This window comes from Diospyros lotus, chromosome 4 (assembly GCF_014633365.1).
Source record: "Diospyros lotus cultivar Yz01 chromosome 4, ASM1463336v1, whole genome shotgun sequence".
In the NCBI taxonomy this organism is placed as follows: domain Eukaryota; kingdom Viridiplantae; phylum Streptophyta; class Magnoliopsida; order Ericales; family Ebenaceae; genus Diospyros; species Diospyros lotus.
Window position 1 is genome coordinate 8,667,519 of NC_068341.1, and position 110,096 is coordinate 8,777,614.

At 35.7% G+C, this 110,096-nt stretch overlaps 11 protein-coding genes across 16 annotated transcripts; 3 read left to right on the plus strand and 8 right to left on the minus strand.

Annotated features, from left to right (window-relative positions):
* Positions 1–4,291: 4,291 nt before the first annotated feature.
* On the minus strand, positions 4,292–6,810 carry LOC127800154 (NAC domain-containing protein 30-like). Of its 2 annotated transcripts, none has more exons than XM_052334609.1 (4): positions 6,575–6,810; positions 5,895–6,084; positions 5,530–5,808; positions 4,292–5,083 (listed from the first exon to the last, which is right to left on the minus strand). In XM_052334609.1, exons 2-4 carry the CDS (start codon positions 6,058–6,060, stop codon positions 4,656–4,658), a joined length of 873 nt encoding a protein of 290 aa, XP_052190569.1. In that variant the 5' UTR covers positions 6,061–6,084; positions 6,575–6,810; the 3' UTR covers positions 4,292–4,655. The 2 variants fall into 2 exon arrangements, with proteins under 2 accessions (XP_052190569.1, XP_052190568.1); XM_052334608.1 differs by having other exon boundaries at positions 4,292–5,087; positions 5,534–5,808; positions 6,575–6,803.
* A 1,551-nt stretch (positions 6,811–8,361) lies between these two features.
* Positions 8,362–10,577, minus strand: LOC127798913 (uncharacterized). Of its 2 annotated transcripts, none has more exons than XM_052332557.1 (3): positions 10,445–10,577; positions 9,625–9,695; positions 8,362–9,010 (listed from the first exon to the last, which is right to left on the minus strand). In XM_052332557.1, the coding sequence occupies exons 1-3, from the start codon at positions 10,560–10,562 to the stop codon at positions 8,462–8,464; spliced, it is 738 nt and encodes a 245-aa protein (XP_052188517.1). In that variant the 5' UTR covers positions 10,563–10,577; the 3' UTR covers positions 8,362–8,461. The 2 variants fall into 2 exon arrangements, with proteins under 2 accessions (XP_052188517.1, XP_052188518.1); XM_052332558.1 differs by having other exon boundaries at positions 9,625–9,700; positions 10,445–10,568.
* A 1,867-nt stretch (positions 10,578–12,444) lies between these two features.
* LOC127799063 (dirigent protein 25) lies at positions 12,445–13,284 on the plus strand. Its single transcript, XM_052332774.1, has one exon. The coding sequence runs from the start codon at positions 12,489–12,491 to the stop codon at positions 13,038–13,040; it is 552 nt and encodes a 183-aa protein (XP_052188734.1). The 5' UTR covers positions 12,445–12,488; the 3' UTR covers positions 13,041–13,284.
* A 6-nt stretch (positions 13,285–13,290) lies between these two features.
* LOC127799062 (dihydrolipoyllysine-residue acetyltransferase component 5 of pyruvate dehydrogenase complex, chloroplastic) lies at positions 13,291–24,557 on the minus strand. The gene is made up of 6 exons (XM_052332773.1): positions 23,556–24,557; positions 23,067–23,258; positions 22,885–22,972; positions 14,078–14,148; positions 13,867–13,950; positions 13,291–13,740 (listed from the first exon to the last, which is right to left on the minus strand). The coding sequence occupies exons 1-6, from the start codon at positions 24,420–24,422 to the stop codon at positions 13,636–13,638; spliced, it is 1,407 nt and encodes a 468-aa protein (XP_052188733.1). The 5' UTR covers positions 24,423–24,557; the 3' UTR covers positions 13,291–13,635.
* Positions 24,558–35,952: 11,395 nt separating this feature from the next.
* Positions 35,953–38,466, plus strand: LOC127799061 (protein SENSITIVE TO PROTON RHIZOTOXICITY 1-like). Its single transcript, XM_052332772.1, is given in 4 exon segments — positions 35,953–36,107; positions 36,466–36,532; positions 36,728–38,306; positions 38,308–38,466. Coding segments are annotated over 2 exon segments (1,584 nt in total). The 5' UTR covers positions 35,953–36,107; positions 36,466–36,532; positions 36,728–36,767; the 3' UTR covers positions 38,353–38,466.
* Positions 38,467–49,170: 10,704 nt separating this feature from the next.
* Positions 49,171–53,341, minus strand: LOC127799064 (uncharacterized). Its single transcript, XM_052332775.1, has 4 exons — positions 53,122–53,341; positions 50,838–50,943; positions 49,603–49,751; positions 49,171–49,517 (listed from the first exon to the last, which is right to left on the minus strand). The coding sequence occupies exons 1-4, from the start codon at positions 53,260–53,262 to the stop codon at positions 49,422–49,424; spliced, it is 492 nt and encodes a 163-aa protein (XP_052188735.1). The 5' UTR covers positions 53,263–53,341; the 3' UTR covers positions 49,171–49,421.
* Positions 53,342–54,476: 1,135 nt separating this feature from the next.
* LOC127799060 (embryogenesis-associated protein EMB8-like) lies at positions 54,477–73,341 on the minus strand. Of its 2 annotated transcripts, none has more exons than XM_052332770.1 (14): positions 73,011–73,340; positions 72,769–72,858; positions 71,212–71,273; positions 70,404–70,504; positions 66,420–66,509; positions 65,277–65,399; positions 63,960–64,037; positions 61,009–61,094; positions 60,814–60,862; positions 56,423–56,479; positions 56,203–56,333; positions 56,020–56,103; positions 55,423–55,492; positions 54,477–55,144 (listed from the first exon to the last, which is right to left on the minus strand). In XM_052332770.1, exons 1-14 carry the CDS (start codon positions 73,265–73,267, stop codon positions 54,695–54,697), a joined length of 1,728 nt encoding a protein of 575 aa, XP_052188730.1. In that variant the 5' UTR covers positions 73,268–73,340; the 3' UTR covers positions 54,477–54,694. The 2 variants fall into 2 exon arrangements, 1 of the variants encoding a protein (XP_052188730.1); XR_008022529.1 differs by having other exon boundaries at positions 55,091–55,144; positions 56,027–56,103; positions 73,011–73,341.
* A 2,935-nt stretch (positions 73,342–76,276) lies between these two features.
* LOC127798966 (sucrose transport protein SUC8-like) lies at positions 76,277–78,800 on the minus strand. Its single transcript, XM_052332625.1, has 3 exons — positions 77,045–78,800; positions 76,801–76,908; positions 76,277–76,672 (listed from the first exon to the last, which is right to left on the minus strand). The coding sequence occupies exons 1-3, from the start codon at positions 78,257–78,259 to the stop codon at positions 76,523–76,525; spliced, it is 1,473 nt and encodes a 490-aa protein (XP_052188585.1). The 5' UTR covers positions 78,260–78,800; the 3' UTR covers positions 76,277–76,522.
* Positions 78,801–79,315: 515 nt separating this feature from the next.
* On the minus strand, positions 79,316–81,479 carry LOC127798717 (sucrose transport protein-like). Its single transcript, XM_052332271.1, has 4 exons — positions 80,076–81,479; positions 79,917–79,980; positions 79,798–79,841; positions 79,316–79,675 (listed from the first exon to the last, which is right to left on the minus strand). The coding sequence occupies exons 1-4, from the start codon at positions 81,291–81,293 to the stop codon at positions 79,514–79,516; spliced, it is 1,488 nt and encodes a 495-aa protein (XP_052188231.1). The 5' UTR covers positions 81,294–81,479; the 3' UTR covers positions 79,316–79,513.
* A 2,817-nt stretch (positions 81,480–84,296) lies between these two features.
* Positions 84,297–88,895, plus strand: LOC127798709 (AP-1 complex subunit sigma-2). Its single transcript, XM_052332261.1, has 7 exons — positions 84,297–84,464; positions 85,949–86,035; positions 87,116–87,207; positions 87,373–87,481; positions 87,583–87,618; positions 88,440–88,526; positions 88,626–88,895. The coding sequence occupies exons 1-7, from the start codon at positions 84,462–84,464 to the stop codon at positions 88,695–88,697; spliced, it is 486 nt and encodes a 161-aa protein (XP_052188221.1). The 5' UTR covers positions 84,297–84,461; the 3' UTR covers positions 88,698–88,895.
* Positions 88,896–91,511: 2,616 nt separating this feature from the next.
* On the minus strand, positions 91,512–103,950 carry LOC127800134 (protein-tyrosine-phosphatase PTP1). Of its 3 annotated transcripts, none has more exons than XM_052334577.1 (9): positions 103,604–103,950; positions 101,407–101,503; positions 101,226–101,308; positions 100,968–101,108; positions 98,225–98,359; positions 95,949–96,097; positions 95,721–95,862; positions 92,001–92,106; positions 91,512–91,906 (listed from the first exon to the last, which is right to left on the minus strand). In XM_052334577.1, the coding sequence occupies exons 1-8, from the start codon at positions 103,919–103,921 to the stop codon at positions 92,023–92,025; spliced, it is 1,149 nt and encodes a 382-aa protein (XP_052190537.1). In that variant the 5' UTR covers positions 103,922–103,950; the 3' UTR covers positions 91,512–91,906; positions 92,001–92,022. The 3 variants fall into 3 exon arrangements, with proteins under 3 accessions (XP_052190537.1, XP_052190538.1, XP_052190536.1); XM_052334578.1 differs by having other exon boundaries at positions 91,998–92,106; XM_052334576.1 differs by having other exon boundaries at positions 91,989–92,106; positions 103,604–103,949.
* Between the last annotated feature and the right edge of the window lie 6,146 nt (positions 103,951–110,096).

The window sequence follows — 110,096 nt, forward strand, 5'->3', positions numbered from 1 at the left end:
AGAAATTTAAAAGCATAAACTAACCGGCCATTTAGGCGGTGAATAATAAAGTAACCATAAATGACATAAGAATTTAAAAGAAGAAAGAAAGAAGTAAGATCACAAGAGAAAACAATAGAGGAAAGAAGTAAGAACAAAAGCAATTCTCAAAGAGAGAATTCTAAGGAAATAACTAAATTTTGATTCAAGAATAATAATCACACTTACAAATGCAATCAAGTGAGCTATTTATAGGCCAAAAGATGCAATACAAACCACACAATTTCAATTATTCAATTAAACATAATTATATCTAATGGGCACTCACACACTTAAAGTTAAATGGATTTTAGCTATAATACACACCTAATATTAAATGGACTTTAGCTAAAATACATACCTAATAAAGCACTCATAAAGTTAAATGGATTTTAGCTATAATACCCACTTAATAGTTAAATGGATTTTAGCTAAAAAACACACCTAATAAAGCTCTCACATAAAAAAATAAAAATAGATTTCTATAAATTGGTTTTTTAATCTTCATTAGGATTAAAAATAATCCTTGGGCCTTCTCCAAATAATATCTTCCATGGGTTGCTCAAATTGGGCCTTAATTCTTCATGGGCTTGAATTCTTCATGGACTTTAATTTTTCATGGGCTTGAATTCTTCATGGATTTGATTTCTTCATGAACTTGAATTATTCATGGGCTTGAATTCTTCATGGGTTTGATTTCTTCATGGACTTTAATTTTTCATAGGCTTGAATTCTTCGTGAGTTTGATTTCTTCATGGACTTGAATTCTTCATGCCTAAAAAAATAATTTAATGTTATTAATAAATTATATATTATATATGTATTACACATGGCACATATATATTAGATTATATTATATATATATTACATGCATGCATATAATGATGTATATGTATTATAAATAATTTTATATATTATTATTATTTACTTTAGAACTTCATTTCATTCATCTTTCAATTTAAACTTGCATATAACCATAAAATATATATTAATATCTAATTTAAGTAATTTTTAAGATCAAAAGAAATGTGTAATTATAACATAATTTTTACAAAATTAACCACTAATCATTGAGCACGCGATGGCCAGATCTAGAGGTAGCGACGATGGAGGCGCGGCTGGATCTGCGGGTAGCAGCGACCTCGGGTGGAGCACGCGACGGCCAGTGGCTGGTGAAAGTGGTAGCGATGGCAGTGAAAGCTGCGGGCAACGGCGACTGCAGGACTTCAGACCTAGAAGAGGTGCGGCTGGATCTGAGGTCGCGACACTTTATGAATGAGGCTGATGAGATGGTCGACGGCGAAGACACGACAGTCAGTGATGGCAGTGACGGTAGCGCCTGGATTTGGGTGAACGAGATGGTTGGGCACATCAATGGTTGTCGGTGCGGTTGAGTGTGGCGACGGGTAGTGTAGTGGATCTGATAGCTATTGAGTCAAATTGCTCCAATCAACCTATTATGTATTTTGATGTTTAACAAAACATAATTTTAATAAAACTATTTTTGATATATTTAAATCCCCTAATGGAATTTTGATATGTCTTATGTTGAAAAATATATTTTAAATATTATAGTATTTTGTGTATCAAAATGAACTAAGAAATGTTATTTGTTCTAAATAGAAGATTAGTGCAATATAAGAGAACATATAAGAAAATATTTTCTTTTTGGAAAACTAACTCTTGTTATTTCAATAGCTAATATTTATTATTGTTAAAATGATTTTTAATGAATTTTTCAAGAAATAGAAAATATGTATTTTGGAAGTGGTAAAATGTCAAATCTTGAATTTGTTTTAAAACAAAAAATCTACTTTTTTATCTATTTAGATTTTGATTTTTTAGATATTTTTATTGAATCCACATGGGAATACTTTCTTATTTACATTTATGTATTAAAGTAAATGTTAAACTAAAGAAATATAAATATCTTGTAATGAATTCATGCTATGTATTGTATTATTAAAGCAAATCTTTATTTTTCTGAAATCTAAACTGAGAATCGACTCTCAGTGAGGGACAGTCGACTGTAAGTCAAAATGGTAGTCGACTGTGGATGTGCATAAGTCGACATAGCCGAGTATTATTTATACAGAGTCGAGGTAGCCGAGAGTGGGTTTTGGTCAGTCGACTGTAGGCTAATGAGAGTCGACTGTCTGTGAGAAGTCTACTGTGGGTTGAGCGAGAGTCGACTGTCGACAATAAGAGTCAACTATGGGTGTCGCGGAGTCGACTGTCGGTTAGAACAGTTGACTGCCAGACTCCAATGATCGAATTTTTGGAGCCGTTGCAAATCGTATGGGAGCTCCACTATATATATCTTGAAGAGATTTTTGGAGAAGACTCATGCTCTACCATTTCCTATCTTTCCAAAGCACACTCAATCTCTCAAACACTCAATCAAAGCAATCCAATGTCCAAGGAGTTTCAAAGATCTATCCATCGGAGCCTCAAGGCAAAGAAGAAGTTTTCTTCTTATTGGTAACTTTTATTATTTTATTTACCTTGTATATTGTTCTTGTATTGATATCCATTTTAGTCCAAGTGTGTTGGATATATGATTGATTTATTTGTATTGAATTGTGGTGTGACATCTTAAAGCCTATTGTAATCTAGATATTGTTGTATGGTTGTATTAATTTTCGGGGTGAGCTAAGGAAAAAATCTCGGGGTGTACAAGTTTGTTAGATGTTCTTGTGTGAAAATCTAGTGGTGATTTTAATGGAATCTTAAGTGTTGATTTGACTTTGAAAGAGTGGAGTAGGTATTAGAGATACCGAACCACTATATATCTTGTGTTTATATATATTGTGGTTGTTTGTGTATTTATATTACTATTATTTTCAAACAATATATATATTTATAATAAATGTATTTTGTGTATAAGAAAATCTCAAAAGTTTTAAAAAGAAAGAATCGGTTCAATAAATTTTTAATCACTCAATTTACTCTCTTCTTGAGTGATCATTGTGTGTGTCAAGGGACCAACAATAACTACGTTGCAATTGGTTGTGTATGCAACTAGAGAAATATGGACACCCTAGGATATCTGATACCATGAAAGAATTTTTGAAAGTATATATTTTTTTGTATATATTTTTTAAACAAGATAATAGCTATATATATATATATATACATAAAAGAGATAAAGCAAACAAAACACAATCACAAAAGCTAAAACACATTTTCTAAAAAACATCCTGCTTTTGGGGATGTTGGTTCTTAACACCTTTCCTATATTTATGCATCTTGGTTCTAAACAATCTTCTTCGACTGTGCTGAAACCTTGTGGTGGATGGCGGTCGGAACTCTTGGTCGACTGTTAGAACTCGTGGCCGGCAACGTCGGGAGAGAGGAGTGAGAAAGGGGCGAATGGAGAGGAAGGAAAGTTTTGGAGAGAGACACAGAATCTGGGCAGCAAAGCCGGCGTTGAAAACTCTATCTATTCGCTATCTTCTTCACCGACGCTAAAAGCTCGTGGCGAGTGGCAGTCGAAACTCATGGCCGGCAACGTCGGGAGATAGCGGCTCACAACGTTTAGCGAGGCGGAGAGATTTTCAAGAGGGGAGATAGGGAGAGGGGCGTGGTCGGCAACATTTTCGAGAGAGACGAGACGTTTACGAGAGGGATTAGTGGTGGGTTCTCACTACGGGGTCCACTGATGGCGCCATGGACCAAGAGATGTCAAATACACTGTGTTATCTTATCACAATGTTGGTTGAAGGGCTAGGCTTGGTTGGAGGGCTAGGCTTGTCACGATGTTATCTTGTCACTAGGCTTTTTTAAAAATAAAAAAAAAATCTCTTTTTAATATATCATTGCACATACAACAAATTCTTGTTTATTGAGCCATAGTTCTCAATCTAGCTCTAACCATAAATTTCTTTTTAAGTGATGAAAAGCTTTTTATATAGTTATATCTTTTTATTCTATATCTATATAAAATTAACATTTTACACTCAATGGAAAATAAAAATATTTAAATTTTGAATATCCAATACAATTTAACATGACTCTAAAATCTCAACGATAATGCTGTTTCTTTTTTTTTGTTTTCTTTTCAAGTGATTCGTGGGGGGTGAAATCATCTCCCTCTTACCTTTCTTTACTTTTTAATTGTTAAAAAGCAAAAGAGGGTAAAAGGAAAATTTATTGCCTCTGACCACCTCTTGAGGACAAAATAACATTGTCCAGTTCCTAATATTAGTTGGTACAACAGATACAAATCAATATAAACTGATATATGTAGAAAAACAAGTTGGTATGTCCGAAATATTCTTGATTTTTATAGTACAATTGCAATAAATTTACCTCTAAATAACAAATACTTTAAATTTCTACAAAAATTAATGAAATCGACGTGAGTAGCTACAGTTGGTTGGTCCAGTAATGCACAACTTAAAATTTCAGAATAAAGAACTAAAGGAAAAAAATATGTATATATCTGAATGATGGTGTAGCTCCTCTGCAAGCCATCTTCATCTTTGCCCTTTCTCCTCTTCTGCTCTTTAATTTTCTTTCACCATCAAAATTCTTTGAGAACTAATTACCAAGAGAAGTAAAATCAACTGCATTATATATAGCTGCGCCATTACAGTAAATGTATTATCTCCATACGTACATATATATATGGATTGCTACAAATCAGGAAAGCTGAACAGATGGCTAGCGTGGTTCTGATCATACAGCTCGTGTTCTTGAGACAACATTAATGGAGATTCAGCCTCCAGAAGCGATGCATTGATCAAATCCTCCAAAAAATATTTCAAGTCAGAGTCTTTCTTGACTATGCTGTTGTGTTCCGCCGCCGGATCGGTGCCGCCGCCGGGAGCCGGACTGGTTGAGAGGGTGGCGCTTTCCTGCGGCGGCGAAAGTGGGAGAAGTAGTTGATTTTGATGAAGATGGTGGATGTGGTTGAAGACATGCTCTTGTTCGGCTGGTTGATGAGGAGGAGGAGGAAATGTAATGGTTTGATCATTCAGCTGATTGTAAAATGCATTGTTACTGTAACAAGGCATGTGACTGGGGCTCGATTTCTTGAATGCCCGGCACACAACCCATCCTTCTTCCTGCATTATGCATACATGTATATATTTACCTCAAATTGAGCATCAGCTCATTCATATAAATATATATATATATATAAACTCTCAAAATATCACCTTCGCAAGATCCCCATGTTCTTGCTGTCAACTTTGCGTACCATCAGTGCTAACTAATTAAAGGTAAATATATTAAGTTGATAAGCTGAGGCATTGAAATTTTTTAATAAATTGTTGATATGAGATTCTGTCATGACAAACTCTTTTTCTAATTTTTGCTGTCTTAGCCAAGTTTTCCAAACTCACACTAACCTAGCAATGGTTTTAGATTAACTCTAACAATACTAGTAGTAATACCACGAGTTTTCACTAAAAAATACTAACTGGTTGAGAATACCAAATAATATACTCAAAACTAGCCGTTTAGAGTAGGATTTCTGTTGCAAATATGTTTTATATTGATGAGAACTTGCCTGAGGGGGAGCGTGTTGAGCTGTTTGGAGACGATATTCATGGATGATCCACTGGGTTTTCCTTCCATTTGGAGCTCGTCCCCTGTAGAACACTAGGGTTTTCCTCATTCCTATTATCCTTCTGTTCCCTGAAACCACGGCCTTGTCCCTCCCCGTCGCCTTCCAGAACCCGGCCGCCGTCGCTCTGTTAGTGCGAGATCCAGTCGGGTACTTCCTGTCCTTGTGGCTGAAGAAATACCATTCATTCTGCTCCTCGTACCATAATCTGCACCTATCTGTAGAATCTTATCATCGTTAAAAAGAATTTTTGTACGTTTAATAAATTACCTAGTACATAGTACTCGTAAGATCATTTTCGCACCTTGGATGTCCCAGGGTTCCATTCTATACAGATCCAAGTCGATAATGACATCCAAGTCGATGTTCAGCGAGTTAACCTTTCTCTCGAGGTAGTAACCCACCAGCTCCTCCTCTGTGGGGTGAAATCTGAAGCCTGGAGGAAAACTCGGCTCCATGGTTATCTCCATATTGAAGAACCTTCTATTAGCAGTCTGCGATGTAAAGGCAGATGTTATACTGATCTCCATGAATGTATTTAAACAACTGATCATATAATTAATTGAATAACGTTTGTTTAGTACGATCATCATTCATATATCTTGAAAACATCCGACCGGCCAGCTGGGATCCGGCCGGCGCCGGAAAGATTGACTTTCCATGGCCACAAGCATTAATAATATTTTATGCATGTTGCTTTGAGTGCAGTCCACTCTTAACAATATGCACCAACCATACAGAAAGTGCCCTCTATCTTCATGAATAATAATGATCACAAGATTATTACTAATTCCAAGAAAACTAGCTACTTGCTGCTACTGATTATGATCGAAGGATTATTAAGGGTAGTATTAATTGATGCAACTAGAAAAGAAATAACTCATCAAAGTTGCTTGTGATGATTACATATATCTTCTGACCCCCTCGTCTAAGATACGGATGACATTTCCAAAAAGTTAAGATCGACCAAAACTGGATACTAACCGGAAATGGCCCCAGAAGTTGCTGACCGGCTAGAAAATTGAAACTTGCCTTGATCTTAAAGCTGAGAGAGAGAGAGAGAGATTTTAAATTATTTGGTGTTAGAGCTGAATATACTAGACAGATGATTTACTTGTCTCCAAATATATTTATGTGTGTATATATAGAGAGAGGAAGCAGCACAGGACGAAATATGGGTAGAAAGGGGGATTGATTGCGCGTGGGGGGTTGAAGATGAAAGGCTTATTTGGACGGCGGCGCACCACAGTTTTACGCCACCTCCCTCCACCGCTATATTGCGTTTGAAGACTTTGCAAGCTTAAATTTACAATAAGATCATGAACTTGAAATAACCCATTCTTGAGACCCATTAACCAAATGCACTAATTATTTCCTTCCTCTCGCCCTCCCACAATCCATCTCCTCTAGTCTATTTGATGCGCCGCCCTTTGCCACGTGTTGCGCTGGCAGGCTGCCACTTGGATGCCAGGTAAGACTCTCGACCTGTCTGCATCAGAAAGCCAATTATTTGTGGGCTAGATCAATTCCTCGTCCGATGAGTCTCCCAAAAGGCATCACTCTTTTCACCTGGTCTGTGGCTTGGCTTGGATTAATTTGTCTCTTTTGAAGTTTCATGACAAACTCCGCACGTCGATTTTATCTATTGTTAGTTAAATTTAGATAAAAAGAAGGGTTATGTTAGGTAGGTTGTTGACAGTTAATATAAAAATTATTTTATCAAATACAATAAATACAAATTTTTAAATTTATACGATTCATAGCTATATATGTGATAAAAAGTTATTATGTCATTATCGTTATTTAAAATTTCAAGACAAGACACCATCAACAGGAAGCATAAGCAATATGTCTTAGGATGTGGGGGTTGCGGTGCGGGTGGCTTTGGCAAACAGGGGGAGTGCTGATTAAGCAAGTGGCCTGGGTGCTTAATTTTGGGGCGGTTTGGTGGGGGCTGGCTGCAGAGGTTGTGATGCTTTTATCACACATACAGTGCACTGGAGAGAAATTTCAACCCTCCTCATCATACCCATATCGCTGGATATCTAGATCTAGTCGACTTCAAATGATAACCAAATTTAGTTATAATAATGGTTTCTTGTCACAGGGTCGGTCACATTTAGGTTCATGACGACGTAGTGAGTTATTTGGGTTGTCTGTACATAAATAATTAATGTGTCCTTTTAAGTATGAATGACTAAGTCATTTGGAGTTGATAAAGGTTATGAGAATTTTTACTTTTGTTAGTGTAAAAATTATGTCTTGAGATGGTGTGATTTTTTCATTCAAAAACTAGATTTTAATAGATTTGTCTCATTATTGTAGAATAAAGTGGCAGAAATCCGCTAAATTTATATATATTTTTTTGATCAATTTTTTATATAATATGCATGCATGATCACATCCTAATATATATATATCCGCCTAATCTATCAGGTTCACTCAAATTTATCCAATGCTTTTGGGGCTATGTTTTCAATCCATAATTGCTTCCCCAGCAGCTGCTTCCACTTTCATTCGTTCATAACGATATGAGAGTGGACGTTTCTGTCACCACCTCGTTTTCTTTTTTGACAAATCCTAGCCTGATACAGACAAAATGAAATAATTGTACACACAAATTGCCCAACATTCAGCTGACCACATTTGGCCTGCACTCAATTCAAATTATAACCCCAAAAAAATCATTAACTTGCAATTCTCCCTTCACGTTTGGAAGCAAAATCACCGTGATTTTTCTGCAAAATAATTTATGAGAATTTACAACAACATATCAAATTTTTATCTCATCTCATGATATCGTCGGCTACATATCATTTTTATTTGTGATCTTATCTTCCGAAGACCCTTATACAAAGAGAATTTATGCAGCTAAAATCGAGCCCAACAACGAGTACATTGAGCCATACAATCTCCCTTGCAATCAACATTGTAGCCCAGTGGTTTTGGATTACGAAGGAGGAGGTTTCGAAGGGGTTTCCCTTCTATTCCCCACTTCTCCACCAAAATCTGCACATTGGTCCTCAACTCGTCTTCAAGACTGCAACCCAGAACTTCAGGGAACTTCTTGAGCAGCTTCGAAATGTCATCATCCGACAGGGTTAGGCTCCTCAGATAGTCCAATGTTTCATTGACAAGTTCAAGAGTTGGCACTTCCTTTTTCCTTTCTTCGCCCCAGTAAGGCGAGTGAACATGGCCGAATGCTTTGCCAAGTATTTTGTCTTCCTCGTCTGCGCTGAATTTAAACACAGAAAGAGCTTGTTTACATGCTTCCCAAGTCGGCCTTTCTTCATTGCTTAAGACTAAGTTATTGGTTTGGGCCGTGGAATGCAACTCCCATGTCCTACATGACAAAGGAAGGGGCCAAGCTCCCCTTACTAAGTGAAAATTCACAACCGATGCAGCTGTTGCAAGATCAGGCTGCAACAAGGTATGGTAAATAGTGAGATGGGATGTGGAAGACTCCTTTTGTTCCAACTAATGAATTCAAGCATAACAAGGAAGCACTCTCCGTGGCCAATGTGTATTCTTAAAGCACATTAAAATGATCAATACCCGGGAAGAAAACTACACAAATAAATTCAAAATCTACATCTATCGATATGCACCAGTAATTTGAATGACAAAAAATGGGCTATTTGCAACAATTATTTCCCACTACACTTCCCTAACTTGATGTCATTTATTTTTGCAGCACCAACTTCTTGCTTGTTCTCCAAATGTTTCAGACAAAATCAACACTGCTAATATAAAAACCCGGCCAACAATTTTCTCAAGAATAATGGCCCTTTTCCAAGGGGTTTCCTCCTTTGAAGTTTCAACCCCTTCCTCCACAGACAAAGTTCAAACTGAACATTGAAGTTGATTGCCAGAGCTTACAGATTTTCTACCATTTGACCCTGATTCTACTCTTTAACTCAAGATTATTGTTCTTAGGGTCCATTCAAAAGTATGTACGCGTGTGTGTGTGTGTGTGTTGCCATTGAACCAGAATGGAGAAATTTTAATGTACATTTAGGTAAAACAACACTTACAGAAGAAAAGGAGAAGCATATCCCAGAGTTAAATGTCAAGAGAGGGGAAGATAATGAATTTCCAGGCATCCCTGTACTGTTTTCAAACAAAGCAAAAGAACGGTGAAAAAGGAACTCAACATCTCACAAGCAGCTAAGTAACACTGGAAATAGAACTGGGATTTTGCCCAAATTATATCAACCATCCAGTTATTGCTCATATGACCCATATCTATGGAAAACCAGAACTTGACTCTACAAATTCATGGAAGTTGTTGCTCAGCCTGAGATGAGTTATGAGAACTATGACCCAATAGCTTGTAATTTCACAATATTACACACAAGATTGTTGTCCAGACCCATATAAACAGAGCAATTAACATATAAAGGCTCAATTACCACCTTCTCCTTGAATATTTACAAAGCCAGAAATCAAAAGGGAGCACCAAATCATCATTAATGGCAAACTTTGTCCAAAACGTAGAATTCTAAACCATATATTTCTTACAGGTTAGCCAAAACATTGTTGAATATTTCACAACCCACTGTGGAAACAAGTCCTATAAGAACTCCTCAGTAGCTAACACAGCAAACCACAATCATCACGTTGTCCTTCAACATTCCCAAAATCAAGAAATCACAGTGAAGCAACAAATCAACCTCTTTGCTAATTTCGATCAAGACCCAGAATTACCATCCTCTCAAAATGCAGAAAAACAACAGCGGCAAGGGAAACAAAGATGCTTCAACGGCAGGATGAAGCAGAAAATCTAAGAAAAAGTTCAGATAACAGTTACGAATATAAATATTGATCAGAACCCAGATCGATATGGAGACAAACCTGGGATAGTAACTAGGAAGCGGATGCTACCAGCAGTTTCCGGTCGGTCAGAGCCTCTCTGACTTGCCAAATCAGAAACGTCTGGACGGTATTTCTGTTCCGGGAAACAACATTTCATTCCCCGGAAAGGCCAACACGCACAGCTAATGGTAAATGGGCCGGACGTAGCTTACTGGGCCGGGGCAGCCGCTGTTGGGTCAGGTTCCTGCTAACTCTAAAGTGCGTTTGATTGTAAGGGTGAAATTTGAATGAAAAAAAAAAGAATTTCAGAGAATTGAATTCTAGAAAAAATAAATTTATAGAAATTAAAAATTTAAGCTGTTTGATTGGTATAATTTTTTATCTAGAAAATGATGTTATTTTCCATTTTTTGGTGTTTGATTGGTAATATTTTTCATAGAATTAAATAATTTTTCTGACATTTTGTGTTTGATAGACATTATTTTTCATAAAAAATGACACATTTTTCATAGAATTCAATGGTGAAAATGTATTAAAAAATATTAAATCTTGTATAGAAAAATTAAAATAATAACATATTTTAAATTAATTAAATTATTTTCTCAAAAAATGAAACTACAAAATTAATTTTTTTTATTTTCTAAAGAAATAATTTATATATAATTTTTGACATATTCACTTTTTATATATATATTTATATATTTATAATATTTATATATTTATATTTATTAAATAACCATCCTAAATTTAACATATTCACTTTTTATACATATATTTATATATTTATAATATTTATATATTTATTTATTAAATAACCATCTTAAATTTAACTTATTTACTTTTTATATATATATTTATATATTTATTACATTACCACAAAACTCCTCAGCCTGCCAGCCGCCCAACTCCATTTTTCAATTTTCTGGAAAATTCCATCTCCTCCACCCAAAGAATTTGAATTCCTTAATTTGGAGAAAAATGGCATCACGTGAATAAAAGTTGGAAAATGAATTCTCTGGAAAAAAATGCTATCAAACAATGCAAAAGTTAGAAAATGAGTGAAAAAATTACATTTTTCTTGAAAAATTTAGGCTATCAAACGGGCCTAAGGGATTGTTTCATAGAACATGAATTTATGGTTATTTGTGCCTTTTCTTTTTTAATTAAACATAACAAGATTAACAATACAAAGAAGAACACATGAACCCAACACTAGAAGATCTTTGTAGCTAATCATGTATAGAGAAAAGAACACATGAATCCAACACTCATGGATTATGAGTTAAATTCTCGTCGTGTGTAAGGGTCAAATATCAAATTTATAATTTACCTCTCTTAACATAATCGAGAGCATAAATATTAGAGTCCACATAAAAATGATTATTTTAAAATTAAAATATGCTTTATATATATATATAACAATATAATAATGATACCCTATACCTCCGCAAGAACAAAATTATAAATCTTATATCCACCCTTAATGGAGGTCAAACATGCATCCTAACTCTTATCTTTAAATTTAATAACTTTAACCATTGTAATAATATACGTACATCTATTTGGTCATTTCAAGTAAGCAACAGCCCCATGGCAATTATAAACCCAACCATCAAAGATGAGAACCTGCAACTGCAGATCAATCGAGTTGCGCCAATCAATACGAAAATCAGATCAAGATAACTCTATAGAGCTGCTCAAAGAGAGTTGACGGCTGTAAAAGCTTTTGGGATCTGTTCCGTTCCTTTGTACATTACTGGAATCCCATCTAAGTTTCAAGCAACTCATTAAATAAGACACATGGGTTTTAATTTTTTTTAAAATAAAATTAATAAATAGATATCAGATTGCAGTATAAAACAGGATGCAAATTTAAGTCGGGCATAGGGAAAGATTTCCTATTCATATGTAGAGTCTAGATAAGATTAGCTTGAGGATTAGGTCCAGGATCCAGATGTGGGTATGGTGAACCAAACCACATTGAAAGAAATGTATAAGAGGAACTCATCTCCCTAGAATTAAGCACGCCCACACCCAATGTCCCAAATAATTTCAAGGCAGATATCATCAGAAGGCACTTACTATGCTGGCCAGAATCATATTCTTTACTTCAATCTTTGTAGCCATACTCACTGTTGTTCTCTTGGCTCTCTTCTCACCTGTAAACCACAATAGGAAGCCTGGAAAAAGCCCCAACAGGCCTTGGCTTGCTCTCTCCCTTTACATCCAGCAGCCACAACTAGCCACGACCACCGCCAGTGGACCACTTCCGGTGGCCAGGTCGGGAGATGGGGCACTGGTCTTCCACCGGAAACTGACAGAGGGGCCGGAGAGCACTTCCTGGGTTGTTGGGAAGGCTCAAGGGTTCATAATCCCTGTCGAACATTTTGCACACTCTGCCTTCAATCTGATTTACCTCACATTCGATACACACAAGTACACGGGTAGTCTGAGTGTCGAAGCCAAGCATTTTGCTCGCGAGGATGGAGGCAAACTAGCTGTGGTTGGCGGAACAGGGTCCTTTGCATTTGCTCGAGGCCTTGCTGTTTTGTCTCAGACAAGCCGGGAGTATGGGACTTATCGCATAGAGCTACACCTCAAGTTCCCTAACCGGTCCCAGACAATACCGGGTTGAGCTGCAAGTGGTCAACAAATCTTCCTCTCCTTTCTCCAAATCAATATAACTCAAATTGCGAATGACCAACCTTCCACTGTCATTTGAGAGAGGTTAAATCCTATATAGATAAACAACTCATCAACCAACCATACAGTTCAGAAGTAATGGTTGATGATACCCATAATGGGTCCTAAACAATTCGTGTCTATTTTGTTGTCATTGATGATACTAAAACAAAATCACACGGTAATCAAATTTGAGGAGTAAATTTCTATTTGAAAGAAGTTTATAGCATGAAATTTCCTCAACAAACTATGGTGACAATAGTTATCCTCAGACAAGTTTAACTGTAATGAATCTGGGTTTATGAGAATAGTTTTAAGTACATACTCTATTGAACTCCAACAAATGTTTATGAAACGAGAAACATGAAAATACAACTGCCTTTCAAAATTCTGCTCCTGCTCTTTCTTGGAACCTTGATTGAGCAGAAGGCGATTCGATCCTAGGTTTTTCCATAAGCATGCTCCGCTAATATTGAGGATGATAATCGAAGATATTAGGAAACAGAGGAACACACTACAAAGATGTAATCACAGACCAGAGAAGTGAACTATAGGGTAAGATCTTTAGGATCCTCAATTATCATAGCTAGGGTTTGCAAGAATGAAGCTAGATCAGCACCATATATGACACGATGATCTGCTGTAACATTCACCTGTGAAAATCACACATTCCAGTGTAAGAATAATTCATACGTAATTCTTCCAGCCAAAGGAGAAACAACACGGGAAGAAACATTTAGCAACCAAGAAGAAAGGAAGTACATAAACAAATATAGTACCTGCATCTGGTTTTTCAAGCCAATCCGACCATCCTTGGTACCAACTACGGTGGGCTGAGATGCTCCAACAGCCATGATTGCACCCTACAATGGAATACACAATATATTGGTTAGATTCTAGACAGATGCAAGTCAATTGAAATATAATCCACGACTTCAAAAGGCAATACAGCAGGGACAATCTTGTCCAAATTTTAGTTATGTTACTCACAGTTCCAGGTGGCAAGATAGCATCAAACCGGTCCACACCGAACATTCCAAGGTTAGAGAGAGTAAAAGTACCTGCAATACCAAAATAACCAGCTTCATACTGAGATGACATTTAGGTAAAGGTGACTAAGCAGTTAGATTTTTGATATATGAAGTGTGCTTTGAGGTCGTGCTGGGACTTCACAATAACTTGGGAATGCGAGAACTTATAAAATATAGTTCAAAGACGTAGTGGTGAATTTGGGACATGATGATGTCACTATGCTCTCCAACTTAGGTCTTCCCCCAAGGTAAGGTAATTTAAGGATGTTGTTGGCAGATTTCAGAAGAGGTCGGCTTCTTGGAAATAGTAGTCACTCTCTCAAGGAGCATATTAAACTAGCATAAGTGCAATTCAGTTCAATAATTCTGATTTATCATCACAAGTACTAATATGTTAATTACAATATTTGTATTTACTTGTAAAATTTAATATCAAATCTGCCATGTGTCTTTGCCCCGCTATATAGTGTCTATACTTGATGCTCTTGTGTTGAGCTTGCCCTCTATATAGTGTCTATACTCCAACAGCCTCCTGAGCTGTACCGTGCCCTCCCATAAAGCTCCCCACCAAGTGCACCATCTCAACTCATCGCCACAGATACATATTCTCCCTTAGTTTGGCTATTTGATATCCCCTTATTTCTAAGACTGTGTCATGAACCTAGGGTTTAGCCTAGGGTTGGATTGGGAATTGGAAGGATCCAATAGAAGTAAGACCAAGAACAGAATGATTGGAGAGGGAAATTGGACAAAAATGGGGGGGGGGGGGGGGGAGGAATTAGAGAGAAATGAGGGAGAGTTGCAGAGGGAAATGAGAAGGAGAATGGGAGAGAATTCTAGAGAGAAATCAAATCTTTGTTTATCAATTCAAAACATAATTTCCCATCCTCAGTTATGGTTTATATATAGCCTAACAGCCTCCCACATGCACCCATGTACAATACAACAAATAACCTAACTGCCCATAGCTAAGGACAAGGCCCTATAACAAAAAATACTAAAGGAAATTACAATTATTGTATGATGCATAAAAACTCCTATTATATTTACTAATCTATCATTAAGAATCCTTGGGGTCATGACAATTTCCCCCTCCTTCAGAGAGTTCTTGTCGCTAAGAACCTGTAGCAATTGGGTCACTGCTCTTATCCAATACCAACTTTCTCTGTCTATTTTATTCTTCTTTCTTTCTTTCTCCTTCTAGGCCTCTTCTTCTTCGTTCTTAGGTTTCCAAGATCAATTCCAAACATAATTTGGCCCAAAACTTCAATAGAAGCAACCTGATCGAGTTCAAGCCCACTACAACTGCCTCCTACAATAGCTGTCCAATCAAGATTGATCTCCACTTTAAGAACATAATCAGCCATTGGTTCATCCCTCAATGCAGTAGACAACAACTTGGATTTTCCAGTGGGAGTAAAAACTAGCACAACAATGGAAGTTTTATTCCCTTCGGCAAAAACTTTGGATTCTTCCGCTATATCCCTTAGCCTTCCTCCAGTTAGTGTTGTCTTCACCTTCTTGTTGCCTATTTTAACCCAAGTCAAGGACGGCTCAACCTGCTTCGGAACCAAAATCCCATCGAAAGAATGTCTTTTCTCAACCTCCAGCTTCTTCCTTAATGCTGGTCCAAGTTCATCAGCCTTAGGATCAATTTTCGTAGAGCCAATATAAGATTGTTTAGGTCCTAATTGTTCAATCAGACCTTCTTAAACTGCATGTGGACCTTCACAATCTTGACCCTGCCTAGGATAGATGTTACAAGCATTGCCATTCTCAGCTCCAACCTGTTTTATAATTAGCTTATCTAATGGATCCATGTTTTGTTCCAAATCTGATTGTTCCTCAAATTTCAATAAGTCCAAAATCTAAGGAAATGCTCCAACACCATCATCCACACCGATGGATGGTCCTTCAGTCGGATTTGTTTGATCCTATGCTGTTCCATTAACATCTCTATCTCTCTGTTTCTTCTTCAGTGCTTCCAACATTAATTCATGGAGCCTGACACTATCAGTAGCATGCTTGATAGTCCTGGGCTAAAGCACTATCACCATTGGCCTCAACTCTTTGTTCAAGCCAATTATGAAGCTTGAAACGAAATAAGCCTCTATCAAATAGGGGTTATGATTGAGCATCAAGGCTATCAGCTCTTCAAACCTCGATACTCCATTACTGACCCTACCTACCTAATTTTATTGAACTATTCCACCGCATTAGACAAGCTCCGATCTCCAAACCTCTCCTTAGGCTACCCCATTTTAAGGGACTCCTTTTGGTTAAAACTTTCGCAATAATCATCTAAAAGATTTCTTCTCAGTTTATCAAAGAATTCAGCAGGAAAGCTAACGTTATATCTCTTAGTCAGCATCCTTGCAAGCTCCTGCAACTGCTCTCGTAGTACACAGCCCCATTCCACGCACGATTCGTGTATCACTTTTCTTGTTTCCTTGTCCAATTGATTGGACTCATTATCAAATTTATTTTCCCCTATCTTGTGATTTTGGCCAAAATCCTCATGATTTCTGCCTCCAATTGAAAATGTAGCCTTCTTCTGCTGCAATTGAGACCCCATTTGTTTCATGTGTGCACTGCTTTCTATGGCCTCACAAGCAAAATATCCTACTGAAATTGTAACATTCTCCTGCTGCAATTGAGACTCCAATGATCTCATGCATGCACTGCTCCCCATGGCTGATTTTTCACCAACAATACACTTCGAAGTCCAAAGTAGCAAGAGTTCTATGCATGATGAATCCACCCTTCCGTAAGCTAATCTGCTCAAAATTAGAATCACCTCAACACAATTCAATATTTGATAAGCAATTTTGCCAGATCTGTTGGATAAGTTGTTGTTTGAAATTTCTGACAAAACCAAAGGCAACTTTCGACCCGAGAGTTGCTTCTCCCTTTCGATTATGATCGGTCTCGATTTCAAAAACCAAGACCACCTGAACTCGTTGGAATGTTGTGCTTCAGCTTACTGACGCACAATGCCTAGCCTCGAAAAATAGCTGCGATCAACCTGCTCTTTCGCTTCACAATAGTCACCCAGGACAAGTGATCACCTCACCACAGTTAGTGATCTTCAATTCGCCAGCAAAATGAACCGCTAGGCATGGATCTAATTCCGCCTCCTGGCTCGCCTGTTGCAAAAGTCTCCTATACTCGCCTTGCCTTCTTAATCAACTACAACAACTTGGAAAGCAGCAACGAATCACCTTGCGGTTCCACCTTCAACAGTTGAACCTTCTGCCAAGTCGATTCCAAATTCACACCACCATGCCTCTAAAAATGATTCTAGACCTCGCCTTCGACAACCTAATATGTCCTCCGAGATTCACTTGTTTCGTTTCACCTTCAATTTCTAGCAAGAGGTGATCGGAGTTACTATATGGTCGAAGTCGTCTGGCTTGCTCACTTACAATTGTCGAACAAATTACTCGAGTCTTAGCCGAAAGCCATTCCTCCTACTTCTCCTTCAGATCTGAGTCGACACTCACCTCCTCGCGCATCGAACTTAATTCCAAGATTCAATGGACGTCCTCAAATCTCGGATAGGAGTGCCTCTGATCTGCAACTGAATTGTTGATCAGAACTGTCTGACGCAATGGATCACAACCTCCGGACCTTAGTTTTAATCACTAAAATTAATTTCAGTAGCCTTCTAATCAAATTGGAACCCAAGCCAGGGAACAACTATCGCCCAATCATCGTCCAATAGCTCTGGAACCATTGGAATTCACCGAACTCTGCTCGTTGAATATTAATAGGATTTGACGGAATCACAGCCAAGAATCGTTGGCTCTGATACCAATTTGTCATGAACCTAGGGTTTAGCCTAAGGTTGGATTGGGAATCGGAAGGATCCGATAGAAATAAGACCAAGAACAGAATGATTGGAGAGTGAAATTGGACAGAAATGGGAGAAGAAATTAGAGAGAAATGAGGGAGAGTTGCAGAGGGAAATGAGAGGGAGAATGGGAGAGAATTCTAGAGAGAAATCAGATCTTTGCTTATTAATTCAAAACATAATTTCTCATCCTTAGTTGTGGCTTATATATAGCCTAATAGCCAGTCACATGCACCCATGTGCAATACAACAAATAGCCTAACTGCCTATAGCTAAGAACAAAGCCCTATAACATAAAATACAAAAGGAAATTATAATTATTTTATGATGCATGAAACTATTATATTTAGATTCTCCTCCCAATCACACATCTATAGTTTATAATCTACAAAGAATCACCAAGGTCATGTACCTTTGTGACAAGATTAGTTCATTGAAGCATCTTGCCTCATTCTCCCTCGAGGGGCAAGCACCTCAACCAGTGTAAGAGTATCAAAAGAAATACTAAATGTCACATGGTCAATCCCGAATATCATGTAGCGGCCTGCTACATCTCTATGTTTCCCGCATTAATGACTTATAGACACTCTTTCGAAGAAGAGACAAAGATATTGAATATTTTATTCATGTGTTGGTATATATACAAATCTACTAGGTAAAACTTAGGAAAGCAGTATGTACAAGTCTAAGCATGCACACCGCTATAAAGCTAACACTCCCCCTCGAGTAGTTGCATATACATCATATTGTTCCTAGCTTGGTACAAATATAGTCAAGCTGTAGACTCCGTAATGTCTTTATAAAAAGATCAACTAGCTAGTTATTAGAGCCAACAAATAAGGTATTAATTTCTCCAAAAATCAACTTTTAGTCTCACAAAGTGATAGTCTATCTCTATGTGTCTAGTTCACTCATGAAAAATTGGATTAGAGGAAATATAAAGGGTTGTTTAATTATCACAAAAAGCCCCATAGGCCCTGAATCTACAAATCTCAACTCCTTAAGAAGTTGCTTGAGCCAAACAAATTCACATGTGGCCAAAACCATGGCTCAATACTCTGCTCCTACGCTAGATCTAGCCACAACATTTTGCTTCTTACCTTCCAAGACACTAAATTACCATCAACCAAAACACAGTAGCCCGAGGTAGAGCGTCTATCTATAAGACAACCAGCCTAATCTACATTAGTAGATCCAACAACTTGTTTAAGTCCTTTGCTCTCAAACAACAAGCCTTTACTAGGGGCACTCTTAATGTACCTCAAGATATGCACCAAAACATGTTAGTGGCTATCACAAGGGGTGTCTAAGAATTAACTCACCATGCTAATAGCAAAAGAGATGTCGAATTGAGTAATAATGGTAATTAAGCTATACCAGTCTCCTATATTGCCAAGGATCCTCCAATGGCTCCCTCTATCTTGGTTCTAGCCTAACATTAGGATCCATAGGAGTATCTATAGGCTAAGAGTCAAGCATAACACTCTACTCCAAAATATTCAAGACATATTTTTGTTGAGAGATGCACAAACCATGTACAAATTAAGTTACTTCAATGGCAAGGACATGCTTTAACTTACCCAAATCCTTAATCTGAAAATGAGAGTGCAAGTGAGTTTTCAATTGCCCAATACCAACCTTATCATCAACTGTGATAACAATATCATCTACATACACCGCTAAAAATATTACTCCACCAGTAGAATGGCAATAAACCACAGAATGATCAACTTCACTTCTAGTCATACCAAAGGACTATATGACAAAACTAAAGTGACCAAATCAACACCAAGTACACTGCTTTAGACCATATAAGGACACAAATGATCTTAGCCCTACTATGAATTGAGATCACCCATTACAAGGCATGACAACATGTAGAGGTAGGTAGCCACCTACTTGTGGGCACTGAGCTGTTGGCATAGGAGCACTTGCCAACTTAGCTAGGATTCCTAAAAATAGCAATTCACAAAGCCTAAATAGATCATTGCATAATCCTTCTTCTTACCTAAGACTCTGCTCCATTGCAAACTTTCTCCTCCAAACTGTTGTGTTGGCCTCGAGTTTGAGCAATAAGAGATCAGTAAAATATTGGTGATTCATCGGCTGGAAGTTAGAACAATTAGGTTTCAAATTCCAAGTGTAATTTACTGAGTTTTTTGGGATCTAATTGTAATATCCCAATGTCGATTAGTTACATTGAGGTGTCCGCCCTTTCTATAAATAAGAGGGCAGGGGGTAGTCGAGTGATCCAAGAGGGAGTTTTTATTCATCTGTGATTGAGTATTGTTTTCATTCTTGAGAAAAGAGAGGCTAAGTGATAAGGATTTAGTTCTTGTATATTCTTGAGAGAATGAGAGGTTTGTACTCGGGGATATAGATGAAGGCGAGAAGCTGATGTACTAATCATATTTTCAACTTGATAAAGATTGCTCTGTAGGTGTTGGACTGTTGGATGTAGGTTTGTCTAAGTGCATTCCAAACCAGGATAAATCTCAATCTTGCGGTTTGATTTTTCGCTTACTGTTCTTATATTTTCTTCTGTCATAACTGATTACTTTATTGGCTTTCTAATTTCATGAATGTGTAAGGGTTTGTGTGGAAGTTTTCTTCTCATTGTTCCTAGTTTGTAAGTCCTACTATCAACACAGACTGCCTATAACTCTTCTCCAACCATCCTTTAGTGGTCCTCTGTGTACCCATCATCATCAAACTTCCAAAGGTGAATATGCTAAAAATGACAAATCACAAAGTCACTTGATTTCACTAACAAACATAATATCACCAACATCCATGAGGATTCAAAGAAAAATAATTACTAAAGAAAATGATCATGTGCCACAATTATGAAAAATTCCAGCTCCAGCGCTATTTAGAAAAAGTTCAATTAAGAAAATAATCGTGTGCCAAAATTTTGAAAAAGAAAAAAAGCATGCTTTAGTACTATTTCAGAATAGGTTCAATTAAAGAAGTAGAACCTTATAAATAAATCAACAGAAGTTCTTTCCAGGCAAGTTTAAGAACAAATCTCCACTCTATGGGAGTTAATGATTGGGAAAGGGTATCAAATTTAAGGGGCAATAGAAGGAGGAATAGGGAAAAGTGGATGGGGAGAAAAAAACAAATGTCCATATTCAATCAATTATCAATCAGCATCATCACAAGTTTGAATAATCCTGAACTACTCAACATTCTGAGCCATACAACAAAGATTTCTTATAGCCATCCAATAAAACTTCCCTTTTAGGTTTAATAGGATAAAGATAAGAATATGATTTTTTTTCCTGCACCTTTGAAGTACATTTCTAGACAATAATGTCATTTTATTTTGGAGTATTATGCAATGCACATTAAATTTATCAATCAAGAACATACCAGTAACCAACTCCACATCGAGTGCACATCGGGGATAGGTGTTAGTTTTTGGCAAGATAAGTGGTTCACATGCCATTATGTGATCTTTATCTTGACCTTTATGGTGTGGCTATTAACAAAAAATCTATAGTTGCATGTTGATTCACTATATTACTAATGGAGCAATTTGGTCCTTGGGATTTAGGCAAAATTTTCAGGATTGGGATGTATTTATTGCCAACATTCCTCAAGCTACTCCAATGCTATCTAATGAAGGAATAAGGGAAGGACAAATGGACATGGAGCCTGTCATAAAAGTGGGACCTTCACTATTCATTTTTGTTTTTCTTTATGATAAAGGCTATTTGAACTTTCCTTATAAAGCTGAGTGGAAAACAAGTGTCCCTCCCAACTTTGGTTTTTTGGTGGGGACAATTTCCCCCAGAACTATCTTGACTATTGATAATATCAGATGGTGTCGGCAGATGGTATTGGATCAGTCCTATCTTTGTAGAAGTAGCACTGATTCCATGGACCATCTCCTCCTGCATTGCACAGCTACTTGGGACGGTTTGGAGCTTTGTTTTCTCAATCTTGGGCTTATAACGGGGTGATGCCAAGCTCAATGTCTAGGTTTATGTGTTTTTAGATAGGGTGTTGCCCTCCTACAAAGGTGAGTTCCACACGGATGACTATAGTTGGCAGGAAAGAAACAAAAGAATCAATGGAGCCTTGGAGTGTTCCGTTATGTGTCTAAAGAGAAAATTAATTTTTATTTTACATTCTTGGTTATGGATGGACACTTCTTTTTGTTTGTCCTTGTACAATTTCTGGATGGCCTCCATTTTTCTTCCTGGATTCTAGAGGGAATGCCTGCTTTCCTGCATATTCTTTTATATAGGGTGTGCCCACTTAAGATGCTTCTAGTACAAGCCTCATCCCTTGAGGCATTTCATTTTATATGCACACACATACACCAATATGCACTACAATTGCACACTAAAGTTTCCTTCCGAGAAGCTAAATGAAATAGTGGATTAAAAGTTTTAAGTTAAAAAGGATTCAACATGTATTGACATGCTCTTGCTTATCCAGAAAAAAAAAAAAAAAGTACTGGCATACTCCTCTAGGAAAAGGAAAATGGTGACAAACATATAACCTGACAAAGCTAATTAGCTAAACCAGGTACATGCCACATGACCTGTATTGCCTATTATTTGATTCCATGTTTTCAAGAGGTCACATGGTAAGTTATGACCAACATAAAAAGGTAACATATATTTAACTTTATATGTGTAGCTCACTTCAGAATCAACCATCAGTTATGAATAAATATTATTCAATGCTTTAAAAATATAAGCAATGAACATCAAATATCAGAGAAATAAGAATGTGTCAACCACATAATGAAAGAGAAAAACAAATAGACAAGTGGAAGTTGTTGTCACTATTTTTATTATTGGTGGATAATGTCCCTGATAGTAATCACTCACTATTCTGCATGGAAAGATGATGTGGAGCAAGCATGTACATAAATACTTGAAGAGATCACTACATACCTGTATTGTATTCATGAGGTTGGAGCTGCTTGGCCCGGGCCTTATCAACTAATTCCTTCCACTTTCTTGACAAGGTATATATGTCAACCTAATACAAGATTTGCACAAGCCATTTCTAATTGCAACAATTCTAATGTATGTCAAGTAAGATTAGAAAAAACAAGATCACATTTTGACATCACCTTATCAGCATCTTGAAGTACCGGGGTAATCAATCCACCACCAATTGCCACTGCTACGGCAATGTTGACACTACTGTTATACGTAAAGCTCTTACCATCTCTACAACTAGAGTTCACAACTGGATGGTTGACCAATGCAAGGGCAGTTGCCTTTGCCAGCAAAGCTGTCATAGTAACTCCCTTGGATTTAATCTAAACAATTAAAAGAACAAATCAATCACTAGACAGAAACAAATCATGGAGCAACAAACAATTATTCCAATGGATCATACTGAAACAAGAAAGTGTTCCGAGGAACACACAACATAAATTTACTTGAGCTCATAAAATGACTTGAAAAGCATCAACTTACTAGTGCGATCCAATTCCACATCGATAGTTTATCGAAGAAGTTGTGGATATAATACTTGGTTTCATGAACCCATAAGTCACTTCCTATTAAACTACCGATCATAAACGACCAATGTGGGATTGGGTCGAGACAGTTACCTTCTTGTACAGAGCATCAAGTGCATCGGTTGTGATGGTATACCCAACTCTGAAAGTGGGCACAGCAAGGCTCTCAACCATGTTCCGACTAACAGCGGTCTGCATCGTGGTAAACGGAACAGAACCCAACTCAATCCCCGAAGTTGCCGGAACCTTCGCCTCGGCCGGCTTTGGCGCCTCCGCGGCAATGACGCCGGCGGTTGCGGCAGCTTCAACATCCTTGGCAACAATCCTCCCCATCGGCCCACTCCCAGCCACCCCTCTCAAATCCACATTCAACTCCTTCGCTAGCTTCTTGGCGTAGGGTGACGCCACGACCCTCTTCCCGCCTTCCGACGCCGGATGCACATAAGATGCCAAAACAGGGGCTATGGCCGCTGCCGGCGGAGGAGGAGGGGCAGAATCAGCCGCCACGGGCGGTGGGGAATCCGAAACTGCGGCTGGAGAAGAAGAAGAGGGAGTGTCAGTAGTGGTGGCAGGAGCGGATGCCTTAGATAGGGCTTCGGCGATTTCGGCCTCGGACTCGGCGAGGAGGCCGATGGCGGAGCCGACGGAGGCGGTGCCACCCTCAGGTACGATGATGGCGGCCAAGTAGCCATCGTAGAAGGTCTCGACGTCCATGTCGGCCTTGTCGGATTCGACGACGACGACGGACTCGCCCTTGGAGAGCTTGTCGCCCTCCGACTTGACCCAATACACGATCTTGCCCTCCGTCATGGTGGAGCTCAGCGCAGGCATGAAGATCTCCCGGATCTTCGCCTCAATTTGGGCCTTACGGCCTGCGCCGGGAGCGGCGGTGGCAGAGAGTGAAGCGCGGCGGAGGATGGGCGAAGAGGGGATGAATGTGGTGTTGAGAAGGTGAGCCATTGCTGAGTTTCAGAGAGAGGGAGAGAGAGGGGGGGATGGAAGAAGAGAAATGGAGAGAGGAAGGTTGAGAGTGGGAGAGAATAAGAAGACGGCGCATCCTCGAATTCATCGAAAACGGGCGGAGGGCTCAACCACCTTACCGGCGATTGTGATGACTGCCTTTTTTTTCTAGCAAGCAGTGTGGGAAAAAAAAGAAAAAAAAAAAAAAAGAGAGAGAGCACATAGAAAATACTGAAATTTCATGAAAAGATAAGGAAGCAAGACATTCTAATGTTTTGTACTAATTTCATGGATATTTGGAAGTGATATTTTGAAAATGGGAAGGAGTGGTCCAACTGGCCATTGGTTGGAATTAACATTATGATATAGAAATTCTTAAAATATAACACAGATTTAAAAAGTGTATTAATAACATTATATTATAATTAAAAAGGCTTATATACAATAATATTAATATAGTTTTATGATGAGAATAAAATTTAAAATCAAATACTAGAGTTATCAAAAATACATTATTCATTTATTAACAAAAGGGCTATTAGCACAAAAAAAATTAAACTTTTTAAGTTTTGATAATTTTATCCAATACTTTTAATTTGTCAAGAAGAGCCTAATTTCTAAATGTGCCTTTACCTAGGTGGCATGTCACTTAGTCGGATCCAAAACATAAACTCTAGACAAATTATGAAAAAACGTTTGGGCGTGGACGTAACCCTTCATAGCGACGCGCTACACTACCCGCGTGTAGTGTCAAGTGAGCTAGGACCGCTGCATCGGCGCCCGGATGTAGTGAAAAATGAGCAAGGGTTCCCGCATTTGTTTGGACGGATGTGGGTAAAGAAGTTAGTCCAACATCAAAATCAAAATCAAAACCAAAAACAAAATCAAAATCAAAATCAAAACCAAAACCAAAAACAAAATCAAATTCAAAGTCAAAGCCAAAAACAAAATCATAGATTAAGGATTAGGTCATGGAACATAGGAACATTAACAGGCAAAGCTATGGAAGTGGTAGATGTGATGATTAGGAGAAAGATTAATATTATGTGCCTTCAAGAGACAAGATGGGTAAGGAAAAAAGCAAAAACTTTGTCAGAAAATAGATATAAAATATGGTACACAGGAAATGATCGAGCAAAAAATGGAGTGGGGATCATTATGGATAAAAGCTTAGTAGATGAGGTAGTGGATGTAAAGAGAATAAGGGATAGGATTATTATGGTGAAGGTTATTCTAGGAATAATGACTATGAATATCTTTAGTACATATACACCACAGGTGGGGTTAGGTGAGGAGATAAAAGCAAAATTCTGGGAGGACCTAGAGGGACTCATACAAATGATACCAAGAGGAGAGAAAGTGATTATAGGAGGTGACTTAAATGGTCACGTGGGTAGAGATGGAAACGGCTATAGAGAGGTACATGGAGGGTATGGATTTGGGGAAATTAATAATGAGAATAAGTCTATTCTAGATTTTGCAATGGCATATGGGCTCATCATAACCAATACTAGGTTCAAAAAACGGGACGAACACTTAATCACATATAAAAATGTCACATCAAGCACCCAAATAGATTACTTCCTCATGAGACAAGAGGACCGGGTATGTTGTAGGGATTGTAAGGTGATACCAGGAGAGTGTTTGACTACTCAACATAGACTTCTAGTACTTGACGTCCAAGTAAGAAATTGGAAGAGAAAAAATCGCATAAAACAAAATCTAAGAATCAGGTGGTGGGATTTAAAATGGGAGAAACAACTAATCTTCAAAGAAAAATTAAGGGGTAGAAGAGAATGGAATGGAGAATGACAGACAAACCAAATGTGGAGAGAAATGGCTAATGCCCTGATAAACATAGCAAAGGTAGTGCTTGGAGAGACAAATGGTAGAGCCCCTAACCTTAAGGAGTCTTGGTGGTGGAATGAAGAAGTGCAATTGAAAATTAAAAATAAGAAAAATTGCTATAAGGCTGTATATCAGTGCAACAATGAAGAAAATCAAAAAAATTATAAAGAATAAAAAAAGGCAGCAAAAAAAGTTGTTAGTGAAGCAATGTCAAAATCATACGAGAATCTATATAAACGACTTGATATAAAAGATGGAGAAATGGATATATATAAATTAGCTAAAGCAAGAGAAAGAAAAACAAGGGATTTAAATCAAGTGAAATGCATAAAAGATAAAAATCAAAATGTATTAGTGAATGAGGGAGCGATTAAGGAGAGATGGAATGAGTATTTCACAAAATTATTCAATGATGCTGGCGACACGAGAGTTAGGTTGGAACATCTTAGTAACTCCGAAGGGAATGTGAGCTATACATTTTATCGACGCATAAGTCCAAATGAAATAAGACAAGCATTAAAAAAGATGAAAAATCATAAGACGGTGGGACCGGATAATATACCAATAGAAGCATGGAAATGCATAGGAGAAGAGGGTATCTCCTGGCTAACGAAATTATTTAACGCGATTCTTAAATAAAAAAAGATGCCAGATGAGTGGAGGAAAAGTACTTTGGTCCCTATATATAAGAACAAAGGAAATGTTCAAAACTGTGAAAATTACAGAGGAATTAAGTTAATGAGCCATATCATGAAACTCTGGGAGAGAGTAATAGAGCAGAGGCTCAGAAAAGAAACAGAGGTCTCAGAAAATCAGTTTGGTTTCATGCTTGGTAGGTCAACAATGGAAGCTATATACCTACTGAGGCGCCTAATGAAAAGGTATCGGGATCATCAGAAGAACCTACATATGGTGTTCATAGATCTAGAAAAGGCCTATGATAGGGTCCCTAGAGAAGTATTATGGAGGGTTTTAGAGAAGAAATGAGTCCGAATAGCCTATATACAAGCCCTTAAAGACATGTATCATGGTGCAGAGACAAGGGTCAGAACATGCGGAGGGGATACTGAACCGTTTAAAATTACAATAGGATTGCATCAAGGTTCTGTACTAAGTCCATACTTATTTGCTTTAGTAATGGATGAACTCACTAAAGATATTCAGATAGATGTGCCATGATGTATGCTATTTGCAGATGTCATAGTGTTGGTGGATGAAACAAAAGAAGGAGTGAACACTAAGCTTGAGTTATGGAGAAACAATTTAGAATCTAAGGGATTTAAATTAAGCAGAAAGAAAACAGAATATATGGAATGTAAATTTAGTAAGAATGCAAGAATGGAGGATGTTATAATAAAATTGGAAGACCAAATCTTACAAAGAAAAGACCATTTTCGATATTTGGGATCAGTGATTCAAAAAGATGGAGAAATTCACGAGGATGTCACACATAGAATTAAAGCAGGTTGGTTAAAATGGAGAAATGCATCAGGGGTGTTATGTGATGGTAAAATCCCATTAAAATTGAAAGGAAAATTCTATAGGACAACTATAAGACCAGTTTTGTTGTACGACTCAGAATGTTGGGCAGTCAAATACCAACATGAGCAAAAGACGAGTGTTGCGGAGATGAGGATGTTAAGATGGATGTGCGGCCATACAAGAAAAGATAAAATTAGAAATGAAGTTATTCATAATAAGATAGGAGTAGTGCCAATAGAGGAGAAGATGAGAGAGACTAGACTAAGATGGTTTAGTCATGTGAGAAGGAGACCAAGAGACGCTCCTGTGAGAAGAGTTGATGAAATGGAACAATTAATCAAAAAAAGAAGTAGAACCAGACCTAAGAAGACTTTGAGGGAGACATTAAAGTTTGATATGAAGTGTATGGATCTCAATGAAGATATGACAAAAGATAGAAATACATGAAATTCTAGAATTCATGTAGCTGACCCCACATAGTGGGATAAAGGCTGGATATGTTGATGTTGTTTTATTTAAAAAAAAAAAACTCTATTTTTTCTCATCTACCATGGTTGCCTCCTCTTTTCTCTACTCTGGTCGTTTTTCGCCTTGCCTTGTGGTCGCCCAACGTTGCCTTATCTCGTCGTCTCTTGTTTACTTTGCACAAATTGGTTAACACACACACAATAACATACACACACACACAACAATATATATATACACATACATAGCAAAATATATAGTAGTTGGCGATAACAAGGGGGTGACGGACGACATATTGAGCAGTGATAGGGGGCAATGGCGGCGCTTTCGAGAAGGAGTGAGAGGGTGAAGGAGACGATGAAGTCTGATATGAAATCCAATCAAACTTCATCGAAGATTAGACTGATAAGGACTAGAAAAGTCGGATCGAAAAAGTTCGATAATAAAGGCTAAAAAAGTCCAATAATGAAGGCCAAAGAAGTCCGATCGAAAAAGTTTGATAATGAAGAAGTTCAATAATGAAGGCTATAGAAGTTCAATAATGAAGGCCGTAGAAGTTCGATACTGAAGGTTGTAGAAGTCCGATCGGATAAGTTCGATAATAAAGGTTGTAGAAGTCCGATAATGATTGGAGAAGCCTGATCAGACTTCTTCGATGAAGGTTGTCGGACTTCATCATCAATCTCTCTCTTTCACCCTCTCTCTCCCTCCCACCAGCATTGTCGTCGACCCCCATTACCGCTCAATCAACCGTTCGTCGCCCTCTTTGCCATCGCCCACTGTATATTTTATTATGTGCGTGTATATATATGTTGTTGTTGTTGTGTGTGTGTGTATACATATGTTGTTGTGTGTATGCGTGTGTATATATGTTATTGTGTGTGTATATGTTTATATATATAAATGTTGTTATGTGTAAACATTTCTGTATGTGTATGTATAAATATATGTTGCTGTGTGTGTATATATATATATTGTTGTGTGTGTGTGTTAACTAATTCATGCAAACTAGAAAGAAAGCGATGAGGTAATTAGGCAACAATGAGGCAAGGCGAGAAGTGACCATGGCAGATGAGAGAAATGGAGATCATGACAGAAAAAAGAAGAGAGAGCATTTTTCTCTTGTTACATAGAACACCTATATAAATATATAATGGCCAACGAGTGAGGGATGTCAATTATTATATTTTAATTATATTATTATTATATTATTTTCAAGTAATAATTAATTTGAGTGCCGAAAGACCTATAAGGAACAAGATCCCGTCATTTTTTTTTTTCTTGCAAACATACTTGAGCTTGAAAAATACTAAGATAATCGTAAATTATGGGACTCCGCAAAGAACAGACAAGAAAAAAAGCACAAATTGAATGGTGATTGGCCTCTCAACCTCATCATTGAGTATTCAAATCTCGTTGACATCAAAATTTTATAATTACCTCAAATTATTAATATATTTATAAATAGAATAAAAGGCAAAAAATCAAATAAAAGACCCTAATCCCAATGGGTTTGGGCTAGTTAAATCAAGCAGTTCAATGGGCAGTTTTTCTCAATTGACTTCTTCTTGTTGCCTAACTAGATGGGTTCTGATCTATCAAGTCGAGCCAGCTGAAATTTTAAAATAATGTTTGAAAACGATTTAAAATTTTATGTATATAAAAAAATTGGAAGAAATATGTTGAACACAAAACTATTTTATATAACACGGTATGGGCCCATAGCCCATGGCCCATGGCCCACAGCCCATAGCCCAGTTCTGTCTTCGCGTTGGATGAATTGAAAGTGAGTTTGACAATGGCATTAGGGTAATTAATTTTTTTTCTTAGATTAGCCATATTATAATGTAATGAATGGATAGCGATTTGATTGCAGTATTCAAGCTCAAAATAGAGGAAGAACGGAGGGAGAGGGAGGGCTATAGCCTATAGCCCTTAGAGGATTTGGATTTGCTACCAAAATTAGCTTTTCTCTCTCTCTGCCCCAAATTAGTTTCAAAGCAAATAAAATGGTTAAAATCATAAACAAAGAGGGATTTTATGACAACCGATAAAGATAATTATTATTTTTAAATTTTTGTTTTCACCTTATTATTATTATTATTAGTGAGATTTTTTTTTTAATTTTTAAAGTTACAAAATTAACTTTTGAATATTACATATGAATTATTAAGAGAACATTTGTTGGTTTAAGACTAATTAAAATGGTATTTATACAAGAAAAAAATTACAAGATTGTAAGAGTTGACAAGATTAATTTAGGATATATATTGATATGATATTCAAATTAAAGGGGAAGACAATTGTTTTAAAAAGAGAAAATTGTCATTTAGTTTTATAGAAATGAAAAATGGATACGAAACGAAATTAAAATAAAAAAATAATATTTTTTTAAAAAGTAAAAAATAAAAATGCAAGGCAAACACTTAAATTAAAAATATAAAGATTTTTTTATATATATTTTTAATATATAAATTTATAAAAAAATAATTATTCAATTAAACACAAACATAAATTTTATCATCTATTCAAGAAAATATAAACATAAGTTACTTCTATCTCTAATGTGATCGTATAGACAATATAGATGAAATTACTTTCATTTTCTCAATATGGTTGTCGAAGAGATACACGTTTCTAAATGGAAAACACATTTTTAACATTTTTTTAATATTGCGAAATAGGTTCAAAATATTTTAAAAATTATGGAAGCGACTTGAAAATATTTTTTTAATGTTTTTAAGTATTTCAAGATAAAAAAATGTTTCAAAAACATTGAAACGACACAATTTTGATATTTCTGTGCATTAGATATTGCCATTTCACCTCTCCATCCTTTGTATGATTATAAATGAGGGAGATATAAAATAATAATTTCACTCCTTGAATAGTTATAGAGTTCTTTTATTCAGTTTAGATAACAAATCATTATTCATCTATATAATGAATGGGTTAAATAAGTGTTGTTTTGGCTGTAAAAATTAAAAAGGTGAACTTTACACAAATCGATACCGTTAACTCATTTAGTCCTATGCATATAATTATGCTAACACAAACTTATCAGTATTATTTTTTAATCAAGTTTGAGCTAATAATATTGTATTGATATTATAGGTGGCACTGCACATACCTACAATTATTAATCATAATGAGCACCAACACTCTTATTATTGTAAATTTTTACATTTAGGAGAGACTCTTTTGTTACTTTTGCGTATGATATTTGATGCTCTCATGAAGCCTTGAAGGCAGAGGTTAGCCTTCTATTGTGTTAAGACTCTTTTGTCATTTTTGCTATTAGTTTGTTGGCTAAACTCTTGCCTCTAGGATTGTTATTTTAACTTCTCTTTCTTCATTATAAAAAATTCATAAATTAGTAATGAGAGAATTCGTTGTTAAAAAATTTAGTGACGAATACTAAAATTGGCATCGCTAAAATTTAATCACGAATTTTAGCGACGAAAATATTTAGTGACGGAATCAACGTCGCTCATTCAAATCAACAACGAGGGTATACCCGTCGCTAAATAAAAAAATTAAAAAAAAATTATTTTTTAATAAAAATAAGTAAATTTAAATGTACATTAAAAAAATTATTTAAAAAATCTATAAATAAAATAAATATATTATTTATTTTTAATATATTAATGAATAATATTTTTTAATTAATTAATTAAAAAAATAAATTTTTTAAACATAAATAATTAATATATATTAAAAATATAAATTATATAAATAAAATTTATGATAATTAACAATTTTTACAAATAAACTGTATATTCATTTTATTTTTTATGTATAATTAATATTTTATTGAAAAAAATTGCCATAATAATTTTTTATTTTTAATTTTTTATATTCTTTAAATAATTAATAATATATACACAATACACAATAATATATACATAATATGCAACTATATAAATGTAAAATAAATAATAATATACATACAATAAATATAAATAACATGAATATTTTTCATCTAAAAAATATTCAAAGAAGCATTTAAAAGTTAAAATAAAAAAATACTAAAAATATAATGCATAGAGAAAAAAAAAATATCTTATAAATTTTGGTGATGCTCATATCTTCTAAATGAAGATTCTACAACAAAAAAAATTAAATAGAATTATTAAAATGAAGTTGGGAGGGGGGAATTTATAGAGGGGAATTCAAAGAACTAAAGGGGGAAGGGACAGAAAAATTTAAAAGGAGGGCATGGCCGGGAAAGGGGGAGGCACGTGAAGGGTTAGCAATGGGTATCTTCCCGTTGCTAAACGTTTTAGCAATGGCTCATTGCTAAATTTAAATTTAAAATTTAAAATTCAAATTTAATTTTAAAATTATTTAGCATACTTTCGTCGCTAAATAAATTTAATTTTAATTTAATTTTTAAAATTATTTAGTGACGAGAATATTCTATCGTTAAATAAATTTATTTTCTTTAATTATTTAGCAATAGAATATTTTGTTGCTAAATATATTTAATTTAATTTTTTAAATTATTTATCAACGAAAATATTTTATCGCTAAATAATTTTTATTTTAATTTTTTTTAATTATTTAGTGACGGGAATATTCTGTAGCTAAATAAATTTATTTTATTTTATTTTTTTAATTATGTAGTTAATTTAATTTTTTAAATTATTTCTGTAATTAAATAATTTTTATTTTTATTTATTTTTTTAATTATTTAGCGATTTAATATTCCATAGCTAAATAATTTTAATTTTAATTTAATTTTTTAATTATTTAATGATGTGAATATTTCGTCACTAAATTTAAAATTTAAAAATTTAATAAAAATTATTAAAAATTATTTAGTAACGGAATATTCTGTTGCTAAATTTAAAAAAATTAGCGACTGAATATCCGTTGTTGAGCCGTCTCGAATTCGCAACAAAAAATTTTTGTCGCTAAATCTGTCATTAAAATGTGTTTTTTTTATAATGCTTATTGTCCTTTCTTGTGTATTATTGTTGATTTTGTTTTTTTTTTTTTTTCATCTTGTGTTAGATCCTTTTTAGTTTACAGTTCTAAAGATTTGTTATTTGTAAAATCACTCGTTAGATTGTCTTGTTTCAAAGTTTTTTATTTAAAAAAAACACATGAAAAACTAAAGAAAAGAGATTTAATTTGCATAAAATGTAAAGAAAGTTTACTTTTGGTATGTTTTTTATTTTTGGTTTTATGTGTTAATCTCAAGGTATAAATGGTGTTTTATAAAACTTATTTTGATAATAATAAAAGTATCCTAATTTTTTGAATATCCCAAAGAGTTTGAATGGTTATAGACATCTGTGATCACTTTTTTAAATGTTTGAAGGATTCTAGAATATTTTCACTCATTTTAAGTTCTTATTCAGATGTTTGAAGTAAATTATTCAAATGTATGAATTTTTTTAGAAATTAGATCCTTGCTTAAGACTTACTCAAACATTTAAAGAAAACCCCTCAAACAGTCGAACTTATCTAGAGACTCTTGAAAAGTTTATTTGGACGTCTTAGGAGAAACCATTTGATGTTTGAATCATTCAAAAATTTATCTTGCTTTGAAATGTCTACTTCGTCTTATAGAATCACTTCAAATGTTCGAATCTCTCCAAAATGATTATTTAGACATCTTTACAAAACTCTCTCAAACATTTGAATCAAAACTTATTTTTGATCATGTCTTATTTAGAAGTTCGAGTCATAAATTTTAAACATTTGAATGAAAATGACTTTGAGCTCATTCTAAAAAAAAAAAATTCATTATCTTCACGAACTCACAAAAGAGAACATATTGTTTCTGTTTGTAATAGTCATCTTTGAAGAAAATTAAAATTTCTTTTGAATACTTTAATTAAAATCAAGTCCAACAAAAAAATATGTTCCAAATTGAATGTGTAGGTTTTTTTTTTGGTTGCAATTATGTCTTTATTATAATATTTTGCTTATTTGGTTAACGCACTATCAAGAGCACCCCCGCTGTTTGGTTCCACGATTTCAGCAGAAGAGATAAATTAGGAAATTTAACAGACAAGTCTCTAACACAATCACAAACGTGAAGACGGTAAACATTTTTCATTTTTCCAGATTGCTTCTTGCTTGTTGAACTATTTCCTGATCAGGACTTAAACACGAAACCTAAAAATTTAAGGAACAACACCCTAACACATTCTTCCTTTACCAATTGATTTACGCCCCGAGAACAATGTTACACTTGGGGTTTGACTACTTTTTCTTTTGCTTTATCTCCCCATTTGAACAAAGGTTATTATTTATAATTTATTGTCTTTTATTTTAATCTTATTTATGTATATTTGTGATACTTCATTATGAAAAGAGATGGTCTTGCCTTGGGATTCTAAATGAAGGCTTTTTTGCAAGACTGAAAAGATGTAGAAAATTTAAAGAAAGGCTTACAACAACATTCAATTCTTTCAAGGTAAAAAAAAAAAAAATTGTGTTTTTGTGGTTGGAGCATTGAAGAATATCTTCATTTACATCTCTTCTCTTTGTCGCATTCAAAGTTTTATAAATTATAGTATTTTTGATTGGTGCAATTACTCACTCAAATAAAAAAATTATCGTATTAGTGTGGGAGACTTACAAGAAGATAATTCTTATTTTGGTAAAGAATTTGTATTGATTTATAAGTCCATTCAAAATTAAGAATTTTACTTAATAAAACTTTCAAAGTTGCGAGAAAAGAGATGGACAAAATCCAATCTCTATAAATTATTTCTGTTCTTGGCTGTGTTTGCACTTTATTTTCCTTTTTCTTGCTTGATAATTATCTCATTATTACCATATATAAAATCCTTTTCAATTAAATCTACAAGTTAAATCAATTTTTTTTATAATTAGAAAAGTGGAAATTCACCCTCTTAGTTTATTATCTGGACAATATTATATTTTGTTATTTTAATTATACATAAAGCACTATTTTATTATTGGTTTCAGTTTTTTAAACTTTTACAAAATAAAAGTAAAATATATATTTTTTTATTGTTCATTATTTTCATCTTTTCTAACACTTAATTTATTTTTATTACTCTAATGTTAATGTTTCTTTCACCTGTTTCCATTCCTAATAAATTAAATCTAGATTTAATATTATATAATATCATTTTATTATTTTTATTATAAAATTTCTGGCACCGGCCGCGTGACCTAATGACTCGTGCCTTTGAACTTGGGCAGCTCTCCGGCACGGCGGCGCCGCCTCGTCCACCTCCAGCCCTCCCTCATCCCCAGTTCAACCTCTCCAATATATTATAATATTATTTTAACTCATCAACTTCCAGCTACTTTGCAAAATAAATAAGAGACTTCCAAGAAGAATGACATGATCAATTTGACATTTGCAATTTGATTAGCCCCCCTTTTTAAAATATGACATAATTAAGATATAAATTCACACAAATACATCTTAATTAGAAAATTAATATGGTTGGTGGGTGAATTACACAATACCCAGTGACCCTTAATTAAACTTTGTATTTTATAGTAAATTAATTCTTATTTTTATGTCATGACAATTACAAAATTTTAATTTTTTATAATTTAACCTTGTTAAATTATTGTCAAATTTTGGATTAAAAGGTCCTACGAGGTGGCTTCTAAGTAAGTAACCGCCGTCGCTTCCATGGCGAATATGAAGATCAAAATCAGATTTGACCCAAAAATCAACGGCTGTGATTGATGGGTTTAGCGTGTATGATGACATGGAATTCACGTTGGCGATTGACAGGTTTGACGAATTATGGGCGCACTGCCGAAGACGTTTTTTGCCACTTCTTCTTCTTCTTCTTCTGCGTCGTTTATCTGAATCCTCTGGTCTTTATAAAGCCAAAATCAAACCATAGAGGTCGGGTATAGCATCTGAGAGCGTTCGTCAATCTGGTCAGTCTCTCTCCATCTCCTGGTTTTGCTATTACTATTACATCTTCACTTTCAATTTCTATGCACGTTTGCTCTTGCTTTCATGTGCCGTTTTCTGTTCATATGTAATGGGATGTATATATATTTATTTATTTCGTATCCATAAGAACGTGAAACCACTGTCTAAAACACTCTGATAAATTTAATAGCATAAGCCACTGTAATATCTTACAACAAGACCAAAGAATCCTATGAGGTGAACATATATAGTCTGGTTTTGATCATCTACTCTCCAATGTTTGTCCTACACATACATACATATCATCTTCACTGAGAATGAAAGTAAAAAATTTTGATTTTATTAACTATTTGGTAACAGGTTGTGACCAGATTTTTATCTATTGGATGGAGTTCCCTTCGCCTTCGAATTCAAATAGTTTGGATATGTATGATTCATTCTTCTCTTCTCTCTCTCTCTCTCTCTCTCTCTCCCTTTTCTTTTTAGTTGGGTTTGGAAGCTTGGTATTTGTTTAAGCTTTTAGCCTTTTGCCGATTCAACTCCATCTGAGTTTTATTTTCTTCCTATTTATTCTCTTTGCAAATTCTCATAAACTTTCTTCTATCTGCTCCCAATACTGCAGCTTCCAGCATTGATTTAGTTATTATACTTTAGGATTTGGAATGGATCCATTGGAGAGTCTATCTGCAGAAGCATGGACAAACCCTTCTTCCCTTGGCAATAAAATACCAAAAGTGGTGCCCCCTGGTAACCAGTCTAACCAGTCATTTACTAATTTCGATCTGCATCAGCATCAGCGGAACTGGGTAGATTATTTTGTTCAAGATTATGATGATAGAATTGATCCCCAATTCCTAGAATTCAACCAGCCTTCTCAAAGCGCACCTACAGTTTCTCGCAATCCCAGTAATGAGAACAGGATCCCAGATCAACAGGATGCTGCATTGAATGAGATTAATGATTTGGGTCGAATCAAAGATTGGGATATGACAGGAATGCTAAACAATCTATCGTTTCTGGAACAGAAGATCCGTCAACTCCAGGAGTTGGCGCGTATTGTTGTTCGCCAGAGATGGCAAGCTGCAAGTCCACCTGATGAACTTGCAGCTCAGCAGCAGCAGCTTATCGCTGCCGATGTTACTTCGATAATCATTCAACTGATCTCAACAGCTGGTAGTCTTCTCCCATCCGCAAAGGGAAACCCCTTGACTGATCCTTCTTCAATCAGCCGATTTGGGCAGCTTCGAGGATTCGTATTTACTCCTGCGCCCAGCTTAAATGGCGGTGGTCAGTCACTGAATGTTAATAGAAACAAAGTTCCTAAGCAGTTGAATCAGGTAGATCAGATCAAAAGCTGCAAGGCTGACCAAAACTTCAATCAAGAACATGAAAAAAAAGATGAAGAAGATGGTGATGGAGGAGAGAACCTTCCCCATGGTTCCTATGAAATCTTGCAACTAGAGAAAGAAGAAATTCTTGCAGCTCACACCCAGTTCTGTACAATATGTGGGAAGAGCTTTAAGAGGGATGCTAACCTGCGGATGCACATGAGAGGCCATGGCGATGAGTACAAAACCCTGGCAGCACTGGTAAAACCCGACAAGGACCCCAGCTCCAAGCCAATGCTCCTCAAGAGGTATTCCTGCCCGTACGCTGGCTGCAAGCGGAACAAAGATCACAAGAACTTTCAACCTCTGAAGACCATTTTGTGTGTTAAAAACCATTTCAAGAGGACACATTGTGACAAGAGTTATGCTTGCAGTAGATGCAACATCAAGAAATTCTCGGTCATTGCTGATCTTAGAACTCATGAGAAGCATTGTGGCAGGGAGAAATGGGTTTGTTCCTGTGGAACAACTTTCACAAGGAAAGACAAGCTTTTTGGCCACATTGCTCTTTTCCAGGGCCAGGGCCAGTGCCATACACCTGCTGTTCCCGTTGATGAGACAAGTGGATCAGCTGCCGCCCCATCTGATCCCCCCGGAGAAAGCAATGAATCTACAAACAACTTAGGACTTTCAGAACTCAACTTTGTCTCAACTGTCCCAATTGGAGTTCAAAATGTCGTGAGTGTGAAAGGAAATGTTGACGACCCACCTACTCTCTTCTCACCATTAAATGAATTCTGTGAATTTCCACAGCCTTCATTTCAAGATTTGGAAACTCCATTCTCATTTCTTTTTTCAGGATCATGAAATTATCCCCCAGAAGATAATAGGGCAATCAGCTACAAATAATTTTCAATAACATAATAACATGGATAGTGTTGAAGAGATTTTCAAAAATAATTTGTTGTAAGATGGTTGACACGTTTGGGAAGAATTCCAAATCAAGGAACTAGAGGTTGTAACATTTCACCCATTTTGAGTTCTATTTATACATATAAACGGTTGTAACCTTTCACTTATTTTGAATTTTATTCACACAAATAAGTGGTTACAATCTTTGGTGAAGAGTTGTAACATTATCTATAAATAGATTGATGTAATCTTGGATCAAAACACTTAAAGAATTCATATTGTTTCTCTCACCTTATTCTTCTCATACCTTCTTACATAAAATTTCATAATTTTCGTGTATTCAAAGATCAATTTTTTGTATTCTTTTATTGCAGAATTAGAATACAAAATTTCTTGTGTTTGTTATTAATTTTGTGTGTTCAAGTTTGTTATCGGGAATTGCACATTTGCCAACAAACATTACTTTTGATTCCATTGTATTTGGGAGGTTTGTTTGGATCCCTTGTACATTGTATTTTGAGACAAACAAAGTCTTAAGGAAAATTAATGAGTTTTTATTCCATGAAATCTTTGGGCTACTGTAACATATTTGCCATTACAACACCATAATTTTTCAACAATCTTAAGACTTTGTTTCTTGAAGTTGTGATGGCTCCACTGGTTTTTTCTCTAAGGGTCTTTGCTATTAATTTTGTGAAATTGGAGAGGTTTGAAGGATATAATTTCTGACATTGGCAGAATAAATTATATTTTCTCCTTACCACACTTAATGTGGTATATGTGCTTACAAGACCGGAGGAAACCAAAGATGAAAGTTTGGCAAATGCAAGAGCAAGACAGAAATGGGATCAAGATAACTACATTTGCAAATGCCACACTTGCAATGCTATGTTGGATGCTTTATTTGACCAATACCATAACAAGAAGAATGCAAAGGAGATTTGGGATGCTTTGGAGGCTAAGTATATCTCGGACCACAAGTAAGAAATTTCTAGCATCTAAATTTCATCAATATCGTATGGTATACAATAAAAAGGTAATTGAACAATTTCATGAAATAGTTCACATATTTAACCAATTTCAACAACATGGCATGAAAATGGACGAATCCTTTGTTGTATCATTCATCATTGATAAACTTCCTCCTAGTTGGAAAGATTATAAAAAGAATCTCAAATATAGAAAAGATAATATTTCCCTTAAGGAGTTGGGCCGGCATTTTCGAGTCATGCTGCAATTGTGGTAAGATAGGCCATATAAAAAAGGAATGCCGCCTTTTGAAGAAGCAAAAGCAAGATGAAAACTCCAACTTCATGAATATGATAAATGAGGTGTTTGTGGTGGAGAATGAAAATGAATGGTTGATCGATTTGGGTGTCACTAAGCATGTATGTCAGAATTGAAACTCATTCACCACTTATGAATCTATTGAAGACGCCAAAATTAACCCTCTACATGGAAAATTCCACCACTGTAGTCGTGTTTGGCAAAAGCAATATCAAATTGGAATTTACTCCCGGGAAGATTCTTATTATCACTAATGTTTACCATGTGCCGGAAGTTAAAAAAAATCTTGTGTTCGGTGGTCCTCTTAATAAGTTTGTACTGTCTAAGAGATGTGTCTTTGTTGGGAAATGATTCTATTGTGATGAAATGTTCAAACTCAATATTATGAATAAAACTACAAATTCCGTTTACATTTTTGTTGATTATCTTTATGGCATTCACATTTAAGACATGTTAACAATAGAACTCGAATTAATTCTTAATTGCAAACCATGACATGGAAGGAAAATGTAAAGTATGTGCACAACTTAAGATCACAAAACACTATTTTCTAAAATTAAAAGAAGAACCTCTTTACTTGAACTTGTACATAGTGATGTATGTGATTTACATAGTATACCTAGTAGAGGAGAGAAACATTATTTTGTGACTTTTATTGATGATTTTTTTAAATTTTGTTATGTGTATCTTATGCGTACTAAAGATGAAGTATTAGAAAAATTCAAGATATATAGAGCTGAAGTAGAAAACTTGTGCAATACTAAAATTAAATGCCTTAGAAGTGATAGAGATGGTGAGTATCATTTCCTCAAGTTTTGTGAAGATGTAGGAATTATACATGAAACTTCGATTGCATATACCCCTCAACAAAATGGTGTAACAGAAAAGAAAAATAGGGCTTTAACATAAATGGTTAATGCTATGATTAATAACTCGGGTTTAAGTAAAGGATATTGGGGAGAAGCATTGTTAATGGCTTGTCATATTCTTAACTGAGTACCTAGTAAAGGAAATAAGATTACACCATATAAACTTTGGAAGAATAAAAAACCTAACTTATCTTATCTACGTGTTTAGGGTTGTAGAGCTATTGTTAGGCTACCTGATCCAAATATTAAGAAATTGGATGAAAAATTAATAGAATGCATATTCTTAGAATATGTAGAATATAGTAAAGGGTATAGGTTTGTAGTTATAGAATATAATAGTTCAGTTAAAGTTAACACTGTGATAGAATCTAGAGATGTTATATTTTATAAGAATAACTTTACTACTATTTTGAATCATTATTGTTAAAATTGTTAGTCAACTCATACGATTTTATGAGTCATGAGGTATAAAACGAGTCAACTCGTTTGTAGGATCGAGTTTTTATAGAATCGGATCCGATTCACAAGTTTATCGATCTGAGTTTACGAGTTTACCAGTCCGAGTTTATGAGTTTACCATATATATATATATATATATGTATGTGTACATTTTCATTTATGATGTTGTTATCTACATGTACAAATAGGTGTAGATTCAAATAATTAATCTTAAAAATATCACAATCAGATTATGGGTGGCTCTAGTTTTATATTAAGATTGATGATTAACAAGAAACAAATATACTTCTTTGGTATTGGTAACTTAATTAGTGTAATGATATAATGTAGAAGTTTAACAATATTTGTTGTTTTTATGACTTAGTATTTTTATTTATATTTAACAATATTTGTTGATAATGATGGTAATGTTTATTGTTTGAAATTTTGATTATAGATGAATGAATGATGAATTGATGATAAATGATGTATTTAATATTTAAAAATTTCATATTATTTAGTATTTTTAAAATTGATAGATGAAATAATTTTGAAATAGGTACATATATTTCATTTATAATAAGGAATATGTCATTTTAAACATATATTTACATAAATTAAAGGATATTTTTAATTATTCGTAAAATCTTACAATTTTACGATCGATTTTATGGATCCCACTTAAAATCTCGATTTTAACAACCTTCTATTCCTAAACCTACAAATCCAAATATCTAAGAGGATAACAAAAGAAATGCTAATGAAGAACCTCCAAAGTTGAGGAGGAGTAAAAGGGTTAGAAAAAAGAAAACTTTTGAACCCGAATTCATTATACATCTAGTGGAAGGTACTAGGGACTCACACATAAATCAAACTGCACTTACGCAATCAATTGAGTCTGATCCTCTTATGTATGAAGAGGTAATGAAATCTAATGATTCCGCATTTTTGAAAGAAGCAATAGATGAAGAAATGTCATCTATTATGAACAACAAGACTTGAAAGTTGGTAGATCTTCCTCTGGGTTCTAGACCTATTAGTTGTAAGTGGATCTTTAAGAAGAAGATTAAAATAGATGGAACCTTAAACAAGTTCAAAGCAAGGTTAGTAGCTAAAGGGTTCACTCAAAAGGAAAACCTTGATTACTTCAATACCTACGCATCGGTTGCTAGGACGACTACAATAAGAACATTGATTGCTTTGGCATCCATATATAAGTTTGAAATCCATCAAATAGATGTTAAAAGAGTTTTTCTAAATAAAGAGTTGGATAAAGAAATATATATGGAGCAATTGAAAGGGTTTATCTTATCGAGACAAGAAAGAAATATGTGTAAGTTGATTAAGTTATTGTATGGACTTAAACAGGCACCTAAGCAATGGCATGAATAGTTTGACAAAATTATTGTTGCCAATGGATTTAGAATCCATGAATCAAACAAATATTTGTATAACAAATTTAATGGATACAAAGGTGTTATCATTTGATGATATGTTAATATTCGGAACAAACTTAGAAGTCATAAAAACTACTAAGTCATTATTATCATCCAACTTTGATATGAAGGATATGGGACTTGCAGATGTGATTTTGAAAATTAAAATCATAAGAGAAGATACCAGGATCATACTTACTCAATCACATTATATAAAAAAAGTTTTGAAAAAGTTTGATCATTTTGATTGTAAGTCTGTATCTATTCCCTTTAATCCAAATGTTAGAATGTATTCTAACACCGATAAAGCGATATCTTAATTAGAGTATGCTTGGGTTATTGGATGTCTCATGTGTGCAATAACATCTACAAAACCAGATATTACTTTCGCTGTTGAAAAAATGAGCCGGTATACGAGCAATCCAAGCCTATTACATTGGTAAGAAGTCTATAGAATTCTAAAATATCTAAGAGGAACTGTGAATTATGGCATACATTACTCCGATTATCCTCTAGTTTTAGAAGGCTTCAAATATGCTAGTTGGATCACCAATCAAGAAAATCATGCATCAACAAGTGGATGGATTTTCACACTTGGTGGAGATGTTATATCATAGGGTTCAAAGAAACAAACTTGTATAACGGATTCCACTATGACCGTAGAGTTTATAGCATTAGCTTCATGTAGTAAAGAAGCGGAATGACTAAGGAATTTATTGATTAAAATTCCTATTTGGCCTAAACCTATGTCTTTGGTTTCTATCCATTATGATAGTGAGTCTACATTGTTTAGGGCATATTATCAAATATATAATGACAAGTCTAGACGCGTTGGGTTAAGACAAAGCATGGTTAGATAATTTGTAATACCCAAGAACTTTGGGTTAATTGAAAAATAAGTATTTTATTAGAAAAATGGGATTCAGGGAAAATCAGTATCAGAATAGCCCGAGAAATTGACCGAATAGACTACAAGGAGTGCCCTAGAACCAAGATGCCTAAAGAAAATGATATGGAATTATTGAGTATTTCAAGGTATGATTTATGGCATCGAAAGAAATTGGATCAGAAACGGTTTTCGGTACAACTAAAATACAACTGTGATTTGGGTTGAAAAATCGAATAATTGTAGGGGGCTTTCAAGAAGTCAACAGAACCCTGAGAAGATTCATATTTGGTGCGTAGAGCAACTATTCAATGGTTTTTGGAAGAAACAAAAGGGTTTGCGGCTGAAACAAAGATTCGGGCCCAATTGTAATTTCCCAAATTTGCTGGAGGGAGGTCGAAAGGGTGATTTTTTAGAATCTTCAAGGATGATATGAAATTTTTAAGACTTGAGGGTCTCAATGGAAATTATGAAAAAGTTAAGGGGCTTTGTGAAAGAGAGTCAAAGCATAAGAGACAAAACAAATGGGGCAAAAGTGCAAAAACTAGAAAAATTTGGCAATAGGAAACCAACCAACCACTGTTGGTTGTTGACTGTTGATTTCGGCCATGGGGAACATAAGAGGGTTGGTCGAGGATGCTTTAGGATCGGTTGTGGGCCGACAACAGCCACAGGGGTGGCCGGATTTTGGAGTTTTTCGATTGGAAGTTTGGTCGATTTTTTGAAGCTCTGTAAATCATGTTTGTGGTCGAGTAAGTTCATTTTTGGGTCGACCTAGGGCATATATAAATGCTTAAGGCATTGGATTAAGCAGCCAAGATCGTTTCAAGGGTCAATTTCGCCTATAAATAGAGCTCGAAGTGGCCAAAACTTTCAAAAATTGAATAGGGCATTAGAGGGTGAATCGAGCATCAATGATAGAAGGATTTTGATCCTTGGAGGTAGTAGAGCAATTCTGGAAAGTTTGGTGAGCAAAAGAGTATAATCGAGTGAGAAACGAAGCCTCGCTGGAAACCTAGGCAGTCGAGTTGGCCGAAACTTTGAGCCTCCAGTTGGACCCCATCCAGCCATCATTTCGAGCCATTCTTGGTGCCATGTTGATCGACTAAAGGAGTAGAGCAAGATGGCATTGGAGTACAGCATCGCCGGTATACTAGCGCCGGAGAAGACGACTGGGGCGTGAAGCTCACGAGCTAGTCTCACTCTCACTCGTGGCGCATGCGGGTGCATAAAAGGTTGGAAAAATCTAGAAAAAATTCTAAAATCCTAGAAAATCGAGATCTAGGTGTTTGTGCGAAAAGTTTTAGAGTTGGCCTTTCTAGTTTCTTTTTTTTTGCATCGACCATCCTCATTTTACGTGCAAATGAAGCATCGAGATAAGTTTTGAAATTTTCTCTTGAAATTCTTAGGATATTATGAATTCTTTTGGAAAAAAGATTTGAGAAAATAGTCAAAGAGGTATTTATTTGGAATATTAGAGAAGAAAATGAGAGAAAAATAGAGAAATATGAAGAAATTATAAAGAAAAATAGGTTTTGATACTTATTTAAATAAATATGATGATTAGGGTGCTTTGAGGTTAAAGGTGAAGTGATTTGTGTGAATTTTGAGTTTGATACGAAAATCGAGGTAGGGCATGGAAATCGATGAGGTGCACGTTTTTCGAGGTACCCTGAATTTTGTCGAATGTGAGAGTTCTTACCCCCAGAATTGGTTTATTCAAATGGTTCTTCTCTTAAACTTGATTTGATTACATGTAAAGGTTTTGTTGCATGTGAATAGTTTTAACCTGTGATGGTTGGTTTCATATGGGTTTGTCCCGAATTGTTTTATGCATGTATATTGAATTTTGTACGATAAATTATATACATGAAATATTGTTTCATATGATGCATCGAATCATGATTTGTGGCATTGGCATGTTTTTGTGGGATGTCAACCTAGGTTGTTGCCCCGATAATGTAGCTATAATTCCCCAAGAGTGTTTGTCGGAATAACGTACAGGGGTTTCTCATGCTATGTGTTGGGATGACTACCTAGGGTTTCGTGCTGGGCTAGGCGGCCAGGGAAGTTACACTAGGGTGATTGGTTGTACATATGGGATGGGATGTCAACTTATGATGTGGCACTTGAGTAATAGCATTCAGGAAGTGTGCTAAGGGAAAATGCCCATTTGTGACGGGGACTGAGAGTGGACACCATTCTTGTGAGTCGACAAGTGGCGGGGCTGAGAGTGTACACCACCCCGGATCGGCTTAAGTGGCGGGGCTGCGAGTGGACACCACGCCAGGGGCCTTTGAGCGAAAGTATTATTTTCGAGGTGGATGTGGATTCCTAGGATGATATTGATCATCATATGGCCAAGATTTGTGTTGACTGGATCTAGAATGCTTCTAAGTGGGAACATAATGATGATGGGGTGATTCCCAAGTTCATGCATTGATGTTGCCCCCTCTTAAGCTAGGTTTGTGTTATGCCAATGTGTCGATGTGGTTGTGTTGCTTTTAGAGAGATTGCATTTTCCCTAGTTAGGGTTAAGTGCTGTGTGAAATTCTCTTGGGTTGGGATTTGTCATGATATTCAGTTGTTTCATGTCTTGCATACATTCATTAAAAAAAAATTGAACTCTCACTTAGATGATTCATTATCTTATTTTGGAGTTTGTTCTTGGAATATTGTAACGTTCCAGGTGAAAGCAGTGATGCCAAAGGGAAAGGAATTGTCGAGGATTGACAGCAACTTGTAGATGGATCGTAGAATGTCTTTTGGATTATGATGTATTTTATTTTGATGATATGATGTTAAACTATGGTACGGTTTTGATGTTATAGACGAAATGATTTCGGTTATGTACCATTTAAGATTTCAATCTAGTTTCCGCATTTATGATGATATTACCTATCTTAGCTTATTGATTCTAAGTTTGAGAAGGTGATACCGAATTGTCGGGGAATGATTATATTATGTATTTGCGGAAAAATATAAATATCCCCGAAATCTATGAGTTATTTATCTAACGCACTCGAGAAGAGGCAGGGTGTTGCACAATTAATCTCAGATGGAGTCATTACCGTAGACTATGTGAAGTTAAATCAAAACTTGATAAATCCTTTGACAAAAGACTTTGCAATGGATTTAGTTTCTAAAATGTCAAAGGGAATGAGATTGTGGCCAATTCATAATTATCAGTGATGGAAACTCGACCTAACACTTGAAACATCAAGATCTTATGTTCAATGAGTAAAGTACGTCATATGAGTGATTGCGAACATTTAAGTTAATCCCAAGGTAAAAATGTTTGGGAATGTTTCAATAATGGGAGGTTGAGCTAATTTTCTCTTAATAAGCTTATATAGATATCTATAAAATACTTTAGATATGTTGGCATTTTTGATAAGCCTACCAATATGAATATCGAGAATGGTGTCGTCTGCAAAATGGTTTGGTAAACTACTCAAGATATTCATGAAAGGAAAACCAAGATATGGGACACATAGCCTATTCACGTGTCGGTACTTATGAACACAATAAGGACATTCAAACGAGTGCGTGAGGTATTTCTGGTTAATCAGATAGGAGTCGTTAGTTCAAATCTTGTCTACCATGCTATCTTAGGTGACATTTGAAATGCTTTCACTACATGAAAGTTTAAGTCCAAAAGACACATTTATTTATGCATAAGTTTGGCTAACTTGCACAAGGGTTTTTCAAAACTTCATTCATTTTGAAAATGGTGGAGGATTGTTGGAGAGATTTTCAAAAAGAATTTGTTGTAATATGGTTGACATGTTTGTGAAGAGATCCAAATCAAGAAAGTAAAGGTTGTAACATTTCACTCGTTTTGAATTCTATTTATGCATATGAATGGTTGTAACCTTTTACTTATTTTATATTTTATTTACATAAATAAGTGGTTATAACCTTTGGTGATTGGGTATACCTTTGGTGAAGAGTTGTAACACATAGAAATTGGTTGTAATCTTTGGTGAATGATTGCAATACATATGAATGGTTGTACCTTTAGTGAAAGGTTGTAACATTATCTATAAATAAATTGATGTATTATTGGATCAAAACACTTGAGAATTCATATTGTTTTTCTCTCTTTGTTCTTCTCCTACCTTCTTACATAAAACTTCATAATTTTCGTGCATTCAAAGATCAATTCTTTGTATTTTTTTACTACAGAATTAGAATACAAAACTTATTGTATTTGTTATTAATTTCATGTGTTCTGATTTGTTGTCGAGAATTGCACATTCGCCAACAAACATTACTTTTGATTCTATTGTATCTCGGAGACTTGTTTGGATTTCTTATGCATTATATTTTGGGACAAAGTCTTAAGGAAATCAAGTTTTTGTGCCTTGAAATCTTTGGATTACTGCAACATATTTGCCATTACAACACCACAATTTTTTAATAGATAAGAAGTTTTATTTGTTTTCTAGTAGAAGAAGCTTATTTTTCCTAGCGGCATCAATACGAGTAACATAGTTTCTTGAGCACTAATAAATGTTTCTCTCATCTAATTATGGTTTTGGGGCCTCTTGTATACAAAACGATGTATTTAATGGGATTATCAGAAATCTCAAGCAATTTGAAGAATAGAAGCTAGGGTCGCAATCCCACCCTTGGTACCACAAATTGGGTCGAAAGTCCCAATTTGTGAGTTAGAAGTGACCGAGGTTGTGAATTGAATCGCCAAAAAATGGTGAACCAGATTTTTAGTTTGTTTTCAACAAATTTTGAGATTTTAGTATGATTTGTCCCCAAAGAAGTTCTTTATTTTGTTAATATTGGAAGCATGCTCACATGGATCAAAGAAAGGTGAGCTTGCTAGTGGTGGCTGAAAGTTTATCAAACATGTCACGCGCCAACTACATTCTGTGTGGGGCTCCCATGCGCCGATAAACAAGTCATGCATGGACACGTGGACTTGATCTCTAATGATCTGCTTCCACCGACAAGCATCAAACATGTCATTTGTCAGTAATATTCTGAAAAAATACTATTGGTGTATCATAATTTATATTTTAGACTACATAATATAATTAAAATATCTCTCATCCAAGATAATGAGACGAGACGATAAGATGTAAGGTATTTTTGTCTTTTATCATACATTATGTAACTTAAAAGGTACCTATAACATGGTCCAATATTTTGTATATGGCTCCCATGTGTCGAAAAACAAGCCACATGGGGCGCATAGACTTAATTTTCGATGACTTGCACCTATCAACAATGTTGTTGAAGGCAGCCAGCCTACCTTTGATGACTATTCTATTATTCTTACAATTATTTGTTTGGTTTCTCACTCTAGACAGATTATTCTTTTTTGCTTTTGTTATTTTCCAATAACTTTCTTTTACAAATCTTGTGATTTCTTTTGTTATTTTTTAATTACTACAATTATATTGAATTAATATTAACCAATACATTGAAGAATTCAATGACCACAATATTGACAAAGAAGAGAAACATCATTAGGATTATTTTAAAATATTAAGAAAAGTATTACATTTTATTAAAAATGATAAGAATAGTATAAATTTAATATCAACCCTAATTAATATTCAAAACCGGCTAAGCCTACCCCATGTTTCCTTATTATACTAAGTCACATAACTCGACGCCGACCTGACCTGACCTCAACCATGACCCCGTTGTGCGACCCCCATCGTACCGCAATCCTTACAACTGTGATTTGAAGCATGTTATCATTTCTCCGGGTGAAAGTTGAGCTTTGGCTACATGGAAAGACAAGAAATCACCTTTGCCAATTGTATAGAGAACAATAATGTTCACTCGATGCATCTGTACTGTGATCAGAAAGCAAGCTCCAAGTCTCCAGGACAAATAGGATTTCTAAGTATAATAGCAGAATGAAAAAAAGAGAGCAGGAATGAAGTGAACAGGAACAAGAGGATGTAAAGCTTATGCGTATAGCTCAATCTGTTGTCAACCGGTGTAGTTCAAAATTTCAGGGAGCAAAAACCATGGAATGTATAGCCATATGTGGTTGATACTACAATCAAGACATAAAGAAATGACTCTGAGGTTCCGCCTTATAAGTTGGACTCTACTCACTCTACACTGGATATACGTCGACTTCCAAACTCAAAGGTGGTTGCTTCAGTAGCAAAGTAGGAGTAAATCAATCCTGCTTGTTATGTAAAAGCCTTGCTCGATGTCGAAGCTCAGCTCTCTTCCACCGGACAATTAGATAACATAAGGAAAATAGGATGTTGACCTGCAAATGAAAATAAGAGGAACTCAGGTAAGAAGCATACAAAAGCATGGAGGGCAGAGAGGACCATGTGATTGTCAGCACGGACCAATATTATCATTGCAATTACGAGAAGAGGCCCCGACCAAAGAACTGAGAGAAAAAGTCCATGGGTATCAAAATAATTTTGGCCCGCAAAGCTTTTCCAGTTGTCTCTCAGAACACTATTAAGTGTCTCGGCAAGATATACACCAGCCACTGCACCATACCAATGGTATAAATTAAGCTGAATCTTCACAGAACACCTTTATAACTTTAAACAATTATTATTGAACCTTGTATGTGTCACTACCAGTGCATCACAAAAGTACACCGAGCTTTGTTTATATGTGCATATCAACTTCTAGCTACCCTTAACAGGCCCTACAAATATTTACAGGATGAACCACTTGATTTTCGGCTCAATTCATAAATTCGCCAATTGAAAATCCAATAACAGCTGAAGAAGGAAAGTTGGGTATTTTGCTCTTTTTGCATTTCAATCAAGAAGTGTTGGTTGCGTTTAGGCGATACAAGATGTGTCAAGTAATTCAAAAGGCAGGAAATCATGAGCTGAATAATTACTGATTGCTTATAATTAATCAGATTGATACACTGAGCAATGGATGGCATGTTTCAGGGTAACATCAACCATGTAGTTAGAATATTGCCAAGTAGAAGAAAAAGCTAGGATACTTGCAGATGAGATCAACAACCAATAGAGCGACTTATATGCATACTTGAAGATGAGAGAAACATGGCATTCCACAAGTAACAAGAAACCAGGCTGGGAAACTTAATAGCTCAGATGTAGGTTAAAGCAGCTAAAACAAGAAAGGGATTTAAAGCTGAGGGAGAAGAATTAGCCAACCCAACACCAATCCCTTAACAAGAAAGGGATTTAAAGCTGAGGGAGAGGAATTAGCCAACCCAACACCAATCCCTTCATACACATCCAAAGGCATAAAACAAGGATTAGGAGGAAAAAAACCCCAGGAACTACAATAATGTAGTCTACACGAGGATTGATTGACTAAAAAGAAGCTAATGCCAAATAATGACTTTGCTTGAGAAGAAAGAATCATCTCAAACTAAGGTATTAATTATTGTCATAATCTTAACATACAAAATTAAAGGTAATAGTCCTGCAACTTTCCAAATATGCATTAGCCCAGTCAACAAGGAACAAGCATCATGACTCTAAGAGAAAACAAACACACACTGATGCACAACATTAATATGTAATAATTCATCATGCCCAACTAAAAAGAGGTTACATTTATTCACATGCAGATAAAACCTTACAAGCAAGAAGAAACAAACACATCTGAAAGTTGATATTCTTCCTTGAGATGATTACTACTATTAGCAACACAGCATGGAACGCCAACACGCTTATTAACCAAGGTTCCTGCACAATGATAATTAAGAAACATGATAAATCTAATCCAGCTGTAACATGAAAAAAGGTGCTCAAGTCAACGTTCACTTTAATGATCTGAACTAAATGGAAGTTAGACAGGAGATATAAGCCTTATATAGCATATTTTATAAATAATTTGCACATAATGTTCAAAATTGGGATCGTAAAACATATTGTAACAAAATATTAGATGCATCGCAGGTGTATAATGATTCAGGATTATAAAGGCAGCCCATAAAAAAATACTAAGAATTCACACATTTCAAGCACTATAATTAATTTAAGCTCTATATTCCGGGGCACAAGAGCTGTACTGACTTCATCCATCCAATTTCACTTTGGGTCCCAACATCACTTCTTTACACCCATGTCACTTTAGAAATCAAATGTTCATCAGGCAACAAAAGATTACAATATATGCTTGGGGGCATTAAGATGGAGATGTATAAACAGTACTTAAGATAAAATGTTTCATTGTTATCTGGGAGAAATTATAAAAGTACTATATCTATTACTCCTTAAGATTCTTAGCTTTAGCAATTCTCAAACCCAAAACTTTCAACAAAATAGCTTTCTAAAATAGGTTTTACAACATTTTCTTCATGATTATTTCCCAAGATGTAGAATGTGCAAACTAACCTCTTAGTATAGCATGACAAACTTTTTTTTTATTATTATTGAAAAGACAAGCAATAATTTTTAGAAACTGCCATCAAAATGTCCATATATCATGCCATGTCTATGTCTATGCTTCTTAGATTTGAATCATAGTAAAGGCACATATATTTGTTTCTTTGGGCTTCGGACACACATGTCAAAGTGGTTTAGGGCCTTCAGGCAGTCCAGCTAGTTTTGCCATAGTTGCAAAGAGTTGAGTCAGTATATTGAGACATCATGCATGCGGTTTTCATATTAGATCTGATCAAATTATCAAGACATAGAATAAGAGTCATCTGTATTATAATTTGAAGATCACTGAGCATATTGGAATAGCTAAAACTAAATTAAAAAATTATTTTAGCATGTGCTATAATCAAAGATTTTTTAGTCAAATTATATTTCTTCCCAAATGCTAATGGAAAATCTTGAGTACAAAGTACAAACCATACCGATTAAAAGTATTTGTATACTTGACGTAACTAGCAGTAGTAAATAATTATTACAATATCTAGCCGATCTACTTATTCCACATTTACATACTCAAAGCATTTTGAATCACTTCAAATTTTCTAATACTCACTGTCAAAAAGACCAAGGAACTTAAAAGACCATGTTAAGAGAATCATATTTATGAGCCTTGGATTATTAATAATGAACACAAGGATATGAACTAGATTAGACTTAGAACATACATTAAGCATTCATGGGGAAGCAGATTGCAAAACTCAGGAAGAGAGCAAACAGCTAAATTGATTTTCAAATAGCTAAGAGGTAACAGTTAGACCAGGTTATTGTATTTGCCTGCCAACAAGGTGGCACAGATTACATTAAGAATTTGGATTGCCAGAGGACTAGTACTAATTTATAATTTTCAAACCATCAGAAGAACCTACAAAAGGCTTTAACTCATTTCAATTCATTCAACCGCATCCCGTTCAAGTTAGGCAATGCAGTAATGTGATGTGAGGAAGGTGTTCACTAGTCAAAATCTCAGTATGGAATAGACTGGGTCAACTCACAACAGTTTCAACATGCGTGTATGGCATGGATGGTTCAACTAGGCTCAGGTTTAGGGCGGCACGGGAAGAGGTTTTCCTCCGAGATAAGGTTGAGATAAATCCGCCACAAACGAGCCCCTTGCATTGTCCAAGAATGGGCTGGAAAACCTAGAATATCATTTTTTTTTTCTTTCTTCTATTAACTTTATTGCAGACTCTGTTCATCTACTTTGCACCAAAATCCACATCATACCCAATTAGGTCTTTAACTTAACCTTGCTCAAAACTGAAAAAGCTAAGGTGGCAGGTAATTTAGACAAGTACAACCACAAAAACAACACACTGGACGTGTACTAACATACGATTATATCAAACACAAAGACAACAATTTCTCGAAATGTTGCGCTCATATAACACAGAGTTTAGTTCATCGCACAAAACAAACTACTAACCAGGATGTGTGAGTGTGTGGAGAGAGAGGGGGAGAGAGAGAGAGAGAGGCGCACACCGTCCAATCAATGGCGTAGAAGAAGCCAATAAAGTTGTCGTAAGCCGGTCGGAGCCCGGAGCGAAGCTCAGCACTGAGCTTCTCGATAAGATCTGCCATTAGGTCCATGTGGTCGCCCACAGCCGATTTCAGCTCTTCCATTTCGGCCCTCAGTTCCAGCCGAGAGAGAGAGAGAGAGAGAGAGAGAGAGATCACAGCTTGATCTAGCCTGCCTGAGATGGCTACTCGAGAGAATCCCTGTTAACGGGTTGCGATAGCCGACACGGGAAACCCAAACCCGCACCTGACCCGGAAAACTTTCGAATTCCCAACAACAACGGTTTTTGCATTAATGTTTTTTACTCGCAATTTTTTAAAGTGTGTTTGATTATACATATTTATCATAAAAAATATATAATTATTACATATATTTTTTATGAAAATAGTTAAATATTCTTAATTTTTCTATGAAAAAATATGTATGGTACAAATATTTAAAACTTCTTTATATGAAATTTATTTTTTAAAGGATGCGATGATTTTTGTTTTCTAGTCAATTATTATTTAAAATTAAATTTTAAATAATGCAATCAAACACACTTTAATAGTCGGTTTGAATTTAGCAATGACATCTTTAAATTCTCATTCATTTTCTTCTAAAAAATTTCACACTAATTTTTATTGTGCCCAAATGTAAGAAGCTGTGGCTACACAAATATATTATTATAAATATTAAAATTGAAGGAAGGGAGAAGAAATTAGCAGCTACAGTAGTCGTAATTAAAGCAAAAGTCGCAATTTTGACAATTGCTATAGTTGAAATTTGAAGCGACATCAAACAAGTAAGGAAACTTATAAATAGGCCTCCTTATTTTAATTATTTTCCATCTTAATATCCTATTGTCAAAGAGAGAAATAGAGAGAGTGTGTGTATATTTTTTCTTATTTTCAAAAGAGATTGTTATTACTATCTCCTTATAATTTAAAGAAAAATGTGTAATTTCTATTATTTTTTTATAATGAATTCTTTTATATTTGGCAGTAATTTTTATCTTGATTTATTTGAGGATTTTCTACATAAAATTTTAGGTGTTTAATTTTTTTATTATTTAATTTTTCTCAAATTATTAACTACGACATCAATTTTTTTATCATTCTGCATCAATTTTTTCCATTTATGAACCATCTTCTCTTCTCACACTCTTAAAATTTTTAGTTTACTTTCTTTAATTGAAAGAACGGTTTCATGTTCATGGGTGCCTTGAGAAGAAGAATAGGGGTGGCTTTCATAACCCCTTCCTGAGCTAGAGTGTTCTCAGAGGTTAGGGCTATAGAAACAAAACCACAGAGTTGAAAATAACTTGTCCATGAATGAATCAAACAAATGTTTTCATATGCTTCATGATGAAGAAGATTAGCAGTTAATATCTTGCTAAAGCTAAATAAATTTTCATAGGTCTCCTTTGTTGGCTCTATGCTTCAAACTAGAAACAATTGTTCAGAACTAAGACGTAATGGAAGCAGTGAAGAAAAAAAAATCAAATGTCTAAGTCAGATTCCTGAAGTAAGGATGTAGATTTAACAGCATGGGGATCTAAGATCTAATTAACTTAGAAGGTGAGACGCCTCTCCTGGGTCTCTTCTTGAAAACAAATCGAAAAGCTGCTCCAACCAATGGCCAAGTCGATAAGATAGCAATATAAGCAAGCAGCCACATCGATGTTCTGTTTTGCCGACACAGTTGATTTATGCATCTCCTAATTGGATTGGACTTGTTGGTTTCTGCTGCTGGTTCGGAGGTCTCAGCCTCACTGGTTTTCCCAGAAGGCTTCACTTCAGTAACGAGCTCCTCTCGTTCTGAATCTAAAATGCCTTCATCAGTTGACTTGTCATGGCTCTTCTGCTGTTGTTTAGGTAAGTCTTGCACCGCATTGCTAGCGATTAGATCATTGCTCATTGCAGCCACCATTCCGTCTGCAACATTTAGATATGGCCCCTGATCGATAGAAGATTCTAATGAAGAATGTGGTCCAGGATTTGCCGACTGCAGAAGGAAGACAACCAAACAAATACGCAAGGTGAATCGGCCGGTGACTTGCATAAAGCAGAAGACATAACCAAAGAAAAAAAAAAAAAAGAACACATGCACGAAGAAGCCCTTGTGGTTGGGCAAATTGGTGCAACTGGGACTACCGCCCACTGCCCCTGGCAGTGTTATTCCAATACTTCTCTGAAAAGAATGAGTCTGGGACAAAGGAAATTAGCATAATTGTCATATATACGTAGCAAGTGAGGCTCGAGGAATATGATTTTCAATTGCACCTTCTTATATGTATGCATATATGGACTACGATGGAGGAGGCTGAGGAATTCAGAAACTGCCCTTACCCACCTGCAAGGGACAAACAAGTGAAGTTGACTTTTGTACCGGGATATCTATGAGGTCTATCATTTTATAACAAGTTTAAGAGGATGACACGTATGATAGAAAAATCAAATTAAAAAAGAAAAATCTCATGCATCAAGAACTAGCAGAAGAAAAGTTTGATATTTGACCAGATTTATTTGATTCTTATGCATTTTCAGTTTTTCTTTGTTCTTCATTTCGAACTACATATATAAAGAAGAAAAGAATTGAGGGAGGGGAAACGACAAGACAAAAAAGCAATAATAATAACAAAATATTTCTTGTACTCCGTTGTCAATTTGAGAAAGGAGAATAGTGCTACTGATTTCCTCCCATGAGTGTAGGCCTTATTGGTGAACCTTAGATATTTATATCCTCTCTCTCTCTCTGTCGTTCTTCATTTCAATGCATTAGTTTTTTGTATATTCTAACCAATTCGATGCAATTTCAAATCCACAAATATAATTCTAGTAAAGACATGGTTCACGACATTATGTCCATGAAAAAAATACCAGAGACCAGATGCTGTTATTCCTTCAAAAAATGCCAGATGTCCACCATGCTGTGTTGTAGTCAAGACAATATTTTTGTTTGCCCTGTGATGGAACAAAATTAGTTAAAGTACATGTTCACAGGGAGGATATGAATTGTCAGAAGGTAGCATCTTTCCAGTGACAAAAAAAAAACATTACTACCTGCACTCATCCCAAGGAATGGCCTCCTTTGTACAGAGTGGGTCATCCAAGGCACTGATACAGAGTAGCGGTACCGATACATTTCCTATAAAACTAGAGCTGCTACACCGTCTGTAGTATGTATCCACAGTCTTCATGAAACAAGATGTTCTTGTCAATAACTTCAAAGAGAAAGGTCGGGTGTGTGTGTGTGAGAGAGAGAGAGAGAGAGAAATAATACCTCAAACTTCCCAACAAGGCAGGTGGCATGGTTGTCGAAATCTCGAATAGAACGAGACTGTGCAAGCACAAGATTGGAAACCGGATATTTAATTGAAGGTAATACAAATAAATGGGTATTCAATTCAAGAAAGAAAATAATAGTAGCCAGGAAGCAAAAGGAAAATAATAGTAACACAACTGCTAGAAAACGAATTTCAACTTAACAAATGTTTATCCAGAAACTAAATAAGAAAAATGTTATGAAAGACACGCATAAACAAAAGAAACAATACCAACCCATTGAATTTAAGTTGGTCATGCGCAATGATACCAACCCATCTATTACAAATCTGGCTCTTACAGAGCATTTATAGTGTTCCTCTTATCAAAATTAGCATACCTGATTCAAATTTTTTTGCACTTGTGGATCACTACCAGATGTTGTTCAAAATGGGCGTCCATAACTGTCATCAAACAGGGCATTTTCCCGGTCAGCCCATTTCTGGGGCCCTGTAGCCCCGTCAAACGGTGTACAAAAGCTTTGATCCACATATCAGCATTTATATAATTGAATCTTCTTGGAACATGTCAAATTTCATGACAAATTTGATCATGATAAGTAAAATAGTAGAAAAAAAAAAAAAAAGCAGATACTCTGCTGGAAACAGGGCAGCCTAATCCCCCTGTTTTAGGCTGGCAGTTGGGCCCACTTCTTGGCCCATTTCACTGATAGGCAGCCCATAACATTCCGCTACCAAAGACGTAAGAAATAAGGGCAAAATAAGGATACTGAAATGGGAGAAGGCCAATTGGTGCATGTGCAGACAACAAATTCAATTAAGGGGTAGAATGGGAAGAGCGAGGGGGGGGGGGGGGGGGGGGGGGGCATGTGCGGGCAACAGATTCCTATAAATAAAGAAGCAAATGGAGTAGAAGGGGGGAATATTTTGGTGAATATAGAGGGAGAGCGTAGACCTCTCGAATGTCCAATTTTCTCCCATTTTGTTAATTTCTAGTCTTGTAATTCCTTTTGATTATCAGTAATACAAGTAATTCAATCTAGACTATTATCAGTATCCTATCATTTGGCATCAGAGTGTGATCCATGGGGGTGTCTGTGTCGGAGAGGGTGGGCAAGCTAGAGTGGAGGTTGGAGACTTACCAGCAGCAAATAGAAGGGAGGATGGATGGTCTACAGGTGGGAATGGACTTGCTTAAGACCGAGTTTTAGAGGTGCAAGGAATCAAGAAGAGTTTAGCGACGGTGCTGGAATAGTTTAATTTGTTGGCAGAGAAGTGGGGAGAGCAGAAGAGGGGGTGAAAGGGGAAACGGGGAGAGGAGGACGTACCTGTAGACCCGTCCCTTACCATGGGTGGTGGGTGGCTCGTCAGCACAGGGGGAATGTAGCTGCAAGGTCAAAAAGGAGGACGAAGCTCCCTGGAGGCAAGACGATAGAAATCATCAGCTGGAGATGCCGATCTTCGAAGGGGGCAACCCTAATGGGTGGGTTTTCAAGGCCGAGAGATACTTCACTATCAACCAGTTGACGAAGGCTGAGAAATTAGACTTAGCGCCTCTTTGTTTCGATGTGCCTACACTCGCTATTTTTAACAGGTTGAAGCCAAAAATTAGGGCAGAAGTTAAGGTGTTATAGCCATCGGGTCTAATGCAAATCATGGAGACAGCACAACGAATTGAAGACAAGATTCACATACTCCAATCCCAAGTTGGTCTTGGACCACTAGGGACCCTGCAATAGTTCCCTACTTTTCACCTTGAGGACAAGGTGAATTCCGTGGGGGGAGTATTCATAGGCAACCCATAACATTCTGCTACCAAAGACGTAAGAAATAAGGGCAGAATAGGGATACTGAAATGGGAGAAGGCCAATTGGTGCACGTGCAGATAACAAATTCAGTTAAGGGGTAGAATGGGACGAGCGAAGGGGGGGGGGGGGGGATGTGCGGGCAACAAATTCCTATAAATAGAGAAGCAAATGGAGTAGAATGGGGGAATATTTTGGTGAATATAGAGGGAGAGTGTGGATCTCTCAAACGTCTAATTTTCTTTCATTTTGTTAATTTTCAGCCTTGTAATTTCTTTCGATTATCAGTAATACAAGTAATTCAAGCTAGACTATTATCAGTATCCTATCATTCACTTTGAAGATCACTCCTACGGGCAGGTTTGGTATGCTTTACTGTTTCCACTTTCACTATTTTGACAACTAAAACTGAAAAAACCGGTTGGTTCATTGTTTTTGTTTTCAAAATTTTGAAAACCCAAAAAATATGTTTTCACAATTTTGTTGTCATTTTCATTTCTTCCCCTTTCCACACTCCTCTCTGCTGGCAATTCAATATCACCAGAAGGTCATCAGCGACTACCATGGGAGTCCACCACAATAGGTGAGATTGCCAGATCTGGGAGTCGGTACAGGGCTGTGTTGCTGCCTCCAATTGCGCAAAACCAGTTGCTGGTAGCTAGAAGGAAGCACAACTGGACCCTCAGCCAGTGTAAAAAAGGGACACCACACAAGGTGGTGAATGGTGATAGTTGTAGCAGTTTCAGTTACTGTGCACTGGGTTTGTTGGAACCAAATATTTCAGAAAGTTTCTGGCTATCCGCTGCAAGAATGAAGTGGAAATTGCCCATTTCTGTCATTTAACTGAATTTTGCTGCAGCAAGTCATCTCTACTACTCTGTCATGGCATTGAGATCCCAAATATGGCTGAGCAAGGAGCAAAGAACAGCAAGATGATTGAGTGAAGAAGCAGAAAGCAGAGGAGTACGTGCAGCGGGGGAGAGAGCAGGAAACAAAGATAGTATTAGAAGAGATTAACAGCACCAACTGATTAATCAAATAACATGTTGTTAAAACAGAATCATCCCAATATTGGAGAGGGGCATGCATGTGAAGAAGTAGATTGCATGTAGTTTCAGGACAAGAAGTTTGGTGAAGAATCCCTCAGGATGCCATGTAAGATTTAAAAGGTGCAAACAAGTATTCAAGTGCATTATCATTATGAAGAACACAAATTGACAAATCAAATTGAGTGTGAATTTTCAAGCACAAAAGGTGGTGAAGATTGAAAATAATTTTGAAAGATTTTTCATTAGAAATACTCAAGTACATTGTCAATTAGGGCACCAACCTCTGATATCATGTTGAATTGTTAACCATTAGGTATCATCTCATCTAAAAACTTAACCTATTAGATAGAATGTTAACATTATCTCCTTATATTATTATATTACTATCAACACCCTTTTAAGCCCATCGAACTCATACTAGCAGAAATTTGTCAAAGCATAACTCAGATAATAGCATCATTATTAATGAACTGTAAAAGGGAATTTATGCGGCCAAGTACAATAATCATTTGAAAATTAGGTGCATGATCCTATACTTCTCATTGAATAAGGTTCAGGGTATTACATAGCCTGAGAACTAAATTTTTCAATAACTATTGATATGCATTACATTGTAACATTTAACAAGACATTAAATAGAACAGTATATATTCAGGATGTGGTTACAATTAAACGATTAAGAGAATAGAATGAAAAACAGTAATAACAAAGAAAAAGTTCCATGACCTATTAACTACAATACTTTATCAGCAACTTAAGTAAAATCTTCCATAACTTATTTTAACATGTTTTGTTTATACTGTTGACCACTAAAATTCTAATTCAGAAGAATAACACAAGTAAAACCAATGTGCACAGCTGAAGCATTATAAATTACCTTTGTGATAAAGTCTGAAGACAAGAAAATATTCAAAGGTGATAAATTATAGCTGTAAGCATTAAGCAGCACTGAAGATGGCAGAAAAATATACTGTTCACATTACTGTTCATTGCCCCTATTCATATTTATAGCCAGGATTAAATCACATGGAGTCAGGTTCTAAATAACCGGCCTATCCTAACTACTCAAAATAATTTAGTGCACCAGTCAAAATTTTCAAAGTGATCAAAGCCGATGGAGCAGTATGTATAAAAAAAAAGTCAATGAAGCAGTCAAAATGTTGGCTCCATTTCCTGTGACTCCCAAATAAATGCTCACAAGTTGATCATGCCTTGTGCAATGACCACTCATTTTGAAGACCCTGGCCAATGTCTGCAGTTGCATTTAGAAGTCCAAATTATCCAAATTTATTTGCCTGGTAAACATTCTTTAATCAAGTTGGATTACAACAAGAATATATATTTAGTTCTCAGCAAGGTGCTTTAAGAGAGTTTGCTCGATTAGTTTCTAGATACACTAAGAAATCCCACAAGTAGAAGTATTACCACATCTGACTTATTGGGTTTGCACCTTAACTCAGCTGCAAACAGTTATTTTGTGAGAGGATGATTTGCATCTTTGCACACAAGGTGATTTATTTGTTAAAGGAGGATAACCTTTTTAATGCCTTCCCAATTAGCAAGACGAGAATAGCGAGGTTGATGTCTGCAATAGGCATATATATGCTGTTACAATAAGCCACAACCATGCATGTAAAAATTAATTAATAATTCATGCGGAATTCAGAAGAATAAAGTGACTGCAACAAGAATTCCTGCCTAATTATTGAAAAAGAAGAAAAGAAAACATACAATTCGGCATAACCTTGAAGGCCAATGGTAACAGCCCTGTCATATAACTTCTGTATAAGCCTGCGAGATATGAACCTGTCGCCGATCTGAAGAGAGTAAAGAGAATGTGAATTCAATTTGGGTAATAACTAATAAGAACTGATACCCAATCCATGGTTATAATTAATTCCAAATATATTAAGAAAGGCATCTTTTTTTTTTAATGTCAAATAAGCATGTAAACTAACTGTATATTCCAAATACATAATCAGTTTTGTTTATCCACTCTTAAAAAGCACGAACAATGTTATTTCGATACATACAAAGTGAAATTTTAGCTTGGATACATATCAGAAATATCAAGAAATTATGAAAAAGAATGCCAAAAAAAAAAAAAAAATGTTTCAAGTAATAAAATGTACATTTATTATATGCCTCTTGCATGGGCTAGTATTTGTATATATATGTGGGTTGTTGCGTGCTCTAACAAACTATGCAGGCCTCCTACATATCAAGTGAGTAAATGTGTTTTACTTTGCATGTCATACAATGGGTTAAACTTAATAATGTCAAATGTTAGATCATGAATTCCCCCAACATATTAAGGAATGGAAACAAATATATATAGAAGCCACATCCCACCTCAACTGTGAGCCCACATAGTATATGGAAGATAAATGAAAGACAAGAGGCAGAAATTGGTGCTAATTCACAAACTAAACTAAGTACCGATGCAAAATAGAAGGGAGGTACATGTATCTAGATCTCAAAGAATTGAAGTATTATCCTGTCTGACAACAAATAGCACATAAATCTTAAGCTGCATAGCATCTTCCAAACAAAACCACCCTAATAGTTTTAATATTATCCATGAGAGACACAGTGTTCCCATAAAATGCATTCAATCTTGTAACAAGCCACGGTCGGACTAGTAGGTTACAACAACACAGCAAGCTTTTATCTCATTATGGTAGGTTACACCATATGTATTGAATATTGCAATATACCATAATTATGTGGCAACCCATATGACTTCTTTGGCATCCTGCTGTGCATGCATGAGTTTGAAATTGAACATTCTTTTTGTAATTCATTTTTTTCCTAATCTTCTTAGAATTTGAAATACTCAATTCAACATGAAAAGAAACAAAAGTTTTCAGGTCGAATCTCTGTAAGACAAATTACTCCAAACAAAACCAACATCAAATAGAAATAGTTTGTAGTTCTTTTAACATTACTCGTATTAAGGTTGAATCTTCAATTCTAAACTTCACATCCTTATCTCAGGTTGGAAATTATATATGAGAACCCAAGGAAATTCCCGAGTCATCAGATATTCCTCTATAAATTCTTCTATTTAAGACACTATTTTTAATGGTCATTAAAGTGTTGATGACATAAACAAGGGATGTTTGAATTTCTAAACTCACGGTGACTATGCCATTAACCTTAAAATTCCAATTTCAGATCCATTTTTGGAAATGCAATTGCTTTTCCATCCCACCTAAAACCTATGTTAAGCACAACAAAAATTTTAAAATTCACCAAAAAAAACACAAAATAGCTTGTCCAGTCCACATGCTACAAGCAGCAGTGCCGGCCCTGGGCCAGGGCTACAAGGGCTACAGCCCAGGGCCCACAACTGAGGGGCACAAAATGATCAAAAAAAATTTAATAAAATATATATTATATTTATTTTTCCCCTCTATTCTCTCTCCCCCACCCCCCTCCACTCACTCTCACCACGCTAGTCTAAAAAGTTGTCCCATGTGCTTTGCATTTTGTCTCCATCTATCTCCTTCATTTCCACTAAATTAATCTCTTTATTCCCCCACTATTCTCTCCCCTCCCTCACCCCCCATCTCCTTCATCCTCGGCAAAAATTTTAAACCCAACCCCATTCTCTCTATTTCTCTTCCTTTAATTTTCTCTCAACAATATATCAATAAACCATTGATTTTGTAAAATCTAACCGTTTGAACTTCGATTTGATCATATTTTCACCGTAAAAGTGGTCTCGATCTATAAGAAGGTAAGTCTTTTAAAATTTTCAGCAATTATTTTTAGTTTTCAATACAGATCCATGATATATATTTCAAGTTGTAGTTATGTACTGTTATATTGGACTGTTAGGGATGTTAATTACATAAAAAACAATACTTATTACTAAACCAATGAGGTATAATGAATTCTGGTCAAATTACATTATTATGCCAAATTAGGAAATTTGTCTTTTCTTTTAGAAATTTTCTGCCCTGGAAATTTGTAAATTGTAATACATATCTTTATTAACTTTTTCTTCTTTATTATTTGATTCAACAGAAAACTTGATTGGGATTTTTGTTCTTTATAATTGGAAGTTTCAAGTGGAAGAAAATATGCTCAAAATCTAGATTTTATTGTTCTTTGTTAATTAGTTTTATTTTTTTTATTGTGTTGTGTTTATTATAAAAATTAAAAAATATTTCCTAAGAAACAACTTTCCGGAAATCTCAGGAGACAGAGAAAAAAAAAAAGAAGAAGAAATTGTTCAAAGTTTAAGAGGATCTTTGAATAATAATGCAATGTAGTTTTCGTTTAATAATGCAATGTTTACAATGCGGGGTACTCTTTTTTCTTTGTTTGGGGTTTTGTCCCATTGAGAATTTTCCCAAACAAGGTATTAATAAGGCCCCAAAGTATTCTTTCTTATCTTTTGTAAATTTTTATAATTTTAATAAAATTAATTAGTTGATAACTATTATTTTTTTTATTTAATTTATATAAAGGGGCACACTTGAGAAAATTTTCCCTGGGCCTTAAAAAACCTAGGACCGGCTCTGATAAGCAATGACCCTCTGACTCTTGTGAAGAGGGAAGCCTTGTGCAGTAGAGACATCCTTTTTCTTAACAACAATAAAATTAAAGAAAACCATTGCAGGTTTAAAAGTTCAAACATCCATTATTTCATGCATGTTTACTCACACACTAACCAGTAGGTCCCAGGGTGAGCAGATAGCAGCAGCTCCAGCCACAGGAACATTCTCCCCATCCTCCCCAAGGTATTTAACCTGAAAGAAAATGATTTACTAGATTCAAAATATATAATTTAGAAAACTACATATGTAAGCAAGTTGAAAATTTTGAATTCCTACAAGACCTATATCATTTTTATTTTGTTATTGATTTTGACCTTGACCTAATTATTTTCAAAATTATAATGCAAAATCCCACTATAGATATGGATATTATGAAAATGCCTGTAAGGTGTCTGGTTATACAAAAAAAATATCACACATTTGAATGCAAATCTAACATGTAGTAGATTGTTGGATGAGTGTCAACATGATAAAAATCCTTAATAGAAGTTTCTATTCTTCTTAGCTCCCTTTCCAATTATTTTAATCTCTCTCTCTCTCTCTCTCCACATTTCCAAGAGCATGATATTAAAATCTACCTCCCTAGCAGCCACCATCTTTACAACATAAGTGTGTCTATCTCTCTGTTATATGTATATGATAGCATATCCACATGTCTATTCGCAGTTATATATGGGAAAATAGATATTATTTGGGGGTGTAAGGCAACTGGAAGTCACATACCTGCATAAAAGGACAAGAGAATTTTTGGAAAAACAGGAAATTGGAAGCAGTGTAGCATGGGTGGTGGTAAGGTGGAATCAGAAAGGATGTGGGGGCCGACCATGGTGGGGTAATGGTTGCAGGATGAGGGCCAGTGGCATGGGAGTTGTGCAAGTGGGAAGTGGATAGGCAGGAATAGGGTTTACAAAATTGGGATAGGGAAGGGCTCAAGTTGGGGGCAGCAGGGGTGTGGATTGGCTGTGGCGGAACGTGCATTCCCATGGTGGACATAGGGTACTAGCTGCACAATGAGGAGAGTGGCTAGGCTGGCCATCTATAGCCTGTGCTTTTGGAGGATGTGAAGGTGTGGGGCTTTTGATAGTGGTTTATTGGTGGTGATTGAGATAAACGGAAAGAGAAACATAAGAGATCTCTGGATTGATCAATATTGGCATGGTCCTGTCACTTTCAGATACCTTGGGATTACATATAATTTTCCCTACTTATTTGGATCATGAGACATCTTCTGGTTTTCTATGAGATGGTAGGATATTTTGGGGTATGAATTCCAAGAAAATTTGGGATGACAGTTTCTTTCTAATACTCATGGGAAAAAAGATACTAATTTAGATGACCAAAAAAGACACTATTATAAAAGTGAAAAAATTAAAATATGCAAACCAGCTAATTTGAAGTGTGAAAGAGTGAAATTTACCAGCCAAAACATACCAGAATGTTGGCACCAATACTAGTTCCAACAGCAAATATTGGAGCCTTAGGATATTCATGGTGAAGAAAATGGATTACTTCCCTTGTATCCTCAGTCCATCCAGCATTATAAAAGCAATCAGACTGCACAGGTGGGAAGAACAGTTGCAAGCTAATAATGCACATTTTTAAACAATGAATAAGAAATAATCTAGGAACCATTACTATATTACCTTTGACAATAGAAAAATAATGACAGTTCAAGCATAAGTTTGCACTAGCATTAACTATGACAAAACATATAATCCAAATTTCATGCATACGGATTAAACAAAAAAAGTTTATCCATACTGCTTGATGCCTTCTGCTCATCAGCAATGAATAATAGAGACCATATAATAAGTCTTGTCAAGTAAGTTTTATTTTATTTATCTATTCCTTGGGTGCTTTGGAGAATGAATGCAAAAATAATTCTCCAAGATCATGAATCAAGACAGGCCATTCAATAGATAAGAGACATTTAACACTGATGATAATACCACACTAAACATGTTTCAGAATTTGGTATGTTTGACGGATTCCATGCTTATGTTATGCATAGTGAGTTACCAAATTGCCCCACAATACCTCTTAGAATGGAATTAGCCATAAAGGGAAAGCCTAAGATCATAAAATACACCAAAAAGAGGCCAAAATAAGGGTCCAAAGCTCTCACTTTGCTGGAAATCCAGCTAGAAGATGGCCCAAAAAATTCTAAGAAAAGAAGGTTAAATGAAGGAAAAGATGATAAAAAGAAAACCAAACAAAACCTAAACAAGATTGACCGAGATGGAGGTCAAATGAGCCCAATGGCTTGGTCTTGCTCATTAGAAAGATATAAAATAAACAATGGAGGATTTAATTTCATTCAATTAATCAAACGAGTCATAATTTCATAGGATGAGCTAGGGGCCATACTAATATAGGCCAAGCAGCAAGCATGAACACCAAAATGCAAGTACATAGTCAGAACAGTATATATATTTTCAGAGAAGTAGTTTTGTAATACAATATTATTTCTCAGCATGTTAAAGAAGCTTTAACACTCAATTATGTCAAACTCTTAACCAAAGGTAACCTTGAACTACCAATAAAATTCATAATAAGATGTTAAGGAAGACTCACAGTGATAGAAATGCCTCCCAGTCCTCTATGGTTGCTAACAACAACATTCCATCCACATTTTGCAACATTGAAAACAAGATGTTTTATATACTGCAACATTGTAAAACTACGGATTAAGAAAATATTCTCATCCCTTAAAAACAAATTCAACATGAAAAGGCATAAAAAAGTTGGAATGTAACAAGTTATTAGAGATTGGGGCAATTAAATGTTTTTAAGTCATAGTCATTTGCTGCTGCACTTTAATCATCTCTCCCTTTCTATTTGTTTTTTAAATGCTTAACTCTTCTTGCACGGTGTCAAATCCAGATTTGACAAGGGTCCGTGTAAGTATATTCAGGAATGGAGAAGAATTTAGAGGGAGAGAGATAACTGAACAGAAAATAATCCAGATGGATAGGAGGATTATCTTGAGTGTTTTGGAGGCTGAATGAAAGTAAGTGTTTTCCTCACTTTGCACTGAATTGTAGGTTAGAAATATATACACAAGATATCCTAAAGTATCTCCTAAAGAACAGGGAAGACAGAATTTCAAACAATTTCAAACAACACTACATTCAAATATTACAGATGAAGACAGAATTTTGAACTTTAACTTATCTCTTCTCTTCCGTTTTTGAACTGCTTCATCTCTTCTTCCACATCCTTTTAGTTTGTAATTATCTTTTCTCTTATAACAACCTTATCTCTTTGCCTCCCGTCCATAACTTGAACTTATTCTTTTTCTATCTTCTTCAACACTTCTCCTCAAGCTGGTGAACAGATATCCATCATTCCCATCTTGTCTCTGATTGATTTAAACCCTTGTTTTGGCATTGCCTTAGTAAGAATATCTGGATCTTGAAACTCAATAGGAACTAAGAAAGGCTTATACCCCCATTTTCGATTTCTTGTTTGAAAAAATGTCAATCAATTCTCACATGCTTCATCCGATCATGTTACACCGGATTATTCACAATACTTATTGTTGACTTGCTATCACTATGTAGCCTAATTGGAGAGGATATAGGTATGTTTATATCCCTCATTAGTTTCTCCAACCAAATAACCTCACATATACCTCAAGCAATGGCTCTATACTTTGCTTCCGCACTGCTACGAGCCACTACTGGTTGTTTCTTACTTCTCCATATAACCAAGTTACCCCATAGTTTTGTGCAACAGCCTGACATAGACTTGCTATCCTCAATGGAGCCAGACCAATCTGCATCTACATACCCCATAAGTCCCCTGCATTTGCTCTTTTTGAATAACAATCCTTTCCTAGGTGTTCTCTTGAGGTACCTAAAGATGTGACATGCTGCATCAAGATGTTTTTTTTTTTTCTTTGTTGTGGGAGAATGTATAAATTGACTTACTACATCACAGCATATGCAATGTCAGGACGAGTGAGAGATGGGTAGATTAGCTTCCCAACTAAGAGCTGATATCTTCCTCTATCCACCCGGTATTCACTTCTGCCTTCTTCTTTATATTTCTAGTTTGGTTTTAAGGGGGTGCTAGTAGGTTTACAGCCAAGTTTGCATGTTTCCTTCAACAAATCTAGAGTGTATTTCCTTTGAGAAATGAAAATACCTTATTTGCTTCTAGCCACCTCCATTCCAAGAAAATATCTTAGTTTACCTAGATCTTTTACTTCAAATACATCCCTTAGCTGCTTCTTGAGATTCACAACTTCTTGGTTGTTTTCCCTTGTGATGATAATATCATCCACATACACAATGAGAATTGTTCTTTTTCCATCTTCTGCATGCTTTGTAAATAAGGTATGGTTTGTTTGTCCTTGCTTGTATTCAAGCTGATTTAAGTAACACTAAACCATTTGAACCATGCTCTAGGGGACTGCTTAAGGCCATATAGGGATTTCTTTAGTCTACATACCTTCCCTTTTTTGTCCTCTATCTCAAAACCAGGTGGTATCTTCGTGTAAATCTCTTCTTCTAGCTCACCATTCAAGAAAGCATTCTTTATATCCAGCTGGTGCAATTCCTAATCAGGATTAACTACCAATGAAAGTAAAACTCGTATAGAGTTTAGCTTAGCAATCGGAGCAAAAGTCTCCTCGTAGTCAAGTCCTTGAGTTTGTGTGAAACCTTAGGCTACTAGTCTAGCCTTATACCTGTTAATGCTGCCATCTAACTTATACTTAACTATATTGGAGTGTGCAACTACATTTTGCTTCTTGCTATGCCATGTCACTAGGTCATCTCCAACAAAGGTGTAATACCAAAAAGTTGACCTCCTATCATTAGGACATCCAACCTAGTTTGCACCAATGAACGCTTTAATGTATAGATGATTTTGGCATGCAAATAGTGAACCTTTACTCAAGCAACTCTTCAAATATCTCAAGATCTTGTACACAACCTCCAAATGCAAGGTGCTTGGGTCACCCATATACTGACCAACCACACTCATAACATAAGCAATATATGGACGACTATGTGATAAATATATCAGTCTCCAACCAGCCTCTAATACTCCTTGTTGACTTGATCACTTGTATTAGCTTGGAGTCCATGATTCTAATTGATTGGGGTGTTGTGGGTTGACAATCAAGCATGCTTGTATCTTGCAAAAAGTCAAGCACATACTTTTGTGGAGAGAGGGCCATCCATTTTCGATGATCGCACCTAGACAGTACCGTAAATTGCCAAGATCCTTAATCGTGAATTCATGTGTTAAGCATCCCTTTAAGAGCATCATTTCTATCTTGTCATCACGGATCAACAAAATGTCATCAACATAAACAATGGGTATGGTTAGACTCTTACCACTTTTGTGTGATCTGCATTGCTTTGTCTGCAGCCTTGATTCAGCATTGGCCTCTGGAATTGATCGAACCATGCATAGGGACTGTTATAACCCATATAAAGATCTCTTTAGTTTACAAACTTTTGCGTAGGTTCTTTCATTTGTGACCCAGGGGGGGCACATGCATATAGACTTCCTCCTTCAAATCACCATGCATTCTTTACATCTAATTGTCACAGTTCCCAACCGAAGTTTGCAGCACACGGTGCAAACTATGTTCATTTAGCTACAGAAGCAAAAGTTTTGACGTAATTGATGCCATATATCTGTATGTAGAGAAGACACTATCGAAACTAGACCAGATAGATAGAAGGGTCATCTAACTTGACCAAGCTAATTTGGACAAAAGAGTTTGTGAATATTGAACTATCACAAGAGGAACTAGAGAAGGCAGCCACAAGGAATTAGTCATGACAAGAACTCCCAACTCCCACAAGATGCTGTTACCAAAAAACTTGTGAATAGCGTTAGAACAGAAGCAGTGAAACTGCAATAGCAATAAACAGCGAGCAGCAAGCAGTAACAGAACAGCTGCAGTTTCCGATGGTGGCAACAGCGGTTGCTGACAAAGCAGCAGTCAGTAGTGTGTCTTGGCGATGTCTGGTGTGGAAACTGTTGGCACAGCATGGAAGTGGCAGTTGTAGCAGCATGGAACTAAGCAGGATAATAATGCTCTGATATCATGCTGAATTGTATTGTTTCAGAAATATTTGGAGAAATTTTCCTCATCCATTACATGGGTATTGACCCCTATACATCTTGTACAAGCCTAAATAGGCAGAGAGAGTAAAATATGGATCTAGACAAGAGGAAATCAAGGGAGAGAATGGTGGAAATAGACAGGAGGGAATCAGGGGAGAGAATGGTGGATCTAGATTGGATGGTTGTAGATCTTAACAATGCAACATTAATTCTTCCCTAGTCATTCTCTCTTGTTAGCCTTTATAAATTGTCAATTCATCATACCTCGCAAAAACAAAGAGAGTGCAATATTAACCTTGTTTGTGGTTTCTAAGACTTCTTTTGCTCCCTTTTCAAGAGAAAATCTTCACCATTTACCATTACAAGAGGAACTTCACTTATCAAAAACAAAAAATAAATCTTAAAAAAAACCAAGAATAACTTCAGGAAGCACTAGGAGACGCATACAGAAGTGGTCATTGAACTTACAGCACAGGCAGAATCACTTGTTAAGCCAGGTATCACAACCATAATAGGAGATGTGTCATCTTTAGAAATTGAAATATTCTTGTATATGGCATCTTTTGAAACTGTATGGTAAATAGGTATATCAAGTCAGGAAAATAAAAATCAAACATGTATGTCAGCATATATAACGATAAAAACCAAATTATTATGAGTTATAAATATTCTAAGTTCTAATCTATGGCATAGAGATTCATTTAAAGGAAAACTAATGACAATAAGAAAGAGAAACGGAAAGAAATAATTAAAGTTAAAGGTGTCAGTAGCTGTACATAAATCAAGACCAGATACAGAATTATCAAGAATAAGACCCTTAGTTCCTTCCCAATCAACATGTGTTATACATAGGCATATTAAGTACAGGGGCAATTACCACATAGTTGAACCTGATTGATACATGAACTATATTGATGAAAGAATCAAACCCACTTGAATGATAATAAATGTAGAAATGTAGAAACGCTTCATGATGAAATACATTCAAATTTATAGAATATAATGTCATAGCACCGAAAATATGTGAAATCTTCATATGGTATTGATTGTTCTGTTTGCAATGCCATGAAATACTAACTACAGAATCAATTCAATACTTTCTTACCCACAAACAACTTCGAATTTTAAAGATTCCAAAATGAAGCACAAAATCCAGAAACAAGATCAGTTACTACCAATAGGCTCCCCATATTAATATTTATTTTTGGCAATATTTGCTTATGCTCATTTGCGTACGTACAGAATCATTTTATTGATTGTTACTGTTTTGCATTACCAGCAGAACTCATTAGCCAATCCAAAGCAATAGTTCCACCATCAGCTGCATGGAATAACTGTCTGAGACAAAACAAAAACATTTGTTAGATGAGAATCTATTGCTTTCCAAATAGTAAAGTGGATATTTATACTTCAAACTTCAAAGTTGCTCTAAAGATTTGAAACATGAAAAAGAAAAAGTCAAGCAGAACAATGTGTAAAATCCAAATTGATGCTGAAGATGCATCCTATTAAAGCACATGATTAACATATTTTTACAACTGAAATGAGAAACTAAAGTAGACTATCAAATTGCTCAAAAACATGAGCTAGTAAACAGGGTGTTGCTTGCAGAGATTCAGCAAGTACCAGCATTGGTTAGGATTGTTGCAGCTTTAGTTACTTGCTCTAATTTAATGCAACTCTATTTTGGGAATTAGTCGGAACTTCCCCCATTATTCTCTTACATTCACATTATTCAGTCCCATATTCAGGTGAGGAGTGTTTCTTCACAGGACTCAGATACTGTTGAGCTGGAATACTCCGGTGCAAATGTTAGTGGTGTGTTATCTCATATTTGTAATCTTGACATATACAGCGAATTGATCTCTCTCATCTACGGGGATAGAATTTTTTAGTCAATATAGTATAATTACAATATAAGAAATAGATTATATCAGAAACCACGCAAACAAAGAACAAAGAGTGAATTCACAAGGAACATAATGCACCACAATGAAAAGTAACAGTACCACCGAGGAAACAAGCTCAATACCTCAATTAAGGTACTTGAGACAGAAAAGGGTACCATTGATGCACGTGCAAACTGAAATGTATGGGCAAAGATTGTATTGTTGTGATAACCATGTAAAGCCTTACTCATAAAAGAAAAAAAAAAAAAGGTCATGTAAAGCCTTGTAGTTGTGATGGAACACAACTATATCAATTATCTTCATTCACCACCATCTCATGAAACTTCTCCATGTGAAGATGGTGTTCAAACTTCATTTCATCATTACTCCGTCAGGGAATATTATCCACTGCCGGTCCCAAGCCCGGATAAAGGAGGAGGGTTGCGTTAGGTGGCCGACAGCCAGCGTAAAACCTAGTCGGATCCAAATATGAATTCTAGACAAACTATCTGTTGGGATGTAACCCACATAGAAGTTTAGAGTTCATGTAGCCAACCCCACGTAGTGGGATAACGGCTGGATATGTTGTTGTTGTTGTTGTAAAGCCTTGTAGTGTATCTAGCGTGGACTGAATCCAACAAAGCAGTGCCAGAAATTTTGCCACATGGTTAGCACCACGCAACACCGGCTATCACGAACGCATTCATTTCTCGTGCACCTTCTGCTATTGATGTTCTTATTCCTCTTTAATCATTTCACCCCTTTTCTCACTAAACCTATAATATAACTTTTTAGGATCACCAAACCTCAGCTAAACTTCTTTTGTAACGTTTCCACAATGTATATAATTCTACAAACTATCATTCCACATGAAAACAGAGTTAATGCAATTAGACTTGTAAATATGTGGACCACAAAATCTTGACCAGAAAAATAATACTCAACTTCTGTAGCTTACAGCAGGAGGCCTCCCACAGAAGTGCAAGAAAGCAGTTTGAATATGAGGACTCGAGAGCCACGGAGTCGTCAAATACCTAAACATTACCAACTCAAACATATATAGATACAGAGCGGGGATTCAAATTCAACACCAAAAAGAAAAAAAGAGAAGAAGAAAATCCCCGGAGAAAAATCAGAATCCACAATTACAGAAATGGAAGAAAAGGAAGAGTTGACGAAAATGTGCCTGCCATGAAGAATTCGACACTTGGAGGCGACGCCTTGATAAATCTGGGAGCAAGAATTGTACGTCAGTTTCACCGGGCTGCCTCGAAATCCAGGGAGAAGGTCTTCCAAGAAATGGAACTCCAAGAAATTGTACAAGAAAATCACAAGAAGAAACAAAATCCCGAATGCGTAATGCGAAACCGGAATCATCGAGACCGCCTTGAAGAGCAATCTGTAGGCATTTTCCGATGAATTGATCGATTCCAAGTGATCCATAGCGAGAGAGAAGAAACCACACTCCCCTAATCTATGCCGTTTGTTTGGTTTTAGCGAACGAATTGCATGAAAATGAGATTGGGGTAGGGAAACCGTAACATTAATTAATGAGCCAGCTGGCAGCCTCCGTTCCAATTAACGAACGGCTAACTTGTCAGCTCGGAGGAAAAAAAAAAAATAGATACATAAATACCCTTTACAAATTGAGTACTGTTCGTTGCACGTTTAGATTGAATTTATATTAATATTTTATTAATTAATTATTAATATATCTTTCATTATATTATATCGATAATTTATTTAAATAATAAATATAAATATTTGAATAAATTATCAATATATCATTCACTTAAATGTGCATGTAGTATTACTTAAATTAAATAAAAAAAATCACATAATACATTAATTGTGTAGTAAGTTTTGTATTAATTACACCAAAGGGGGATCTCAATTAATTTTTGTATTTTAATTTCATTCAATTTTTACATCATAATGCATTAATAAAAAAATCACATACACTGAATTAATAAAAAAAGATTCTATTAACTACTCTAGTGAGAGTTTTGTGAGGAATAATGCTATTGATACACCTTTGTGTACATCTAATTATACAAAGGTATACCAATGATAAAAATGTCTCTCATAAGACATATAGAGACGCACGGAGATGAAAGGTATTTTAATCATAATACTCTTTTATGTAGTACATAAAAGATGTACATCTAACATGATTCTTTTGTGAGAGCCTCCTGCTATATATCTTGAATGGTTCTTTTAACATGATTTTATTTTATGTTTGTAAGCAATGCTAATAATACATATTAAAAATTGGTGATTAATATTTAACAGCAATGTGAATTTAAGTTTAATAGTGAGAAATATTACTTCAGCTTTTTTAAATGCTAAATCCTAATTGTCATTGTTGTTATTAGTAAAAAAAAAAAAAAAAAAGTCAAGAAAAGAAAATTAAATTGAAAGAATTCAATAAAAAAGTTGGTCCTGAGGAAGGAGTAGTATATTCAATATTCATACAAAATAAAAGGATGAGAAGTTAATAAAAATGCCAAAAACGGTGACAGAAAAACATATCAACTGAGAGAAACGGTGATTTTCTTATCCTAATTTCACTCATTTTTAAATAGTAATTTTTGCAAAAAAGTTATAAAATCAAATTAAAAAAATTATAAAATCAAATAATAACATATATATAATTAATATATATTTCATTTATAATTTTTTTGGTTTGGTTTTATAATTTTTTTACAAAAATTACTATTTAAAAATGGGTGATGTGACTATTTTTCATTGGCTGGACAGACAAAAGGACAATAAAATGAAACAGCAGATCTTGACTCCCCCACACCCATGCGCACGCCCACCCCCACCCGAGTGTGATTTCGTTCACCCTTTTAACGGGGTGACTATCACCCTCACAAAAGTTATGAAGGTAAAAAATAATAGAACGATGATTTTGTTTATCCTTATGTTGTTTTATTATTTTTCACCCTTACAACTTTTGTGGGGGTGATGGTCACCCGTTAAAGAGATTAACAAAATCGCTCTCCCCTCACCCCCGAACGGGAGGTTTCCGAGCCGCAAACATTCTTCACGCCGCCCAAAATTTGAACCTGAGGTTCGAGCCCCCCAACGATGTTACGGCCATCGTTGACACGTACCACAAAAGCCCTAATGAACCAGCTTGGACTCCTTCATCGTACAAGTTCACTTCGGCCGCAGTCCCTTCAGCTTTGCCTCCATAAACCTCTTTCCCCCATCCAATCCGTGTCATACAATATGAAAGGAAACCATCCAACCCAGTTCCGACTCGTCAAGAACATCAATATCTTCATTGGCTTGGACAAGCTCTTCATCATCGTGACAAGCTGTCGAATGACGGTGGCTGGCAAGTCCATCCGTACAACGCAATTACAGCAGCGTATTCTTCCTCGATGGAAACAATACCCTTCAAGGCTCCAATCCTTCATTTGTTATTGTCTCTCACTCAAACCATATTAAATTCCAAAATACTCTTTTATCTCTTTTGTTTATGAAATTAAAAATAATGATAATAAATTATTGATAAATGTTAAACTTATAATCTCTACCATTATAATAAATTTAGAAATACTTTTATCAATACACTCGGACCTCTTTGTACTTCAATTTTACGTAAGAAACTAGATTTTAAAATGTAATTGTCAAACGTTAGAAACTAAGTATTTATTTAAAAAAAATTACTTTTTTTTTTATTTTCACGTACATGACTCACCCCTTTAGTTGTATCTTTGTGTCAACCGTTGTATCTTTGTCTCAATGCATCTGCTTTTTATGGGTTCAATAATCTATATATGTAATGATTTAATTATAACAAAAACAAATATTAATTATGCGAGAAAAATAATACTCTACACATTAATTTATACTGTCAGTATAAATATTTCTAAAACTCAACTATATAATACTATAAATATCATGCGACGTTTGTTACAAATGATAATAATGAAGCCGAGGCAAGGTGACATAATAAAAATAGATGCACATTTGATTGTGTCCCTTGGTAACACAGAGGGCACATGAATATTGGGATCGGGGTCCTTTTAGCTAGCTATATATCTTAATATATATATATATATATAATTGCTAGCTGTAGCTGCTGATGATGTAAATTTTTCTGCTCATCATATCATTTTGGGGACATATATACTCTTAGTCTACCAAAATGAAAAGGTAGATAATGTATATATATACATATATATTGATAAATACAAGCGGCGCCATAAAATATATATGATGAAGAAGCTCAACATGGTTTTTTAATTTATTTTTCTGCTACATAAAATATATATGATTGATTTACTTAATTAATCATTCATGGGTAACTGTGAAAATATTTAGATATATTCGATATATGTATGTGTTCATATATATATTTATGGGATGATGAATATCAAGATGTTACCATATTAACAATCTTAAATTAACACAGAAGGGAAACCAAAAGGAAGCAGAAGAAAATGGTTTTATTACTGAAATTCATTTATTCCTACAGGAGGGAACAAGATTCATTTATTCTGAGATGAATGTAAAGAAACCAACGAACGCACGCCCGCACGCACGCATTGAGTTTGCTAGTACATCCGGCAGAGAGCACGCGAAAAGAACAGCGGAAAAAACAAAGAAAAAAAAAATGTTTTTAAAATCTTTTTATCACGTGCCGTTAGTTAATAATCTTGGATCTTCAGTAATCTTGGATCTTCAGTTCTTCGGTGGCCCCGCCGCTGAAGGCAGTAGTATGAATGCACAGACACCGCTCAGCGCAGACGCAATGGCTCCCAGTACGAAGCCAGGCAAGTTGCCACCTCCGAAAGCGTGATCCAACGGTCCAATTATCACGGAGACGAACATCTGATATAAGATCAATATTCATTAATTCCAACATCATCATCATCATTAACAAACACATCCAAGTAGTGTTTTTCGAAGAAATTAATGAGGAGGAGGAGGAGGATTCATTTTTGGATTCTTTAATTTACCTGTGGAATCACAATGGCGAGATTCAAAAGACCCAGAGAGAGCCCTTGGCCGGCGCCCGAGGTGTTGGAGTATATGGAAGCAAGCGCAAACGGAATGCTAAAAGTCACCTGCACAAAATCAAAATATATATATATAATTATATATATGACCATCAGGGATATATTAAGAAACACTAAGAGATTTGCTTTTAAAACAATATATATGGATATTGTTTTGTATCATCTTAAATGATGAATTATATACCGCTTGCGGGAAGCCCAACACTCCGAAGATGGCTAGGGTGCCAGACTTGACGCCGAAGGGCGGTGGTTTCAGGCCGTCTTTCCGGGCATCGGCGGCCTTGTGGCTCACCAGCAACGTCAATGCCAAGCACACTGCCAAGATCACGTTGCCAAAGCCCCAGACTCGCTTGACATGGCCGAAAAGTTTGGCCATGGGCTCAATGGCTAAGGATGTGACCCCGAGCGTCACTGCGTAGATCATGAGGCCCAGAGTTCCGTAGCTCACACCTTTGTCGTACAGGACCCTCTGCTCCGCTGTACCGTCCGTTGTTCCGCCGTAGATTTCGCGGCCGACCCAGTCGGTGTCGAACAAGACGAAGGGGAACCAGCCGACCCAGTTCAAGGCGGTCACCATGAAGAGGATCCACATGGGCTTGGACAGGCCTTTCAGGGCCGTCAGGAGCTGGCTGAAGAAGGGCGTGGAATCGTTATCTTCCTCGCTTTGTTCCCTGGAGTATGGCGTTTCTGGAACTACGCTGCAAGCCAAGGCCACGACGACGGAGAGGAGAACGATGGAGAAGATGAAGCAGGTTTTCAGGTTGGCGCAGTAGATGTCGCAGGCTTCGGTTTTCGTGAACGGGAAGACTTTGTAGAGCCGGGAGTAGGATCCGGCGGCGTAGCCTAGGACGTTTCCAACGGCCATGAAGAAGGAGAAGAAGGCGTTGGAAGCGCTCATCTTGGCGTGGCTGTTGCCGGATAGATCGGCCAGGAACGCCCGGCACGGGCCTTGAAGGGTGTTGTTGGCGACGTCCAGAATCCAGAATCCGATCACGAAAAAGATGACGGCCATCGGCTTGGTCTTCTTCTTCGGCGAGTCGCCCAACGCTCGCCCCAGATCGGCCGCGAAACCGATGAGGAAGACGGAGAAGGCCACGAGGATGGCCCCGGAGATGATGAAGGGGCGGCGGCGGCCGTACCGGGAGGTGCACCGATCGCTGAAATACCCAATGGTGGGCTGGACGAGCAAGCCGGAGAGCGGGCCGCAGAGCCAGATGAAGCTGGACCAGGTATGGGGAACACCAAGAAGCTGTACATAGGGGGTCAACAGAGAGAGCTGCAGAGCCCAGCCGAATTGGACACCGGCGGCGATAGAAGCCACGAGGATGAGCTTCCCGATGGGACTGGATGGCGAACTCGGGTCGTGGTTAGAGGAGGTGATGATCGTTCCGTGCTCCATGATTGAAATTTAAAAGGAACTTTCTGTCTTTTCTCTTTTCTGTTTGTCTTTGTCTCTATCTATCCCTTGTCTCAATTCACCAGTGGCCGCGGCCGTTTATTTTTATTTTCTGGGCGAGGCCAAGTTTCATAGAGTAGGTAGTGGAAGCTTCATTGTTAATGAATGATGAGGCCTGCCGGGGATGGGGGAGACAGGGAAAGCAGAGAGACCTGTACACTTCTTATTGGGGATTGAAGGCCTGAAATATTTATTTTTTTTGTGTTTGGGATGCCATGGGAATGAGGCGGGGAAGAAGAATTTATAAGAGGAGGAGTGAGAGGGCTGAAAGCAGGGGAGGAGAACGGGGCGGCGACCGCTGGTGGGCGCAGAGCGAAAGGCGGAAAGAGACGAGGCAGAGATTGCTGGATCGCACTTGCCTTTTCCCTCTTATTCCTCAGTTGCCAACTGTTCCGACAGTTGTGTTGTATCCAAGCTATTGACTCGCAATAAGAGTTGCTCCTCCTCGCCTCCATCCATCCATCCATCCACCCATCCACCCATCCTTTCCCTTCCAAACATCCGTTTTCATTTCAACTACTCAATTCATAATTTCATCTTTTATTCACACATATATTTTTACGACACTAAATTTTCTAACTCCACATGAGTTAATATAATAGGAATGTAAGATATTATTATACTTGCATATATATTGAACTATAAATATATCATTATAACGAAGAATATAAATATATATAATAGTGAGGTGTGTTATTTAAGTTGTATATATGAGAGTTGAAGTGTTTAAAAAAAATCTATCATTTGAATTGAACAGTTTTTCTATCCGTATATATGATGCAATTTGATTAGTTATTTATAATTGTGGAATTATATAAATTTAAGGTGAAATTTAATAAAGAGTATAACTTGAGTTGAATATAAAAAGGCCTTTGTTCTTCTAATTAAGAACAAAAAATAAATAAATAAATAAAAATTTCAATCCTAACACACACATGAATAGTAGTTAATCTAATTTTAACTACTTAAAATTGAATTGATCCATAATCAATAAGGAAATTAACGAGTTTTGTGTATAGTTTAATGAATAGTACGTAGTTATTTATGTGCTGCTATATATATACATAAATAATGCCCCAGGTTTAATACAAGCAGTAGAATTTGGTAGCAACATCAAGCATAATTAATACCGAGCGTCCTAGCTAATAATTAACTCCTAAACAATAATATCTCAGTGTGAAGCAGCAACAGGGATCTTCAAGCCAGCAGCTGGTGATCCTCAGGGCGTGGCGGCGACGGGAGCAACGTAAGCGCCAAGAAGCCGCTCGCGGCGGCTGCAATGGCTCCCACCACAAATGATGGTAAGTTGCCGCCTCCAAACACCTCGTCCCATGGCCCACTCGTTAACGACAGCAGCAACTAATTAAAATCAGTCAAACTGATCTCTGATTAGATTAAATAATTGGATCTAGCTATGAATTCAAACATATATATATATATATATATTAATTAGTAATGAATATATGATCTTCATTAATTACCTGTGGTATAACTAGAGATATGTTGAGGACACCGATAGACAGACCTGAGACAGATTGAAGTTAATTAATGTTTGATTTTGGTTATAAATAAATTTGCAGTACGAAGTTTAATTTGTTACCTTGTCCGCCGCCGAACGTGCACGAATAGATTGATGCGAGCGCATACGGAATGGTGGAATTCACCTACACATGCAAATTAAAGCATCATTGGATGTTCAGTGATTCGGTATTTGACAAGAACACGGAAAAGAAATCGAGAGATTAATTAATAAGCTCACCGCTTGAGGAATGCCCAGCACGGCGAAGAGGATGAGCGCCGCCGCCTTGACGCCCGGGGCAGGAGGGGAAGGAGTCGACCCGCCGCTGCTCGCCGCCGCATGCCGCCGATAGGACTGAGCAACTTTGGTGATCCACACCGTCCCTGCCATGCAAACAGCGAGCAAAATGTTGGAGCACCCCCACAGGCGGTTCCCTCCCCTGACGCCTCGCGCAACCAGCACCACCGCCATCGCCGTGGCCCCCGCCACCGCCGAGTTCAGCATCAGCCCCAGTGACCCGGCCTGCACGCCCGAGTCGTATAGCTTTCCGCCGACCGCCCCGCCGTACACCTCCCGCCCCATCCAATCGGTGTCGTAGAGCAGGAAAGAGAACCAGCCCAACGAATTCACAGAAGCCACCAGCAACAGAATCCACATCGATCTCGGAAACTCCTTCAAAGCACTGAATAATTCCTTGAAGAACGCCGCCGTTTTGCCATTCTTCTCAATTCCTTCTATAACTATTGCTTCTTCACGTACGGTGGTAAGAGCAAGTGTAGTTAGAATGAGCAACAGCGTAACGGATATCAAGAAACAGCTTTTCAAATTGGCGCAGTAGACATCGCAGGCTTTGGTGGAAGCGAAAGGGAAGAGGTTGTGGAGGTGGGAGAACGACCCGGCGGCGCAGCCGAGGACGTTGCCTGCGGAGCAGAAGAACGAGTAGGCTGCGTTCGCGTTACGAGTTTTACGCTGGTCCTCGGCCGAGAGGTCTGCAAGGAAGGCTCTGCAGGGCGCCATCAGCATGTTGTTGGCAACATCGAGTACCCAGAACCCGACGATGAAGATGGAAATTGCCCGGGGCTTGGTGGTGTGGCCGAGTTGGTCGCCGGCGAGCCGCCCGATGTCGGCCGCGAAGCCAATGAGGATTGCTCCAAAAGTGACTAGCGCCGCAGCCGCTGCTATGAAGGGGCGGCGGCGGCCGAAGCGGGAGGTGCAGCGGTCGCTGTAGTAGCCGGCGAGTGGCTGGACGACCAAGCCGGAGATGGGACCGCAGAGCCAAATGAAGGACGACCATTTGTGGGAAATTCCGAGAAGCTGGACGTATGGAGTGAGGAGAGAGAACTGCAGCGCCCAGCCGAACTGAACGCCGGCGCCTATGGCAGCAACCGCCACAATCTTCCAAGGCCGAGGCTGCAAAGGGTGCTGTTCGTTTTCCATGCTCAGGCCGCCACCATCCATCTCTCCGTCGATTCTAATTAGGTATAGCTCTCTCTCTCTCTCTCTCTCTATATATATATATATTCATCCGTAAACAGAAGAAAGAGACGAAAAGTCCAACTCCAAAGCTGAGACTCAGAGAGGACTGAAGTGGACTATGATTTTGGACTGCTTATACAGGGCTGTGGGGGAGAACTCTAGCGACGGGACCAGTGGTGGCTCGTGGCCTACCGGCATAGTGCGCGCGCATCGGAACTCCTCATTAAAAAACAAACAGAGCCCGAAGTTGGCAAAATAAAATGTATATAAATATATATATAGAGAGAGAGAGAGAGATAATTTCTTTTTCCTATGAATCTGATGTACAGTCAATCAATTATGCAGTATGCACGGAATGAATGTATAATTATGTTTATTAAATTAAAGTTTATAAATTTATAAAATATTAAAAAAGATTGTACCTATATAATTATTTGTTTGCATTTGGAGCTTCGGTAATTTGCGAATTACTTATTAAATGAACACACAAATCCTTTTAACTGTACAGATAATAATATCCGCAATAAATACATATACTCTAGTTCTAGTTAAAATTACAAACTCGTGCTAAAGTGGGTCTCTCTCTCCTTGGGTTTAAATAAATATAAATATAACGATCAATTGGACGTGAACCAAACATTCTGGCGCGGTGTCCCACACTTTGACCAAACTGCTTGATTGGTACGGACCATCGCTGTTGTTGTGTTGGCTGTTCCCGTCCGTCTGGACCAGCCAACCCGTGCCGCCTAGCCACTCCTGCCCAGCCCATGTCGTCAGCAGTGACGGTCCACAATTTCCTACCTTATTGTCCGGCCTATTCTATTCCGCAAGTGGATGGATCGTGACAAGTAATACAATAATAAATAGAGTATCGTACCCACAAAAACTAATTTTTGACATTTACTCTAATTGATTTAACATTAACCTAACACACACATTAACAAAGACTTCAACTGTAATGAAAACTAGTTTACTAATAAAAGATACAAACAAAACAATTTCTTTGATTCAAAAACTCTCAAAGTTAAGGCACTAGGGTTAGTGAATCCACCGTCGGCTTTCTATGATTCAATTATTCATTACTCAGGTGTTGTTATTCCTTATCTTAGGTTGAAAATCGATAATCCAATTACAACCAAAAGTCTCTCTTGATGGTCATTCAGTTCTATGTATATATATGAGATTAACTATCTCTAATCAACATTCGAACATATAAACATGCATTCAATCACGGAGATTATCACACAATGATTTCATAGGTCATAATGGTATCTCTACCTATTATCGGACCCTATGTTGTTTGTTACCATATCTAATCCGTATTGAATCTCTCGAAAATAATACAAATCACAAATAAGTTTCAATGGTAATCAAGCATCAAAACAACATTATAAACATAACAAACAATCAACCCGGATAGATAAGAAAATAGCAAACCAAATAACTTTAAATAAAACCATTAGAAGTCGAGATTTCATCATTCACCCTAGCTATAAACACTTAGCTATGCATGCTCTCAATCAAAAGAAAAAAAAATAGTTGGAATCCATAGCAAAGAATTGAAGAAGAAAATAAAAATACAACCCAAAAGTCTTCAATCTTTCGTCGGCTTCTCTTCCATGCCCCCAAAAAACTCTCAAATCCCTTAAGAATAAGTCTTTATATAGTCCTCTTTAGGTTATCAAAGTCTTGTACCTTAAAGGAGTCTATTTCTCTTTTATTTGGATTGAAACGGGCTTAAAATGGCCTTTTCCCGAAACTTTGATCCCTACCACGGTCCTACCGCGGTATGCTTGTTGTTGCAGACCCGTGAGCTTCAAAAACTAATTCCTAAAGCAGTTCTACAGCCGTATGCATTCCGTTGTAGGACCGTGAGCTCCAGAAAGCAATTCCTAAAGCGGTCCTACAGTGGTATGCATTCCGCTATAGGACCGCTAGCCTTCTTTTTTAGCCTCTTGCTTTATCATTTTCAATTTCTTGCTATCGATACTCTTTTGCTTTCTTTTAATTTGATACCCGACCATGCCTCCAAGCTTTATTTCACTTCCATAATGCACCAAATTCACTCTTTTTGCTCCATGTCCACTTTAACACATGCTCTACATCTACATAATCATATATAGAACCAAATCAAATAGAAATTATGCTCATTGAATGTATAAATGCTAAGTTTATAGACCAAAATAAGTGTATAAAAGACACTTTATCACTTACCTATATTATTATTATTCATTATTTTAGCTACATTATTTATTTATTTGATAAACGAAATTCCTGAATTGTTACTCCTGTTTAATAATTTTTTTTAATCTATATTTAAAAAATAAGATTTATGAGTTTTGCATTCAGAATAATAAATTTTTATTAACAAATGAATTCCTTAATTTTACCATTGCAATTGTAAGATATATTTTTTTATTTTTATCAAATTTTGTCAACAAAATTAACGTGACACATTAATATAAATTATAAAGTTAATTAATGTTAAAATTAATTTATTATTTATTATTTCTGTCATTGATACATCTTTGTGTAAGTCAAAACTTACACAAAGGTGTATCACTGACAAAAATATTCCTCATGAAGCGCTTGAGGTGTATGGAAAGACGCAAGATATTTTAGTCATGATAATTTTTATATAATTCAAAATATATAAAAATGATATACATCTAACATGATTCTTCGCAAAAACTATCCCTCCATTCATGATTTGATTAAGCAGCAGAATCTCTAGGGATGAGTGATGTATCCACCTTTCTCACCTCTAACCGCCCTTAATTTATTTAACTAAATAAATATTTAAATAGAAATATTTTTAAGAAAAAAATTAAAAAGAGGGAGAGAGAGGGCTTATTGGGCCAAGGCCCAGGCCCAGGCCTATCGCCTACATCTGATGCTGGAATTTCAGCCCGTGGCTATTCCGGACCACTGGAAGGCTGCATTCGCTATCGAGACAGATAAAAACCGACCCTATTATAATCTCGGGTTAGTCTGTTCCAAGTTCTAACCCGCCCCGCTTGCCTCGCCTATTTGGAGCCGAGAGAGGGAGAGGAAGAGGGAGAGGGAGGTCGATCGGACAAGAGCAATCGATAGAGAACGGTGTTCGGGCACGCTTCCAACTCTTCTGATCTCTGCTACGAATCTTCAACCATGGTAAAATTCAAAGAAATTTTCATTGGATCTTCTTGACGTTTCTTTCTTGATTTATTTTCCTTGTTTTCTTGACATGTATGTATATATATTTATGTGTTTCTTTTACTGAGATTCTAGCTCCTTTGAATTGCGCAAGGGATTTTCAGTTATGCGATCAGGTTCTTTTTTTTTTTTTTTTTTTTCTGATTGTTGGATCTGAAACCTAACTGTTTATTTCGATTTCGCTTGTTGAGCGGATCTTCATTTCTTATTTCTAGGTTTCTTTTTTTGTTGGAATTGATTTTAAAGTGGTGGTTTCTTGTTGTTTGCTACGAATCCACGCATTCTTTTTGCCTGTATTATGCATTTCTGAGTTTTATCAGTATAAACTCTGAATTTTCTGCAATCTTTAATCGTTTGAATATGCATTCGGCTCTTGTCAAGGCTAACAACGAAAGCTTAATGCCATGCCTGCCGATATATTCTACTGCAAATGATTGCCCGGCTCCTTTTCCCCATCTCTATATTTGGAAAAATGGAGAGGGCGTAGGTAGCGATTGAGGTTATTTTGGGATTATGTAGAACTTATGCCACCTATAACAATCTCAAAAGGACCATGAGGTGAGGAATAACAGCTTTGTTAGTGCTTATGTTGTTGGTTTCTTAATTTGCTTTTGGATCATACAACTTCAACATTCTTTGTTGATCTGTGACGAGTATGATTCATACGGCTGCATAGGAAGGGTTGGGAGAGGATGGAAGCAAGTGATTTTGGCTTTTGATTGCGCACACATTAACTAACTCAATCTGATCGGTTCTACTAAATTAATGATAATGAAGTGTAGTGTCCATTTAGTCTTCATGTATGAAAGAGAAACTATGGCTTAGATAGGTTTTCTGGTTTTTTCTTTTTCTTAAACTGTTACTGATAAAGGTTTCATTCATCCTTTGGGAAGGATTGTGAGTGGAATGTGGTAGTGAAATTTATACGTTTGATTGTGATAGACTGTCATAGTGGATTTACATTTCTAAATGCTGTATTCTTATAAGAGATGAACTTGTGTTTGTTAATGTTAACCAAAATTGTAATAGCTGCCTCTTCCGCAAGTAGAAGTGTCAACCTACTTTCTATGAACTTACAAATGTCACTTTTCAAGTATTTATTCCTTAGTGGAATGGAGTCAGCTATTCTTCACTGATTATAAATCGCTCTGCATATTTATTTGAAGAAGTGAGGTAGTTGAGATAGTTTGGTTGAATAGTATAACGTAGCTTAATTCTCATTGATGTTATTTTCCCTGAGGCAAAACTAATTCTGCCTGTTGTTTCTATCTGAACAATTGTTTTTACTTGTTGGAAATAAAATTATCTCATGAATGAGATATATAGGTTCTGTAGCTTTCTAATAGAACTATGCATTTGCTAAAGTCATAAGATAACTTTTGTATCTTTTGCCCATGAAAATGATATAATGTTTAGTGGCATGTGCTCTACATGTATTTCAGATTCACTTTGTGCTGCTTATTAGCCGACAAGGAAAGGTGAGGTTGACAAAGTGGTATTCACCTTACTCCCAGAAAGAACGAACTAAGGTAATTAAGTTTTGCAACTCTTTGATACCTGAAAGGTTATACCTCTGATTCCTGGAGGTGACGATCATTGCCAATTAAATTTTGAGAAATTAAGTTTTTCTCTTTAGATATTTGCAGAATATAACAACTATTGGAAATTGTATTTATGATGTGACCATAGATAGAGATGGTTGGATACTTAGAATTCATGTAGTCAACCCCGCCTAGTAAGACTATAGGGCTGCTGATTATTGTCGTCTCTATCATATTGTTTCTGTTTCAAGATTTGTCCAGGAGCAAGCTGGCCATTATTTAGAACTCAAGAGTTGTCATTGTCAACATGCATCATTGTCAATGAGATTAAGGCTTGCATCATTGCTTCTGGACCCCGCCTAGTGAGATTAAGGCTTGTGATTATTGTTGTAATGATCATATTGTTTCTGTGTCAAGATTTATCCAGAAGCAAGCTGGAGAACTCGAGAGTTCTCATTGGCAATATGCATCATTATCACCTTACTTCCACTAAATAGAATCAACTATATGAATCCCAGCTCTTCAATTAGTTGTATTCATTATTGCCAAGCTTTCTTTAGTCTTCCACTACTTTTACAAACATATTTCATTCCACCCACTATTCTCACATGTGTTTCTATTGATTTTCTTCTCATGTTTCCATACCATCTTAATCGTGTCTTCTACATCACATCTTCAATAGACTCCACTCCAACCGTATCATGAATAATCTCATTTTTAAGTTTGTCTTGTTTTGTGTAGTCATACATCCAACGTTACATCTCTATTTTACTTCAAACAAATATTTTGCACATATTGGTATTTAACTAACAACATTTCTAGCTATACAACAAAGATGATCTTATAGTCAGCCAACAAAACTTACCCTTTAGCCTTAATATGGATTTTAAGTTTGCATAAAATGCTGGATGCACTACTCTATTTTAACTTTAACTATCATACCTTGATTCTAGGTAACATCCTCAATTTGAACTGTTCTATCTGCAATATACCATACAATAAATTTTATAGCTTTCCCAAGTAATGTTTCATTGAAATTATATAGTAATGGATGTACAACTTGCACAGGTCATTAGAGAGCTTAGTGGCTTAATTCTCACACGAGGCGTAAAGCTCTGCAACTTTGTGGAGTGGAGGGGTTTCAAAGTTGTTTATAGAAGGTATCTTTAGGTTTTCCATCCAATCTTAAATTCATGCTTTGCAACCATGATTCTATGAGTAAAGGGACTGTTATGTTGGTCTTTCTAAAAGTTTTAGTTAGTAGTTATGACAATCTTTCTCTCAACTTCCATAAAGACAGGTTAATTTGGTAATGTAATGTGCAGATATGCTAGCCTGTATTTTTGCATGTGCATTGATCAGGATGACAATGAATTGGAGGTCCTTGAAATCATCCACCATTATGTTGAAATTCTTGACCGCTATTTTGGAAGTGTAAGCCTGTTTTCCTTGGTAAATTAACCAGTTAGTAGTTATGGAAATCTTTTCTCAAGTATCATAAATTAATTTCTGTGGTACTATTTCTTCTTCATCAGGTCTGTGAGCTGGATCTGATCTTTAATTTCCATAAGGTACTTTCCTTATGCCTGCTTCATGGTTGAATTCTTGATCTTTTTCTTCGGTTTTTGTGTAAGGCCATTGTTTAACAAAAGAAAATTTATTCCATTCTGCTTGTAGCTCCAACTGGATAATACAATGGGTGGGACTTAATGGTTGGTGTGCAAGGATTCATTTAATTGATCACAACATCTGTTTTCTAGACTTCTGTGTTGCAGGGAATATGGGAATAAAAAACTGCATTGCTTAAAGCTGAGAATCTTTTAGGATCTTCTTAGTCTGAGTAGTAAAACAATTGATTAGAAAAAGGAAATGCTTTGCAAATAAACCTTCTTCAGTTGTTCGTTGCTTGCTTGCGTGCGCGCGCGCCGGGGGCGGGGGTACGTAGAAAGTCTTCAATTGAGAGAGAGAGAGAGATTATTATTGTTGAACATCACGCCCCATGTGAAAATGGATGTTACAACTTTCTTGTATCGGAATGGTAGAAATAAGTTGCTGCTCATCTCATTTTGTCCTCGCTGATTTTCTTGTTGATTTTCTTTCTGGATAATTCAACCTGTGCCTCTGTTGGCAAGTCAGATGTAATTATTTGGAGGAAATGAAACCTTTTAGGGTAAAGTTACCATTTGGAATGTAAATACTAATTTTGATAGTGTAGTTTACCATTACTTTGTCTGGCCATGATGTTACTTGATTGCTGTCGAGTTGCCGAAACGTTTGATGATTGGTGTGTTGATCACACAATTCTTGGTGTTACTGGTTCATGGCTTGTATATTGTTTGCACAAACCCCCTCCCGGAAAATTTTGAGAAATTCCTAATAGAAAACTTGGCAGGCTTATTACATCTTGGATGAGCTCTTAATTGCTGGTGAACTTCAGGAGTCTAGCAAGAAAACAGTTGCACGTCTGATAGCCGCACAGGTATTTGACCATGAGATTCTGTAGCCTCAATTCTTTCTTTTATACTCACGATGCATGCATCTCGAAGAATGAGCTTATTGGCTTATGTTCTGTTGGCAGGATTCTTTAGTGGAAGCTGCTAAAGAACAGGCCAGTTCAATTAGCAATATGATTGCACAGGCAACCAAATGAGAGAGTAGAGTAAAAGTTTTAAACGTATTGTCATGTGAGTTGTTCATTCAGTCTATTGTAACCTTTTGTTCTACGCATCTGTCATGGATGCCGATCCCACCTAGTAGGATCAAAGCTGTTGCTGATGCCTTTGCCGTGGATGATTGACATAATTTTTGGGTATAAGTCAATTCGTGTATTTCTTTCTTATTTTGTTAAGTTGGACGGAAAATTGTGATTGGTTAACGTAGTGGTTGTATTTTAGAAGAACGTGGAATTGCCTGAAGTAAGGCTGGCAACTGTTCAAATTTGGATCAGACCCGCTTTGGATCCAATTCGATCCCTATTCATTAAGGTAACGATCCAGTCCAGATGGTGTTTATCCATAATGAACATGTCAATAAAAGGCCAGCAAAATAATTAGCTCCTTTGCAGCCTTGAGAGCTTGTCCCTCGTTGTATTTGAAGCATCCCCGGGGGTCCTTGCTCTCCGAACAATAGCAAGCTGCCGGTATGCCGTATGCACCCAATTTTTAAATAGAAACCAGAGCATAAAAAATGCATAAATAAAAGAAAGGGTCTTTTTTTAAATATAATTTTTTATAATAAAAAATTATAAAAAATAACTATTCAATTAAAGATAAATATAAATTCTCTCCTAGTGAACATAAAAACAAATTTTATTATTTATGAATCATGATTTAATAATTAAAAATAATTAATAAATTTTAAAAAAATCAAACATAATACAATTTATGAAAATTTATTCACTCCATCATCATTTTCTTTATATATATATATATATACATATATTCATAAAATCACAGTTACATGTATATACATTCTCGGTCATAACTATATACATACATTCACAAAATATATATATAATACGTTTACAATCTATTTGAAAAAGACATAAGAATAAGAATATATATACATACAAATGAAAAATGGATGGTTGCTAGCCGCTAGTAACTGGTCAAAGAGCTCAAAATTGCAATTGCATGTTAAAAGATTGATAGAATGACAACCACGACGATATCGAGAAGACAAAAAAATAACAGTAGAGAAACAACAAAACCATGATTGTTGAGCCAATTTTTTATATTTAATTTATTTTAAAAGTTTTGATAATTAACTAAAATATCAATTTTGTAATATATACAAATCGTTAACCTCAATTTTATTTTTTTATGGTTTTATTCAAGTAAAGTATAGTTATTTATTCAAATTTCTTTGCAAATATGATTTAATGGAGAAAACTCATTTTCAACATTTTTGATTCATTGGTCGACTATTCATATAGCATTAGTCGACTAAGCAGAGAATATCTCTGAGTATTCCCTTTCTTGCAACATTAGTTAACTAAAGATCTAGATAAGTTGACTATTGATTTATTTTAGTTTACTAAAAATTTATCAATAGTTAACTAAAAGTTCTGATTAGTCGACTATTTGAGTCTAATGAATAAAAAAATTTAAAAGGAAAACAAGTTGTCCTAAAGAATATATAAATATTTTTAGCATGGATTGAAACCACACTAACTACATTCTGAATATTCAAAGAGCCATCAAAAAGAGTTTTCAAAATCCATACTGTTTCATTCGAGATCTGCAAGGCTTGCGTGCACTTTTTTTCGATCAACAACGAGCCCAAGGCAACCAGAGGTTGAAGTGCTGAAAAGAGATACATTTTCATTTCCATCAACCAAGGGTATAATTGATTTATTTTATCATTGTCTTATAATATTTTGATTCTGTGATTTACTTGTGTTTTTGTGAGGGCAATCTTTGTAATCGTTAAATTATTGTGTGGATTATTTTAATTTCCTAGATCCAATGAAAATTTAAGTGTTTGTTTGTGTAGTTCCTAAGATAAGTTAAGGAAAAATCTTGGCGTTGATTGGTTAGCGAAACCTCAAGAATGATTGAGATCTTAAGTGAGTGGATTAGATGTTTTTGATACACTAAACTATTATCTCGGTGCGTTCTTTACTTGTTCTTTATTGTCTTCTTATTTGTAATAGTATTTGACATAATATAGGTTTAGTATAAGATAATATTGATTTTAAATAATTATATAAATAGTTAAATAAGAATTTTTTTTTTACTCAATTCACCTTACCGTTTTGAGTGACCATTACCTAAGGTATCAACAATGATGACATTAAAAAGATTAAAGGATGACGGCAACAAACAATAAGACAAAATGCTAGACAAGATCAAGAAGATAGAAAAATGACCAAGAAAGAACTTTTAGCTTTTTGCACAATAAAGAAGTAAGAACAAATTAGGGTTACAAATTTTCAATTTCACCTCTAACATGGTCACTAGGACAAGGAATGTGTTTTTAATATTATAAAATGATGCTAAAATATTTTTAAAATTATGAAAATGGCTCAAATTTCTTAACATTTCAGGCTAAAAAATGTCTTGAAAATACCAAAATGGAACCTTTTAGACGTATCCGAGCATTAGAGGTCTCCAGTTACACAGTTCCAATAAGATCTTAAAGTTTTAATTTCAAGTCTCTTTTCCGTGAAGATTAAGGGATTCCAAGTATCGATCACATCGAAGTTCAAAGTACTTATTGCAAATAATGTGCCATTACGAATATTTAACTTCTGATGTCTCTCTGGCTAAATACCAAGCAAAAACATTAAAGATGGAGTTTGCCTGTTACAAACATCGCGGCTCCAATAACCAGTAACCACAAGTCTTCAACTTGGGGAAGGGACTATTTACGATTAGCCATTAATGATGCGTGTGACCAAATTGAAATTGTAGCACCCAAAAAATCATTCGTAAGCCCTCTTTAATGATCACGTTCAGGGAGCTATGAAAACCTCATACGATAATGATCTCGTTCAATTTTAGGAACTAGACACGATCGTCCAAAAGTAACAGAGACACAAAATGGCATCATTGTCACTGTGCCTAAGGTCTATGATTTTGTCCAGCTCTTTCACAGTTTGCGAAAATTATTACATGTTGGTAATGCAATTTCAGATATGCTCCCAACGTGTGGTTGCTAGTTAATAGAAAGAAAACGTGCATATTTGGACAATGGCACATCAACTTTTGATGCTGAATAGTGGCAGTCAAACCTGACGAGAGCTACAAAGGCTTGCTCTCAACTTCTGATAAAACATTTGGTCATACACTGTTTCCGGTTCCAGTTAGACTAACCAATACTGGGCACCAATGTAGCTGCAACAATTAGCGAGGCATCCTAGAGAGCAACAGAGCAAAACTTAAAATCAAGGACCAAAATAAGCAATCACAAAGGGTTATAGAGCATGTGTTGGAGGAACCTGTACTACTACCACCACAATTGAATTGGAGATTTTATTCGCCACTTTGTTTGTTGGACTCTGAAATGAGGTCTTCAAGTTCATCAACAATTGCATCGTAGCAGAAAAGGTATTGCTCCTAAAGAACAGCAAGTGGAAAGCAAAGTCAACAGAGGAATAAAGAATAAAATTAAATAACAGGGTAGTATATGAATGGCATCAGTATCTCCTTATTGCAGCTTATATATATCCTTCAATTCTACATGAAAAAAACAGTTTGCTCCAGCACACAACAGCAAGTGCATTCTGAACAATGATTGATTGGATATTATCAAGCAATCAGGAAGGACAATTTTTGCTAGTATAAATGGTTGAATAAGTGCCTAAAAATTCTCTCCTTGACAATACATTCCCCTGTGGACCTTCTTTTAATTTTTTGTTCCTTCAATCTTAGGATACCAGTTGTAAAGTTTTCTAAGAGAAAAGAGTTTTAAAATAACTGTTTTCAATTGTTTAAATAGTACTGAATTACTTTCATTAGTTCTTCTCTTTTGTATATATTGCAGCCCCAAAGAGGCCTCTTAACGTGAGGGATGGCACTTAATACTGGCTTAACTCTGTACTCATGTTAATTCACAATTTAACATGACCATACAATAATAACAATCACGAATCTTAATCCAACGATGTGGGGTCCACCAAATGCATTCTAGCCCTCCAACCATCTCTATATATACGGCTCATATCCTCTGGAATATCATTATATCCTACGTCATGTTTAAGGGTATTTCACTTAATACTGGGTTAACTATGTCTATACATGATAATATAGAGATGGTTGAAGATTTAAAATTTATGTAGCTGACCCCAGTTGGAGAGATCAAGGCTTGTGAGTGTTGTTGTGAACTACTAAAACTATTGCCAATTAATCTAGGAAGAAAAATTATGTAAGTTTGAAGCAATTAATGGACCAGATGGTCCTAGCATCTGAAAAGTAATTGCATAAAGAGAATAGACACAGACTACTTTAACTTCTGAAAGTTTTTTTAAGTTCATTACTTCCATCGAGGTCTGCTGGTTCTATGCATTATATGCTCAAGATATACAAACTTTTATTCTGAATGTTTCCTGTCTGTATGCTTTAGATTACCAATGGTATACAACTATTTACTCAACAAAAGTATGATAAACTTTCTAACGTTGATGTTCCGATTATACACGGGACAAGAACCTAACAAAGGTGCTCTGCGTCCTTTTTGCATATTCTTTTGACTTGCCTACAGCAGTCCCTAATCTCCCAAAATAATAAGATCATCTAACACCATGTACCAAAATTCTAGTGACAGTAAGTATTCACTATCACCTCTATCCAAGTTGCATGCCTCTCAATCCAACTTTGGCGTGTGAGACTACAGTTTTCCATATACTCTTGAGATTATATGAATTCTTTAGAGACCTCTCACCTCCAAGGATTAAGCTTGAAACTGAATAAAGGTGATGCACACAGAGCATAAGGCAATATTGCTATAGGGTGGCAGTGCTTAGACCCATTCACTGAAAGATGCTTACAACACCTCCTCACAAAGGACTGAAAATCCTTTCCACCCAAAATGTCCATAACAGCTGTGGCACCTTGGATTTGCCGATGGGACCTCTGTTAAATTGTGCTCTATTCTCCATTCATCTCGATCAAAGAAAATCTGTCTGATAGCTCTGTAGGACACTTGAGGCACTCTCTTTCAGTTGATAGGTATCTCTACCCACTTGCTCCAGTTGTAATCAAAACGTGAGGAACTGTGGAAAAGAATACTGCTCTATATTCTGTTGTATATTTCTGTACACTGTACACTAGAGATTAAATACAAGAGTGGATCCCGATTTAGGTAACTAATCCCAAATAATCAGGGATTAGTCAAATCAATAAAGGAAGGACAAATAAGGAAAACAATACAAATAGGAAAGCATAATCTTATCCTAATAAAAAAGAAGGAAAGCATAATCTTATCCTAATAAAAAAGAAGGAAAGCATAATCTTATCCTAATAAAAAAGAAACTCTAGCAATAAGGAAAGGTTTCCAGATTTCTAACAATCTCCCTCAAGTTGGAGAGTGGATATCATCAATTCCCAACTTGCTGATGATTTCCTAAAATCTTGACACTGAAAGTCCCCTGGTTAAGACATCAGTTAGCTGGTCATTAGTTGGAGTGTAAGGACTACCAATCAATCCATAATCAAGCTTTTCCTTAATGAAGTGTCGATCTACTTCAATATGTTTGGTTCGATCATGTTGAACTGGATTGTGAGCAATATTGATGACTAACTTCTTGTCACAACAAAATCTCATAGTCCCTTCTTGCTGAACTTTGAGATCTTCAACAATGATCTTGAGCCATTAAAGTTCACATACCCCATTTGTCATTGCTCTAAATTCAGCCTCTATGCTAGATCGAGTAACCACACTCTATTTCTTACTTCTCCAAGTAACTAAATTTCCTCCTAGAAAAGTGCAATAACCTGATATGGACCTTCTATCCATGAGAGACCCAACAAGCATTGGTATAGGCTTCAATAATCAACTTGGTACCTTTCTTGAATAGGATGCCTTTCCCTAGAGATGCCTTAAGATAGTGAAGGATTTTGAAGACAACATGCATATATTCTTCTCATGAATTGACTTACCACTCCAACGCCATAAGCTATGTCCAACCTTATATGGGATAGATATATAAGTCTACCCACTAGTCTCTAATATCTTCCTTTATCAATCACACTACTCTCTCCCTTTCCAATTATCTTGTAGTTTGGATCAATTGCAGTACTTCCTACTTTGCTATTGAGACTTACAGTTTCTTTGAGAAGATCCAAAATGTACTTTTCTTCGAGATATGAAGATGCCCTTCTTCGAATAGGACACCTCAATATTGAGGAAGTATTTGAGCTTACCGAGGATCTTGATCTTGATCTCAACTTCTTTGGCTAGACACTTCTTCAAAGACTCTTGTTCAACTTTATCATCTCCAATCACAATTATATCATCAACATACACTAAAAGAGCAGTAACCATACCTTAACTTGAATGCGTAATAAACAGTGTGTGGTCTCCCCTACTTTACTTGTAGCCCATTCCAAGCATTACTTTTGTAAGCAATTAAAATGGTTGGTTGCTCTATGTTGCGTTGTAATAGCCCAAGTAATGGTGAATGAAAGATCAAAATGTAGGGAAACTTTTCCCTATCATTGAATCAATACACATAATAGCTTTTTTTTTATGTAAAAATAAAGGTGGTCTCAACATTGCAGGTTCCAATGAGGGTTCATATGAACAATTTAAAATTAAACTCTTACGAAACAGCAAGTGAATGTTCAAGGATAAACTGAGGACGACTTCCTAGAACTCATGGGCATTAAAAGAATGACACTATTCAAAAGCACTTGATTAATCATGAATAAAAAAAAAACACTTGACTAGTATCAAGAGGCATTAGCTTTTCATTCCTGGTTTGATAAAAGACCTGTCAGCCTAGACAGAGCAAAATATACCGGCCCTTCAAAGTAAGCGCTTTTGAAATTTAATAACGGATATTATCCTGAAATTGTTAGGCTAATTGACACTAGAACATCAGTTCCATTCTGTTTAAATTGTCAAAAGGGGGCTACTGAAATCCCCACTTTCTTAAGCTGGTAAATCTGTAGTTATGAAGTTGAAGTCAATGATAGAACAAGAATTGAAATAAAGCAAGAATGGAACATACCAATGTTTGAACCATTCCAATTCTTTGTAACCTAAATATGGTTATGGTGTTAACAAGGTCCAAAGCAGACATATCCCCAACTAAAACTCTCTGGATTGTATTGTGAATTACACAATATGTTCCAGTTCTACCAATACCTGCACTGCATAACAAGGAGAATGTTTCAGGAATATATGGATAACTTGCTCATTTAAGAACAGAGAAGATATGCATTAAACATCAGATAACCTGCAGTGCACCACTATTGGTCCTAGACTGGGAGGTATATGGTAACTTCTTTTTAGAATTTCACGAACAGCAACAGTGTCCTTGGGAACACCATGGTCAGGCCATTCAGGATATTGAATGTGCAAAACAGATAGTGGTGGCTCTTCTGACTGCAACATACATATACAAATAAACAGTAAGGAACACAGAAGAATTTGATTTTTTTTCCCTTTTACATCTTTACATATGCACAACTAACATTCCAAAAAGATAGAAAATAAAAATACAAATTAAAAAAAAAAAAAAAAACAATGGGAGACCGTTACTAAGAATGAAGTAGAAATAGAAGATCCAGTTATCTATCCTGATGAAGAAATTAAGGAATGTATTGATTTTATCATTAAGTATAAAATTTAAGGCTTCGGCTCAGAAGAATGTCACCTGGATGTTGGGTCTCATTTTCCTACACATAATGGAAAAGGAAAAAGAATCCACTTCACTTTTTTGGGGAGAGGGGGAACCCAAGCTTCACAAAGCAGGGAGCCTCGCATATTTGCCAATGAAATCTGGGTAAATTGAACCAATGGTTCAACTCATTTGTTTGTATGATATCCAAGCACTATTGTAAGCTTACTTAATAAAAACTATTTAAGTATTGGCAATTTTTCAACAAGATGATGGTATGTACCATTTTGCTTATTCTCTGAACGTTCTGCAAGAATTTTAGGGATTAGGATCTGGAAATCTATTGACTAGATGACATCGATATGGTGATCTCATGGGGAAGAATGGAAGCCTATGTCTAGCGTGAAGTGTTGTGTTTGTTTCAATTTGACTAGTTAGGTTTTAAAGTTAAATAGAAGGGTGGTCTGAAGGCTGTCAAAAGTATTCCAGAGTTTAAAAGGCTTAGAAGATGCTAGTGAAGCTTTATTTTATGGGGACATGGCAACTTCAGAATAGAGTGATTCGGCAAGGATTCAGTCATGACATAAGTCCTGAGAAATTGCTGTAGTATTATCCTTGCAAAATCATATAAAAGTAAAAGCTCTTGTTGTGGCATTTGAAAGGTTGAGACTAGAGAGATAAATTTAGTAAAACAAAAGCACATTATAGTGTCTCTTACGAAAATATCAGGGAGATACACATTGATGTGAATAAGGGCATGTATAGGAATGAGAAAAGGCAAGTGCATCGAATAGAATTGTTTCAAGGACCATAAATGCTCCTTCATGGGAGTCCCATGTCAAATAAAAAATAAACATATAAAATCTATGGGAAGTTCAATTTTTGAAATTAAAAAAGGAAATGGTAAAAATAGAGACTGAGTAACTCAACAACTAATGGCTTCATATTTCCCAATTCATCAATAACAACTAGACAAAAGATCTGAAAGCATAATTTGATGTGTGATAAAACCCAAATGCAATGTCACAGCCCATGCTTAGCAACTTGCAAAATCACCAATAAAACCCCAACCACTAAAATCCACTCAAAGTTATTAAATCTGTCCAAATGCATTCTCATCTTCAAAGACAACAAAATGAAACACAAATTAATCCTAAAGAAGATTATATTAATCCCCGGCCGTGCTCCATATGGGATTCAGCTATTGCATTTTTCTACTATCACGTTTTGCCCATTCCAAGCACCCCCAATGTAAAGTGACCGACAATGTGTATTCTTCTTCTCTTTAAGGTGTGGCTGAAGATAGCCATCCACTTCACTATAATTGAGTTAGCTAAGCAATTTAATTACATGTGCTTGTTTTGCATAGCTTGGAGGAGAGGTGTCATTATGTATGATCTAGTGCCCATGAAGCAAACAGAACCAGAATATTTCTAAAAATTCTCTTTTACCGTTCAAAAATTATGAAATGTGTTTGTTGCATTGTTCTTTATGTTTAAAGTACAGAAAATATTCTTGTTTGGACTTCTCCTTTATATATCTTTATATATTATATTGATGAATTGATCTTTCTATATTATGCAACTTTTTATAAGTATAATTTATGATTTTATAGAGCATTTGCATGATAAGTAACTCATTAAAACAACGGTACACCCATTTTATGAACACTCTATCTCCACAGCTCCACAATTGCATATAGAAAAGGTCTTGACAAGCCTTATATGTTTTAAGTAATTACAACAGCTATGATTTTCTTTTTTCCTGAAGCAAGAACATATTCGTTATCCACTCTTTGATCAGCCAATCTTTCTTCCAAATCCAGTAGGCAATAAAATTTCCATAAATTATGTTTGGATTTGCAGTGTATCACTTTGAATATATTAACTTACCTCTTTGTATTTCACCTCCAAATGGCGCAACACTAATGCAGTGCCAGTTGTTTTTATACATTTAGTGACAATAGAGATATTACCAAATTCTCTAGGGCCATCCTCTGCTTGAAAATAATCTCCACACTTCACTGTCTGCAAACAGTTAAAAATGACTGAGCAAAAAAATTTCTTGACTTTTAAAGACCAATTGACATTAGAAGAAAAGCATAAACAAATTACATATATTTCTCCATATAGTGACTGTGCACAAATAAATAGCACAGGAAAATTGATCATATAAGCTGTTTTACTTAAAACTAGAAGAATATAAGCATGAGATAAAGATACACTCAGCACCATTAATTAAAGATATTTGAAGAAACTTTGAAGTTTATTGACAAATCAATTGCACCATACACAGAGAAAAGCTTTGGAGCTTATTAACTAGCATTTGAGGCTTCAAAAATAAGAGTACTGTTAAATAGGCCTTATTGGTAACAGCTTAAAAAGTCATAGTTTCTGGTAACAGCAGACAAGACAGGCTGAAGGTTTTTTTTTTTTTTTTACAAGATAGGTTAAAATGTCGTCTTCTTCTTTTTCACAAGTAATATATCTTTTATTTTTTAAACTATAGACTTCTCAAGAAGAAAAAAATACTCTATTTAACAAGAAAGAAGTTACCGATGGACCTTGTCAAAGTAGATGATCAGAAAAGTTACCGAAACTTGACTAGAAAAGAGTTATTGATTTGTTATTTCTAGTTTCTACAGTTTCTGCATTTAACTTTCCATTGAGCAGCAGCAAAATGTTGTACAGCAGAACTGGGGAGAATATGTACGCAATACATACATATATATAATTTTTCTAATAAGCAGAAACTATTCAGATGAAAATCAAACTGAGATTAAGCAATACTGCAAAACCAAGCACTTTTACCAAAAGTCTAAACAAGAATATAAAAAGCAAACATCCTAGGTTGACAACTGTGCTGAGGAAGATAGAGTTCTGTGATGAGTTGCATTTTTGTAAAATTTAATGTTCGGAAGCCTGTGTTAGATTTGTGCCTGGAGAGCACTCGTGAGTAAGGTGTGCGTGCTTGACTTAATGGTTTCTCTCGAGATCTCAGGCCCAAAGAAGGTAGGAAATTTTTCAAAAAATTAGATAATTAGGTTGAAGCTATTGGAAGTACAACACGACAGAGTTGAAATCAATAGTTCGGAGCATTTCTATAAGGTCTTGTGACTTCTCCGCAATGACAACATTTTCATGGGAAATGGCAGAAAGTGCATATATGAGACAATCATAGGTATTGATTCTACCTCCAATACTACTAAGCAGGTGTTGGTACCAAGTGAGGATACAAAGAAGGGCTTGCCATACAAAATTTCCAACAATGTCCAATAGTAAATGTTTGCAATGATAAAGGCAAAGCCAACACCATGCACTGAACAAATTAAGCAGCATAGCTGACTGATGAACAAGAACATGGTTAACTTATTTCCATCTTGTTTATACATGAAAATTCCATTTAGAAATTTTTGGCATCAGCAAATAGCAAGAATTTTTGTTGTATGCCACCATCTGAACAAGAAAATCCAACTTCAAGGGCACCTTTGGATCTCAAATTCCTCCCTGGTAAAAGACTCAAATTTTCAAATACAGAGGCCTATTATAATTTGATCTCATTCCCATCCTCTCCCTCCCTGATAGGACTTAACCCATGAAGCTTATGAGGGATATCTATTAATTCATCCAACTTCCAATACTAAACTTCTCCCCTGATTAAAATCTCCCAAATTCTTTAGCACTGTCTTCCTTACCTAATTTGTATGGTCACCTCTATATCAATCGCAATTTCAACAACACAAAGAAACTTCACAAAATTCCCTATCCACACAACACTTGCTGCCGAAACTTAACTCCCCTACCAGTAACCACGATAAGATAGCCATATATAAGTGAAAGAGCCCAACCTTTCCAAAAGCAGCACTAATAAGAAGAATGTCCATAAAAAGTCCAATTCCATTCACTATGCATGACCATACTTCAGCAACACAATTCTGCTCCCTCCCTCTGACTGGAATACCTTCATAGACACTCTCTAACAGAATTTATTAAATCTCCAACCTTCAAATGCCCAATCAGCCTTCTGACAAGCATACCTTCATGGCCTTCCAATAACAGAATCTGATTAAAATCTCTTGGAGCATAGACCACTTTTGTATCAATCAAATTATGCTTGAACTTTTCCCATCCAGCCACTGAGAAGATCTTTTGTAATTCTTCATCAAATGTCAAACAAATTGGCTACACGCACGTGCACAAAAAAAAAAAAAAAAAAAAAAATCCTTTCCACCTTACTAATCCCTTTCATTGTATGGCTCCACTCTCCACTACTAAAACCCTAAAAAGATCTCCCTTCCTCCTTTCCTAAACGCATTACTGAAACATTAATTTTTAAGTGATAAATAATTACAGATACTTCTTAAAGTTGATAATGAAAACCGCATTGAAGCATATCACGTGTACCTTGCCTTCTGCACAGAATGTCTATTGCAACATATGAATAGCAATCCACTTCAAAGCTTCTGAATAAGATAGAACAAAAAATGCCCATACATATTTCCCCAATGTCACACAATACATACATTATTCTTCATACTACAATACAAACTCAGAGAAGTGATACCAATGAATAATATATGATATATACAACTCCAAAAATTACAAATATTACCATGAAATCTACACAGTTGAGTACCTTATAATTGTCAATCAACCGAGTGAGCATAAGAATGACAGGGCAACGATTTTGGATTATCATCTCCCAAAAGTCCTCAAATGTATGAGGTAATGGACCTTGTGTGGCAATGAACTTAGAAATGCTTTCAGCTGGAGGAGTCTACAATTGGAAGAGCCATCTCAAAGGTCAACAAAAGAATGTTGAAGTTTACTACTATGTTAATATATGCTAGAGAGGAATGTTCATATGATAAAGGAAAGAGATATTAGTTCCTACCTCAATGAAGCTTGCATTGATATAACCCCTTGCTGACAGTCTGTAATCCTTGCATGGGTTAAGTACAACCCTGTTGCTGTCAACTGACAACAATGAAATTCAGTACAACTATGGCTTGTCATATGAGCTCAATAATTTTTGTATGCCAGATAAAATAAGCCAACTTAAGTACACTACATACAGGGCAAGACATCTGTATAGCGGTTTTTGCTATAATTGACACTATCAAGAGCCACAGAACATCTGCTCTTCATGTCTGATGGTCTCATCCTATTCGCCTGTAGTCAAGGGCATTAGGAATTAGTACCATAATCAGAAAACATAAAAAATGAAATAGAGGCAGAGGTATCATAACAAGAGAAAAATTGCAAATAATAAGAAATATAAATGAAAAACAAAACTTTAAGAAATCAGCAACATTCACCAAGATAGAATGAGAATGCTACAAAGGTTAGATAGCCCCATTATAGGTTGTAGAACAATGTAAGATAATTTGGGGCAAAATCCTCATACAGGAAACTCATCAAAACCTTGGAGGGGAAAGTGTTTCACCAAAACATGTTACATTAATATTTAATAGAATGTGAGGACCTAGCGAGAGTTGACTGGTGAACCATGATTGACAAGCCAAATATTTTAGAACAAATAAAGGGCAGTGCTTTTGACAAAAACACAAACAAGGAGTTAGCAGACTTACAAGAATGTTATACTGAACTGCAAATTATGGCACAAGGTTCATATATGTGTTTTTCATACCAAAAGCACGGTGAGAAAGACCACCATAAGAAAAACCCTAGCAATTCCAAAACACAATCCCCTATAATCTCAAGACAATGAATTTAGTGATCCAAAGTGGTTTCAAAAACTTTTCCAAATATTTTCTTCAAAGTTTTCATAGAGGATAAGTTCAAATATGATGAATTACAATCCAGGTAGTTCAGAGTGTTGGCAGAACTAACAAAAAGAAGTCATACTTCTTGAATAGCAATTTCACATGATCAATTTGAAAAACAAAATATTGTATTATATGATTATAAGCATGTTGAATTGTTGGGCAAAAGAAAATGGTTATGCTATAATCACACAGTTGCAATGCACCTTTTCCATTATCATTTCACTTTTAGAGACAATCCACGTTACAAGTAACAAGGGACCAACTTGCTAGGGTTTATGTATGTTGCCTTTGCATTGAGCCAGAGGAATTAGAAATACTTTGAGGCCCCTTCAATTATGTTCAACACTCCCTTTTTGCTCAGCAGAGTGAATGATGCTGAAGCTTGCCATCCTTCTTGCTCACAGTGAATGCATAGCGCCCATGACCCTATTAGTAACCAACCCCCAACGGTATCCCTCCCATGTCTAAGTCTCTTATCTGCAAGAAAATCTCTAGTGGCAAGTTTGCAAGTTGAGCCATCAAAGTCAAAAACAAAGTCTAAGGAGCCCCATAAGGTTGATCTCATAGTCTGTCTCACCCAAGCAACTTTAAATTCTCCTATGAGACCCCCTGGCTGCTTGGCAGCTAGTGTTGAGTTCATCAAAGGAGCTTGTTCACTAATAATCAAGATCTATCCCACCATTAAGTGTTAAGGTCTCCAAAAATAACAACCTGGAGGTGAGTGATATTCTTGGCCTGAACCTGTCTGCATATACTAATCCTCCATCACTTTCATCTCCAAGCGGCACACACCATCCCCTGAAAATATGGGGCTTCTAGTTCATCACACCCAAGCTCCAGCTATACATCACTCCCTCTATCTCCTTAGATTGCCTTAGCACCCTTGCACCTTTGGTCCTCTCTCATCACCTCCATGCTTTCCATAATTTCTAAAAGCTCCATTAGCTTAAATCACCTGCTTACTCCACTCTTTCTTTTTCAAATTTAAACCATGACTTGATTCCTCGTGCTTGTTAGGTGGATCCCCAAAAATTTTGAAATTGTGTCTAGTCCTATAAAAATAGAAAACTGGACACCTTTAGGCAATGATTCAACTTCCGTCCAAGAAACATCAGTACTCCACTCCACGTCCACGGCACTCTATAAAGGGCCTAACGGCTTCTTAGCAGAGTTTTTGAGTACTCCAATATTCTCAGCACCTTTCGTTACTAGTACCTGTTAGTTCAATTCTACTGCATCTCCCCTTTTATGTTTTCTATTCTCTCTGAAACAAATGGAGAGATTTTGGGGCACCAGATGCAAGTTAAAAGGTAAATCAATCCAACATTCCCCTCGCTGTGAATCTATCCTTGGCATGAATAACTTACTTCATATTCAAGCCATAAATATAGGTATCTGCCTGCCTCTGTACTGCACAAGTACGCATGTATGCATATAAATACATAAATTGAAGAAATTATGAGACGGAGTTGATGAAGGAGACCTGTAAGGAGAGGAACTCCTGGCGGATCTCTTGAGGCATCTGGAGCTTGTCCTTAAAAGCCTTGAGAGCGTCGCTGCATCGGCGCACCTGCTCCGCTGAGAGGGGGAGCGGCGGCGGAGAATCGGCGGAGAAGGTGAAACGTCCGGGAAAAGAAGGAGAGGATGAGGAAGCCGCGAGGGGCTTTCCGGCGGAGGCCATCTCCGATCTCCGGCCGCTGCGACTGGAAATGACGTTACCCGTGGCTACAAATCGTAAAATTCGACGTCCTTTCGGAACCCTCTCCCGCTCTCTCTCTCTCTCTCTCTCTCTCTCCCACATCAATCAATCATTCCACGCTCATCAGTCGTCTGTACCGCTTGCGATATAATATATTTTGGCGTTGACGGACAAACCAGATGGGTAGGTATGGTTTATTTGAGTTTACGGAACAAATTAATTTATAATGTTTTTATTAAATTTGATTTAATCTCTTGGAAGGTCTTTAACATGATTGATTAAGTTAATGGGCATTATGGAGATGTTCGAATCTCAACTCAATCTCTCATAAAAAAAAGTATTATTTGAAATTAATTGTCAAAGTTAATTTGGATTTAAAATTCTAATTTTTTTGTTTGTTTGTTAAGGAGCTAGTTTTGAAAACCTATTACAATTTGAACATAATTAGTTAAAGGTTTCAAACCAACAATAGTTGTTATTATTTTACGGAACAATACAAATAGCTTATCATACGATCAATGTTGATCCCTTGACACACACAATGGCCACTCAAGAAATGGGTGAATTGAGTGATTAAAAACTTATTGAATCGATTTTTTTCTTTTTAAAACTCTTGAGATTTTCTTATACACAAAATACACTTGTTATAAATATATATGTTGTTTGAAAATGATAGCAATATAAATACACAAATAACCACAATATAAACATAAGATATATAGTGGTTTGTTGTATCCAACGCCTACTCCACTCTCTCAAGGTCAAACCTACACTTGATGTTCCACTAAAACCATCACTAGGTTTCCACATAAGAACACCTAGCAAACTTGTACACCCTGAGGTTTTCCCTTAGCTCATCCCGGAAACTAATACAACACAATAATACACCTAGATTACTTGGGCTTTAAGATGTTACTCACAATCCACAATCTAATACAAATAAATTAATCATATGTCCAACACACTTTGACTGCAATGGATATCAATACAAGAACAATATACAAGACAAAATGAAATTATACAAGTTATCAATAAGAAGAAAACTTCTTCTTTGCCTTAAGGCTCAAATGGATAAATCTTTGAAGCTCATTGAGCTTTGGATTGCTTTGATTGAGTACTTGAGAGCTTAGGTGTGCTTTAGAAAGATAGGAAATGGTAAAGCATTAGCCTCTTCCAGATTTCTCCTCTTGATATTTATATTGGGACTCCCAAAACGACCTGCAACGGCTCTAAAAATCTGATCGTTGGAGTCTGCCAATCAACTGCTCTAACTGACAGCCGACGACTCCATGACACCCATAGTCGACTCTTACTCAACCCACAGTCAACTTTTTCACAGACAATCGACTCTCGTTGGCCTACAGTCGACTTGACAATCAACTGGCCAAAACCCACTCTCAACTACCTCAACTCTGCATAAACAATGCTTGGTAATGTCGACTGATGCACATCTATAGTAGACTACCATTTTGACTTACAGTCGACTGTCCCTCACTGGGAGTTGACTCTCAGTCCAGATTTCAAAAAAATAAGATTTGCTTTGATAATATAATACATAGCATAAATTCATTACAAGATATTTACATTTATTTAGTTTAAGTAAATGCCCATATTTTCTTTTATTTATATTTTACCTTCCATTTACTTTAATACATAAATATAAATAACAAAGTACCCCCATTTGGATTTAATACAAATATTTAAAAAAATCAAAATCCAAATAGATAAGAAAGTAGATTTTGAGTTTTAGAACAAATTCCAGATTTGACGATTTTAGCACTTCTAAAATACATACTTTTCATTACTTGAAAAATTCACTAAAAATCATTTTCACAATAATGAATACTAGTTATGAAAATACCGGGAGTTAGTTTTTCAAAAAGAAAACATTTTCTTATATGTTCTCTTATAATATGCTAATATTCTATTTAGAATCAAATAGCATTTCTTGGTTCGTTTTGATATATAAAATATTATAATACTTAACAAATATCAAAAATCTATTAGGAGTTTTAAACATACTAAAAATAGTTTTACTAATTTTATGTTTTGTTAAACATCAAAATACATAATAGATTGATTGGAGCAACTTGACTCAACAATCAGAACTACAATTAAATCAAAATCAAAAGTGTTCATAAAATCATATATAATATAATGAAAATAAGGCAGATAAAATTAGTATAAATATAAAATATTTTTTATCCTTTAGAGCAGTAGCGGAACTAAAAAAGAATTTTAGTTCGGGCCAAATTATAATTTTAACCTTGATCAAATTATAAAAATTATAATTATTTATAATAATATATATAAAAAAATAAAAAGTCAGCTGGGGCCGCCCAAGCTGGCCAAAGCCACTGCTTTAGAGACAACTTAAGATGAAAAGTAATATAAAATATTTTTTTATTATTTGAGTGAGCAATAGAAATAAATTAAATGGAAGGATATTAAACTAGAAATTACTATTAATTCTCATATTTTTATAATTTTAAAGAATTATTAAAATTAACATGATCTAAAAATATGTTAAAGTAATCGATATTATAAATTTAAGTCTTAACCACAATCTTTAGAACTTATGTCATGTGAGTCATGTCAACAGATATTTTTTATGATTCAAATTTACTTTAACACAATACGACTTTTAATAAAATGTGTTACACTTTACTTAACTTTTTGACAACTCTAACCCAAAAATCACTTGCCATAGCCTTATATGAACTTTTCATTTGGAGACTCTCTTATCTGATGAACATTTAGAGACTCTAAGCAGAGATTGTGGCATTATGAGTGACTTATAACTTAATATTTATGGTTGATATTAAGCATATGAATAATTCTACAGGGCCATACGCACTTACCAAATGGGGGCAAAATGACTAAATTGCCTTCGCCTACTTTACAAATTTCTAAATCATTGCCCTGTTTTCGCTTCTCCCCTCCCCTCCCATAGTCACTGCTGCTTCTCGCTGCCTCGCCTCGCCCACCATCGCTACATGGCGACGCGAGGCGGTGATGGCAGTGAGAGGTGAGGTGACAGAGGCGAGGCGACGACAACCATGCAAGAGGAGAGGAGAGAACGGGGTAGTGGCTTGTAAATTTACAAAGTGGACGAAGATAATTTCGTCTTTTTAACCCCATTCGATAACCTCGTCGATCACTCTCTCGACTCTCAAAACTTTTCCTTAAGCATACACATTGAACAGAAAGTCTGCCTCTTACCAAACTCCAGTCTTCGGAGATGCATAAACCTATCTTCAACTTCAATAAATAGTAACAAAACTTCCAACTTAAGGAACTATGTATAATAATCAACCGATTAATATTTCAGGTGAACTACTCTTGAAAAATGTCTAAAGTAACAAAGACACAGAAAAATGCCATCATTGGCATTGTTGTAACATCCCAATATTTTGAAAAAATAAATAAATTCTTGAATTTCTACAATTTATTAGAGATGTGTGACTTTGAAGAACTTAATGAAGGATATTAAATTTATCTTATGTTTGACTGAGGTAGTGATTGAAAGTTGTGAAATTTAAAGGTCTAAATTATTATTAAGTGTTTAAGATGGATAAAATATTATAATAATTGATGTATGATAAATAATATATATATATAATAAAATAATTGAGGAATGGGATGACTAGTGAAGTTGAAATGGAGGTCGCTCCCAAATGAAGACTTAGTTTTCAAGGCTTATATTATATTATATGCTATATACGTCAATATATATATATATATTTCTTACCTTTTTTTATTTCTTACATTTAAAAAAAATAATATTTTTTTATTTTCATTTTATATTGTGTTTTCAGTGGTTATATTAAATTTTAATGTTTTCTGTGTGGGAGGGACCTTTTTCTCCACTTTTTTTTGTTCTCTCTCTCTCTCTCACTTAATATATATAAACATCTGAATATATTTAAAGTTTTAAAGAATATGTATATATATATATATTATGTAATAGGAAAGCTGTCAATTAGAATTGGGTGGGGAAGAAAGGGTGAAAATATTCTCTAGGGATATGGACACGTTCAAAGGGCTTTTCTCATAGTTGTATTCTCACCCATGTGTTGGCATGTGAACGCATATATACATATAAATATTAATGTAAGAGGAATGCAAAGAAGCAGCATTGGCGATGAACTAGCGGCAGTCTATGTTGCACGTAACGCTTTATAAGAGTTATTTTTTCATTTTGAAAATGTTTCTTATTTTTATTTTGAATCTTATTTATTTATTTTTTTAATATCTATTTTCATATTTTTATTTCTTATAAAAAAAATATTTCATTTTTGTGTAACATAAATGATAACAAGAATGAGATTCTAGAGCCCGTATGGACAGCTCAATTGGTCAAGAAGAGGGCACAAAGTACCTTTCGTGGTGAATCTTGAACCAAGATCGATAATTGAGTCTCGCAAGCGGCAGTGTGAGTATCTCTCTTCAAAGTGAAGGGAGCTCCTTGTGCGCGGTGAGCGTTGGTCTAGCCACTGCGTCCGACTGGGTCACCATAATTAATCTCCTCCCACGTTCTATCAGACCGGGTGTGAGGGCGTTCGGGACGACTTCACCTTTGGACTAAGAAAAATAAGAATAAATAAAAGCTTAGAATAAAGGGAGCACGTGGTTTGACAAAGACAAGCCCATGTGCAAAGTAGGAGGCATGATTGCTATTTAAAATATATATATTATGTTATATTTTATTAGTTTTTATTTAAGCATCCATGCGGCGGGCGGCTGTCTCTCTCCCTAATTTCTAATTTCCAACGTGTATTGTGCATTGAGTATTGTACGTGCGTTTTGCTTTTGATTTTTAACAACTTTTGCTTCGCCATCCTCTTTGTTCTTCTATTTTGTCCGTCTGTTCGTAGTGCCAGCTCACAAGAGTTGGTGTCTTGGTCATTAAAATTTATTTCTTTTAAAAAAAATAATAAAAATATAAATTTTTTATTAGAATTCTTTTTTAATATTAAAATATTTATCATTAAAAATTTATTGAATCCCTGGATAAAAAAAATATTATAGCTCTTAATCTCATTGCAAACACAAAAAAAAAAAAAAAATATTAAAACAAGTTTTTATACTCTTTTCATTTAAATTTTAGACTCAAGTTCATACTTTTTTGGTTCTCTTTTCATTTCCTATATTTTTTTTAGCTCTTAAACTTCTTTTCTACTTTAGAAAATCTATTCCTTTCATTTTTTTGGAATAAATTTAATATTATAACGTATGCTTGTCTTATCATATTTAATTTTGAAAGTAGAGTTTCAATTCACCTTATATTTTTAAACAGAATGATATTCTTTGTTATAATAAATTTTTTTTTTTGAGTGATCCAACATTCTCAGTCTGTTTGATCCGTGATAAATTATATTTATTTCATAATATTCTGTTCAAACAGTATGTGTGACTTTATAATATATTTATGATTGATTATTTACTTCGTTAATAATATTAGAGGTATTAATATTTCGATATCTTTAAATTACTCTTTCATTATTATAAAAATTATACACGTGAATAAAATTATTTTTTATAATTTGCACTCTGTTAGTATAATACATGTTATTGAAAAATAAAGATATTAAAAATAGTTGACATGGCAAAATGGAAAGAAAAATTGAAACGTAATTATATATCTATATATACGTATATCATATTATATGATATAAAAAATAAAATAAAATAAATTAAATTAAGGACGGGGCAGCTCGCATAATCATGCGAGTTGCAAACAAGAAATTGAAATGGGAGATAATCTCTCATGTGCTGCCAACATTAAGTATATATTTTGTGTATATATACATATATATATTAGAATAATATATAAAAAAATTGGTAGGTGAAGTCCCAACTAATGTATTTTTAAATGGCCATTTTTCATTTTTTTATTCTGTTTAATTAATTTAAGTATATAAAAAAAATATATAATATATATAACAGTAGATAATCATAAATTATGTTGGTTATTAATATATATATTAATTAATCTTACATTATAATCAAACACCATTGAGGCTATATATTATAAGTGTATATCCAGAGCATGATGATGAGATGTATAATATATAATCATGTTAGAGCATATGATTATTTTGTATGAATTTTTATTATTTAAAACTGTTTTAAGTGTACATGATGATGGTTATTGTACCATAAGCTCGATAGATAAAAGTTTGACGCAAAAGAGCTTCAGTTCATATTAAATGGCTATTATGCTGAAAACTCAAAAGATGTAAATCTGATTGAAAGAAGAGTCTCGGTTCATAAT

Bases quoted from the DNA above. Each gene is read 5' to 3' on its own strand.
- LOC127800154 (XM_052334609.1), bottom strand. From the start codon at position 6,060: ATGGAGATAACCATGGAGCCGAGTTTTCCTCCAGGCTTCAGATTTCAC. The intron at 5,809-5,894 runs GTGCGAAAATGA...AAGATTCTACAG, and splicing joins GGAACCCTGGGACATCCAAG to ATAGGTGCAGATTATGGTAC. The intron at 5,084-5,529 runs GTTCTCATCAAT...TAATGCAGGAAG, and splicing joins ACACGCTCCCCCTCAGGCAA to AAGGATGGGTTGTGTGCCGG.
- LOC127798913 (XM_052332557.1), bottom strand. From the start codon at position 10,562: ATGAAATGTTGTTTCCCGGAACAGAAATACCGTCCAGACGTTTCTGAT. The intron at 9,696-10,444 runs GTTTGTCTCCAT...AAAACAGTACAG, and splicing joins CTTCCTAGTTACTATCCCAG to GGATGCCTGGAAATTCATTA. The intron at 9,011-9,624 runs GTAAGTGTTGTT...ACCTTGTTGCAG, and splicing joins TATGCTTCTCCTTTTCTTCT to CCTGATCTTGCAACAGCTGC.
- LOC127799063 (XM_052332774.1), top strand. From the start codon at position 12,489: ATGCTGGCCAGAATCATATTCTTTACTTCAATCTTTGTAGCCATACTC.
- LOC127799062 (XM_052332773.1), bottom strand. From the start codon at position 24,422: ATGGCTCACCTTCTCAACACCACATTCATCCCCTCTTCGCCCATCCTC. The intron at 23,259-23,555 runs GTAACTGTCTCG...TTAATTGTTTAG, and splicing joins TTGATGCTCTGTACAAGAAG to ATTAAATCCAAGGGAGTTAC. The intron at 22,973-23,066 runs GTGATGTCAAAA...ATCTTGTATTAG, and splicing joins TACTTCAAGATGCTGATAAG to GTTGACATATATACCTTGTC.
- LOC127799064 (XM_052332775.1), bottom strand. From the start codon at position 53,262: ATGGAAGAGCTGAAATCGGCTGTGGGCGACCACATGGACCTAATGGCA. The intron at 50,944-53,121 runs GTGTGCGCCTCT...ATCATTGTGCAG, and splicing joins TCTACGCCATTGATTGGACG to GAACCTTGGTTAATAAGCGT. The intron at 49,518-49,602 runs GTCCGTGCTGAC...TTTCATTTGCAG, and splicing joins TAATTGCAATGATAATATTG to GTCAACATCCTATTTTCCTT.
- LOC127799060 (XM_052332770.1), bottom strand. From the start codon at position 73,267: ATGGATCACTTGGAATCGATCAATTCATCGGAAAATGCCTACAGATTG. The intron at 61,095-63,959 runs GTTAGTGTGTGA...TACTCTCTTCAG, and splicing joins GCTCACCCTGGGACCTACTG to ATCGGCGACAGGTTCATATC. The intron at 56,334-56,422 runs GTATTATTTCTC...TGTTTCATGAAG, and splicing joins GCCTTGTTGGGAAGTTTGAG to ACTGTGGATACATACTACAG.
- LOC127798966 (XM_052332625.1), bottom strand. From the start codon at position 78,259: ATGGAGCACGGAACGATCATCACCTCCTCTAACCACGACCCGAGTTCG. The intron at 76,909-77,044 runs GTATATAATTCA...GATTTTGTGCAG, and splicing joins TGTTGGGCTTCCCGCAAGCG to GTGACTTTTAGCATTCCGTT. The intron at 76,673-76,800 runs GTAAATTAAAGA...ATCTTATATCAG, and splicing joins TCGCCATTGTGATTCCACAG to ATGTTCGTCTCCGTGATAAT.
- LOC127798717 (XM_052332271.1), bottom strand. From the start codon at position 81,293: ATGGATGGTGGCGGCCTGAGCATGGAAAACGAACAGCACCCTTTGCAG. The intron at 79,981-80,075 runs GTGAGCTTATTA...TTGCATGTGTAG, and splicing joins TGCTGGGCATTCCTCAAGCG to GTGAATTCCACCATTCCGTA. The intron at 79,676-79,797 runs GTAATTAATGAA...GATTTTAATTAG, and splicing joins TATCTCTAGTTATACCACAG to TTGCTGCTGTCGTTAACGAG.
- LOC127798709 (XM_052332261.1), top strand. The intron at 86,036-87,115 runs GTAATTAAGTTT...CAACTTGCACAG, and splicing joins CCCAGAAAGAACGAACTAAG to GTCATTAGAGAGCTTAGTGG. The intron at 87,482-87,582 runs GTAAGCCTGTTT...CTTCTTCATCAG, and splicing joins TTGACCGCTATTTTGGAAGT to GTCTGTGAGCTGGATCTGAT.
- LOC127800134 (XM_052334577.1), bottom strand. From the start codon at position 103,921: ATGTGGGAGAGAGAGAGAGAGAGAGAGAGAGAGCGGGAGAGGGTTCCG. The intron at 98,360-100,967 runs GTACTCAACTGT...AACTGTTTGCAG, and splicing joins GGTTGATTGACAATTATAAG to ACAGTGAAGTGTGGAGATTA. The intron at 95,863-95,948 runs GTTATCTGATGT...CTTGTTATGCAG, and splicing joins CCAATAGTGGTGCACTGCAG to TGCAGGTATTGGTAGAACTG.